Source organism: Microtus oregoni, unplaced genomic scaffold (assembly GCF_018167655.1).
Source record: "Microtus oregoni isolate MIOR12 unplaced genomic scaffold, Mior012 000036F_ref0000092, whole genome shotgun sequence".
NCBI lineage: Eukaryota > Metazoa > Chordata > Mammalia > Rodentia > Cricetidae > Microtus > Microtus oregoni.
This window is the reverse complement of record NW_024543095.1, coordinates 18,620,293-18,764,471: the sequence shown is the minus strand read 5'-3', so window position 1 is coordinate 18,764,471 and position 144,179 is coordinate 18,620,293. Positions and strand designations below refer to the sequence as shown.

The window sequence follows — 144,179 nt, the reverse complement described above, 5'->3', positions numbered from 1 at the left end:
CAAGAGCATTGTCTGCAGTTGGTAAGTCTCAAATGGGGAAGGTGTGCCTGTCCTGTCGCTAGGAAACAGGCAGCCAGGCCTGTAGGCTCTCAGCCTGGAGCGAAGGCAGATGGTGACAAGATTAAATAGTGCCTTTCATTTCACATAGAAAATGTTTTCAATTTTCTCTTCTCTAAAAAGAGGCGTGTGTTGGAAACCGCCCCTGGAAATTTATTAACAAAAGGCCAGGCAGACCCCTCCCTCCCCATGTCCCGTCTCCCCTCTCCCCCAACCCCCATAGTTTTTTTAATCAAGTATTTTTGCAGCCATCCAACAGTTGCTGTGAGGGAGGGGGACCCTGCTTTTACAACAACCCCCCTCCCCCCGCCATGTAACTCCTGAGCTTCATTCTTCCAGTCCCTCCCAACCACGGGGGAGGGGGAGAGGATGGGCAGTAGCGAGTCCCCTCATCCTTGAGGATAAGGAAGTACTGACCCCTATATATGCTGTGATGATTTTTTTTAATACATACCTAGGATAAAGTTTAATGTTTAAATTGGGCACAGGAAGCTGTGATTTCAGCACCCTGAAAGCTGGGGAAGGACAGTTCCAAGACATCCTGGACTACAGTGTGAGTCCTGGGACAGCCTGGACTACATAGCAAGACTCTGCCTCAAACACCAAAACACTAAACATACAAATAATAATAAATGCAATACAGACCGATAACTTATAATGAAATAGGGTAGCTACAACAAGATTGTTGAGAGCAGGCTGTGCCCCGCCCCATACCCCATCTTATGGAAGCAGTGGTTGTCAGGCTGTGCTTTGCCCTGGAGATTCCATTTTGAGGAAGAAGAATGGTATCACCTGTCCAGCACCACCCTTGTGGCACAGCCTGATGAATGACCTATCCCTGAGTGTGGGAAGGGTGTCACCCTACAAATTTAGCAAGGTGAACTGGGACCGTAGGAGCACAAGAGCATATTAAATCACACAGGAAAACCAGCCTGAGAACTTCTAGGACGCACTGGGCTCAGGAAAGAGAGAGCAACTCCTTCACCTGGTGTTGGGTCCTGGAATCGTGCAATGAATGGAAGCTGACCACCAAAGTCTACTAACCAGAAGCAACTTTGTTTGAAATCACCGTGGGTGGACAGACGGACTTCTAACTAGTCATGGCCACAGAAAATTATTTGGTTCTGTGACCCCATGAGGGGCTACAAGAATCTTTTTATACCAAAGGTGACATGCAGGGCAGAGAGTACACATCAGGTTTGCAGCCTCTTGGGAATGCATGCCTAGGGTTTGGGGCTACAGCTCCTAGGGAGTGCACCTTGGTGTCATGACTTACGGCCTCTCATTACAGGGTGTTTTTTGTAGGAGGTGAGTTTCTGACCTGCCCCATTCTGCAGCTGCTTCCCAAATTACCACACAGGAGGCTTATTTTAATTATAAATGTTTGGTGGGTAGCTCAGGTTTATTACTAACTAGCTCTTAAGCTTAAATTAACCCATAGTTCTTGTCTATGGTTAGCCATGTGAACGCGGTACCTTTTCTCATCCTTCCTCCTGGCTGGGACTCCGGACTCACTCTTCCTCTTCCCAGAATTCCCCTAGTCTGCTTGCCTCAATCAGCTTCTCTGTTAATCAAAGGTAACAAAGCATATCCACAGTATACGGAAGGGCGTCGAGAGGACGTCAGCCTTAAAAGCGTCTGCCACGCCACAGTCTGTCACGTGATCACCCTCTGCGTGTATCGAGGGACTCCCTGCCGCTCCAGGGGCTTCAGTTCAGCTCGGGCCCCTCTGTTGATCTCTTCTGCAGCCACACTCAACTCTGCAGCTCCAAGTAGACCCGCGAGCAACTGCAGCCTGACTCTGGCAGCCGCATCTCCTGTGGAGCTCTAGCCTGGGCCACTGACACGCCATGCATCTCCATCACTTTCTGTTTCCTAGTTTTGGTCTTGAAGACCTCTTTGCTCTTAAACTTTTTACAGTTCTTCTCTGAACATATGTAGGCCGGGAGGTGGTGGCGCATGCCTGTAATCCCAGCATTTGGGAGGCAGAGACAGGCTGATCTCTGAGTTCAAGACCAGTTTGGTCTACAAAGCGAGTTCCAGGACAGCCATTACTGTTACACAGAGAAACCCTGTCTCGTAAAAACTAAATGAAACAACAAACCCATATGTAAGGCTGTTCCTGGACATACACCTCCACTTCCACCCACCCCCACTGTGTGTGATTTGAGGGTTAATGTTAGTAACAAAGAGAGGAATAAAAGAATGTGTGTTTGCTTCTGTCTGACCATCAAGGCAAGTGTGACTGCCTGGCGGATCGCTCCCAACGAAGCTACCAGACCTTTTGGATTTACAGTCAGCCAGAAAATTCTGACATTGTGGAAAGACACCAAGGATTTCATGTTTCTGACACAGCGCAGTCACAACAAATGTCCGGTAAACGGGAGCTAGACGGTGCGCTCTCTCCGTGGCTCTCAACTGTCTTGTGATACTGTTTGTCCTCACCGTGGCCCGGTGTGGCCACACTGTGTGCACTCCCCTCCTCTCTCCCCTCAGTAGCACTGCACTTACCAGATCAACTGTCATTGTTTGGAGCTTGTTGTTTCAGCAAAGGGATGATGTATAACTTAAAGCTCATGATTTATTTATTCCTGGAACTTCCCGTTTAATATTTTCAGACTGTGATTGACACGGGATAGACGAAACCATGTGTGAGAAGGTACATCGTGACTGGAATGGAATCAAACCTGGCAGATCTATGCCTCTCTGTCGTACTGGTCATGAATGTACCCAGGAGTGAGAGCCATATGGGTCCAGGGCCACATTATTATGGACTTGCCTTTATCCATTTAGGCTGTTCATAACAGAAGATTATGAACTAGATGGTGTGTAAACAATGGGAATTTCTCTCTCCTGATTCTGGATGGTGGGTGTCAGGTCCAAAGGGAACTCCATTTCTCCAAATTTCAAAAGGCAGAAAGGCCAAATGGCTGTCTGTGATGTCCATTAGCACACCAAAGCCTGTGCTGGCCTCCAGGCTCCTTGGTATCACAAGTACCTGTTACACATTTCAGAGTTCATGTTCCCATCCTAGCTCTTCTCACTTCCTCCCCTTTCCTCCTAAAGGTAGCAATTCATGGCCTTCCCCCAAACCCCACCCCAGCTACTCATTCTCCTTAGAACCCTGCTATGTTCTGTCTCCCTCCTCTCTCTCTCTCTCTCTCTCTCTCTCTCTCTCTCTCTCTCTCCTCTCTCTCTTTCTTGTTTCTTCCATGGCCAGCCCCAGTTCACGGGCCATGTTCACTCTCCTATGTTTGCTCTCTGCTCTGGACTCTTCCAGATGCCTCTGACTGTTCTCTCTCTCTTTCATATGTATAATAAATGCCTGTCCATTAACCATCTTCTCAACTGTTTATACTAGGTAGTTCAAGACCAGCCATTAGCAAACCTGGGTTTGGCGAGGGCCCCCAGCCTGCTTCATAGACAGCTGTGTTTTTACTGTGGTTCCAGTTGGAAGTAAGTGAGGGAACTCTCTGCAGACTTGTTATGAAGTTGCCAATTCTATCCAGGAGGGAACAGCCTCCCAAAGGCCCACCTCCTAACATCTCACACTGAGGATTAGCTTCAACATGAAAACTTGTATGGAAACTGGATGTGGAGTTCCAGCTGTGTGAGTCCAGCCCTGGAGAAGAAGAGGCAGGGATGTCGATGTGGTGATCCAGCTGTGTGAGTCCAGTCCTGGAGAGGAAGAAGCAGGAATGTGATGATGACAAGTTTGAGGTCAGTGTGGTCTGCACAGAGAGTTCCAATCCAGGTCTGCCGAGGATACTGAGACCCTGTCTCAAAAACCCAAAGAACCAAAACCAAACACATAACAAGGAGGATGTGTCTTTGCCTTCCTTACAAACTAGCTTGAGGTAAGAAACTAAGCAGAGGGGGAAAACTGATAGCTGACAAGGTTAAGACACCACAGTTCAGCATCGGTGGGTAAGTTGGTGTCTTCCTTGAACAGGTTCAAGCCTGGACTAAGAAGGTGGACTAAGAACTAGACATCTTCAACGTCACAATGGTGTCTTTATTGGCTGTAGCCCTAGGCTCTTTGTGACCTCTCTCTCAGGCTGCTCAGTCGATGGCCTTAGCTGGCCAGGGCCAACGTTGCTCCTGCCTCATGCTAACTAGTGTGTGCTTCAGCAGGGCAGAGAGCAAGTAGAAGATCTGGGTTCTTTAAACTCGCTGGAGTCAGGGGCCCAGAGTGAAATGAATAAGTGTGGGGTTGAGAAGACACAGACAAAGGGAGAGGAGGAGCTCTATTGGTCTTTAAACCCATCAGACTGAGAGACTGGAGGGAGAAGACCAGGACACACACGCCAACGCATGTCCTCTGTTCCCTTCTTAGCCTCAGCTCCCTCCGTCCTAACACGGCACTGCTTTCCAAGGGAAGGGCTCCTGAACAGGATCACCTTGGACATCTGTGACTCCTTTCCTCCCTCAGTGGTTTCATGACCAGTGTATTACTTGATGCCAGTTCCATTCTGGGAGGAGATGGAGCTGGTGCTCCTGGGTCATGTGTGCACAGAGATGGTGAGATTCGTCCACCTTCTTAGTCCAGCTTCTTTTGGTCCATGTCAATTCTCCCACGCAAAATTCCACCTCCTTTTCCTTTCCTAATGTCAGCTTCCTAACTCAGCTTCTCCAGGGTGATGGCCCACGTCTTTCCCTTCTGGGTCTGTCTCCCATTTGGAGCTGTCTTTTGAGCTGGCCCCAGATTCCGCTTCCAAATGCACTGTCAGGGACATTGCCACCCTGCTTGTGGTTCCTAAACAACTTGTCAACACCAGATGTCACCCAATCCCATTGTCTTATCGTGTCTACTTCGCCACAGATGCCTATAAACACTTCACAGGTCTCTGCTTGCTTCAGGCTATCCTCTGAGGCTTGCCTTCCCTTCGTCCATGGACAACTTGCCCATGGATAGCTCTTCTTAACTTGTTTTATTTTAAATCTGTGCTTGTATGTGTGTGTGCTGCATGTTCACGCATGTGTGTATGTATGTGAGCATATGTGCACATGAGAGCAGGTGCTCACAGAGGCCAGAAGAGGGCATTGGATCCCCTAGAGCTGGAATTACAAGAGATTGTGAGTCACCTCACATGTGCTGAGAACCAAACTCTGGTCCTCCGTAGAGCATCACGTGTTTTTTTTTTAAATATATTTTTATGTTATGTGTATGGGTGTTCTGCCTATATATGTCTGCGTAGCACATGCAATGCAGTTCCAGTGGAAGCCAGAAGAGGGCGTTGGATTATCTGGAATTTGGGATTTAGACTGTTGTGAGCTCCTTATATGGGTGCTGGAAATCTAACCCAGGCTGCTGGAAGAACAGCTCTTTACCACCAAGCCATCTCTCCAGCTCCCCATTTACTCTTCAGGATACAGAGAAACAATTTCTTTCATGAAACTAAACCTGTTTCTCCCAGAGACTGTTTTCTGAATTCGCATGGGCACTCGACAGTCACTAGCTGGTCCGCAGGGATGTTCTTGGTCCTCATGCCCTGGTACAGTCCTCCTCAGCAGGTGCAAATGACCCCGGGAACTGTCAGGATTCAACAGATATGACATGGTATGAGTTCCAAGGCTGGGCCATTTCTGTCTTGTGTTCTCTTGGCTCTCCTGCTCTAGAGAATATTAGATACCAGGTCGAGAGGCTGTGTCAACAGCCTATGCAAAAGCTTGCTCAGTGATGAACCAACACTACTGAGCAGCCACCAGCATTATGTAGGCAGCCATTTTGGAGCTGACTCCAGCCTTGGCTAACGCAGGGATACAGCTTCACAAGAGACCTGGAACCACACCATCTAGCAGGCACTGAGGTGTGGCTCAGCGCTAGATCACTTGCCTAGCATGCAAGGCCCTGGGCTTGATTCCTACCTGGGAACAAGGCAGGGAAGAAAAAGAATGGGGGGGGGGGGCTAACTGAGCCAACCATCCAGCAAAACTGCTTCTTGGCACCTTACCTACAGAAATAGAGTGAGAGGATAGGTATGCACTTTCTGTTAGCCAATCACAAACCCACACAAGCCTGGTCCAGCGAGTGTCTTCTCAGATTATGACCGTCTACGGCTCCTGCTGGAAAGGTGGACACCGCAAACATACAGAAGGCAGGAGCACTGGCCCCTTCATTCTCTCGACGTGCATTATAGAGTGGTTGTGTCCTCAGCAAAGGAGCAAAGAAGAAGTTTATGATGGAGTCTAAACATATAATCGCACACATGTATATGTGCACGTAGGCACAGGCACACATACACACATAGGCACAGGCACACATACACACATAGGCAAACACGCGCACACATACACACATAGGCACACGCGTGCACACATACACATATAGGCACAGGCACACATATACACATAGGCACAGGCACACATACACACATAGGCACAGGCACACATACACACATAGGCACACGCGCGCGCACACATACACACATGCTCACACACACACATGTATACGCACATGTACACTTACACACATATGTACACACAAATTGGCTCATAAGTGCCATGATTAAAAACGAAAGGATAAAAAGACAAGGGGGCACATCTGCATTGGGGTAAAGGCTGGTCAGAGCAGGCTCTTCCCTAGAAGTGACATTTTAGAACAGGCTTCAATGAGTAGCCATCATCAGTGACAAGAAAGGGACCAATGAAAAACACTCTGGGAGTCTGCACATACCTGAGGTAACAGAGTTTAGCAAGAAGTGACGTAAACTGGGGGCTACTGGCATAGGACACAGTGCTAGGGAGGCTCAGGGCCACATCACGGGGAGTTCTGTGAGTTGCATTTGGTATTTGGATTTTATTCCTTTTTAAATTATTATTGTTTATGGTATAAATGGCAGGGGCAGGCTGAATGCCAGAGGACATTGTAAAGCTGTCTCTCAGCTTTTACCTTCAGAGAAGTTTTAAGAAGGAACTCGGTAGGACTTGGCTGTAAGCACCTTCACCCGCTGGGCCATCTTGCTGGCCTCTGAAAAGACTTCTCTATTTTAGCTGTTCAAAAATAAATGTCCCATATTATTTATATTGTCATATATATATATATCATTATAGTAAGCAATTCATATAAATAGAACAATATATGTAGGTCATCATTAAAATTTTATAGGCATTTAATACTAGCTAATTTCAATTTAGAGAATTTCCTCTCTGAAAGCCAGTGCATTTTAAACTCTGGTTTCAAATATTTTCTGCAGGCCCCTTAAAAAGTCAGCAGGCCCAAGGCATAGTGTCTATAAAGAGCACACTGCCAACTGCGGCAGCTTTCCCAGAGCCATCTGGGGCAGCGAGGGAGGTGTCAGAGTTGGCGTGAGGCATCTCCAGAATGCCATACGAGCCCTTGGGGGTCATCCTGTCACACTGCGGTGAGGAGACTGTGGTGCTGGGCTCAGCAGCTGATGTCCACCTGCCACCTGGTACTAAATATAGCACACAGAGGCCTCTCTGTGTGTAGCCTCAGAGTTGGCTTCATTGGCTAGAATTGCCACAGAGGAAAACGGTTAAGATGAATTGAAAATGGCTTCTCCCCACAAGTCCGGGGTGACCAGGTGCACAATTTAAACAATGTTGTTTTTTCCTGTCAGCAACAAAACAACACTGGTCTCAGTAACTGATAAACCCTTCATTGCTTTGCGTGCTGATGCAGGCTAGGCACACAGTACAACACTGGTCTCAGTAACTCCCGTACCAGCTCCTCAGAGAGAGTAAGGCCTTCCCTGGGAAGTCAACTAACTCTGTCCCATCAACTCATTGAGGCAGGACCAACCCCCCTCTCCCCGTGCCTAGGCTGAACAAGGTATCTCTCCATAGAGAACAGGCTCCACAAAGTCAGTTCATGCATTAGCGTTAGATCCTGGTCCCACTGCCAGTGACCCATATACTGCCCAAGCCACACCGTTGTCATCTGCATTCAGGGGGCCTAGGTCGGTTCTATACCAGTTCCCCAGTTGTCAGTCGACTCAGTGATCTCCCCCTAGCTCGGGTCAACTGATTCTGTGGGTTTCCCCATCATGGTCTTGACCCCTTTGTTCATATTCTCACTCCTCCCTCACTCTGTGCTCTGGGAGTTCAGCCCAGTGGTTAGCTGTGGATCTCTGCATCTGCTTCCATCTGTTTATGGAAGAGGGTTTGAGCTTCCCTGGGGCTGTGGACTGTAGGCTGGTTATCCATTACCAGGTATGTGTGTCTGGTATCCACTCATGAGTGAGTACATACTATATTTGTCTTTCTGGATCTGGGTTACCTCACTTCGTATAGCTTTTTCTAGTTTCACTCTTTTGCCTGCAAATTTCAAGATGTCATTGTTTTTTTTTTTGTTTTTTTGTTTTTTTACCACTGAGTAGTACTCCATTGTGTCAATGTACCACTTTTTTTTTTTTCATTTTTCAATTGAGGGGCATTGAGGTTGTTTCCAGGTTCTGGCTATTATGAATAATGTTGCTATGAACATAGTTGAGCACATGTCCATGCGGTGTGATTGTGCCTCCTTTGGGTATATGCCCAAAACTGGTATTGTTGGGTCTTGAGGAAGATTGATTCTTAATTTTTTGGAAATTGCCATGCTGTTTTCCACAGTGACTGTACAATTTTGCATTCCCACCAGCAATGGAGAAGTGTTCCCCTTATTCCACATCTTCTCCAGCATAAACTGTCATCAGTGATTTGATTTTAGTCATTCTGATTAGTGTAAGATGGAATCTCAGAGCTGTTTTGATTTGCATTTCTCTGATGACTAAGGATGCTGAGCATTTCCTTGAGTATCTTTCAGCCATTTGAGATTCTTATGTTGAGAATTCTTTGTTTAGATCTGTATCTTGTTTTTTAATTGGATTATTTGGTAATTTGATGTCTAGTTTCTTGAGTTCTTTGTATATTTTAGAGATCAGTCCTCTGTCAGATTGGGGGAGGGGGTTGGTGAAGATCTTTTCCCATTCTGTAGGCTGCCATTTTGACTTGTTGACTGTGTCCTTTACTTTACAGAAGCTTCTTATTTTCAGGAGGTCCCATTTATTAATTGTTTCTCTCAGTGTCTGTGCTACTGGGGTTATATTTAGGAAGTGGTCTCCTGTGCCAATGCATTCAAGGATGCTTCCCACTTTCTTTTCTGTGAGGTTCAGTGTGGATAGATGGATAGATTTATATTGAGGTCTTTGATCCATTTGGACTTGAGCTTTGTGCATGGCGATAGATAAGGATTTATTTTCATTCTTCTACATGTTGACATTCAGTTATGCCAGCACCATTTGTTGAATATACTTTCTTTTTTCCATTTTAAATTTTCAGCTTCTTTGTCAAAAATCAGGTGTTCATAGGTTTGTGGGATAGTATCAGGGTCTTCAATTCGATTCCATTGCTCCACCTGTCTTTTTTGTGTGTGTGAATACCGAGCTGTTTTCATTGCTGTAGCTATATAATAGAGCTTAAAGTCGGGGATGATAAAGTCTCCTGAAGTTCCTTTATTGTACAGCGTTGGCTATCCTGTTGTTTTTGGTTTCTCCATATGAAATTGAGTATTGTTCTTTCAAGTCTGTGAAGAATTTTGTGGGATTTTGATGGGGACTGCACTGACCCTGTAGATTGCTTTTGGTTAGATTGACATTTTTACTATGTTAATCCAACAAATTGAGCATGGGAGATCTTTCCATTTTCTGATATCTTCTTCAATTTTGTTCTTCAAAGACTTAAAATTCTTGTCATACAGGTCTTTCACTTGCTTGGTTAGAGTTACCCAGATAATTTATTTTTTTATTTATTTATTTTTTTGTGAAAGGTGATGTTTCTCTGATTACCTTTTCAGCCCATTTATCATCTGTATATAGGAGAGCTACTGATTTTTTAAAGTTAATCTTGTACCCTGCCATATTACTGAAGGTGTTTATCAGCTATAGAAGTTCCCTGGTAGAAATTTTGGGGTCACTTATGTATACTATCATTTCATTAGCAAATTGCAAAAGTTTGATTTCTTCTTTTCCAATTTGTATCCCCTTGATCTCCTTTTGTTGTCTTATTGCTCTAGCTAGAATTTTGAGTACTATATTGTATAGATATGGAGAGAGTGGACAGCCTTGTTTTGTTCCTGATTTTAGTGGAATCACTTTAAGTTTCTCTCCATTTAGTTTGATGTTGGCTGTTGGTTTACTGTATATTGCCTTTATTATGCTTGAGAATGTTCTTATATCCCTGCCCTCTCCAAGACCTTTATCATAAAGGGGTGTTGGATTTTGCTGTGGCCTTTTCAGTATCTAATGTGGTGATCATGTGGTTTTTTTCCTTTCAGTCTGTTTATATGAGGGATTATATTGACGGATTTTCTGATGTTGACCCATCCTTGCATCTTTGGGATGAAGCCTACTTGATCATGGTGGATGATGGCTCTGATGCGTTCTTGGATTTGGTTTGCCAGTATTTTATTGAGTTTTTTTGCATCAATGTTCATGAGGGAGATTGGTTTGTAATTCTCTTTTTTAGTTGTGTCTTTGTGTGGTTTGGGTATCAGAGTAACTGTAGTCTTGTTAGAAGAGTTTGGCAGTTTTCCTTCTGCTTCGATTGTGTGGAACAATTTGAGAAGTATTGGTATAAGCTCTTTTTTGAAATTCTGGTAGAATTCTGCACTGAAACCATCGGACCTGGGCTTTTTGTTATTGTTAAGAGGCTTTTGATGACTGTTTCTATTTCCTTATGGGTTATAGGTCTATTTAAATGGTTTATCTGGTCTTGGTTTAATTTTGGTATGTGATACTTATCCAGAAAATTGTTCATTTCTTTTAAATTTTCCAATTTTGTAAAGTACAGGTTTTTGAAGTATAACCTGATGATTCTTTGGATTTCCTCAGTGTCTTTTGTTATGTTCCCCCTTTTTATTTCTGATTTTGTTAATTTGGATATTGTCTCTCTGCCGTTTGGTTAGTTTGGATAAAGGTTTGTCAATTTTGATGATTTTTCTCAAAGAAACAACTCTTTGCCCCATTGACTCTTTATATTGTTTTCTTTGTTTCTATTTTATTGATTTCAGCCCTCAATTTGATTATTTACCACCACCTACTCCTTCTGGGTGAGTTTGCTTCTTTTTGTTCTAGAGCTTTCAGATGATGTGGGATTTCCCTCTATATGCTGTGATTACCATTAATGAATAAAGAAAACTGGCTTGACCTGATAGGGTAGAACAGAGCTAGGTGGGGAAAACTAAACTAAATGCTGGGAGAAAGGAGGCAGAGTAAAGGGAAGCCATGGAGCTGTTGCCAGAGAGGAGACAGACACGCTGAAACTTTGCTGGTAGGCCACGACCTCGTGGTGATGCACAGATTAATGGAGACGGGTTCAATTAAGATGTAAGAGTTAGCTAATAAGAAGCTAGAGCTAATGGGCCAAGTAGTGATTTAAATAATATAGTTTCTGAGTGGTTATTTTGGAGCTGAGCATCCAGGAACCAACAAGAGGCCTCTTACAACAAATTGGCACCAGATGTTCTGTTAACTCACTAGTGTGGGATTTTTCCAGCTTCTTTATGTGGGCATTTAGTGCTATGAACTTTCTTTTAACAATGCTTTCATTGTGTCCCATAAATTTTGGTATGTTGTGCCATCATTTTCATTGAATTTTAGGAAGTCTTTAATTTCTTTATTTCTTTCTTGACCCATTGGTGATTCAGGTGAACATTGTTCAGTTCCCATGTGTTTGTGGGCTTTCTGAAATTAATGTTGTTGCTGAATTCTAACTTTAAGCTGTAGTGATCTGATAAAATACAGGGGATTATTCCATTTTGTTTTTGGTTTTTGGTGGTTTTTTTTCCCAATCTGTTGAGGTTTGCTTTGTTACCAAGTGTGTGGTCAATTTTTGAGAAGGTTCCATGAGGTGCTGAAAAGAAGGTATATTCTTTTATGTTTGGATGAAATGTTCTACAGATGTCTGTTAAGTCCATTTGAGTCATAACATCTGTTAGTTCCCTTATTTCTCTGTTAATTTTTTGTCTGACTGACTTGTCCAGTGGTGAGAGTGGGGTGTTGAAGTCTCCCATTATTAGTGTGTGGGGTTTAATGTGTGATTTAAGCTTTAAAAGTGTTTCTTTTACATATGAAGGTGCCCTCGTATTTGGGGCATAGATGTTCAGAATTGAGATTTTCCCTTATAGGATTTTTCCTGTGACGAATATGAAATGTTCTTCTTTGTCTCTTTTGATTGATTTTAATTTGAAGTCTATTTTGTTAGACATTAGGATAGCTATACCAGCTTGTTTCTTAGGTCCATTTGATTGGAAAAATTTTTCCCAACATTTTATTCTGAGGTAATGTCTGTCTTTGAGGTTGAGTTGTGTTTCTTGTATACAGAAGAAGGATGAATTCCTTTTTTTTTTTTTTTTGGTTTTTTAAGACAGGGTTTCTCTGTAGCTTTGGAGCTTGTCCTGGAACTAGCTCTTGTAGACCAAGTTGGCCTCAAATTCACAGAGATCCACCTGCCTCTGCCTCACAAATGTTGGGATTAAAGGCGTGCATTACCACTGCCCAGATCTATATTTGGTTTTTGTATCCAATCTGTTACCCTGTGTCTTTTTATAGGTGAATTAAATCCATTTATATTAAGGGATATTAATGACCAGTGATGGCTAGTTCCTGTTATTTTTGTTTTTGTTCTTGTTGGTGAAATTGTGTGTGCAATTCCCTTCTTTGGAATTTATTGCTGTGATATCATCTATTGTTTCCATTTTAGCTAACTTCCTTGGGTTGGAGTTTTCCTTTTAGTACTTTCTGTAGGACTGGATTAATGGATAGATGTTGTTTAAATCTGATTCTGTTTTCCCCGTCTGTGGTAATTGAAAGTTTTTCTGGATATAGCAGTCTGGGCTGGCATCCGTGGTCTCTTAATGTCTGCTTAATGCCTGTCCGGGACCTCTGGCTTTCATTATTTTCATTGAAAAGTTGGGAGTTGCTGTGGGACAATGGTCTTACTCTGTAAACATTTGTTTCTTGTACTTGTTTAATAAAATGCTGATTGGCTGGTAGCCAGGCAAGAAGTATAGGCAGGGTGACCTTGCAGGAAGCAGATGTGACTGCCTCACCGAAAAAGATACCAAGCCACATGGCTAAATCAGACAAGAATTATGGGCTAACATAAATTATAATAATTAGTAAATAAGAAGCCTGAGCTAATAGGCCAATCGGTTTATAACTAATGTAGACCTCTGTGTGATTTCTTTGGGACTTAATGACTGTGGGAACAGGGCAGGACAGAAACCTCAGACAATAGGGAATAATTCTAATAGGTCTGTATTTATATGTTACTTGGTCTTTTTCCTTTGTAGCTCTTAATATTCTTTCTTTATTTTGTATGTTTATTGTTTTGATTATTATGTGGCAAGGGGACTTTTTTTTTTTTTTGGTCCAGTCTATTGATGTTCTGTAAGCTTCTTGTACTTTCATAGGCCTGTCCTTCTTTAGGTTGGGAAAGTTTTATCCTCTGATTTTGTTGGATATATTTTCTCTGACTTGAACTTCTCCTTCTTCTATCCCTATTATTCTTAGGTTTGCTCTTTTCATGGTGTCCCATACTTCCTGGATATTTTTGTGTTAAGCATTTGTTGGATTTCACATGTTCTTTAACTGTTGAATCTATTTGCCTCAGGAAGCTCAGAATCATGAGAAAGACACAGCGGCCGTGGTCTGAAGCCACCATCTTTTGAACTGACTTGCTCTGTAACAGCAGATAGTGGAAAAGGATGCTTGTTTGGAAAGCCAGCGTCTAATATGGTTGAGGGCAAGAGTGAGGAATTGGGGGAAGAGAGAGGTAGCAGCAGAGAGTTTGATGTACATGAGGACCTGAACAATGCCCATGTGGCTCAAGTACACGGCAATGGGGAGGGTGGTACAGGTGGAGAGGGTAGAATTGTAGGTTTTGAGGGACTCTAATGGAATGATAACAGACCACCCTGAAGGGTTTTAAGCAGAGGGAAGAGGTGAGCATCTCTGTCTGTGTGTGTGTGTGTGTGTGTGTGTGTGTGTGTGTGTGTGTGTTATACGTCTTTGGTGTCTTAGTCTTTGCTATGAAGAGATACCGTGACCATGGCAACACTTAAGTATTTAATTGGGGCTGGCTTACAGTTTCAGAGGTTGAATCCATTATCATCATGGCAGCATGCAGGCAGACATGGTGTTGGAGAAGAAGTTGAGAGTTCTACATCCAAGGATCAGTAGGCAGCAAAAGGAGACTGTGTGCCACACTGGATGTAACTTGAACATCTGAGACCTCAAAGCCTGCCCCCTAGTGACACACCTCCTTCAACAAAGCCACACCCATTCCAACAAGGCCACACCTCCTAATAGTCACTATGGACAAGCATCCAAACATGAGGTTTTGGGGTCTGTTCCTGTTCAAACTGCCATGCCTGGCTCTTATGTGTAAGAAGAGATTCAGGCAGACTACAGGAAGGCAGAAAGAACAATTTATGGTCACTGCAATTGCATCCTGGAGGGGTGATGGTGGCTTGGCGGAAGACGGTTGATTGAGAAGGTGATGAACAGCAGAGACATGTGGCGTCTGCACATTGGGAGGTAAGATACACAGAACTGGTGATGCGAGGAGTGAGAAATCAGTGCCAAAAATGACTCCCGGATCCCTGGCTTGACAACCGGGCGGAGGACGGTGCCATTTACTGCGATGGGGACGACGTGGGAGGACAAGGTTTGGGTGAAGGGAGGCAGATCAAGAGTTCACTTCTACACACGTGGGGCTGGTGCTGTCAGTGAAGCCAAGCAGAGACGCGAGTAGGAGCTGAACATACAAGTTCACATTATAGCGACATGATCTGGGCTGGGGATATTCGTTTGGAACTCATCTGCCTTAAGATGATATTTAAAGCCAAAGAAGAGATGAGGCTGCCTAGGGAGAGAGAGGAATGTGGAAAAACAAACCACTTTCAAAAATCCTGATATAAATAACAGTCTAGGAGCGGACACTGACAAACAGCTCGGCCCACAATCCAGTATTTTCCCACTGGAGCCCAGGGAAATGAGTTCAAGACACTTCTCTCTAACTCTTTGCATATTTAAGATAAAAATTAGTGTCCTCCCAAGTTTCCTCCTCTGAGTACATCTTCCTGGTCCTCTCTTCCTTTCCCTGTAATGTAGCACAGTGTCCTGGTCTCCACATAAGCCAATCTCCTCTCAAAGGTCCTTTCTTTGAGTGTGACAATCCAGGAGATACTGGCCAACCCTTATTAGGAATGGGCAAACAGACACTAAACAAACACCAGGTCAGTATATCCGAGGATAGCTGAGCTCCACTAGGGTGTTGCTAAGAGATTTCTAATTCAGTTTCCAGTCTGTGGGGAAGGGCTGCAGGCCTGAAAGGGCCCACAAACAATTACAGGAGCCCAGGAGCTCTGTTGCTCTCTGCTTGACAACCGCGGTGGTGGCTGAGATTGTTTTCCCAAGCAGAAATGAATAACCTAAGACTTCCGCAAGTCACGGGTGTCAGAGGGCAGCTCGCTTGCTTTCCTCCGAGGGCTGGAGATGGATTGTTTGGGAAAAGCTGAAACTTATAAGGCAAAGCCCAAAGTTCTCCGTCTTTTGCTCATTTACACTGCAAACTTTTGCACCACAAGATGCCACAGCCAAATAAATCTGCAAGCATGGCTGCCGTTGCTCTCCTCAGAGTTCTGGCTGGAATAGGAGGCCTGAGTTTTCCCTCAGTGACACCCAGCTTCACCAAATTAAGTGGCGATACAGCATGTTCAGAAAATTAAGGCGCAGTAAACACATGCACACACACATACTAAATCCCCTGGAGATCCAGTATGAAAACACAGGTCCAGGGCGGAGGATACGGCTTAGTGGTAGAGTGAGTGGATGTAGCATGGCCAAGGTCCTGGTTCCATCCTCAGGACCACAAGACAAAAGGAAACAGAAACGAGAAAACTCCAATTAACAATCAACAGCTATAAACCCCTCCAAACTCAAGTATTCAATATTGCTTTTGCAAGACGAATCCCATCCTTAGCCCTCACAGCCAGGCTGAGGGCTTTATGAAGTCTTGCCCAGTCAGAGCCTTGATCCGCATAGCCACACACAGGCTCATAATGTGTCCTCAGCATTATGGAGACCAAAGTCGGTTTGTGGGGTAGATGCCTCTCTTCAAAGAGGGGAGAGGATGGAAGGTCCCGTGCTCATCTGGGAGCATACCTGTCTCCACGAGGACCTGGACCTTGTCTCTTCTAAGAAGGGAGTGTGCAAGGGACACGACCACAGAACAGTGATGCTCCAAGTGTGCTTCTCCCAATCAGAAGCATCAGCACCGCCCCGGAACCTGTCACAAGTGCGCATTGTCAAGCCCACGATGGGAGTCCTGAGTCAGAAACTTGAGGTGGGACCCAGAGTGCTGTGTGGCCAAGCCCTTCTGAAGCCAAGCCTGAAGCGAATTTCACAAACTTAGCAGCTCCATTAGCACTCTTTTTTATCCTGTAATAAACTCTAACTTTTCATTTTTATTTCTAAATTTTATGTGTGTGGGCAATTTGCCTGCATGTATGTCTGTGTACCACATATATGCCTGGTGACTACAGAGGCCAGAAGAGGGTGTTGGATCCCCCTAGACTTGGAGTTACAAGTGTCTGTGAGTTGCTATGTGGATGCTGAGAATTGAACGCAGATCCTCTGAAAGAGCAGCTGGTAATCTTAACCACTGAGCCATCTCTCCAGCCCCCTCTAGTAAACTCTTCTCACATCCTTTCTCAGCTGCTTTTGTGTGGGATTGAGGGGGAACAATATTGTAAGGACAAAGCCAAGGGGAACCATGCCAAGGGCTGTGAGTTCAGATCATACTGACCCAAGATATGGTCCCTGTCTTAGGGTTTCCATTGCTGCAAATAAACACCATGGCCAAAAATAAGCTGGGGAGAAAAGGGTTTATTTGGCTTACACTTCCATGTCACTGTCCTTCACTGAAGGAAGTCAGGACAGGAACTCAAACACCGTACGTCCCTGGAGACAGGAGTTGATGCAGAGGCCATGAAGCGGAGCTGCTTACTGTCTTCGTTTGCAGGACTTGCTCAGCCTATTTTCCTATAGAACCCAGGACCACCAGCCCAGGGATAGCACCACCCACCATGGGCTGGGCCCTCCCCCACTGATCACTAACTGAGAAAATGCCTTACAGCTGGGTCTTTTGAAGGCATTTCCTCAACTGAGGCTCTTTCCTCTCTGAGGACTCTAGCTTGTGTCGAGCTGACACACACAACCGTCAGTCCAGTCCCTTAACATTTGAGGAAAGAGCAGAAGCAGGAAGCTATCTCTGGAACACCTCAGACCCCTCCCCAAAGCAAGCATTTGGAGGAATCTCCAGTCTTTTCTAGGAGAAGCTCACTTTGTACCTGGGAGACAGGAGCATCTTGATCTCCACAGACATGGGACCAGAAAAGCTGGGAAGAGCAGATCTTCCTAAGCCGCCCCAGTTTGCCATCATCCCACCCTTTATCATGCCAGACTTGTGCACTTTTGCCCACTCATCAAGCCTCAGGCTAAGAGCACACAGGAGTGTCTGCTGTGTTTGCTGGGTCGGCACTGCTGAAGGCTCCTGCGTGTCTAACCAAGACAGAAAATGAACTCCTATGTTTTCCCTGGATGATTATCTTACTAAATATGCCCCAGCCCCATTCTTAGGGATGGGTGAGGGAAAGAAGTCTTTCCCCTTATAAGGGCCTTTTAGAGAAGCCAGGGGCTTCTACTCTGCAAGTCAGAGTAAACTTTCCTTCAGCTAACTTCTGGTAGTCACCCAGTCAGAAGTGTGAATATGTATGTGTGTATACACACCTGTGTATGTTGTGCATTGGCAGGGAGAGGGGGAGCCTGGATGAGAAACATCTTGTTACGTCTCCACCAGCAGTGGCCATCATCCCTCTCTGAAATCGTAGGCCATGATATCCAGGGTCTTAAACCAGGGTCTGCAATATCCTAGGATTGCAGAATGTAGGGTAACTCCTGCACTGCTGCGAATCCAGGGTAACACCTGCACTGCTGCCAGTATGCAGTGTTGCCTTGTCTGTACAACACCCCCATACTCTCACTCTGCCGCCCCAGATCCCAATTCCACGGGTGCTGCATTTAAATGGCCCTCTCCCACCAAGCCGTTCTGTACTATACTGAGGAGACCCACGTGTAGTTCCTGCCCTCTTGCTGGGGCATGGCTTTGGGGGAAGGAAGACACCACTCTGTGGAGCTGAGAAAGGGAAAATTCTGGACCAGGTTTTCTCTTGATGTACTGCTCCATCAGCATGGTTTTCTTCCTGTAATACATTCTACTTGTAAACTTTTTCAGGTATCTTTTTTAAGATTTTTTAATTTTATTTTAAGTTATAGAGGGAAGACGGTGAAGAAGGACACTTAAAAGAAATCCCACACTAGCTCAGAATTGAGAAATAGATGGTTATTTGTTTAGGGGTAGAATCCTCTGCTTGAACGGAGATCAGAAACTGAAATTCTCAACAGGAGCAGAGAGGCTGGAAAAGAGGCCAGACACATGCTCTATATCGGCATATATAATATAAGAGGCCACGCCCCAGTGGGTGGGTAAGTACTAGCTATAAGACTTCCTATAGCAGGGGGGAGCTTTAATTTGCAGCCAGAGCACTTGAGAGGACAGGCGGGACACCAGCACAGGCGGTCTTGGAGCGCTGCAGGGTCCCTGCGTGTTCCCCCCTTTCATCATCAACCTATCAGGAACCGTGAAGCAGGACACCCATGGTTGAGCAGAGTCACCACTGGATGCCGGGGGCCTTTGTTTGGCCAGTAAGCACCCAGCTGTTGGCTGCTCTTGGCAATGCCTAGGCAGCCTGGTCACCAGATTCTTCCTATCTGTTCTTTGCAGAATATTCTTCCTTGACTAAGGAAAGCCACTGAGGCCAGGTCATGTGTCAGGGGTGTCCCTGAACAAAGACTTAGAGAGAAAATTGTGTGAAGTTGTGAAGGAGAAGCCTAGATTGCCTTGCAGACCCCAAGATGTGTTGGAGATACCAAAGTCATAGGACCCTGTCAAGGGGAGAAACCTTGCTAGCAAGGAGTGGAACCAGCCCAAGAGAAAGAAGTGTGTTGCAGTGAGCAAAGCTGAAAGGAATCGGATATCTGAAGAGCGTTTTGATATCAGGCATGCAGATGCAGAGTTTGGAGTTCCCCCAGCTGGCTTTTGGTCTTGCTGTGGTCCAGTATTTCCTCACTATGTTTCAATCCCTATGTTTTGGAATAGTGATGTATATCCTGTGCCATTGTGTGTTGGAAATATGTAATTTGATTTTTGATTTTAACTTTACAGGGGATTACAGTTAAAGGATTGTATTATTTCAGAAGACTTTTAACTTTTTCTAGGTGGAGACTGCTTGTTCCTTTCCCAGCTGCCCAGACCCTAATAATCACACAAAAACTATATTAATTACAACACTGCTTGGCCAATAGCTTAGGTGTCTTTTTATCTAGCTCTTATATCTTAAATTACCCATTTTTATTATTTTGTATATCACCACAAGGCTATGGCTTACTCCGTAAAGTTTTGGTGTCTGTCTCCTTTGGCAGCTACATGGCATCTTTTTTTAACTCCATCTTCTTTTCTCCTCTATCTCTGCTTGGAATTCCAGTCTTGTTCTATTCTGTACTGCTATAGGCCCAAAGCAGCTTCTTTATTAAACAATGATAATAAAATATATTCATAGCATACAAAGGGGAATCCCACATCACCTCCCCCTTTCTGTCTAAATAAAAAGGAAGGATTCAACTTTAACATAGCAAGATTACATACAACAAAACAGTTATCAAGCAAGAATTATAGTTATCATTTTTAGTCCATTTATATTTGGCAAATTAAGGAAAGTATTTTATTATATATCTTATCTTTGTGAGTCTGAAGTTTTATATCTAATCTATCTTTTATAATTATAAGTATCTTTTTTAACCCCATCAAAGACTTCAGAAGGATATAATATTATCGAAGTAAACAAAAGTGCATTGTAAGCAACTTCCAAAACTCTAGAGTTGACAGAGACATCTTGCTGCCTGGACAGTCACCCAAAGTTTTTTAGTAACATTGGGGCATCCAGCTTCAGCCAACAACTCCATGGTGTCTGACAGACTTTTTCATGGAGCATGAAATTTCAAAGACAGTTCTGCCTATATTGGCAGTTTGTCAGTCACTTTTTTCTGTGTCCTATAGAATGTCTGACAGACTGTTTCATGAAGCAGGAACCCTGAAGGATTGTCTCACCTACTTTAGGCAACTTTAGCAGTCATTTTTCTGCAGGTCCTGCATATTCAGTTCATACAGCATACCATTAAGCAGTCCATGCAAGAGCAGTTTCCTGCCCAAATGTGAAGCCTTGTCACACAAAAGCTAATTTTATAATGAGTTTCTTCAATGTGTGTCAACCTCTCTGAAGTAATTGGTGCTGTCAGAAGCAGACATGTTTCACTGTGAAGAAAAGTTCTAAGTTTTTAAAATACTTTAAATGCCATATTTTATATGACTTTTAAATAAGTTTGAGACTTATAGGGCATGGAGACTTTTGAAGTTGGACTGAATGTATTTTTTCATTATGACAGGGCCATAAGCCTTGGGGACCAGGGAGTACAATGTGGTGGTTTGAAAGAAAATTGCTCCCAAAGCACTATTAGAAGGTATGGCCTCGTTGGAGTAGATATGGCCTTTGTTGCAGAAAGTATGTCACTGTGAAGGCAAGCTTTGAGGTCTTACATATGCTCAAGCTATGCTTAGTGTCTCAGACTACTTCCTGTTGCCTGAATATCAAGATGTAGAACTTGCAGCTCCTTCTTCAGTACTGTGTCTGCCTGCACACCACCATATTCCACCATAATGATAACAGATTGAACCTCTGAACTATAAGCTGGTTCCAATTAAGTGTTTTCCTTTATAAGAGATGCTGGGGTCATGGTGTCTCTCCATAGCAAAAGAAACCTTAATTAAGACAGCAAATATGGGCAAAATAATATATATATATATATATATATATATATATATATATATGTGTGTGTGTGTGTGTGTGTACAAATGTCATAATGAAAACTATTTTGTATGCTAGATAGAAAATAATTCATTTTTATTACTTATTTATTCCTTGAGAATTTTACACGATATATTTTATCATATTCTTTCCCATCTTCCTCCCAGGTCCTCCAACACAAAATTTTATGTTCTTCTTCACTCTTAAAAAAAGAAAAGAAAAGAAGCCACTAAAAACATGGACTCTGATCTGTGTTGGCCAACTACTCTTGAGCATAGAGCCTGCTCTAGAGTGTGATTGATATACCCAGTATCACTCCATTAAAAATAATTTGATTTTTCCCTCTCCTGGAATTCATAATTTGCAAATAGCTTCTTGGGTAGGGGTGGGACTTTGTATTCAGTTCCATTCCTTGATGCTAGGATTTTGCCTGGCTTCAGCTCATGAAAGCCTTGTGCATGCTGTTGCCGTTCCTGTGAGTTCAAACATGCATGTGTCACTTTGTTTCTGGAAAATTCTGCTTATTTAAAACTCACCTCCAGCCGGGCGGTGGTGGTGCACAACTTTAATCCCAGTACTCAGGAGGCAGAGGCAGGCGGATCTCTGTGAGTTGGAGGCCAGCCTGGTCTACAAGAGCTAGTGCCAGGACAGGCTTCAAAGCTACAGAGAAACCCTGTCTCGGAAAAAATATATATATATATATATATAAACTCACCTCCCACTCCTGACTCTTACAATCTTTCTACCTCCTCTTCTGCATGGATTCCTGAGCTGGGGGAAAGGGTATGATAAAGACACTCCTTTTAGGGTCAAGCACTCAGAAATCTCCCACTCTCTGTACATTGTCTACTTGTGGGTCTCTGTGTTAACTGCTGTCTACTTCAAGAAGAAGCTTCTCTGCTGAGGGTTGAGGGAAGCGCTGAGCTATGGGTAAAGCACTATGTGTAATGGATTAATTAAAAAATACTGCAGGTTCCCAAGGAGCTGCAGCGAGCCATGAGACCATGCCACAGGTCCCCAAGCCAAGGCAGGCAGTGGGCCCCAGAGCAGCCAGTCCCAGGCAGGGACAGCATAGTTCCCACACCACAGGTCTCTGAAGGTGGCTGGTCCCAGAGGGTAGGTGAGAGACAGACAGATAAGCACGCCATGCAGAGTGAGGTTGGATATTCATTTAGTGAGTCATGGAGGGGAAAGGGAAGGAGAAGAGCATAGAAGGGCACAGAGAGAAAGAGAGAGATAGAGGAGAGAGAGAAGAAAGAAAGAGAGAAACAAGGGGGAAGGGGAGAAGTGGGTAGAATGGAGCAAGGCAGAAGCTGCCTCTTCAGGGGAGAGACAGAAAAGGAAGAAACTCAGGCTGCAAACAAGAAGGAAGATCTGCCTGCCTTAGTGGAAGGGGAAGGGGGTGGGCATGGCTTGTCTCTTAAAGAGACAGGACTGACAATTACATTCCCATCTTTTTTTTTTAATAATAAAAAGGTGGGAGGCTAGGCATCACAGGTTAAGGGAATTGGAGTGGTAGATTCTCAAGACTTCTTCCTGCTTATTTGTGGGCATTGTCTTTGGGGGGGGAACCCTAGAAGGCTGGGTGCTGGTCACATCTTGGCATAACTGGTCTGTTTGTTCCTCTCCAGTGTTTGTGGTATGGAAATGTCTTGGGTCTCTTATGCCTGTTTAAGGTATTGGCAGAACAGGACAAAGTTAAGGAAAAAAACCAGGGAATTGAGGGGAGTATATCTGACCTGTTTAAGGTGGATCCTTCAATTTGGCTCCCTGGAACTCATAAGAATTCTTTGGGTTTGTGAAAACATAAGTATTAAACATCAGCAGAGTGACTGTGACAGATATTCTTTGCTAAATGAAAAGTATTTTTAAAACTATGGAAGGCAGTGTGAGAGAAATATTTGATAACTTGTATTTGTCCTCACACCTTTATAACTTGTAGGTCTTGTATTTGTAATTTATTGAAATTTGTTTGAGATTGTCCTTTTAAACTGACAAAACCTCTCAGCTGTCAAGCTGCATCAGAGATCTTTGAGAAGGATAAAATTTTACTTGAGTTATTGATTAAAAATGACAGAGAACTTACTTGGCACCTAGAGCTACTCCTCAGGGTCCTCCATGGTCACTGAATGTCATATTTATCTTTTGCTGTTTAGTGCAGGGCCTGCCAGGCTCCAGAAGATCCTGTGGGCTAAGAAATCTGTAGGAAGACAAGCCTACCTTGATCTGAGCAGCTAGGCTGTCAATTCCAGTAATTCTGTCCACTATCTGGAGATCTTCAGTTTAGATAAAAGGCAGGTTTTTTCCCCAGTGATCAGCACTTGGCAGTTGAAGTGAATTGCAGATGAATAGTGTTCTGTGCCCATTTGTCTTCTGTCTTCTTTGGAGGAAATAGAGTGCTGCTGCTAGGAGCCAACTTGTCTCTTTTTGTTATGAAAAGTTTTCTAATAATTAAATGCTTAAATGGCATATTCACCAGACCTCTGAGCAGTAGAGGTCTGTTTATCGGGTGTAACTACAGTATAGAATCTGCCTGGAGAGCTGGGTCTGAGCTTGACTGTACTGATTCTTAACAGGTAAATTTTTTTTTCTTTTTTGGTTTTTCGAGACAGGGTTTCTCTTGTGGCTTTGGAGCCTGTCCTGGAACTCCCTTTGTAGACCAGGCTGGCCTCGAACTCACAGAGATCCGCCTGCCTCTGCCTCCCGAGTGCTGGGATTAAAGGCATGCGCCACCACCGCCCGGCTTAACAGGTAAAATTTACACTTGTAAAAAGAAAGAAGAAAAAACTGCTTGTAATAGAAGGTTAACAGCAGAACTGACAGTAGTAGAGAACAGCTTAATATATTTTAAATGAGGGTTGGATTAAATATAAAGTATTTTTGTAAGAGACTTAAAAGTACATGACAGTATAAAACATGAGACTTACTGTTTTGTAGTCTGAAATGAGATGCAATGAACAGACAATTATAACACTTAAGAGTAAACAAAAGTGCATTTAAGTTACATGTATGAACATACACACACATAGTGAACAGGAATTGGGTGAAGTGGATGCTCTTGGTGGGGCCTACCAAAGGCATGCCACTGCACAAAACACACATGCAACAGAGTCAGCAAGAGGAATTTAGAGATAAAAACATAAGTAAATTGGGGGACTAGGCAGGGTATACCTCAGTAAAGATGGCAAGACTTGGTCTCGTGACCTGGCTCTCAGTAAGGCAGCGAAGCCACCTGACCTCAGTCAAAATGGCAGCAGTCACATGTTGTATAAAAAAGCCACTCTGTTAAGATGGCAGTGAAGTCACCTGACCTCAAATAAGATGGTCAGTGAAGGGTGCAACCATCCACAGTTGGGGCCTGTCCCCCTGTTTCTAGGAATACCAGAAAATTGCCAGGAGTCAATTCCTTGGGTTTGGAGAAATAGTTAAGCTGACCAGAATGGGAAAAACTTACCAATTGAAGCCGGTGTGTGCGTTGAAATCACACTCAGGCATATGGAACATGTGGTTGTTGTGGAAAAAATACCCAGTTCCAGATCTCGACCCTGGGGGAGGGGTTCGGGGTCGAAGAGCCACCAGATTCTCATGGCACCAATGTAATGGATTAATTTAAAATGCTGTAGGTTCCTGAGTGGCTGCAGTGGGCCATGAGACCTTACGGCAGGTCCCCGAGCCAGGGCAGGCAGTGGGCCCCAGAGCAGCCAGTCCCAGGCAGGGACAGCACAGTTTCCACACTGCAGGTCTCTGAAGGTAGCTCATCCCAGGCAGCGGGTAAGGAACAGACAGATAGGCATGCCATGCAGAGTGAGGTTGGATATTATTTAGTGGGTTATGGAGGGGAAAGAGGAGAAGGAGAAGAACAGAGAGGGGCACAGAGAGAAAGAAAGAGAGAGAGGAGAGAAAAAGAGAGAGAAGTGGGAGAGAGAAACAGAAGGGGGAAGGGGAGAAGTGGAGAGAATGGAGCGAGACAGAAGTTGCCTTTTCAAGGGAGAGATGGAAAAGGAAGAGACTCAGGCTGCAAGCAGGAAGGAAGATCTGCCTGCCTCAGTGGACGGGGGAGTGGGCATGGCTTGTCTCTTAAAGAGACAGGACAGACAATTACACTATGTCATTATGATTTTAGTGCTATATTCTTTTAGCAGAATAAGAGTAATGGGTTTTCTTCTAGGACCTGTATAGTGTCAGGTTCTGACCTCACTACCAATACAGTGTGGGTTCCATCTCATGGAGTGGGCCTTAAATGCAATCAAAAAGTGCTTAATTGCCAGGCAGTGGTGGTGCACTCCTTTAATTCTAGCACTTAGGAGGCAGAGGCAAGCAGATCTCTGTGATTTTGAGGCCAGCCTGGTCTCCAAAACAAGTTCCAGGCCAGTCAAAGACAGCTAAGGCTAGAGAAACCCTGTCTTAAAAAACCAAAAACCAACCAACCAAACAAAAAATGTTTGGTCACTCCCCAGCATTCATGACACAGTTGCAGCCGTGGCCATAGCTTTCAGGCAGGCCATTACAGCAGCTTACCACAGGGCTTGTAGGTGGGTGAGACAGATGCATTCTCTTCTCCTCTAGTAGCATGTGTGGCACCTTCCAGCACTACGGATGCTACCTAGGAGGGGTGAGTACCAGCTAGATTTCTCCATGTTCCATATGGATGCCATTAGGATGTGGTATCTTCAGCAATAGGGTCTTCCTGTCCAGTTATGGGGGTAACCAACAGCATTGGCAACAATCTGTAGTGTTTGGGGGGGGGGATGTGTAATACAAACGGCTTTTCAGAGGTCTTTAGTGTTGTTTATCCTCTCCTTATGAAAAAGAGAGGAGACCCTAGGACCAGAAGCTACTGCAGTGTGCTCCTGCTGCCACAGAGCTTGGAAGGCTGTAGATGGGTGACTTTCAGACCAACATAAAAACAAAAAAGAAAGAAAGAAAGAAAGAAAGAAAGAAAGAAAGAAAGAAAGAATCCAATGACAACAGAAAGGAAAAAAGAAAAGAAGGAAAGAGGGAAGGAACGGAGGGAGAGGAGAGGATAGGAGGAAGAGAGAAACAATGACAGAACAGAGATGTGAGTCTCAGCGGAAAGTGCTGCTGTCTGCACTGGGCTAACACCGTCTCTCTGGGGACCCAGTGAACCTGGCACTGCCCCCACCAGTCACATCAAGAGCTCCATAAGTCATACACAAGCCGGGTCTAGATCCTATCACAACACTAGAGAAGTAGCCTCCCGTGTGGGCTAGGGGTCACCTTGAAAATGAACCGAGAACAAAGTGAGGCTTGGACCGAGCTGGCCACCGTGAGTCTAGAAACAGAAGCCATTCTGTCTCCTACGGTCACACCAGCCTCAGGCTCACACAGAGGTAGTCTGTGGAAGCTCCGGAAGGGAGGGCTCTCTACCTGCTATTGACCAGAACCAGGTGGCACCGATCTGGTCTGCAGTGGAACACCTGATGGCTTAATGACAAGGGATGACAAAATGCTCACACCCACTGATACAGCAAGAGGAAAAAGTCTGGCATTCAGAGTGCCTAGTGCCAGTCTCCTAGGGAGGTGGTGCTGCTAGGTCAGAGTCTCTGGGGCTGACTCATGTCTCAGCCTCCTTGCCTCTGGCCTTGGCAGCCACAGCCCCTCCTGCTCGAGACATGACTGCTTAATCCTTTACGTATTTATTCCCTGTTGCTCTCCTCACCCCAGCCTATGACTAATGGGTTCCTATCACCCCAGGGCATGCTGGGTGGGCACCACTAACACTGCAATTATCTGGATCATTCAAGATCAAGTCAGTGTCTCCACCTCCACCCCCGGCATCAGCTTGGTTCTGAAATCCACCCCCTTCTGCATTAACCCGATATTCTAGATGCGTAATCTCTGCAGTGAGTACCAGTTTTGGAGTGAATCCTTGGTCCCAGTTCCCCGTGGCTGTGAGGCCAGCTCTGGGCTAGTCATGATTCCAGGGAAGTGGCCCGGCCACCATCTTCTCAGCATCAGAAGCATGGTCATTTCAGAGCTAACAGGATGGAAGAGGTGAATTCCTCTGGGGAGACCAGAAACACTGATGTCTTTTACAGCACAAGCGTTTCTGGGCCACAGAGATGGCCTGCTGTAGGACCACTCCAGAGGGGAGCGATGCTAAAGAGCACCCTACTCTTCCGACTGCGACCCTCTGCTCCAGCCCACCCCTCCCTCTATCCCTAGTTCAGGCTGAGCAGTGGTAGGGCCAGACAGAAGTGCCCCCACATCCAGTTCCTGTGGTTCCCTTCATCTCCCTGTGCTTCCAGACCCAACTGCCACCCAGGTGCTAGAGTCACCCAGCCTTTTTTGTCATAGCGTTCAGATCCCTCATCAGCTATGTGTGTCCCTTCTTCCGACTCAGTTCCCAGGATGCTTCAGCTCTGGGGCCCTCCTCCACAGCTTTCCTGACAGTGTGCAGCTCCCCTGGACTCTAGGAAACTGTCTAGGGATTTAGCAGGCTGTGGATTTGTCCTTTTGTTTGGGAAAACCTCCAAAAGAAGCTTCCTTATCCTCTGAGGTCCTGTCTTCATGGAGGGTGCTGGGTAACCACAGGATGCTAGGTGACCAACAGTCACATCCCACACTGGAGACTCACTCAGGCTGTGCTCACAGATGTTTGCTTCTGGAACCTCACAGTCCGGGCTCTACAGAGCACGCAAGCACACTTCTAATGTGTGTGAGTGCTCACATCAAACAGGCCATCTGGGACATTCCCTGCACACCAGGCTGACCCACACTGTGTTAGGACCACCAGGCAGTGAACCAGGCCTAACTGTGTCACCCAGAAGGGTGGAACACTGAAATAGATGTTTCTTTTGTTTATTTTGAGACAGAGTCTCACTCCGTAGATCAGGTTGGCTTTGAATTTGCAGCATGCTGAGGTTATGAGAACCGGCCAATGTAGTTGACCAAAACTGTGACTTTTGACAGAAACCCTTAGAGCTAATTAGAAGCCTGGTTCTGTTTTTCTTCCATTAGCAAGAAAACAGGCAGCTGTGGACAAGTGACACTGCCAGGTGTGGACACCTGGGAGGGCAGGGACCAGCCTGTGGGCTCCTGCCATCTTGCACTTGAAAAGGTCTGTCCATCCTGCTGCCTGCCACCACCTGCCCTGAAAGCACCTCCCTACAGGTGGTGAAGAAGCAGTGTTGCCAAGGACTCTGTCCCCAGAAGTGCTTATTGGGGTGGGGGGGCAGCAGAGGAGGGGACTATGGCCTGTAGCAGCTACTGGCAATCCAGGGTAACTGGGTCAACACTCCACAGAACTTACAAGTCAAGTAACGCTAGCCTGGGATTTTTGCTAAGTGCAGGCAATTAGAGGTGGAGAACCAGGTGTGCTCATGCCTGCCTCCACTCTCTCCCTCATTGCCAACTGTCACCAAGACTTAGCTTTCAAACCTGCCCCCGATGGGTCTCTTCCTCCCTCTCTCTGACCAGCCTCTCATCTTTCCAGCCTCTCTCTGACCCTCCTCCACCTGCACCCATTCCTCATTCCTGCATTAAATTTCTTCTCCAGAGGCCCAGAGATGCCTAGTCATCAAGAGCACCGGCTGCTCTTCCAGAAGACCGAGGTTCAATTCCCGAGCACCCTATAGTGTCTCACAACCGTCTGTAATTGCAGTCCCAGGGGACCCAATGTCCTCTGTGGGCCTCAGATACACGTTGGGGAAATACCCACAGCCAAGTAAAGCTAAAAGGAAACCATTGAAAAACAACAACAACAAAGACTAACATAACCCTTGACTATTTAAAATAGAGTATGTGAATGAGACAGACAAGTGACTAATTACCAAACAGTGGAATGGGGAACGTATGTGGTAGAAGGCAAGCATGCTGACAGAGGAACTGGCTTGGTCTAATGGAGTTGCGAAGACCACTCAGAGGAGCTTGCCATGCATCCGGGAAGTTTACTGTGGAGAAAATGAGAGCAAAGGGGCTAACTCTACTGTGGGACACAGAGGTTGGCCAACGTCTGCTGGGTTGGGGTTGTGGTAGAGTGCTTGCTTAGCATTTGCAAGACATGGGATTCCTTGCCCAGGACAATGAGCAAATAGGTAAATAGGTAGGTAGATGATAGATAGATAGATAGATAGATAGATAGATAGATAGATAGATAGAGATAATAGATATAGATAGATAGAGTGATAGAGAGATAGAACTAATATGAAATTGTCAAATGAACAGAAGTTCTCTCTCACCTTTCATCATCTTTCTTTTTCTTTTCAGTGCTGAGGATCAAGTCCAGGGCTGTAAAAAAGTACTCTACCCCTGAACCAGATCCTCAGCCCTTAGGTTTTTGGGGTAGGGTCTCACTATGTAGACCAGGTTGGCTTGAGATTCACAACCCCTCTCCTCAGCTTCCTAAATGCTGGGGTTACAGTGCAGTTCACTTTACCCACCCAGGTCAAGTCTTGATAATTTTCTTTGCTCCTTGTTTTCCTAGCGCTAAGCAAGCACTTTATCACTGAGCCACATCCCCAGATGTTTTCGTCCTGTTACTCTGTTGCTCTAGCTCAGTGGTGCCCTCTTATCTGCAAACTCAATCTCTGGAGATTTTAGCCTTTCAATTGCTATCCAGATACCATGTCTAGATAGCCGACTGTCAAGAAATGTACCCACAGAGACAGAAAACAAACGTGGGAAAAATACTGTGTGTCCATTCATACGAGAAGATTTGGGTATTGTTCATACCGTGCTTGAAGTCTCCCTGTGGATGAAAACGTATTAAAAATAGAAAACCAGATTTAACAAAGACAGAATCCAATATAGGCTGCTTTGAACTCACTTGTCTGACATCTCAAAAGTCCAACGTTCATTGAAACTCAGAGCCAGAAGTTTCTGTCTTAGCTCCACACTCCACTGTGTTTGTGTTTAAACTTAAACTTACTTAATTTGGGGGAAAGGTATGATCACAGGTAAGAGGACAACCTCTGGTCACCTTCCACCTTGTCTCAGATGGGTCTATGTTGTTTATCCCCTTCTGCCCTTGCTGCCTGGTAAGGTCCCAAGGATTCTCCTAGACAGCTGGGACTATGCACACTTTTACCACGTCCAGCTCTGGGGACGTGGAGTCTGGGGATTTGAACTCAGTTCCTCAAGCTTATACAGTGAGTGTTCTACCCACTGAGCTACTGCCCCAGCTCCATGACTATATTTGACAATATGAGGTGGGTGATGCTACACAGAGATTTATAATATAAATATCTTTTCATAATGAGGGGTATATCAGCATTTTAATACCCATGCTCCTTTACCGGCAGTGGGCTTCCCATAACTTAAGGAATCCCATGACCTTCCTACTAGAGGTACCATCCCAAATCCAAACACTCTGCTTCTGGACCCTTCTACAGTTTTAACTCAAGAGGGGAGGGTCCTTCTGGGGAGGTGGGAGGCGGTTTGTGGGCTTTTAAAAAGGAAAGAAATGAGACGTGACAGGTTTGAGCTAACAGAGAAAAGCCCCTCACCTCACACACTATCGGAATTTCAATGGAGCCTGCATTGCATGCAGCAATGAATGCCCACTGAGGCTGACAGAGTTTCCAGAACCTGCCCGAGCCACTGAAAATCGAGAGGAGATAAAAATAGAACCAAAACTGAGCCCTGAGACTTTTCTCAATTCACAAACACAAAGATGGCCCCAGGAGGACCCGGCTCCTCCTCCGCACTTCCATCCACACTGTGTCCTGCTGTCTAAAAGTCTCCAGGGCTTGCGTTTTCTGAAAGGTTCCCATCTGAAAGGAAGCAGAGTGGAAAGCTCTGGGGCTTGAGTCAAGGACAATGGCTGTTGTGTGACCTTGGGTCAAGTCCTTAACCACTCTGAGTGGCTCCGGCCTCATCTGTAACAAGAGGGTAACAGGCCACTCCACAGACTTCTGGGATGGAATGGTGCCTGGAGCAGAGGAGAGGGAGTGAACAAACGGGCTATTGCCGTTGTTGAATCTGTATCTCCGATGAACCAGCAATGGAAGATGGGGTTTTGTTGTTTGCTTGCTTTTAGGGAAGAACACAGACCTACTGAGTGTGCAGTGAGGAAGGAACGGGCTGAGCAGCAAGTACCAGGATATCCACTGCTTGTAACTGTGGCTTAGCTTTTGAGAGGCTTGCTATGTAGCACACACTGGGTGTGAACTCTCAGCAATCCTCCTGCCTCAGCTACACCTGGCTGGAAGCTGGTGGGTTTGTTGTTGTTGTTAATTTTTACTTTTAGAGCTTTTAAAAAAATGCGTGCGTGTATGAGCGCATGAACAAGATGTGTGCACAGTCGTGTGTGTTGTGCACGCATGTGTGCACAGTCGTGTGTGTTGTGCACGATGTGTGCACACTCGTGTGCGTTGTGCACGATGTGTGCACACTCATATGCGTTGTGCACGCATGTGTGCACACTCGTGTGTGTTGTGCACAGTCGTGTGTGTTGTGCATGATGTGTGCACAGTCGTGTGTGTTGTGCACGATGTGTGCACAGTCGTGTGCACACTCGTGTGCGTTGTGCACGATGTGTGCACAGTCGTGTGCATTGTGCACGATGTGTGCACACTCGTGTGCGTTGTGCACGCATGTGTGCACAGTCGTGTGCGTTGTGCACGCATGTGTGCACAGTCGTGTGCGTTGTGCACGCATGTGTGCACACTCGTGTGTGTTGTGCATGATGTGTGCACACTCGTGTGTGTTGTGCACGATGTGTGCACACTCGTATGTGTTGTGCACGCATGTGTGCACACTCGTGTGTGTTGTGCACAGTCGTGTGTGTTGTGCACGATGTGTGCACAGTCGTGTGCATTGTGCACGCATGTGTGCACACTCGTGTGCGTTGTGCACGCATGTGTGCACACTCGTGTGCGTTGTGCACGATGTGTGCACAGTCGTGTGCGTTGTGCACGCATGTGTGCACACTCGTGTGTGTTGTGCACGCATGTGTGCACAGTCGTGTGTGTTGTGCACGATGTGTGCACAGTCGTGTGCGTTGTGCACGCATGTGTGCACACTCGTGTGTGTTGTGCACGATGTGTGCACACTCATGTGTGTTGTGCACAGTCATGTGTTTTGTGCACGCATGTGTACAAGGAGGACATCGGTCACCCTGCTACATCCCTCTCCACATTATTCACATGACACAGGGTCTCTCGCTGAACCTAGAGCTAGGCTTGTGGCAGCTAGTCCTGGTGATCCTCCTGTCTCTGTGCTCCCTTCACAAGCCCTGGTCCACCGGTCACAGGCTACCTCAGTCACACCAGTCTTTCCTTGGGTGCTGGAATCTGGATCCATTTCCTTGTGCTAGCACAGCCACCTGCCGAGCCAACTCCCCAGCAGGATGTGGAGAAGTTGGTGGTATAGGTGCACACAGCTGTGAGTAGAGTCCACAAGCATGGTGCCTTTAGCACAGGCTGCAGATGTGCTGGAATGGTATCCAGGTGCTTTACACCCCTAGCCCACAGCCTTCACAGCGACACCTTCCCAAGGCCTGGCAGGGGCACAGATGATGAAAGACCCCCATGCCCATGTACTATGTTAAAATTTGCTGAAATTTAGCTGGGCCCCTCAGCTCAGGCGATGCTAAAACTGGATATCTATGGGTTGCAGACTCACTGACTAGGCTAAGGAGAGAGACAGAGTGCTATATCTAGCTGTGTGGTTTTTCAGGACTAAGGAGAAGGGATACTCCACCACCACCACCACCACCACCACCACCCCCAGATATCCTATCTAAACTGTCAACTGGCTGCAGGGTGTTTTATCTGTCTTTATGGTTTTTCGGGGAAATTTGTGAGTAGACATGGGGCCATTCCCAGGATGAGCTAAGCCCACCAATTTGAGAGCCAATGAAATGCTTGTGCTATACTACCCTCTTATGTAATCATTTTCCCTATAAATATGGCTGTTTGAATTTGCCCGGGGTGTGCAGTTGGCATAAGCTACTGTTACACCCTCAGGCACCTGTGTAATCAATAAAGGCACCTCTTGCTGATTGCCTGTTGGCCTGAATTATTGAGTCTGGGGGATTTCTCCTACCGCCCTTGAAAACGAGGGTTTTTCAATCCTGCAGTTAAGTGAAGTTTCACTGAAATTCATTGGCATACTGGGCCTTACAGGGGACCCAGGAAAGACCTACTTTCCACCCATCCCTGACCCCATTATCTGGCATCTTCCCAAGATCCCAGGCATGTGGTTATACATGGAGGCAGAACTTGCCTCAGTGCACTGAAACCTTTCCAAGGGCACAGTCACCTATACATCTCCAGAACTGATTACTTTCTTGCTGTAATCAAACACCATTTATCAAGACAACCTGGAAAAGAAGGTGTTTAATCGGGCTTACAGTTCTAGAGTGTTAGCTTCCGTGACAGCGCCTGAAGGCACGGCAGCAGGAACAGCTAAGAGCTCTCATCTGGAACCTCCCTGAGAGGCAGGGCACACTGGGAATGGCACGAGTCTGAAGTCTCAAAGCCCCCCTCCAGTGACATACTTCCTCTAGCAAAGGCTATACTTCCTAATTCCCCCTAAACAGCCGCCAGCTGGAAACCAAGTATTCGGATCCCTGAGACTTGTGAGAGCATCTCATTCAAGCTACCACAAAGGCCACAGACTAGAGGAGCTCAAACCCTGTGAGTGCTCTCTCAGTGGATGCTGGGAGCAAAGCTGCTTACCTCAGGTGTCAGGTGCCAACACAAAGCACCACAGGCTGAGAGGCAGGAGGCCATGGGTACCATCTGGCGACCCTAGAAGCTGGAGGTCTGACACAGAGTACCAGAGAAGCGGCACATCACTTAAAAGCCCCAGGCAAGTCCTTATCTCTCTCCAGTGCTGAAGACCGAGCATCCCTGAACCTCGGACTTCTTCATCCATTAGATGCATCAATCCTATTTTGAGCCTCTATTTGTCACATGGCCTGGGTGACTCCATCCTCTTTGGGTAAGGACACTGTCATGGTGAGCAAAGGACCTTCCTACTCCAGAATAACCTCATTTGAGCTGATTGCATCTATAACAATCCTATTTCCAAATAAGGTCATGTCAGAGGTCCTGAAAGCTATGCTTCCAGCAGCTGAACCTTCAGCAGCCTGCAGGTCCTTCTGAGACCGCTGTTCTCTAAAGTGCCAGGGGACCAGAGCAGCACCAATCATCTCCACAGCAGGGACATGATCCAGAGGAAGCCTAACCCAGCCCATGTCTGCAACCCCTGCCAGGCCCCTCAGAAGTGGAGGATGGAAAACCAACAGATCAGACACACATAAACTAGAAAGTGATGTTAAAGCCCCCTGACTCCCCCCATTTTTTTCCTTTTTGAGATAGGGTTTCTTTGTGTAACAGCTTCAACTGTCCTGTAACTCACTCTGTAGACAAGGCTGGGCTTGAACCCACAGAGATCCACCTGCCTCTGTCTGTTGTGGTGCTAGGGGTGGGCTGCGTTCCTGCCGCCCCAGCTCCCAGCTTCCTGGCTAGCTTATACCCCGAAATAAATACACGGAAACTGTATTCTTTTAAACACTGCTTGGCCCATTAGCTCTAGCCTCTTACTGGCTAATTCTCACATCTTGATTTCCCATTTCTAATAATCTGTGTAGCACCACAAAGTGGTAGCTTATCAGAAAAGATCTTAACCTGCATCTGTGTCGGGTGGGAGAATCATGGCAACTGCCTGACTCGGCTTCTTTCTCCCAGCATTCTGTTCTGTCTACTCCGCCTACCTAATTTTCTGTCCTAATAAAGGGCCAAGGCAGTCTCTTTATTTAACCAATGAAATTAACACAAAACAGAAGACTCTCCCTCATCATTTCCCCTTTTCTGTTTAAACAAAAATGAAGTCTTTCATTTTAACATAGTAAAATTACATATAACAAAACAGTTATCAAGCAAGAATTACAGTTACAATATTTATATCTATTTTATCTTTTATCATAACTGAGGAAAACTATAACTATCTATCCATTCTTCAACTCCATCAAAGACTCCAGAAGGATATAATATTACCTAAGCAAACAAGAAATGCAAAACTCTAGAAATGACAGAGTCATCTTGCTGCCTGGACAGTCACCCAAAGTTCCTTTGTACCGTCGGGACATCCATCTTCAGCCTACAGGCCCATAGTATCCAGCAGACATTTTCATGAAGCAGGAAATTTCAAAGACAGTTCAGTCACTTTTTGCTGTGTCCTGCAGAATGTCTCACAGACTCTTTCATGATTCAGGAACCCCAAAGGTTCATCTCACCTTTAGGCAAGTTCAGCAGTCCTCTCTCTGCGGGTTCTCTGTGTCCAGTTTATGCAACAGTCCAGGCAAGAGCAGTTTCTTGCCCAAATGGCAACTCCATAAGGATCCTCTTCGATGCCCATCTTCTTCTTGAAGTAGATTGGTGCTGCCAGGAGCAGAATGTCTCATTGTCATGAAAAGTCCTGAGTTATTAAAATATTTTAAATGTCATATTCTGCAGTCTTTGAAAGATATGAAGAATGCCTGTCTAACTGAAATATATCTTTATATATCTAGAAAATCTAACTAACATGACTACAAACTTGACTATTATCGATGATTATCTATTAACCTGTATTTCTTAATTATACATTACATTTTTAAATGAACTACACAATCATAATACCTCAATCAAGATCAGAAATATACATATAACAAGATTGACCTTAAATTAGTATCAGTAAACCAAGATTCTTATCAATCCAGATTATATCCGTCTCCCAAGTGCTGGGATTAAAGGTATGTGCCACCACTGTCTATCCCCCATTGCCCATTTTTAACACATTGCAAAGTTTTAACTGAGCAAACCTCAGGGCCTGAATGAACTGGCTATGGGATGTGAGGCGCGTAACAGCTGGACAGTGACCGTGCGGTGCGGGAGGGAGGACAGCTCAGTGACAAGGAGAACAGTTAGTTTAACTCACCCAGAGGCTCCACTTTCTCCTTTTCTCTTTTTATAAAAGACAATTTTTTTTTTAATATTCTGTCTGTGTGTATGCCTTCTGACCAGAAGAGGGCACCTGACCTCATTATAGATGGTTGTGAGCCACCATGTGGTTGCTGGGAATTGAACTCAGGACCTTTGGAATAGCAGGCAATGTTCTTAACCACTGAGCCATCTCTCCAGCCCGACAATTTTTTGAATAAAAATGATTAACATGTACTGTCTGTACGAGTTCATGTGGTACCGTTTGGAATTACAATACACACACAGAGCTGGAGTCACACAGAGAAGTCAGGTAAGTAGCATTTCCATCTCATCTCCTTAGGGTGACTTTATGTTTGCTAGGGAAAGTGGAGATGGATGGGAAGACAGAGGAGGGTGGGCACCAAACACAGAAGGAAGTGGCCATGAAGGCCACAGCACCTGTAGAGGGTCCATGACTTCCAAGCCGTGTTCCTCTACGGAGCCTGGTGCTCCCAGGCACGCAGGAAAGTGTCTCCTCCCAGAGTTCCTCGCCTTCTTAGCTCAAACCCTCCTTGTTGTTTACTTGACCTGGGCAGTTTGCCAGCTGTGAGGCAGTTCAGGTCCTGGCCTTGCTATCACCCCAATGCACACCCACCACAGAGGCCAAAGGGAAGACCCTGGTGTGGCCTGGTGAAGTACACCTGACAGGGTCTTTGCAAACCCTTCCATCTACGGCTCTCCTGCAATGACATTGGAGGTGTTTGATAGGACCCCGCTGCTGGATATGATCTCTCATGGACATCTCATCTCAACAATGTCTTTCTGCCCTGAACACCCCATCATGGATGCCAGGCAGTGACTGGAATGAGGTCATGAGAGAGGCAGGCGTGATTCTGGAATGAAGGGCTTAAAGATAGGATTTAGAGACTAAGAAGAGGGTAGTATAAAGGGAAAGGGAGCATTCCTGCATGGTGTCAGTGAGAGCAGGTGGCACTAGTGATGTGTTGGGGGAGGTGCTTGCTCATTTCCCAGCCACCCAGACTCCCGAAATAATCACACAGAAACTATACTGTTTAAATCACTGCTTGGCCAGTGATTGCAGTGATTAGTGTATTGCAAGCTAGTACTTACATCTAGAATTAACCATTTCCACTATTTTATATTTTACCACGAGGGCTTGTGACCTACCAGCCAGGTTCCAGCTGGCAGCTCACGTCTTTCCCCTCTGGTGGCTACATGGCATCTCACTGACTCTGTCTCCTCTCTCCTCCTCTATCTGCTTGGAACCCCCACCTTGCCCTATTCTGCTGAGCCACTGGCCAAAATAAATTTATTCATTAACCAAATAAAAGCAACACAGACAGAAGGATTTCCCACACCATTTCCCTTTTTCTGTTTAAATAAAAAGGAAGACTTTTAACTTTAGCATAGTAAAATTACATATAACAAGGCAGGTATCAAGCAAGAATTACAGTTACAACATTTATATCTACTTTATCTTTTTTCATAACTAAGAAAAACTATAACAATCTATTCTTCAACTCCATCAAAGACCACAGAAGGATATAGTATTACCTCAGTTAACAGGAAGTGCATTGTAAGCAACTTTCAAAACTCTAGACTTAGCTGGGCGGTGGTGGCACACGCCTTTAATCCCAGCACTCGGGAGGCAGAGGCAAGGAGATCTCTGGGAGTTTGAGGCCAGCCTGGTCTACAAGAGCTAGTTCTGGGACAGGAACCAAAAGCTACAGAGAAACCCTGTCTCGAAAAACCAAAAAAAAAAAAAAAAAAAATCTGCCAAAACTCTAGACTTGACAGACAGTCAAGTCTTGCTGCCCGGACAGTCACCCAAAGTTCTTCTGTAATGTTGGAACATCCATGTTTAGCCTATAGACCCATAGTATCTAGCAGACTTTTCCATGAATCATGAAATTTAAAGATCTCTTATGCCTTTTAATGGCAAAATCCATCAGTTGCTTTCTTCTGTGTCCTGCAGAATATCTGGCAGACTCTTTCATGAAGTAGGAACTCCAAAGGATTGTCTCACCTTTGTTAGGCAACTTCAGCAGTCATTTTTCCGTGGCCTGCATGTTCATACAGCATAACATCAAGGCAGTCCAGGAAAGAGCAGATTTTTTGCCCATATGGCTAACTCCATAAGGAGTCTCTTTGATGTCCATCTTTCTCTTGAAGAATTGGTGCTGCCAGGAGCAGATGTGTCTCACTGTCATGAAAAGTCCTAAGTTCTTAAAACATTTTAAATGCCATATTCTGTAGGCTTTGAAAGGTTTGAAGATTACCTATCTAATTAAAACATATCTCTGTATATCTAGAAAACCTAACTAACATGACCACAGCTTGACTATTATAGACGACTCTTTATTAACCTATAGTGATGGGTCACGGAGTCCCCTTTAGTAGCTTCCATCCTCCCATCAAGGATGAGGCCTTTTGCAGAACAAGGTGCAGAAAACATGTGGACTAGAGGAAGGAGAGGCAGCAACCTGAGGAGAGGCAGGTGGGCACTGTCTCAGATGTGTAGAACAGGATTGAGGGAATGCTAGAGATGATGACTGAAAGCAAAAGCAAATTCATGTGGTCCACCTGCTAGGTCTCCAGTACTGGCCATGTGGTCCACCTGCTAGATCTCCAGCATTGGCCATAGGAGTACAGAAGACAGGGTCAGTGAGAGGTAAGATAGTTCAGAGCATTTGCACCCAAGTTAGGACAAATGGGTCATAGACTCTAAGCTGGACTGAGGGGACAGTCAACATACTGTGAACTGTGCCTTCAGCCACACATCCAGAGACTGCCAAGGACAGGTAACCAGATCCAAGTACAAATAAGGTGACCTTACCCTCAACTGGGCACTGGCAAGTGCACTCTGGGGTGGGGAGGTTGCAGTTTGAAGCTGGGCACGATGTGTCATGACATTTCATAGATTTATTTTACAAGTAATTTGGAGATAATAAAAAAATAACTGAAGTTTGGGGATTATTTTCTCTTTACAGGGCATGCTGAAGGCTATCTCTGTTACTTTATCTTACTTCCATCTGGTTAAGCTTCCTCATGTGAGAAGGAAATGATAGGGTGATGGTTGGCATTTGGCCTAGTGTGCAAAATCAGTCTTGTAGCTTGTATGTCGAACCCAGCATGAAGAAGACCTCAAGGAAAACCTTAGGGGTTTTCACTACATGAATGACATTTCAAGGGGCTGTTCTCACAGCAGAAGCCTGTTGGGACCACCCAGGTCCATATTCACAACTGTCTCTTTCTTTCCCAAGTGCTGTGACTATGCAGCTGACAGAGGTTTTCTGGCCTCTCTGTGTTGGATGGCCACTCCCAGACCATGTCCTAAGATTCCCTGCCCCTGCATTGCATACGTTTCCCTGGGCCTCAGCCTGAGCGCTGAGGGGCCTATCACTTGCTGTCTTGGTCAGTGTTTTATTGCTGTAAAAAGACACCATGATCAAGGCAACTCTTACAAAAGAAAGTCTTTAATGGGGACTTGCTTACAGTTTCCAGGGTTACCATCATGGCAGGGAGCATGGTAGCAAGCAGGCAGACATGGTGCTGAAGAAGTAGCTGAGAGTTTTACATCTGATCCTAAGGCAGTAACCAGAGAGAGAGAGAGAGAGAGAGAGAGAGAGAGGAAGAGGCGAGGAGAGGAGAGGAGAGGAGAGAGAGAGAAGAGGAGAGGAGAGAAGAGAGAAGAGGAGAGGAGAGGAGAGGAGAGGAGAGGAGAGGAGAGGAGAGGAGAGGAGAGAGAAATACCAGGTCTAGTATTAGTTTTTGAAACCTCAAAGTCCATCACCAGTGACACACTTCCTCCAACAAGGCCACCCTTCCTGATGGTGAACTTCCAAACAGTTCATCAAATATATGAGCTTATAAGAGCTATTCTCAATTAAACCACCATATTTGCCTTCAACCCAGGGCCTAGCCATAGTGATGGTAAACACACAAGCTAGAGGGTGAACTGGGGCCTTTAATGATAAAGGGCACAACTACTGACCAAGCAGAAACACTTCCTTTGTGCCTTAGGTCACTCAGCTGGCTGGGAACAGATTCTGTGCCCTGGTGCTTACTTGGGTACAGTAGGAAAGGAAAAAGAAACTCTACTTCAGTGACACTGAATGGGAGCTATCTGCTGGTTCATGGGCACTCTGGAACAAGGGTGATCTTTCGTGGACATCCTGCACTGAGTCAAGGGATGGAACCTTTGTGTTCCCAGTCTCTGGTCCTTCACAGAAGCAGGCTGCTGCTGCAAGGGAAGCAACATGGAGGAGACAGCTACCTTTACCTATTGGATAGTCAAGCAATAGTCTCATTCAATGTTTCTTCATACTACTGCATTGAGGAAACTGAAGCAGGATAGCAGTTCCTATAACAGTCTGCACTGTCCCTTTAAGAGACAAGCCATGCCCACTCCCCCATCTGCCAAGGCAGGCTAATCTTCAGCTTCAAGCCTGAGTCCCTTCCTTTCCATCTCTCTAGAAGATGCAGCTTCTGTCTCTCATTTCTCCCCACTTTTCCCCTTCCTCCCTCTCTGTCTCCTCTCTCTCTCTCTCTCTCTCTCTCTCTCTCTCTCTGCCTCTCTCTCTGCTCTTCTCCACTTCTCCCCTTCCCCCTCTTGGTCTCTCTCTCTCTGTCTCCTCTTCTCCCTTTTCCTTCCATAACCCGCTAAATAAATATCCAACCTCACTCTGCATGGTGTGCCTATCCATCTGTCTCTTGCCTACCACATAGATCCCTGCCCAGGACCAGCCACCTTTGGAGACCTGTGGCATGGTCTCATGGTGTGCCTATCCGACTGCCCCGTCGAGGTCTCTCACCCACCACACAGCTCCCTGTCTGGGACTTGCTGTCCCTTGTGGCCCATTGCAGCCACTTGGGGAACTTAGCCATCTCTGCCTGGGACTGGTTGCTCTCAGGACCTGCAGTCCACTGCCTGCCACCACTTAGGGGACCTGCAGCATTTTACTTTTACCATCACATTGGAGCTATGACTTAGATAGGCTCTCCACATTTCCTCTGACCCATGGGTGGGCTGACTGAGGATATGTGGAGCCCTGGGCTTGGGAACCAGGTTTCCTTACAACAGTTCTCCATTCTGTCTGCCTGAGCGTGACTTCTGGGCACACCACCAGCTTCAGTTGGAAGTTTCCCCATTCTGGTCAGCTTAACCATTTCTCCAAACCTGAGGGATTGACCACAGAGCACCTGGAAATCTTCTGGTGTTCCTGGAAATAGGAGGGGGGAGAGAATGCCTCCAACCACAGCCTTAATGGCTACGGTTGAGCCCTTCACTGACATTCAACTCTGGATTGCTTCCTTAGCTGAAATTGTGTTTGGATGACCCGGGGTCAGTCCTCCTGCACTGGCACTGTATATACTGTGCAGCACATTCAACTGAGGGTACAGGGCCCCTCTAATTTTTCTTCCTCTTTTTCTTTTCTCTTCTTTTCTTTTTCTTCCAGCCATGAAAGGCCACTTGGAGCAGCCTCTGGCCTCTCTGGCTTCTGAGTTGCCCTGATTGGATCCAGCCAGGCGTTAGCACCCCACCTGTAGGCAGAGGATGATCTTCTACAAGTCCTGCAGTGTTCTTCACTGATTCACACCCTTCCTATAGAGGAGAGATGTCTTCCTACAGGCCTTGTGGTATCGCCATTTCACTGGTTTTTACGGTTTCAGCTATGGGTAGCACGCCATCCATATCTGTTAATCCAGCAACCCCCTGGGATGGATGCCTTTTAGAGGCCCTAAAACCCCAGCCTAAATGCCCTACTTCTTTAGCTCCTACCCTCACTCTGCCGGTGTCCCTCTGGTTTCACTTTTACAGGAGCTTTCTAACTACTGTTGGTGCACAGGCAAATGGAAAGAGTTTCCTCAAACTGTCCCTGCCACCACTACTGCTGCCAACAAGACTGGTTGGATCCACAAGGTGGCTGTTTTCAATTCCAGCCTTTTGCTCCCTGTGGCATCTTGTGGCATGGTGGCTCAGCCACAGGTTGGATCACACCTCTAGGTCTCTCCTATTAGTAAACTTAAAATCCCTGAAGCTCAAAAATTGTGGCTTTTCCATGCAACATGTACCACTGCCATTTTGACTGAGGTCAGGTGACCTTACCACCATCTTAATTAAGGTCAGGTGACTTCACCACCATCTTAACTAAGAGCCAGGTCAGGTGACCAAGTTCTGCCATCTTTACTGAGTTTGCCCTGTCTGGTTCCTGAGTGCTGACTCTGTTGCATGTGTGTTTTGTGAAGTGGCATGCCTTTGGTAGAGGCCACCAAGAGCATCCACTTCAGCCAATTCCTGCTCACTCTATGTGTGTGTACATACATGTAACTTAAATGCATCTATGTTTACTGTTAAATATTATAATTACCTGTTCATTGTATCTCATTCCAGACTACAAAGCAATAAGTTTCATGTTTTGTCTCTTATAACAATATGGTATATTTAATCCAACCTGATTTAAAATATATTAAGATGTTCGCTACTATTGTCAGTTCTGCTGTTAATCTTCTATTGCAAACAGTTTTTTTTTTCTTTCTGTCTTTTTACAAGTGTAAATCTTACCTGTTAAGAGCCAGTACAGTCAAGCTCAGACCCAGCTCTCCAGGCAGATTCTATACTGTAGTTACACCCGATAAACAACCCTAAACTGCTCAGAAGTCTGGGGAATATGGCATTTAAATATTATTATTAGAAAACTTTTCATAACAAGAAGAGACAGGTTGGCTCCTAGCAGCAGCACTCTATTTCCTCCAAAGAAGACAGAAGACAAATGGCCCCAAAACAATGTCCATCCGCAATTTGCTTCAACTGCCAAGTGCTGACCCCCAGGAAAAACTGCCTTTCATCTAAACTGAAGATCTTCAGACAGTGGACAGAATTGCTGGAATTGACAGCCTACCTACTCAAGTTAAGGTAGGCTTGTCTTCCTACAGATTTCTTAGCCCACAGAATCTTTTGGAGTCTGGCAGGGCCTGTGCTAAACAATAAAAGGCAAATACAACCTTCAGCAACCATAGAGGACCCCAAGGAGGGGCTCTAGGTGCCAACCAAGTAAGTTCTCTGTCATTTTTTAATCAATAACTCAAGTAAAATTTTATCCTTCTGAAAGATCTCTGATGCAGCTTGACAGCTGAGAGGTTTTGTCAGTTTGAAAGGAAAACCTTACCAAACAAATTTTAGTAAAATACAAATACAAACAAGACTTGCAAGTTGTAAAGGTGTGAGGACAAATACAAGTTATCAAATTTCTCTCTCACACTGCCTTCCATAGTCTTAAAAATACTTTTCATTGTGCAAAAATATCTGTCACAGTCATTCTGACATAAATGTGCTACTGCTTATACAATGTGTATATCTAAAACTTCTGTTTTCACAAACCCAAAGAATTCTTGTGAGCTCCAGGAAGCTGAATTGAAGAATTTACCTTAAACAGGTCAGATACACCTCTCTCAATTCCCTGGTCCTAAATTTTTTTAAACTTAACTTTGTCTTCTGTTCTGCTAATACCTTAAACAGATGTAAGAGACACCAGATATTTCCATACCACAAACACTGGACAGGAGTAAAGAGACCAGCTACACCAAGATGTGACCAGCACCCAGCTTTCTCAGGTTCTCCCCCAAGACGATATCAACAGATAAGCAGGAAATAGTCTTGAGAATCCGCCGCCCCAATTCCTTTAACCTGCTGTGCCCAAACTCCCACCTTTTTATTATAAAAAAAAAAAAAGAGATGGGAATGTAATGGTCTGCTCTGTTCCTTTAAGGACAATCCATGCCCACTCCCTCCCCTGTCTGCCAAGGAAGCTGTTCTTCAGCTTCTAGCCTGAGTCCCTTCCTTTCCATCTCTCTTGATGAGGCAGCTCCTGTCTCTCCCTTCTCCCCACTTCTCCCCTTCCCTCTCTCAGTTTCTCTCTCTCTCTCTCTGCTCTTCTCCACTTCCCCCGTTTCCCCTCCATCATCCACTAAATAAATATCCAACCTTGCTCTGCATGGTGTAACTATCCATCTGTCTCTCACCTGCCATGTGGCTCTCTGCCGCCTTTGGTCTTATGATGTGCCCATCCATCTGTCTCTCCTCATGGGACTTGCTGCCCCATCTAGGTCTCTCAACCACCACATGGTTCCCTGCCTGGAACTTGCTGCCCCTCGTGGTCCACTGCAGCCACTTGGGGAACTGTATCATCCCTGCCTAGGACTGGCTGCTCTCAGGACCTGTAGCCCACTGCCTATAGCCACTTTGGGGATCTGGAGCATGGTCTCATGACCTGCTCCCTGCCACCACTTTGGGGGCTGGCAGGGTTTCTGCCACTGTGACCCTGGGGAAACCGGCAGCATTTTACTTTTACCATTACAGACTGCCTCCCATGAGAAAGGGAGGGAGTCAAGCAAGAAGTTCTAAACAATCAACACTCCCTGAAATTGGGAAGTAATCAATTTGGTTCTGTAGAGGGTCTGGTGATACCCACTCAAGATTTGTCATGGCTCTCCCTCACACAGAGAAATGTTGATGCTCTATAACCCTTTACTTCATGCCAGGCCTATCTGTCACAGCAGTCCAGCCCACCCCCATCTGATAATGCTCTCCATTGGTTTCTAGGGTATCTTAGTTAGGGTTTCTATTGCTGTGATAAACACCATAAACATAAGTAATTCAGGGAGGGAAGGGTTGATTTCAGCTTCTAATTCTCAGGTCATACTCCATTGCTGAAGAGAGTCAGGGCAGGAACTCAAACAGGGCAGGAACCTGGTGGCAGGAGCTGGTGCACAGGTCATGGAGGGGTTCTGCTAATGGCTTGCTCCTCATGGCTTGCTCAGCCTTCTTCCTTATAACTTGCTCCGGGATAGCAATCAACCACAATGAACTGGATACATCAATCAATGACTAGCTGTGTCAGTATGACAGAAGAAAAACTGTCAAGGACCGGCCTTACCAAAATACTTCTTATCAGGATAGAAAAGTGGAAATTAAATAAATAAAGTAAAGACTGTGAAGACACATAAAAAACAAGACAGAAAACATAGAAAGTATTGGGAGTGCATTCCAGTGACTGAAATCCTGAAAATCCTCCCCTACCCCTGCATTTATTTTTCCACAGCTTTTATACTAAATATAACTGGGTTTGAAGGTAACAGAAGACTTTATTAATGTGACAAAAGAGAACTCACACAGTCAATGATTTTATCACTCTGAGACATCCAATCATTAGCATCCTGTTGTCCAGGTAGTGAAGGTACTCTAGGTCACTTTATGCTGAAGACCGCCCTTCCCCCAAGTGACCTCATAGTTACAAAAGAAGGAGCAGAAGTACATTTGCATATCCTGACCACCTGTCAGGATGATGTGGCCTATCTTAATTTCAAAAGTACCAAGAATTCACCTCTAGAGTTGGGACTTGCAACTATGCTTGCCAATCCCCAAAGTCTCTGACTGTCAGACAAGGTGGAAATGGACCTGAATTTTTTTCTAGCCTCCACAAAAAACTACTCAGACATGGGGTGTCTTAATTAGGGTTCCTATTGTTGTAAAGAGACACCATGACCATGATAACTCATATAAAAGAAAACATTTAGTTGGGGTTGCCTTACAGTTTTAGAAGTTTAGTCCATATCATCATGGTGGGACATGGTGGCATGCAGGCAGACATGGTGCTGGGGCTGAGAGTCCTGTATCTTGATTGGCAGACAACAGGCAGTGAACTGAGACACTTGCACATGGCTTGAGCATCTATGAGACCTCAAAGCCTGACCCCAAAGTGACACACTTCCTCCAACAAGGCCATACCTACTTCCAACAAAGCCATATCTCTTAATAGTGCTGAAAGACCTCCGGAGTTGGGAGACTCCCACTCAAGTCTCGGGATAACACGATTCCCCAGAAACTCACGAGAGACCGTCCTTGCTGCAATCACATGAGATTTATTGACAGGACAGGAACCAGTGCACTGGGGCCAAACCTCATTTCCCACGTAGGGGTAGAGAGTTTGACCCTGAGTAGCTGGGAGAAGGGCTATTTTTGGGAAGAAACCACAACCCAGTAATCCAAAGTGGGTAGGGAGGGCGTCATTGGAAAATTCCAAAAATGCCAGTGATCATTGAAAAATTCTGAAAATACCAGTGATAATCACAAGGGGGTAGCTCTCAAGATTATTCTCAAGGTTATAATCTAACTTTATCTTCAGCTAGTTCCTGAGAGTCACTGAACTGGCTAACCTAGATTATTGGCTCTTCTCTTCCTGCTAGATTTTTGGCTCTATTTTTCCTGCTAGAGGGGTCTGGATTTATCCGGGTCTTTCAGTGCCACTCCCTATGAGCTTATGGGGACAAGTTACATTCAAATTGTTGGGAACTAGTCTTAGCTAAGACCAAGCATTCATAATTAATAATATGTCTTCGTATCATTATTTGGAGACTGGTGATTCAAAGATAGTTCAACAAGAAAGCTTGCTACAGTTCCCAGTCCAAGAGCATCACCATCACCCGGGAAACTATTTTTATTGCAAATGTCACCCCTCCTCCAAGACCTACTGAGTCAGAATTTAAGGGGTGGTTCTGAGTATGGTTTAGTTTTTAGCAAGCCTTCTGATGACAGTCAAGATGCAGATACACTGCACTGGGCTCCCTTCCCTCTCCACTCAGAACATCTGTTATGCAAAGTGCTCAGGAGCCCCATACACAGGTGGAGAATGACTATTTTGCAAGAGAGTCTGAGGGTGCCCGCAGGAGCTATTGTGGAAAGCCATTGTCAGGTCCAAAGAAAACTCCACTCCCCCAAATTCTGGTGCCCGTTGCCCTCTACCAAAGGAGCCATCTTCTTATCACTGACAGAAAGGGCAAATGGCTCTCGGTGATGTCTCTTAGTGTATGCTGGCCTCCCGGTTCCCTCAGTAGCTCTTCCCACCTGCCCCCTTATTCTAAACCTCTGTCCTCAGCTTCTCATTCTTATAACTGTAATTTCAGATATGCTCCTGTCAATTCCACAGACATAAGGATTTGCCTGTAGGAATGAGACATCCAGTCTCATCCTCCCAAGCTGAGTCTTTTGAGCTGGGAAGATACATAGACCTTTAGTCCAGATCTTTTGAGGTGGGAAAATCCACCTTTAATGTGGGCCACACCTTCTGTTGTATAAAGGTCATGGAAGAAGGAAGTTGCCGCTCTTTGCCTGCTGGCTCTCACTCACTGGCAAATCCATCCCTACTGATATTAGAGCCTGCTTCTTCAGGATTCTTGTCTACACTGAAGACCAGCTGAGACATCCAGCCTCATGAACTGAACAACTCCTGGATTTTTGGACCATTGGCAGAAACACATCTTTACAGTGTAAGAAATAATCCATAACACATAGGCTCATATGTTTGAATGCTTGGTCATTAGGGAGTGGCACCAATCGACAGAAGTTAGGAAATGTGGCTTTGTTGGAGTAGGTGTGGCCGTGGAGAAAGTGTGTCACTGTTAGTAGGTTTTAGAATCTCAAAAGTCCAAGCCAAACCCAGTGTCTCTCTCTTCCTGCTGCCTGCAGACCCAGATGTAGAAGTCTCAGCTCCTTCTCCAGCACCAGGTCTACTTGCATGCTGCCATGATGATAATGGACTAAACCTCAGAAACTGTAAGACAGCCCCAATTAAATGCTTTTCTTTATAAGAGCTGATGTGGTCACGACATCTCTCCACAGCAATAGAACACTGACTAAGACAGGAACAGAAAGGCGGTGGAATGTGGTGGTGATGGAGATGAGGAAGGGATAGCTAAGAGTGTGAGTGATGGAAATGTTCTGTAACTGTGGGTCAGTTTGCTAAAAAAACCACCAAACTGAGGTCAGTCATAATGTACATGCCTATAATCCAGCGCTTAGAATAGGCAGGAGACCTCAATAAGTACAAGATCTACCTGGGCTGTACATGTAGTTTCAGGCCAGTCGATGCTTTAGAACTTAAACCCAAAAGCAAACAGAATAAAAACATTTAATCATATGCATGTATGTATGTGTGTGTGTGCATCTGTAGTCTTGGAATTGAACTTCAGTCCTTAGACATGCTAGGTGTCTTAGGGTTTCTGTTGCTGCAATGAAACACCATGGCCAAAAAGCAAGTTGGGGAGAAAGGGGTTTATTTGGCTTATACTTTAGCATTGCTGTTCATCACTGAATGAAGTCAGAGTAGTGGTGCGGGAAGTCCTTTTGCATATATGTTGCTTTTATTGGTTAATGAATCAAGAAACTGATTTGGCCTGTGATAGGGCAGGGTGGAGCTAGGCGGGAAAACTAAACAGAATCCTGGGAGAAAGTGGGCAGAGTCAGAGAGAAGCTGTGTAGCTACCAGAGGAGAAAGACATGAGCCACAAGCCAGAATCTTGCTAGTAGGCCATGAGCTTCGTGGTAACATATAAAATAATAGAAATGGGTTAATTTAAGATGTAAGAGATAGCTAGATATACACGTAAGCTATTGGCCAAACATTATTGCAAATAATACAGTTTCTGCGTAATTATTTTGGGCTTGAGTGGCTAAAAACAAAACAACAGCCTCCAGCAACAGAGCAGGAACTCAAACAAGGAAGGAACCTGGAGGCAGGAGCTGATGCAGAGACCATGGAGGGTTGCTGCTTACTGGCTTGCTCCCCATAATTTGCTCAGTCTGCTTTGTTATAGAACCCAGGACCACCAGCCTAGGGATGGCACCACCCACAATAGGCTGGGCCCTCCCCTATCAGTCAGTAACTCAAAAAGTGCCCTACACCCTGATCTTATGGAGGCATTCTCTCAATCGAGGTTCCCTCCCTTCAGATGACTGTAGCTTGTATCAGGTTGGCATAAACTAGCTAGCACACTAGGTAAGTGTCCTTTCACAGATCAATATCCCCAATCCTGTCAATGTGCTTTGGCACCCAGACGTGATGGGCTAAATCCACTTAAACCTGAGAGAGCTTAATTTTAAACAGAGGAAAAACAGAGTTTAACACAGATTTTTGCTGTTTGTTGGTGGCGTGCTGTAGAGAGATTTCCTGATTCGGCAACAGCAGCAGAAAAAAAGCTGCGTCATTTTAAAGTGCAGCTTCTTGGGGCTGTGCTGCCAGCGTGAACTCTGGCTTTAAAGCATTTCAATGGATTTTATGGGACTGGATGTTTCTGTTCCCGCTTGGGATAGGAAGGAGAGTGCTCTGAGACCATGCTGATGGCTCTCAGCGCTCCCCGCCTGCACCTGGGCAGACGGCAGAATCAGGCTTAGGCAGGCGGAAGAACATGGCGGATTCCTGCCAACATATAGAGAGATGTTTTCACACTGCGCAGTGCTCTGCGTGTCAGATTTGGCTGTAACTTGGATGAAAAGAGTTTCTGTGCTGCACGCTCAGTCTCAGAGTTAAACTGCTGACTGCGGTGCCAATGTGGACTGCTGTGTGCCTGGAACTGTGCTCAGCTCAGGGGGACCAAATGGATCTGAGGCAGGAGTGGCTGCTCCATGCTGAACTGTGCTGACCTCAGGCAGGAACTGCCGTAATTACCAAAATAATAGTGCAGTTAAGGTTTAGACTTGGCAGTAAACAGGCAGTACCGTATTACCCCTACATGGTGCAACTTAAGTTTTTAAGAACTGCTTAACATTTTAAGAAATGCTCCTGGATAGTAAAAAAATGTTACAGATTCACAATAAAACAGATTCAGACATAAAAGACCACGCTGTTGGATGAATGTGCATAGGCTTGAGAGAGAGAAGAAAAAAATATAGAGAATAAAGTTAATGGTTTAAAAAAAAAGGGTAAAGTCTTTAAAGAGACAGTATACAGATAGTTAAGAGATTAAAAGAAATAAAGAAAAATAAGCCATGTAAAAATGGAAAATTCACAGAGAGTCTGGATTATGTACATTGTGTTTGCTTTAAAATTTTTGACTGTAAAGGAGCTAAGTACAGAGAGACATTTCATTACATGGGCTGCCAAGCTAAACCAGAATGGATATAAGGGTATTAGGATTTCAAAATTTGGGTCTAAGGATATGATGCTTTGGAAAGGGTCTTCTTTTGTTTTCACAGAGGACCAGACCCTGTGGATTTCTTCTATTCCAATTTGGTATGATAGACCACGCCCTCCTGAAAGGTTGTTGTGAACACCCTCAGAAAATTGCTTCGCTCAACTGCCAACTGAGATGAAACTAGCACAAGGTTATACCATGAAAGACCTAATTAACAACGCCCCCATTCAGCAGGAAGCAGTTTGGAGAGAAAAAACTGCGCCCATGTTCCCAAATATTGTTTATAAACTTTTTAAAGGGGGAAATGATATAGGTATGAATAATTTGCATTGGTATGGATTTTAAGGTCGATTTTGTTATATGTATATGTATTTCTTGATCTTGATTAAGGTATTGTGATTGTGTAGTTCATTTAAAAATGTACTGTATAATAGGAAATAGAGGTTGCTAATGGATAATCATTGATGATAGTAAAGTTTGTAGTCATGTTACTTAGATTTTCTAGATATATAGAAATACATTTCAGTTAGATATTCTTCATATCTTTCAAAGACTGCAGAATATGGCATTTAAAATATTTTAATAACTTAGGACTTTTCATGACAATGAGACACTCTGCTCCTGGCAGCACCAATCTACTTCAAGAAGAAGATGGGCATCGAAGAGGATCCTTATGGAGTTTGATAGCCATTTGGGCAAGAAACTGTTCTTGCCTGGACTGCTGCATAAACTGGACAAAGAGAACCCACAGAGAGAGGACTTCTGAACTTGCCTAAAGGTGAGATGATCTTTCGGGGTTCCTGACTCATGAAAGAGTCTGCGAGACATTCTGCAGGACACAGCAGAAAGTGACTGAACTGTCTTTGGAATTTCCTGCTTGATGAAAATGTCTGCTGGATACTATGGGCCTGAAGGCTGAAGACGGATGCCCCAACGGTACAAAAGAACTTTGGGTGACTGTCCAGGCAGCGAGATGTCTCTGTCATTTCTAGAGTTTTCTTATTTCTTGTTTACTTAGATAGTATTATATCCTTCTGGAGTCTTTGATGGAGTTGAAGAATGAATAGATAGTTATAGTTTTCCTTAGTTATGATAAAAGATAAAATAGATATAAATATTGTAACTGTAATTCTTGCTTGATAACTGTTTTGCTATATGTAATTTTGCTATGTTAAAATTAAAGCCTTCCTTTTTTTTTTTGTTTAAACAGAAAAAGGGGAATTGATGGGGGAGTGTCATATATCAATCTGTTGATTTCATTGGTTAAGCAATAAAGAAACTGCTTGGCCCTCATAAGTTAAAACATAGGTGGGCGGAGAAAACAGAATGGAAGGCTGGAAGAAAGAAGCTGAGTCAAGGAGTCGCCATGATTCTCCCACTCCAGACAGACACAGGTTAAGACCATTCCTGGTAAACCAGCTCGTGGGCTACAGTAGATTATTAGAAATGGGCTAGTCCAGGTGCGAGAGCTAGCCTAGAAGAGGCTAGATAGAAATGGGCCAAGCGGTGTTTAAAAGAATACAGTTTCCATGTAATTATTTCGGGTAAAGCTAGCCGTGGGGGCGGCCGGGTGCCGGGGACGCAGCCCCGCCGCTCCTATTTCAACAGTGCTTTATTCTGAGACAGGGTCTCCTTAAACTTCCTAGCCTTGAACTTTCTGATGGTGCCTCCATCTTCTTAGTGGCTGGGATTACCCTTAGATGGGTCAGTTGGATGGCATGTAAGGTAGATTTCCATAAAGCTCCGCAAAAGTGCTTAATCAGAGAAAGACAGAGCAGAGGGCGGTGAGCGGCATTCCCAGTCACCCTACCTCTTCTGTGTGGGAAGGACGCAATCAAGGGTGCCCTGGAAGTAGCTCGGGATGACTGAGCCAAAGAGAGCTAAAATGAAGACAGCTCTATTTTCCCAGCAAGGAAGGCGCTAAGAGTCCAGAGAGGATGTGGGTTTGTTCAGGTCTCCCTCACGTGACTGCTAAGCAGGCTTCTGGATGCCCTGCAGTCAGTCCACGACTGGAGCTCTGGCGACTGCTTGAGCTGTTACAAGCAACATGAGGTCCCCCAATCGCCTGGCAGTGATAATACCTTCTATTTATATCAAACACCTCTCCTCCCAGGAGAGTGCTGTGTTTCCCCAACATTGAGTCAGTAAGCCATACAGACTGAATTGAATTAAAATCCACAGCAACCACACACAGTATGCCAACCCTTCCCCTGCCTGCCCAGTCTCTTTGCAGCACGGGGAAGACAGCAACATGGAGGACTTCCACATGCCTGCCCCATACCTGCTCCAGAGGTCAAGGCGGACTGCGCTACCTTCTGAGCTGAGAGAAATACAACATAAACAAAGTGACCTTCAAGTGTGCCATCATCCCTTCGCCATATACTTATCCAATTGAGATTATTAAACCTCAAAGGTAAGGCCTGCTAAAGATAATTGTCAGGTACAATAGAGAATCACATTGAGGGCAACTTTGGAATGTGTGTGTGTGTGTGTGTGTGTGTGTGTGTGTGAGAGAGAGAGAGAGAGAGAGAGAGAGAGAGAGAGAGAGAGAGTCTGTGTGTGAGAGAGAGTGCTCACACATGCTGCTTAGAATTGAACCAAGTGTCTCATGTATGCTAGGCAAGGTCTGCTATGGAGCTCCGGCTACAACTCCTGTCTTTTCTAATTTTATGTACCACAGAGACAGCTGGCTATTCTATCCATGCAGAAGGGCACACATGGGCATTACCAGGGGACTCATCATGGGAGGATTCCCTCTGGCTCACTGGAAGAATGAGAAAGAAGGAGCAACTGGGCTCTGCCAGCCCTATATTTTTAGTAGAGATTAGATTAACCTTGGCCTATCCGTAGCCACGTCCTGAGGAACAGATTGTAGTCCTGGTCGCACTGGGTTGAATAATAGATATACCCAAATGCACACCCGACCCCCTCACACAGGGTGTGTATTTGGGTATATCTATTAATGTACCCAGGGCAGGATGCTTGGGGGTCAAGACAGTGCCAAGCATAAGATGCCTTGAATTTATCAATAAAGACTGCATCCCCTTTTATGGATGTGGTCATGGTGTACCCCCCTTTTACTATCTTCCAGGGTGCTGTATCCTCTGCCCTGACGGTTTCAGTAATGACAGCCCAAAGGTGCCCCCGTGACAGGACACAAAAAACCTCAGAGGCTGCAGCCCTTACAAGCTTTCTTTGAAAGTCCTAAACTCAGGGTTGAAAATACTTAGAGCCCGTTCAGTTATCCGCCCACCTTGGCCATCACCACATCCCGACTAAAATCATAGTCTGTACACAACAGGAACACAGCTGACCCAGCCTTCCCCACTCAAAGCCTTGTCCACTGTTCTTCATTACCAAGTCCCACATGCTGGCACCCATAGTAAAAGCAATGCCTGGGTCAGCAGCCATGTAACCATGGCTCCTGAAGAGGACATCAGAGGCTGGGACACGGAATACCAGGAATTATGAGCTCTAAGGCAACTAAACTGGCTCTTTAAAAATTATGACATGAATGTTCTCAAATGACAGGCTGTCCCCGCTTCCACAGAGAGTACATTTTAGCCTCTATCACGTCATACTTATAATCCAGGTTAGGACTGGGAATATAGCTTCGTGGTAGAGGGCTAGCATGCACAAAACTCTGGGTTCAGTCCTTACTGCTGGCAAAGTAAATGAATTATATAGATGTATACATGCATATAATACATATATGGACTGAATATGTGGCTCAGCTGTAGAGTGCCTGCGCCATGTGGCAGCAAGCGAAATTCAACTCAAGAGATTAGATTAAAACCCATCATAAAAACCACTGTTCCAAAGTTGTCATTTGCACGTCTTGGATTTATAAATGTTGAGCAATAATAAAAACAATTATTACAAAAAAACCTTACTCTGTTATAGCTGTTTTGCATATTAAATATCTGTTGCAAAATTGAGTGAACATTTGATTGGAAGACTAGAGAGGGAGCTGCATTTCTCCAGAGGACGTGGAGCCACAGAGCGCAGGCTCTATGACAGCGCTGGGGAGAAAGGGAGGAAGGGAGGAGGGCACCTGGATGCTGCTGCCAGCCCTGTAAGGCCCCTGAGTGGGTGTGCATGGGGGGCAGGGTCTCAATGCTTCCTGGCTGAGCCCTGAGACAGGAAGCTCCCGCGTTGCTAAGGGTCTCAGCCTCACTCAGAAGGAGCTGTTTCATCTCCTGCTGTAGCCACTGCTTGCCCTCTACACACAGGTTTGACTGAGGGAGAAGTTCTAGGGGCCTCCCCGTGCCCACCCCGGTGGTCAGCTGATGGAAACACCATGCTGGGAGAGCAGCTGGGAAAGGGGCCAGCACGGTGGTCTGCCTTCTGTGTGTCTCCATCCAGCGGACTAGCCTGTGCCTTCAGGAAGATTGGGCGAGAGGCAGGGCTTGAGAGCGAGGCAGAATGAAGACCCAGGTCACAAGCCTGTGGAGACCCAGGGACAGAAGGGACTTGCTTGGGGTCACACGCTGGTGATGTGGAGTTCAAAGGTCCAAGGTCCCCAGGCAGTTAGTGTCTTGGTTCCCTCAGCTACAGCAGCACACTATCTTAAAGAGGGTGGTTAGCGAACTGCAGACATTTCTCCTCCCTGTTCTGCAGACTAGAAGGTCTCGGATCAATGAGCTGGCAAACTCCATGTTTGGTGAGGGCTCTCTGTCTAGTAGAGGATGCGTCCTTCACAGGTCCTCACATGGTGGGAGAGCCAGGTAGCTCTCTTAGGACCTCTTTTCTAAGGACATCCAGAGGGGATGGACACTCATGATCTAATGATGTCCCAAAGCAACGCCCCTCACCCCCATATTATCATCTTGGGGGTGATATAATATAGGAAGAATGGCAGCACTCGATTTTGTGCGTCAGACTCCAGCACCTTTATCAACAGCCCCACACGTGATGACGCCGAATGGCTGGTACCTTGTTCGTCTCAGACCCAAGAGCCTGGGTCTGCGGGGCGACTGCCCCACAGCCTCAATCCGACCTTGACTTCACCTCAATCATCCAATGACGTCTTAGGGAGGCTGTGGAGAAGGCCACTGGTGACGTGCCTCTCCCGGGAACTGAAGAGGGAGACTGTCCTGGGACCTGGCTCTCCAGCAGTGGCCGTGTCTCAGTCGGGGCGTCAACTACTGTGGTGAAACACTGTGACCAAAAGCAAGTTCGGAGAGGAAAGGGTTAACTCAGCCAGCTTACACTTCCCTCTCACTGTTCATCACTGAAGGAAGGGAGGACAGACACACAGAGCAGGCAGGACCCTGGAGGCAGAAACTGATGCAGAGGCCATGGAGGGGTGCTGCTTACTGGCTTGCTCAGCCTGCTTTCTTACAGAACCTAGGACCGACCACCAGCCCAGGGATGGCCCTGCCCACAATGAGGTAGGCCGTCCCCTATCAATCACTAAATAAGAAAAAATGCCCCCACAGGTTTGCCTGTAGGCATTTTCTCAGCTAAGGCTTCCTCCTCTTGGATAACTCTAACTTGTGGCAGGCTCCTATGAAAGTTAGCTGGCACACTGATGCTGAACTGCACCATGGTGGGCACTAGCCTAGGGAAATTTCAAATTAATGAGGGATGTTCTGCTGGAGGCCCTGGGGACAAAAAAAAAAAAAAAAGAAAGAAACAACTGCAGCATGAAGCAGATACCAAATGGGGCAATAAAAAAGGGATTTGTGCTCAGCCACTGTGGAAAAGAGCCTGGCAGTTCTTCAAAAACACTAAATATAGGATTACTGTGTGATCCACTAATGCTGCTCCTGGGCAGACACTAGAAAGAACTGAAAGCAGGTATCCGAGCAAATACACATGGATGTTTGTAGCAGTGTTGTAAACAATACCCCAGAGAAACTGGGATCTAGAGGTCAAGAAACTGGGATCTATAGCCTCCCATGCACAAGGTCCTGAGGTTGGTGCCCAGCACACAAACACAAAGAAACACACAGATAAGTAGAAACTGGGCATCTTTCAACAACAAAGTACTTGCCTAGCACGCACAAGGCTTGGGTTTACTGCCAAGCGTCGTAGACAGATACCTAATGAGGAACTGGGATAGCTCCATGGTAGAGCCTTTACCCAGCACACGCAATGATCCTCGGGCTCAATGACCACCATCACCAAAATAAAACCCAAAAGGAAGCCATGTGTGGTGGCTCATATCTGCATCCCAGGCCCTTAGGGAGCACAAGGCCTGTCTGGTCCATAGAGTGAGCTCTAGGCCAACCAGGGCTACATAATGAGGGAAAAAGAAAAATCCACAAGGCATAAACACCCCGATTGTCAGTGGTGAATAGGTACTGTGGTATGTCCACACAATGGAATATTATTCGACTGTGTAAAGGGATGAAGTACTAAGCTATGCCGTTACAACCTGATGAACATACTAAAGTATCATGGTAAGCAGCAGAGGCCAATGATAAAGCGTCACCCTTCAGACGGGCAAGCGAGACAAGAGCCTTCTGTTTCTTTGTTTATATTTTTGAGACAGGGTTTTATGTATCCAGGCCAGCCTTGAACTCCTAGTCCTCCTAGTCCTCCTGCATCCGTGACCCCAGTCTACAGTCACAAGCATTCTCCCACCGTGTTTGTTTTAAAGAAGTTTTTCAGTTCATTTTCCTGGCTAATAAAATGCCCAAGGCTGGAGGGATTTGCATTTATTTTAGAAGTTCTTCCTTCACGGAGGAGCTGGGAAAGAAACCACAGAGAATGAGAAAAACCTTGATTCTGGATTTTGAGGTAGCTTCTAAGACTTTCCAATTCCCCCCACCAGCCCCCACCCACACTCCCACCCCACCCTAGCCCTCACCCACACTCCCAACCCACCCAGCCCCCAACCCCACCCCAGCTCCCAGTGTGTTTCTGCCTGTACATGAAGTCAACCTTGAGTGTGACTCCCAGGAGCCCTCGGCCCTGGGGTCACTTTGAGTCGGGACTGATGAGGCTGTGCAGACGGGCCAGTGAGTTGAACGGATACACCGGTCTCCACCCCAGACACTGGGATGAGAACGCTTCCGCTAGTAGAGCTGGGAACTGAACTCAGGTCATCAAGTTCGAGCAGTGGGCACTTTGCGACTGATTGGGCTGTCTTCCAGTCCCCCAGTCTCCTCTCAGACTGCCCAGAGTGCAGGAACATCATACCCGGGGACACCCAATGCACCTTTTGTTCTGGCTTTAGCTGGATTGTCCCTGACTGTCAAAGTGCCTCAAAGTGGTTTTTCTCACCTTTCTGGAGATGGCACCTCAGTTCATGCATTGCTAATGAAATTTGAGGTAAGGCAGGACCATAATCTCCCCCACTTGGGTGATGGAGGCAAGAGGACCGTCAGTTCAACGCTGGCTGGGACACTTGAGACCCTGTCTCAAGAAAAGAAAACAACTGATTTGTTGTTTTGGATCAACAACCAATGGGGTTATTTTTCCTTCCTTCCTTCCTTCCTTCCTTCCCTCCCTCCCTCTTTCTTTCTTTCTTTCTTTCTTTCTTTCTTTCTTTCTTTTTCCTGCTCAGGTAGAAACTCTGAAGGTAGAAGATCTCTAGATGGCAGTGTGTCATCTAAGCCATTCACTCCACAGTGCTAGAGACAGAACAAGGCCTGAGGGCTGAAGAACAGAGAGCAGGTAGGAGAGAGGTCAGTGTTAGGATGGCGTTTCGACTAGGACAAAACAGCTCTTCAGAGCCCTTCACACGTAGGCTGCCCTTTCAGCTTCTTCATCTCCCTGAAAAATATTTTTCTTTCACTCTAATTGCCTGTATTCCCACCCCCTTTCCCCTGTGGAGAAGGTGAGGACTGGGAGCTCATTGACTGAAGCACTGAAGACAGAACCTAAAGCCTCAAACAGGATAGTCCAGCATCCAAGCACCAAGCTCACCCTGATTGTCTTTATCTTCTTCGCACAGAGACTCACTAAGCCTTACCTTGAACTCACGCTGAAGCCTAGGTAGGTCTTGAACTTTCCATTCTCCCACCTCAGTCTTCCAAGTAGTTGGGGTCTTGGACCTGTGCCACCAGGCCCAGGTGAAAAGGACTATTAAGTCTCAACCTACTTGGCATTCTTTGTATTCCTTATTTTATGTGGCTCATGTGTGTGTGTATACGCGTGTTTGTGTATGAGTGTGCATGTGTGTCTTGTGAGTGTGTCTGTGAATGCAAGTCTCAAAAAAAAAAAAACCTGTGTGGGGAATAAACAGCTCACAAGTCTCAGAAGTCCCTGAAATTTACAAGATACTTAAGATTTCCCCCATCAACGTTACACAAGCAGTTAAGGGCTGATGAAGAGACTCTCCAATCTGCAAAGGTACCTTTCTCCCTTGTTAATCTGCCCAGTGTTCCTTTGTTTTAGAACTTCATTCGATGGTAAGAAAGTTCTTCTCATTCCTACATAAGCATCAGGCTACTCTACACTTCTTTCCCTACAAGGAAAAAAGCATAGGATCTTCCTTCTCATGCTTGTTAGAATCAGTGATTTTCTTTCATTCCTTTTTCCTATTTAAAGATTTACTTTTATTATTGTTTAATTATGTGTGTATGAAGTGAGGGCTTGTACATGTAAGAGCAGGTGCCTGCTGAGTTGGGAGAAGGGAGTCAAAATCCTCAGAGCTGGACTTACAGGCAATTTGTGAACCACCTGACTTATGTGCTGGGAACACAGCCTAGGTCCTCTGCAAGACCAGTGTGTACTCTGAGCCATCTCCCCAGAATCTCCTCCCATTTCTACTTATTTGCCTGTTCATTTATTTACCCTTCTATGTAGCCCAGAATGTCTTTGAACTTGTGATCTTCTTGTCACCTCCTAAGCTCTGTGGTCGGTCATGAGCATTTGCCACCATGCTCAGCTCAGTGTAATTCTGTTACAATGATAAAAAAACACTTCTACTAGCACCATGCCAGATCTGACCATGCTGAAACTGGGGAAGATTTGGCACCCTGGCTCCTGGAAGTCTGCTGCTTTCTTATTGTGTAGTGATGTCCTCTGAGTTGAAACATTCCATCCTGAAGGAAGTTTCCTTAAGACTTGAGTGGGACTTAGAGGTGGTAGTGCATGCCTTTAATCCCGGCACCAGAAGGCAAAGAGAGGCAGGCAGATCTCTTGGAGGCCAGTCTGGTTCACAGACCTAGTTCCAGGACAGCTAAGGTTACACAAAGAAACACTATCTAAAAAAAAAAACAACAACAACAACAAAAAACTTGCATGGGAAGTAAACAACTCACAAGTCTCAGAAGTCCCTGAAATTTACAAGATGGGCTGATAGGAGATCTCCAATCTACAAAGGTACCTTCAAGTTTCGTGGAGAGCACCATGGTTCCAGCTTCTGTGAGTCATTAGCCATGCTAGAGTGGGTACACAGCTTCCGTGAGCCATGCTAGAGTGGGTATATAGCTTCCGTGAGCCACGCTATGGTGGGTATACGGCTTCTGTGAGCCACACTACAGTGGATATACTGCTTCCACGAGCCACGTTAGAGTGGGTAAACAGTGAGGAAGCAGCCTTTGAGTCATGCATGCTCCTGTCAACAACCCTAATAAATTTGCTGGTTTACTAGGTTTGACTTAGAGAGTATCATTCCTTTGATCTGCTGTTGGCTCCCTGTCTAGGATGAGGAAACATGTCCCATCCTCCCAGGACTGTTGTCGTACAGCACTTTTCCATAACAATCTCTTAACGACTGCATGAACGTAGTCTCTGAAGCCAGTCTTTGGTATGTTGATGCATGACTTCTCCCTACTCTTTAGCTAGCAAATAAAATCCCCTGCCTGATCAGAGAACTCTTTGGTTATTTGCTGAATTAACAAATACCAAAACACGTTGGGAGGAAAAGAATGTGCAACTCTGGGAACACACTTTCTAAATCTATTTTCTGTCTCCCTGGATTATGGAAATCGTAAATAAATGGGAGCCTGTAATGTGACCCTTCTTCTCATTGTTGAAATACCCACACAGGCTGGTTACTAGTTGAGTGTTGGTTCACAGCAGGTCAAATCCATTCTGGGAGAAAGACCGCCAGCAGCAAAATCATCCAGCCTGGGAGTCAAAGGTATTTCTTTTGCTGTGTTCCGACACAGTCTTCCAGGAGAAACGAGGGATGAAGGGGCAGTGGAAATGCTGTTCGCATTGGGTGAACTGAGACTGTTTCTAGGGCATGGCAGCAAGTGCAGGGGGTAAGGGGTGTGAGGAAAGAAGCAGACAAAGCTAAGGTAGGTTAGGTCCAAAAGAACATACTCTAGGGACTCCTAGGAGGAGGCAGAATTACCCTTCTGGACTTGAGGGAGCCAAGCAAGGGGCACAGGCCAAACAAAAGTTAGAAGGGAAACAAGCCATGGAGACTGGACTGCGGAGGGACGGGACTTGAAGTAACTGGCTGGAGTCAACAACCCAGGCTTCTCCCTCTCCCCCCACCCCCAACCGGAATATCCCTATAGGGTTTGCAAAGGCCCGTAGCTGGCAGGCCTAACCTCACCCACTCCCACAGGGCTACTCTGACTGGTGACAAAGAAGCAAGCAGATGAAACTGGAACATTCCGAAGGAACGCAGGGCCCCTGGAGACCTGCTTGGGGGCAGGAAGAGAGAACAGAGCCTCTGAAATGAGCACTTTCCCTGGAGCTTCTTCCCCCACCCAGCCTGGGCCTTCTAGACAGAGATCTGCTCACCAGGGAAGCCGAGGGTAGGGTAGCTCCCAGGGTAGACCACATAGGCGCTGTGCTGGCTCCTTAGCCTCAGGTCACAATATTCTAGACTTCTTACTCTAGTGGAATGAATGTGCAAAACAGTGAGGATGTCTCTCCCAGACTGTAATTGTGTTCAAGAGTAAATTCACTCAGCCTTTCTGCTCAAGAAGAAACCCTTCCTGTACATTTGTTCATTTTTCCCTTGGTCACTGTGACAACCGCCTGAGAGGAGGACCTTACAGGAGGTCAGACTCACTCAGGCTGCTGGAGTCAGGGGTTGCAGTCCACAGCTGGCTTTGCTGTCTCTGGGCAGAACTCGGCAACATGGAGTTGAGATGGAGCAGAGCTGATCATTTCACGGAGGCCAAGAAGCAGCAGGCAAGAATGAAAGGAGCAGGGACAGACTACATAGTTCCAGAACATTCTCCCAAGAACCTGCTTCCTTCCACAAGGCCCACCTCCTACTTTCTACCATATGCCAGTAATGCCATTGGATTAAGACTCCCTCAAGGCAATAATCCATTGTTTAGTTCAAAGACCCCAGGATCCAATGAGCTCTCTGCAACTTGATATGGCAGTTGAGGTCTTCAACACCAGAGCCTTTAGGGGAGGGGCTTCATACCTAAGAGCTAAATCCAGTCAGTCTCTCCAGAGCCAGAGCCAGCCACTCCGCTCTCTTATCTTTCCATTCTAAAGAGGCTGAAAAGCGGAGTGTGCCAAGCTGAAGACTGTATTCAATGGGAGTCTCCTGGGCTCAGATGCAGGAGGCAGGACCACCCAGCGGTACAGAGGATCAGAAGTTCAAGGTCATTTGAAACCAGATATCTCAAAAATAAAATAAAATAAAACAAATGATTTCCACACCTGTGCTCTGTGCCGGGCGCTGTGCTTTCAAGGGTTCTAACTCATTACAGATGGTGTTAATTATAATTATTGGACAGGAAGGGGCATGAGAAGGACACAATGTAGGTGGAATTCCAGGCAAGGATGCTTAGGCACACAGAGAAGTCAGAGGCACTGACCTCCAGCATGTTTTCAAACTCCTCCAGCAATGGTTTCCGGGGACAGAACTGTACCGCTGGGTGGTCCTGCCTCCTGCATCTGAGCCCAGGAGACTCCCATTGAATACAGTCTTCAGCTTGGCACACTCCGCTTTTCAGCCTCTTTAGAATGGAAAGATAAGAGAGCGGAGTGGCTGGCTCTGGCTCTGGAGAGACTGACTGGATTTAGCTCTTAGGTATGAAGCCCCTCCCCTAAAGTCTCTCCCACTTGCAAGAATATAGAGAAGTCAGGGGTGGGGTGGAGCCCAAGCAAGCCCACCTTGAGGATAACATTGGAAAAGAAAAGGGAAGGCTGGGTAAGGAGACAGAGAGCCAGAAACATGTGGAGGAGTTACCTGAGGATCCAAAACTCCACCTCAGACTCATTTAACCCAGAGCTTTGAATATCCAGATGTACAGTTGGTAAAAGTGGTTATGCGGCTATGGGCCAAATAAAGACCCTGTTCTCCACTGTAAAAGAAGCATACGGGTTTTCATAATTCTGTTCCTCCATTCTACCCACATTCTGGGAAGCATGACTGAGAAAGAAGAAATTGTGAAAAAGCACATTTCTGGAATTTCCCTTGATATTTTGTGTAAAGATATTTTACTTGTATTTTCACAAATAAAGCTTGCATAAGATCAGAGTGCAGAGCTAAGCCACTAGAGGCAGTGTTGGCACACACCTTTAATCCCAATATTCAGGAGTCACGCACCCAGCACTAGGGAGGTGGAGACGGGAAGGAATATGACTGAGCAGAGAGAGGAATATAAGGCAGAAGACAGGAGCTCAGTGCAGACTGATGTTTGGTGGAGACGGTAGTCTGAGGATTTGTGGAGACAGGATCTCACCCTTTTGGTCTGAGGATTTGGTAGAGGTAAAAGTTCTCTCTAGTGGCTGGCTCCTTCTCTGATCTTTCAGCATTTACTCTCCGACACCCCTATATCTGACTCCAGGTTTTTATTAGTCAGACCAATTAGAATTTGCACAACAATTTTGCTCAGATTTAAGAGTACACTCTCCTCTAGGGACTGAGGATGTAGCCCAGGGTCAGAGCACATGCTTACCATACACAAGGCCTTGCATCCAGTCTGTAACAATAAGGAAAATGAAAGTCACAGGTCTCATTAAGTAACCCTGGATGGCCCAGAAATCTCTATTTTATCCAGATTGACCTCAGACTCAGAGAGATCCACCTGCCTCTGCTTCTGAACGCTGAAATTAATGCATGGACCACTATGCCCAAAAAAAAGAAAATTAAGTTTATTTTTAGTTAAGTGTGTGTGTGTGTGTGTGTGTCAATGTGGTTGTGTGCAGGCAGAGGTCAGAGGTCATCTCTTGGGAGTCACATCTCTGCACTGTGGGTTTGTGTAGCAGGGGCTTTTTATGTGTTAATCTGTTTCACTGGCCCCAAATAGGGCATTTTAATCGGGCCCATCAACACTCAAATAAAATGATCATTCTTTTGCTGAAAAATATGAATCTGAATGACAATTAGCAGTCTGATTAAGAAGGGCAGGGTAGGTGTCTCAACCATTAGAATCACTTGCTTGCCACATGAGCCTGACTACCTGAGTCCATCCTATGGTGGAGAAACTAAATCCCAACAGAGGTCCTTTGGCTGCATTAAATACACAGACAACAGTAATAATAATAATAATAGCATTTCATACACATACAACAGTAATAATAATAAATAGAATTGCATACACAACAATAACAATAATAGCATTGCACGCACATACAACAACAATAATATTAATAATAACATTGCACGCATACAGCAGTAATAATAGTAATGGCATTGCACACACATACAGCAGTAATTATAACAGCATTGCATACACATCAATAGTAAAAATAATTTTCAAATGCCAAACCCAAATGTTTGCAGCTATTTTAGTAGAAAGGAAAGAGGTAAAAGGACAGAGGGAAAGGAAGAGCTGAGAATCTCACAAGATCTCTGCAGCCAGGCTTTCTTTGGATCACCAGCTCCCAAATAATGACACAGAGACTTCTAAGTAATCATGAAAGCTTGGCCTTAACTTAGCTCTTAAAACTCAAATTAATCCATTTATATTAATCTACGTTCTGCCACATGGCTCGTTACTGCTCCTCAGTGCTGTACGTCCGACTTCCTCCGTGTCTGGCTGCTGAATCCCCCGCCTCTCAAACTCTTCCCAGATTTCCTATCTCTGCCCAGACGTCCCACCTATCCTCTTCTGCCTAACTCTTGGCCATTCACCTTTTTATTAAACCAATCAGAAGGTGTCTTAGGCAGCTGAGGTAAAAAGCAAGACATTGCCACACAGTGTGATCAAATACCCCACAACAAATCTGCCAGTGAGATGCAGCTAGAGCTCATATGGGAGGAACTGTACAAAGGAGTAAGTTCTGATAAACATGGAGAAGGTGGGCAAGTAAGGAAGCTAGGGAAGCTCCGTGCTCCCTGGCCATGCCAGAGGCCTTAAACCGTGCCCAATGTTCAGTGGATAAGCAGCAAATACATTTGGATAGAGCTTTCCCAAGTACATTTGAAGAGCCTAGGTTAAACAAAAGGTAAGTCTAACGTAGTACAGAAAATATCTTCTAGGTTTAATCCAATGACGTTCATGTGTGTGTGGACAGATTTGGTTGAGGGCCATATTAGTTACCTTTCTTGTTTGATTAGAAACATGAGCAAATTACTTAAAAGAGGAAAGGGTTATTTTTCACCTATAGTTTCTGAGGCTTTGGCTTCACATACTTAGACAATGAGGCGGTGGGGACACATGACAATGGAGGCTTATTGGGGGAGATGAACACAGTTGGGAAGAGAGAGAGGATCAAAGCTCCCTAAAGCCCACCCATTGACCCATTGGCTCACTTCCTCCAGCTTGCCCCTCCCCCGCAAAGGGTGCCAGCAGCTTGGAGCCAAGATGGGGGACATCTCATGTCCAAGAAAAGCCGTGCTGAGAACTGATAGAAAGTGGCACAGGGAGGGAGCCAGAAGAGACAGCAGAATAATGGAGATGACTGAGAGCAGACACAGAATTTGGAGTAATTTGTATTTCTTATTTTTGCTTTCCTGAACTTCTAATCATTCAAAGTTAGCACTACATTAAAGGAATTGTTATAGTCTTTTTCTTTTTTTTAAAGATAGGGTTTTACTCTGTGGTCCCCGCTGGCCTGGATCTCACGATGTGGCCTAAATCACCCTCAAGCTCTTCCTGCTTCACCCTCCCACATACCGTGATTAGGGGTTTGAGTGACAGTAGCAACTTGACTGCCTTTAGCTACTTCTATTTTTTTTTTTCAACCCTGGGGATTAAACCTAGGGCCTTGCACATGCTAGGCAGCTGTCAAACAACTGAGCAGCATTCTCAGGCCGTGTGGTCTTAAAAAGTAATGTCAAAATCTACTTGAGACAAAATAAAATGTTTCATGTCCTTACTTATGGATAGGATTTTAAATAAAATAAGTAGCTGGCACTGTGGTGCACACCTTTGATCCCAGCACTCAGGAAGCAGAGGCAGGCAGATCTCTGTGAGTTGGAGCCCAGCCTTGTCTATGAAGTGAGTTCCAGGACAGCTAGGGCTATTACACAGAGAAACCCTGTCTTGGAAAACCGAAAAAGAAGAAGAAAAAGGGGGGGGGGGTTAAAGCAAGCATTTAAAAGCCATTTCTCAATGGAAATACTGACTCCTATGGACTTGTTTGGACAGGGAATCCCTAGCTGTCTGGATGGAAGACTGAGATAAACTGGCCCTCAGTGCCTTTAAGGCTCTTCTCTACCCTGAGATTCTTGTCTGCAGGGACAATTGGCAGGTCCACTTTTACACAGATACCATGGCGACTTAAAAATAAGATGGCGCATTCTTCCCACAGACAGCCGTGGAAACCAAAGCTCTCGGCAGGGTTTTAGGATCAGAGCCCCTGACTCCACACAGGGTACTCCTCATTCATCTGGCTTCCTGCCTGCAGGTGTAGCTGACCTCGCTATGTGGGAATGCACGTGGAGACCCTGAAAATCTGACCTCAATTGGTTTCTTCCAGCACAAGTCCACCAATATGAGCTGCCTGGTTCTCATTCCTGGAGGGGGTTTCACAGAGTGAGTTGCTGCACTCACTGAAGTCCTAAAGTTGCCGTGAGAGCCCGGCCAATGGGGCCACACATGACAAAGCAGCGACCCGGTCCCTCCAGCACAGTCATCTGCTCATCACAGATTCCTGAACTCCGTGTGCTTTTTCCTGCTTCCACAGTTGCACCTAGGACAGTCCTTTCGGTTGGGGTGTTCCTTTCCCTCTAGTCACAATCTTATCCACCCTTAGGCCCGCCCCACAGCCCCCCTGCCATCTCTCACTGCCTCTACTGCAGCCCTCACCACAGGCTCTCTGCTCCATCCTCCATGACCAGCAGCACAGAGACAGCTCTGAGCCATATGTGCTGAGACACAGTTCTCAATCTTCATACATGTGTGCTGTCCCCAGCCAGGCTCTGAGAAGAGCAGAGCTTGTTAGGAACATGCAAACAGCCAGGGTTCCATGCTCTGTGTACACTACCTAGTATGCTGCTTTGTATCATCTGGTGCATTCTCAATAAATATCTACTTATTAGTTATTTTAAAAACACCAGGAAGAGGCTAGGGGTTATCTCAGTGGTAGAGTTCTTGCATAGCATGTGCAAGTCCGTGGGTTTCATCACACAGAGAGAGAGAGACACACACACACACACACACACACAAATAAATAAATAAAGAAGCTTATCAAGGAATTACTGGACAATGAAGAAATTCCTTAAGTTATTTTTGTTCTTAAAACTCTGAGTCTATCCAACTATATGCAATTCATAAAAGAGTCATTTAATACCCAAAGATACAAATTGGAAGTAAAAGAATAGAAAATCTATTCCTTGAGGGCTGAGGTACAGTACATGTGTGGAGTCTGGGTTCAATCCCAATACGGGGAGGGGATGTGGTCCATGCAACTCAGTGTAGAGCATGTACTTAGCATGTGCGCAGCTAGTGCAATCCCTCATACTGGAGGAATAAAAAGCAATTCTTTCTTAAAGATGCGTGTGTGTGTGTGTGTGTGTGTGTGTGCGCGCGCGCGTGCATGTGTGTGCTCGTGTGGCAGGCTGGTGAGCTGCCTGGTGTGGGTGCTGGAACTGAACTCTGTTCCTCTGAAAGAGCAGTAAGCACTTTTAACCACTGAGCTATCTTTCCACGCCCCCACAAGACATCCTTTAAAAACTAGTGACTAAAAGAGAGCTGGGTAGCTATGCTATTCTTAGACAAACTAGACTTAGAGAGAGAGAGAGAGAGAGAGAGAGAGAGAGAGAGAGAGGAAGATTGCATATTAATAAAAGTGTAAATTCATCAAGAAACCCTAACTCTCCTAAAACATAAACACTGACAAATTTAGTGGGAAAACTGCACTTTTACAACAACAGTTGGGGACTTGGATGCCCCACATCCAGTAGTCAAAAGCACAGCTAGACTGGCAGATAGACTGATAATCAACAGCGGCACCTTCCGCATGAGGTTTACTCAGCCTAAGAACCCTCCCTTTTAAGTGACAATTGTAAGTCAGTGCAGGAGCAAGACAGCATAAGTGCTATGTGGTTGCCTGTGACCTGTGTCCTTTGTGACACTGTGTATCTATTGCTGATCGGATACCGCTTCCCATGAAGATCCACACTGGGTATCAAGGATGTACTCTTCTCTGGTCATAAACTGAGGCTTCACCTTGTCTTCAGAGGACAAGTGACTCCAGGAGGTCAGAGCTACGGTATACCCGTCATCAATTATATCCTGTGACATCCATTCACTTAGCCCTTGTGTGAGCCCCAGGCTTCGGCCAGCTTTCTCTTTCCTCAGAACAAATTCTTCTCAGGGGGCTGTTAAATAGTTCCTAGCCCATAGCCGTCCATCCCTTTCATGCCCTTCTGCCCACAGTCTGTCCCTTCCATGCCTTCTCTTTAACAAGTCTCCCTGGCCACACATTGGATCAGCTAATTGTCTCTGCCACCCCACCCATTGGCTTACCCCTCCACCATTCTGTGGGACTGGCAAGAAGGAACATTGGCCAAATCTCTGAGGAAAATACAGTCCTAATTTCAAGGCAATGTAGGAAAGACCTTTGAACAGCCAAGCAGGAAACATAAGCAACCTTTCACAGGCTAGAGACAACCAACTTCCTCCAGTTTTTAAAAATAAATTTTATTATAAAAAAACCTTTCCAAATAAAGCATGACACACCCAAATTAGCCATAGCCAAAGTCTACAGAGCTTAATGAACTCAGACACAGTTAAAATTGGCATCGAAACAGAAGCTGTGACGCTTCACATGAAATTTTACACTTTCAGTACTGAATATATTTTATGCATGTATCCACAACCAAATCAAAAAAATTCATGACAGAATTAGAACTAGAAAAACAATTAGCTTCATATTCTTTCATCACTTGTGCCCATTACCCAAATCCACTCCTTCCTTTTCCACTTCCATTTCACACCAATTCTTCTAAGCTTCTTCCTCAAAACAGAAAGTGAAGAAATTCATTCTATGATGTCAGTATCATCTTTATACCAAAACTAAGTAAAGACAAATAAAAACAACAACAATTTCTTTGATGACCATAGATGCAAAATTTTTAACAAAATACTTCAAACCAAACGCAGGAACAGATTAAGGAAAGCTTACATTGTGACCAATTGGGCTTTGTCCCAGAAAGTCAAGGTTGGTTCAATAAGCATAAATCAATGTATGTACTACACCACATAAACAAACTCAAGGACAGAAACAATGTAATTATTTTAATTGACACTGAAAAAGCATTTGACAAAGTTCAACATGCTTTTGTGATAAAAAGCTCCAAAGATTTTAGGAGTGGATGAAACACACTTCAAAATGGTAAAGGTTCTGTCCAACAAACTTTTACCAACATTATATTAAATGGAGACAAACTGAGAGCATTTCCTCTACAATCAGGAATAAGGTAAGGTATCCACCCTACTCTCTTTATTCAGTATAATGTTCAAAATCTTAGCTACAGCAGTCAGACGAGAAAGACATAGAAGGGGTAATAGGAAGAGAAGGCGTCAAACTAGCCCTGCTTCCAGATGACATGATTCTCTCCTCTTTATTGAGTCTACTATAAAACCCTTGGGCCTAATAAGCATAGTGAAGTTGTGGGAGAGAGAAAAATCAATATATATAAAACATTAGCCTTCATTTATACTAACAATCTACTCTCTGGTAAGTAAATTGGAAATAATATTTCATCCAAGTTAATTCCCTCAAAATTGAGTATTTAGGAATATTTATAACCAAAGAGGTGAACGGTCTCTGCAATGAAAGATATTGAAAAAGAAAATCACAGAAGGTACTAAAAGATGGGAAAATATTCCATGTTCCTGAATATTTCTGAATATTAATTCACAGAATTAATACTGTGAAAATGTTTATGCTGCCAAGTTAATATACAGAATTAATGCAATAGCTATCAAATTATCATGTCATATTTTACAGGTCTAGAAAAAAAAAGTATTTATATAGAACCAGAAAAGACCACAAGTAGTTGAAGCAATCCTAAGGAATAAGAACACAACACCTAAGGAATAAGAGTTACAACACCAGACCTCAAACTATACTATGATGCTGAAGTGATGAAGGCGTGAACTCCAGTGTCAACAGATGGTAGTGAAGACAGAAAGTGTCCGTGAAGCAAGGCAACGGCCCCAGAATGGGAGGAAGTTTACCAGCTGCACTTCAGAGAGGGGCAGACATCCAGGACTGGTAAAGAACTGCAGATAATAATGTTTGAGCAGTTCTGAGGAGAGCAAAAAGGTCTGGAGGCACCCAGCACATTTTAAATCTGCTGCTTGGAATGCAGTATTCTAACAAGATTTTGCCAACACAGATTAATTTTTAAAAGAAAGCATTTTCTGGAACAAATTCCTTTGTTCAAACTAAATTTTATAATCATTTTTCTCTTTACCACAGCTAATCTGGCTCGAATTCTCCACGTTTTTGTTGGTTTTGAAAGAGAATCGTGTATAGCCCAAGCTGGCTGCAAACTCATCATTTATTTTGAACATCTGATCCTTGCCTCTGTTGGGGTTATAGACATGTGCCATCACAGGGTGTTATGGAGTGTCTGGACTGAACCCAGGAGGCAAGCTCTCAATCAACTGAGCTACACCAGCCCCCTCTACACTACTTAGTTTATTTTTTAATAATCATTTTTCATTGGGTATGGATGTGTACATCTTTAATCCCAGCACCCAGGACATAGAGGCAGGTGAATCTCTGTGAGTTGCCGACCAGCCTGGTCTACGGAGTGAAGGAAGGAAGGAAGGAAGGAAGGAAGGAAGGAAGGAAGGGAGGAAGGGAGGGAAGAAGGGAGGGAAGAAGGGAGGGAGGGAAGAAGAGAGGAAGGGAGGGATTATTTTCCTGGGGAGTGTGTTTTTGTTTGTAACATATTCTCACTATGCAGCCAACGTTCTGAAATTCATAACCACACCGCTTCACCCTCCGCATGCTGTGATTACAAAAATGGGTCACCGTGCCTGGTTCTACTATTTTTTTAAATAACAACTTGTCAAATCAATTACACTTCTGCTTCTTACACAGCTTTATTGAGCTTTAGTTCACATAACTTGTAATTCCAAGATTTCCAATACACAACTGGATGCTTTTGAGTCTCTTGATAAAATCATACAACATCACCACAATCGACTTTAGAATATTTCCACTGCCTTCATACAGAAACTTAACCATCCATTCCTTCTCATCCACCCTTGTTGTAGGGTTTCTATCGCTGTGAAGAGGCACCATGACCACAGCAACTCTTATAAAGGAAAACATTTAACTGGGGCTGGCTTATAGTTTCAGGGGTTTAGTTCATTATCTTCATGGTGAGAAGCATGGAGGTGTGTAAGCAAATATGGTAGATGCTGGAGAAGGAGCTGAGAGTTCTATATACAGAGCATCAGGCAGCAGAAAGACAATTCCACACTGGGCCTGGTTTGAGCATCTGAGACCTCAGGTCAGGCCCCAGCTCCTCCAACAACATTACACCTACTTCAACAAGGCCACACCTCCTAATAGTGCCGCTCCCTATGAGCCTATGGTGCAATTTTCTTCAAACCACCACAATCCTTAACCCCAAAGTGACCACCAAGCTGCTTCTGTCTTTGTGGATTTACTCATGTATGGACATTTTTATAAAACTAGAATTCATAATATATAGTCTTTTGTGATACTTTTTTTCCTTGTAAATACAAGGAAATACAGTCTTCTTTCAAGACTGTTACATGTTATTGCCCATGTCAGTGCTCCACCCCACTAACTGCTGGGCGTTCTCTTGCATAGACATACTATGCTTTATTTTTTCACATATTAGCTGGCCTAACAGTTCCCACTGCTACCGCTATGACTGTCAGCATTTCTGTATGTGGTAGATACAAAATTCTGTGTCTCTTAGCTGTATGAAGACACCAGTTGAGTTTGAATCTGGCTTTACCCAGTTTTCCTGGTTAACACTCCAGCATTGTGTTTCCCCTTATAAAAGACAGAAAGGAAGGAAGAAAAGAGGAAGTAGAAGAAGGAAGAGAAGTTGTGTCCATCCGTTTGTCCTGTCTGAAGTTCCTGAGTACATGACAGACACAAGAAGGTTGGGGTTGAAATGACAGCATCAAAGTAATTGGGTCAGAATCTCCTACGAAGGGAAAGCTTTATGAGAAGAAGGAAATCTGGGTTGGCAAGGCAGCTCATGGGCCATGCTGGAGGGGAGCTTGGTACTAAACCTGATGACCTGAATTCACTCTTCAGAGCCAGCGTGGTAGAAGGAGAGCACCAACTCCCATACGTGATGTGTGTGCGCACACAATCGCATCAAATCAGAAAAGAAAATCTAAGCTGACTCGACATTTGACAAGCTGAAGAAGAGGGGCCCACAGCGTAAGCACGGTCTGGTGATCGGGTTGGAAACAGCTGGCTCAAAGAGTAAGAGGCAGTAGGCAAAACGAGGATGAGACACCCCCACCCCTAACTCTGGGGATCACATAATTAAAGGCACAGAACCACAAACTCAAAGACTTAAACACCAAGTTTGTATAATGTTAGGAAATCATTGGGCGTGAGGTTTAGAGGCATCAGTCCCATGACTAGACTGAATGGGCAGGATGACTGGCAGTTAGGATGGACCTATATGGGGAAATTTTGCCACAGCAAGCCCTATCTCTAGGGCTGTTGGGACAGTTCTGGGCTGAGTAAAATCACTGAAGATAGCCAGCTGGGCAAAAGCCACATCCATCACGGGGCTGGTTCCCTAAAGGACCCACATCTACGAGCAGGGAACACATCATTTCTCTATTACATCAGGAGATTTGTCACTCAGTGTTGAAACTGATGCCAAGGGTTCTCTGCTAATCAAGCTAGAATCACAGGTTGGAGGACAGGGTGGGCCCTCTGCCAGCTAGGCAAGGAGTTGGACCCAAAGGCACAGGACATTGCAATCAAACATGCCATCCCCGCTCTGGGAATCCAGGCAAAGCCGGGAGAGGCCTGGCAATGCCGGGAGAGGCCTGGCAATGCCTTTCAGCTGTGTCTTGAGCATCCATAGACATCTCCTGAAATCACACCTGTCAAGGCTCTTTCCAGCTGACCAGGCAAGTGGAGTTCAGTCCCAGAGGTTGCTGTCTGCAGCGGCTGGCTGGGGCAACAGTCAGCTGGGGTGACTCCTGCAGGAATCTGAGGGGAGACAAAGGCTTGGGAAGAGAACAGTTGGCAATAACAGCAGTTCGTGGTGGTGATGGTTGGCGATTGGATAAAGCTCCCACTGTGCTCCACAGTGAATCAGAGAGCTCAGGGCTCTCAGTGGATAAGCGGTTTCCTTCTTAAACCGCAAGTAGCTATCCAAGCCTGGAGGTGGCGGTGGAGTGGATTTCTCCCCATCTGTGCACATCAACGAGCATGGGGTCCTCTACCCATACACTGGAGCAGTGTCTCTAAGATACAAGCCTCCGTTACCCCTGGCTAGTCATAACCCACATCCCAAGACAGGTGCCACTCAGCATTCCACACCTCTCCAGCCCCCAGTGCCAGTTTGTGCCTCTACACTGGGTGGGGGAATCCCAGCTTCACGGCTGTTCAGTGAGGGGTCCACCTTAAGTACCACCAAGCTTCAAGGACCACTTTGAGGAGATCTTAGCTTGGCGTTTTCCTATGGTGAAAGCTAGCGAGCCTGGCCCTGAGCTGGGAGCAAGACAGAGGCAGCTCAGTGTTTTGCCAGAGTTCTCGCAGACACCTGGAGTGTCTAAGAAGTCACCATCAGTATTTTTCTTCCCTGTTATCTATATCGTATCGTTATCAGGATCCTATTCGCGGCCAACGAAAGAGGGAAGGGGATTAAAAAAAGAGACTGGCTACCCAGAGAGGGCAGTATTATCTGTCTATATCGAGAGCGTTCTTTGCTGCACAACTTTATGACCTCAACCAGACTGGGTTCTGCCGGGCAGGGAAGGACTGGCGACTGTGTGCACCACTCACTATCTTTCCCCTCCGATGTAGGGCGGAGGAGGCTTCCCTAGGGCGTTCCAAAGCACACCGTTTCTCCTAGCGAGTTTCTTCTACCCTCCTCTCCCTCCACCGTACCCGCGGTATATCCAGACCCTCGTCCCTCGGGAGGGTGAGCTAGGGTAGCAGAGAAGCTCCAGCAGTGTCAGGCCTATGATCCTCCGGCTCTGGTGGCCCCAAGTCCCCCACCTGCGCGTGACTCCTCCTCCCGTCTCAATTCCGCAGCGTCCGCACCCTGGCGACACGCTGTTTCGGCCACCGCACCTGCGTCAGGGTGGAGTAGGGGACAATCTGGAGGTAGAAGGGGAAAAAAGGAGGGTCTGGAGAGCACCACGGTATCGGGTGAGCAACCTCGCCCGGGGTGGCGGAGGCCCCGCAGCCTAGAGCCTCCCACCCGAGTCTGCGGCACTGATGCGCTGTCCGCGGTGCTGACGCCGGCCGGCTGCTCGGTCGGGAGGAGGAGCAGACGCCCTGGTTCCCTTGGTGCCCGGAGTCTGTCCTCGGTTCCCAAACCGTGTCTTTTACCCGAGAGGACTTCGCCGGAGTCCGTGCGCTGCGGTTGGATTCAGGAATAAAAGAGCGAGCAAAGGGAACTTAAACTTCAGGCTGGAGCCCGAGAATCGGAAGTCGGGTTTGACTCTCGATAGCCCCCGCAGCCCCTGAGACCTCAAAGCGCCAAGTTGAGCAAAGTTTCCCAGTGGCTTGCGGAAGGAAAGAGATTCCGGAGCTCAAGCTCAGGGAAGGAAGGACGCGGTTGTCTAGCGCGCTGACAGCCAGCACCGCAGTGGGACACCTGCTCTGGTGGGACGCGCTGGTGCCGCCAGAACGACCCGGAGGCGTCGCAGCAGCCCAACTCTCCACCCCTTCCTCCCTTCCCTACTCACCCCTCCCCAACACCCCGCCCCATGCTCCGGTGACTCCGCCTTTCCGTGCCGGGTAGCTCTTCGGTGGTAGCAAGGAAGGGAAAGGACCGCTTTCCCGGAGGACTCGGCTCGGCTCTGAGGCTCCCAACCCGACACCGCCAGCTCAGTCCCAGCGGTGGAACAGGACCGCCTGCCAGGCTGCGCCTAGGCGCCACCGAGCCCCAGCAACCTCATGGGACGCTCCAGAGGACTCTCTCTGTGCCCTGCCACCGTGTTCCAATCCTAGGAGTCCAGACTCCACGGCTCAACCTGTCCGCAACCCCAAGGCCTGTCCGGAGAGGAGTATGCGGCCCGGGGCCCCGTGGACTCCGGCCACCGGGCGGCACTGGCCTAGCTTCGGAGTCCGGAGCCCGAGGGCAGCAAGTGACGATCCGCGGGTGGCTGTAAGGCGTCGGGGAGCGGAGAGAAGCGCTCCAACCCGGGTGCCCGCTGGGCCGCACGACCCACGGTGTGTGGCCTGAACGCCCGGCAGGAGGCGGAGGCTCCCTGCCGTCCCGGTTCCAGGGAGGCTGCAGAGGGGCTCCGCGGCGGCCCCAGACCTCTGGCCACCATCCTCACGCTCCTGCTCCTACGGCGGGGATGTCACGGCCCCGGCTCCGAGCGCCGCCCCAGCCCCGGGGTTGAGCTGCGGACCATGTCCTCCCGCAGCCCCCGGCCCCCGCCCCGCCGCTGCCGCCGCCGCCTGCCGCGCCCCTCCTGCTGCTGCTGCTGCTGCCGCCGCTCGCACCTCAACGAGGACACCGGGCGCTTCGTGCTGCTGGCTGCGCTCATCGGCCTCTACCTGGTGGCGGGCGCCACCGTCTTCTCGGCGCTCGAGAGCCCGGGCGAGGCGGAGGCGCGGGCGCGCTGGGGCGCCACGCTGCGCAACTTCAGCGCGGCACACGGCGTGGCAGAGCCGGAGCTGCGCGCCTTCCTCCGGCACTACGAGGCCGCACTGGCCGCCGGGGTCCGTGCCGACGCCCTGCGCCCGCGCTGGGACTTCCCCGGAGCCTTCTACTTCGTGGGCACCGTGGTGTCGACCATAGGTGAGCGGCGCGTCCCGCGCGTCTTTCCTCTGCGCGCTTGTCATTCGCTGTCCTCTCCATCGATCTGAGGATGGGCCCTCTCTGATACCCTTTGCTTACTTTTGTCTCGCTCTCCATCCCCTGGGTCTCCTACTTTTCCCCCTGCATTAGGAGCGAAAGGTGGCCCAAATGACCCATCTCTAGCTGTCATCAGTGTGTCAGCTAGGTGCCAAGCACTCTGAGCCCTCCTTGTCCAGGCTCTGTTCCTTGGTTTTGCGCTCTGTAAGGGGGTTTGTGAGAGAGAGCGTGTGTCAAGGATTGCTATTGCCCACCCCACCCAGGCCTCACTATCCTCAGCAGGTGATTATAAAAGCCATTTCTTCGTCCATTCCCAGCGTTTTTATTTCCTCCTCACATTCTCTTCTCCTGACCACACTGCCCCACCCCCTCACAGTAAAGTCCGTTATTCCCAAGCCAGTCCTTCCCCTGAGCTGTTTTACACCATTCACCTTGGTTGTCCCCACCCCCTAACTTCTCCGAGTTCTTGACCTCTTGTCTTTGTTCCCCTCTTCGCAAACAAGAGAGGATAGCCATGGGATAGTCGCCTTTACGTTATGCTTCGGGTAGAAACAGCTCACGTCTGCTTAACCTTGGGGGAAATGTGCAGATTCTTGAGACCCCAGCCCTCCTTTTCAGCTAGATCGAAGTCGCCTGGCGCTCCTTCTGGAGAGACAATTTCCAGCCACCTCTGTGTCTACCCCCTCCCACCTACTCCTCTTCTCAGGCGTTTGGAAGCATAGGAAACAGCCACCTTCCCCCATTTATTTAGCTAAACAGAGAGCAGAAGAAACATTCTCTGACAAGACTTGGTTGTGTCTCACTGCCTCCTTTTTGTGTCTCAGGGTAAGAGAAGCACTTGGTGGTCACACCAGTCATCCGCAGACATTCTCTTCTGCTGGTGCAATTGGGGAGGAAGGGAAAAGAAGTGAGGAACTTTATAAACACCCTTTCCTCGTGCCCGTTCAGAGTGTGGGGCATGGACTCCTGCCTACTGCTGCCTTGGAGGCCGGGAGAGAGGTAGCAGGTTTGTTCAGGATGTGCACAGAGGCAAAGGTCTCTCGGCATCTCTCTCTCCCTGTGTGTATGTACATCCGTGAAAGCACTCCCTTGCCTCCAATCGTTTTTCCCCCGTGTCATGCTTGATCTGATTATTTTAAATAGAAAAGGCAAATGTGGACTGAGTCCAAAGTCTACACAGATTAGATAAAAATACCCTTTAAAAATATATCGTGTTGTTATGGTGATTGAAGATATAAAATGACCCCCCTCAAAATCCCCTTTTAAGAGCTGCATCGAGTTGCTATAGCAACTTGAGGGTTTTTTTTAAGTGCTTTAAAAGTACTAAAGATGCTTAATCTTGGAGGATGACATCATGTATTTATAGTTCATTGTTGACATGTACTCTTCTCGTAAACACTCCCCGTTGCTTCTTCTACATATAGGTACACCTATACCACAGTATCGTTCTCCCAGTGACATGTTCTAGCTTCCTGATGGAACTGCAAGATAAGCGGAAGGTGTTGCCAGCTTCTCTTCCCCTACAGTCTGTGAATCTATCCAAAGAGATTATTTCTGTGACCTGTGCTCACTCTGGGTCTCTCATGTGCATCATTGTCCTTCAGGCTTCGGGGGCTTCCCCTCTTGTTTGGAAATTGTTTCATGCCTCCGTCTTTAATCCACCATCAGGATTGGGTAGGCAGGCAATGTGGACAGGCTACACCAAAGCTTGTGGCTGTGTTAGCAAGAACCTAGCAAGCTGCTTCCCAAATCTGCAGGCCAACACTAGTACCAGACTGAGGATGGCTCAGGATTGAACTGGCCCTCTGCGGGGACATCAAAACTGCCGTATGTGTAGTGTCTACCAGCTGCCTGCCTGCTGCGACTCTTGGGGATAGTGGTTTAAATTGGTCCTCTTAATGTCAGCCAGTAAGTTCTGCTGAGTCCCCAGCCAGCGTGATTATTCTTTCAACCATCTCTGTGAAAGATGTACTTGATTGAGATTTCAGTGCAGACCTACATATGGCAGCTAAGTTTCTGCTTATATATGTCCTTCCCTTTAAATGTCCAATTGTTATTATTCCTGATGTAGTTGTGGATGCAACCACACAGGGAACCAAAGCTCAGTCATAGATGGATAGTTGGGGTCCTCTAGTCTGCTCCTCATCTGGGAAGAGGAAGACTATCATGTTCTGGGTTTTACTCAATCAACGAATACCACAGGGTGTGTGATTCATGCAACCAGTGTGGGATTCAGGGATCCAACTCTATACCCCGCCTAATGAAATGAGGACTTTCAGTATTTATCTGGCTCAGATAAATGATCTGTGTAGCTTTAGTATAGACCACCCTTCACTCATGTCATAACTATGAAGTGTTGTGTGTGTCAGGCCCAGTGCTATGGTTTGAAAGGTTAACCTTTGTTCTGCATGTTCTATAAGCATGCTTCACTGTGAGCAGCTGAGATACATCATATGTTAGCCACCCTCACTACAGATGACCAGAAAGAAGAGACCTTTGGTCAAGCCTGTGTGGTATAGTATTAGGAGATTTATACAAGGTCACATGGTTAATGAAGGATTCACCTCAATCCAGAGCTGAATTTGTGTGGTGTGTTTTACAGTAATTTCATACACAGAGCAATGGGAATATCCTTATTGGAAACTGAAATACTAATAATGTGTATCGTCTTGTATGTGTGTCTGTCTGTCTGACTGTATACATGCATAAATCTGACACTGAGATAGGAACTAATTTGCTAGTCAGGCCAGCAACTGATTAAGTATAGAAAAAGCTCAAAGGGGTCACACAGATATTAGGCCATAGATAGGCAAAAGCCAATACAAACTACAGAAAATCAGAGATGGGCCCTAGCAAGCAGGCGACAGTCTGGAGAAGTGTGGTCCAAGGACTCTCGCTCCTAAGAGCACATATCCAGGGGAAGCAGCAAAAAGGACAGGGATTGGCCGTCAGTAGTAAGCAGTGTAGAGGAAGGTTCAGGTTGGCCACTCGCATTCAAGGTCAGAAGGAACATCACAGAGAGGGAATATTTCTCCTAACATTTGGCTTGAACAGGGCTCCATATCCTGAGCTGGGCATCTTGCAACTGTGTAAGCACACACGTGTTCACGCAGCACAGACCCCGTGGGGAAATGCGCCTGTGATTAATCAGCTGTAGTTCAAAGTCTGAGGAGCTCAAGCAAGATGTTTAACAAGTCCACTTTCTACTCTAGATTATTCACAGATTGCTCACACAGATCTGAAAACCTGGGTAATTACTGCTTCTCCCATTCACTCTCGGTGACATATTTCCTGCAGGGTGGGGGATTAAGTTTAGTTTAATATGAACATGTTGGTGTCTGCAGTCCTCCACTTAACGAACACCCAAAGCAACAGCATTCAAGGCGGATGCCAGCGTGGCCTTTGATACACGGCTACCTGCGTCATCTGGGATCCGCAGTTCTCACTCTAGGTCCTGGCTGTGTTCTTAGCAGCAGCACTCTGGCTTGGAGAAGCTCAAACAGTCTAAGGAGTATTAATCCGTCCTCTCACATCTTAAAGGCTGCTTTATTGGTTTGCTTTGAAAAGATTAAAAGGAAGCTTTCCCTTGGGGCTTTCATTATGCGTCTGCCGTCAGATTTACACATCCAGGAGAACATATTTAAAAGTCTCTCTCAAATGGCAGCTTGGTCGAAACAGAAATATTTTTGCTTCCTTTTATTAGGTTTCCTGGCAGAGATTTTTAGCTGTAAAGCTAAAATCATGCCAGTAGAGACGATGTGGGATAGGTACGAGAGCTGTCGCTTTCGGCTCTGCATGATTTAGCTCAGTGCTTTCAGAACTAGGCACACTTGATTATTTGGTCACAAGGCTAATAACAAGTCCTAACCCCACTTGCAACCCCTCCCTTTAAAAAACAAAATCATGGGTTTTTTAAATGTTTTCTTTTTTTCTGCAGAGTAAACTAAGGCATTATAAGACCAAATGTCACTACCACGATTCATATGGGTTTCTTCTAGCATGTATGTAGTAGGTGGGGTTGACACCTGGAGTGAAGGGGGGGGGGCTGTTGTCACTCATTTCCTTCTCTCGTTAACTGCCTGTGTCGGGAAGTGATGCTGTGACCGTTTCAAAGGATACTTGGGAGACATACATTGCGTGTGACATCCATCTGGAGATGAATAGGAAATGCATTCCTATTCTCTGTGCCCCCGCCCCACCCACCCACACCTCATAGCTGACCCAGACCACAGTAAACAGTGATCGTTCAGGTGATTCAGACAGAAGTCTCCCATACAATAACCCTGCTCCAACACAGCTCTTCTCATGTCTGCGGGTCCCTGCAGGAAAGAAAACAGAAGATCTAACTGATATGAGGCACTCTTTCCCTTGGTTGTGTCATCAAGGTCAAGCCCATGTTTCCACATGGCCTGCACATGTGGCTTTTAATAGGCGCATCATATTCTTTGTAGTTGATGCTTCCTTGCTGCAGGCTAGCTGGGTGGCTCCCTGCCTGGGCTATTTCGAGTAATGCCACAGTGAGCATCTTGATGCATATGGCCTGTTCCTTCTGTTGAGCATCTCCTCGGGGTGAGTCTCCAGCAGGAAAACTGCTGAGTCAGTGGGCACCGCTAGTGAAGCTGCTGAGTCAGTGGGTGTTGCTGTCTTCACAGCTTCTGGCCAGCCCTCTTAGAGGGAGGAATTGTTGGCTCTTCCCTAAGGTGAGTCTCTGCTTCTACAAAGCCTCACAGAGGTCGCACAGCCACCCACTAACGGTTCCATGGTTGCAGGCCACGTAGATACTTGGTTTTCTCTAGGGTCGCGCTGCATTAGGCCGATAGCATCTTCAGCCTCCACTGCCGCCTCCTATGGGAGCACTGGTTGCGAGAAGGACGAGGAGAAACAGATGGGGACAGCTGCAGGTCATCAAAGACTAAGAGAAGAGGAACATCTGGACCCTCGTCTTTCTGGTTCTCAGGCAGCTGATGGGGAGCATTCTTCCACTCAGCGCTGACACTGCCCAAGGGCCCCAGTCGAATGGAGCAAAAATGCCCTTCAAGTTTTATAGCTGCAAGTACCATGAAGATCTTCTAGAGCTTTCTCTAAGCATTTAGAAGAACATTTTGTCAACAAAAGCCATTCAGAGCCATGATAGACAGACTGTAGCAGAGCTGTGCTGACTAGTGCTCAAGGCAAGATCCCCAGCCATGGCATTACCCTCAGATGCCAGCTACTATTTGACCTCACTCACTCACTCACTCACTCACTCACTCTCTTTCCTCTCTCCTTAAGACAGTCCTGCTATGTAGCCCAGGCTGGCTGCAACTTACAATATGGCCAAGGCTGGCTTAGAACTCATTTCCCAAGTTCTAGATTCTGGTAAGCCACAGCCTCGTGGTGATACACAGATTAATAGAAATTGGATCATTTAAGATGCAAGAGCTAGCTAAAAATATGCCTGAGCTATCAGCTAAGCAGTGTTGTAATTAATAATAGTTTTTGTGTGGTTATTCGGGTCTGTGTGACTGGGAAATGAATGTGCAGAGTCTGACTACAAATGGCACCCCATGTGGGCAACTTCATCCACATAGAACTGAGAAAGCTTGGGAAGGAATTCTAGACACAAAAGAACAGAGTTAAGCATGGCTTCTTGGTAGCAGCTTTTTCTGGAGTGGGCTCTGTTTGCTAAAGGAAAGCACAGTTTCCAATTATAAACTTCCTCTAAAGGACAGTGGCTGTGGCAAGGAGGTTTTGAACCCTGACTTGAAGTGCCACTTTCCTGGGCTTAGACAGAACTAAACTGACTCATCAGTGGGTCACTGATGACATGAATACCTGGGCCCTAGAATGACTGGCTCCATTTGCTTCCCCTGGGTCTCAGAGGACTCACGCTGGGGTGACTGTGGTAGGAAACCCAGTGCCTTACAGTGTAAAGTTTTACAATCCCTTGTCTTCAGGACAGATGTTGTAGACTAGAAAGACAGGGTCCTCCATGCAGTCTCTCTCGTGTTGTACAGGACAGAGGAATCACCCAGTGTTTCCTCGCTCGGCAGTTTCTGCTAGGAGATCTAGGGTAGAACCTTGGGGGGTCCACATACCTCACAACCTCCTCACTGTGCCTAGACTTTCTGGGCCTCAGACAACACTGTGGAGGCAGGGATCAGAGAAGCAATGCAATCGGGGTCAGCGGCTGTGTGGCTGTGGGCTGGGCATATCACAAAACAAGGGAGTCCCTTCCTCTGATGCTGTCACACCTGTGAGGACTGTTCCCTTAGCCTCAGTATGGGCTGGGGCCACGCTAGCTGCACAGCTGCAGCTGCCTGCCTAGGGCTCAGTTCGGTTCTGTCACTTCCAAACTATGGAGTACTGGATCAGGAACAGCTACTACAACTCCTTGGCTCAGTTAGGTCTCTGGAAAGTGAAGATAACAATGCCTCCTAAGCTGGGCATGTTGTCCACACCTGCAGTTCTAGCGCTCAGAAGGTGGAAGCAAGAGTATTGCCATAAGTTTGGTCCCAGTATGGGCCTACATAATGAGTTCAAGGCCAGTCTGAGCTGTGTAGTCAGCCCCTGTTCCAAACACATAAAGTATCTGTGAATTGAGCTCAGTGGTAGATCATGTAATTGCTTAGCATAGCAACAACCAAATGTACATCACATCAAAACAAACAAACAAATAATAATAGAACTAAGAGCAATCAGGGTTCCCTGACCTGTGGGAAGTTCAAGGACCACCCACCTCCATCCAGGTCTAATAAGGTGAGCATCCAAACTGCCTAGGCTCCCCCAAAGCCAGTACGTGCAGTAGGATCAAAAACCCATTGCCATTGTTCTTGAGTTCTCAGTAGTCCTCATTGTCCACTATGTTCAGCAAGTCTGGTTTTATCCCATGCTTTTTCAGACCCAGGCCCTGATTGCTCTTCGGGCTGATGAGGGAGGGGGACTTGATCAGGGGAGGGGGAAGGAAATGGGAGGCGGTGGCGGGGAGGAGGCAGAAATCTTTAATAAATAAATAAATTTAAAAAAATAAATAAAAAAAATAAGAAGCATGAAGCTGGAAATGGCGACTCATGCACACTAGTAATCCCAGAGTTGGGGAGGTGTAGATAGGTGGATGCCTGGGACTTGCTGCTCAGTAAGTCTACCCTACTTGGCAAGTTCCAGGCCAGCCAAAGACTCCCTTAAGGAGAGAGGAGGAAGGTTGAAACTAGAGAGATGGTTTAGCAGTTAAGCGCACTTGTTGTTGCTCTTGCCGAAGACCTGGGGTTGATTCCCAGTGCCCAAAAGACAGCTTACAACCATCTCGAACTTTATTTCCAGAGGATCCAATGTTCTCTTCTGGCCTCTATAGGTACTGCATACAAGTGGTACACATATATATGTACAGGAAAAACACTCATACACACAATAAATACATCAATAAATCTTTATACACACATATGTTGATGGTGTGTACACACACACTATTACTATTGCTGTGCTAAAACACCATGATCAGAGCAAGTTGGGAGGAAAGGGTTATTGGGCTTACACTTCCACATCACAGTTCATCTTCAGGAAGTCAAGACAGGAACTCAAGCAGGACAGGAAACTGGAGGCAGCACTAATGCAGAGGCCATGCAGGGGAGCTGCTCACTGCTTGCTCCACATACTTTGCTCAGCCTGCTTTCTTATAGAACCCAGAATCAGCAGCCAGGGGTGGCCTTACCCACACTGGGGTGAGCCCTCCCATATCAATCCCTAATTGAGGAAATTCCCTACAGGCTTGCCTGCAGCCTGATCTTATGGAGACATTTTCTCAATTGAGTCTGCCTCCTCTCCAAAGACTCTAGCTTGTGCCGAGTTGACATAAAACCGTTCAGTACAACTGACCCCTTATCAACTTGACACAGAGACACATCACTGTTGAATCATAACCCTTCCTTTCTTATTCATCCCTAAGATCACATACTAATAAAGACATCACAATATAAAATATTTTACAAACTTGCAAGTCTCATAGGCTTTAAAAGTTCAAACAATTAAGGGCTGGAGAGATGATTCAGTAGTTAAGAGCACTGGAATCTCTTCCAGAGGACTGGGTTCAGTTCCCAGCACCCACATGGCAGCCCACAACTGTTTGTAACTCCAGTTCCAGGGAGTCACATAGTTACCATCACATAGACATACATGCAGGAAAAAAAAATCAATGCACATAAAAATAATAAACTTTTTTACAAAAGTTAGCAATTAAAAATTAGGTCTCTTTAAAATATCCAGTCTCTTTTAAAATCCAAAGTCTTTTAACATTTAATGTCTTTCAACTGTATGCTCCTAGAAAAATGAAAGATGAAATGAAAGTTAAATACTTTCTTATTTCAAGAGGGAAGAACCAGGGCACAGTCATAATTATATCAAAGCAAAGCCAAACTCCAACTGCGTAAATAACCGAATGTCCAGTGTGTAGGATCCACTCCCATCTTCTAAGCTCCTCCAGCTCTGCTGTTCTCAGTCATCATCCCATGGTATTAGCATCTCCACAATGCTGCACTTTCGCTGATAGCCTCTCTTCATGATGCCAAAGCTCGACTCCTCCGTATTACCCCTCTGTATTCTCCTGAGCTTAACTGCCACTGAGACCGGACCTTCACCAATGGTCTCTCCCGGCCTCTCAGTACAAGACCTCAGCTCTTTTCCATGACTGTCTTAGTTAGGGTTTCTATTGCCGTGAAGAGACACCATGAGCCCAGCAACTCTTATCAAGGAAAACATTTAATTGGGGCTGGCTTACAGTTTCAGAGGTTCAGTCCGTAATCATCATGGCAGCATGCAGGCAGACACGGTGCTGGAGAAGGAGCTGAGAGTTCTACATCTTCATACATAGGCAGTGGAAGCAACAGTGTCACACCTCCTCCAACAAGGCCACACCTCCGAATAGTGTCACTCCCTTTGAGCCTGTGGGGGCCAAATTACATTCAAACTAGCACAATGACCCATTTATGCCTTTAGAACCAGTATACCACCTACATGATTCTTATACTACTAAGTCCAGCTGCCAGTGTGAGAGACAATCTTAGCCACCTCTGAAACACAGTTTCTGTGTGCTGGCCTGAGGAAATACTTCCCAGACTTCACCTCAGTGATGCTGGTCTCCTCCTTCTTGAGACAGGACTCTGGCTGTGTAGCCCTGGCTGTACTAGAACTTGCTCTCTAAGCCAGACTGATCTCAAACTCACCTGCCTCTGCCTTCCCAGTGTGGTGATTTTTATTTTATTTTATTTTTTATTTTTTGTGATCTAACAAATAAAGCTCGCCTGACGATCAGAGTGTGGAGCTAGCCACTAGTTAGCCACAGAGGCCAGGCAGCAGTGGCATACACCTTTAATCTCAGCACAAGGGAGGGGGAGACGAAAAGGGATATGGCTGAGTGGAGAGAGGAATATAAGTCGGGAAGAGACCGGAGCTCAAGCATTCAGTCTGAGGATTCATGGAGACAGGATCTTGTCCCCTTCAGCTGAGGATTTGATAGGGGTAAATGAGGATTTGGTAGAGGTAAAAAGTCTCTCTAATGACTGTCTCCTTTACTTCTCTGATCTTTCAGCATTTACACCAATATCTGACTCTGGGTTTTTATTATTAAGACTAGTTAGAATTCACAGTACACCCCAGTTCTGGGATTAAAGGCTTCAGCCACCGCTGTCCAGCATTGGTCTCTTCTTAATCACAGCCAATTTCTCAGCTTCAGCTAACTAGGGTCAATTGTCCCAGTAACACGAACGTTTCCCTTCATTGGTGCTGGTCTCTTGCTACTCCTGGCTGACACTTCAGCCTCACCTGACCAGAACCACAGATTCTGAATTCAGATATGCAAAGACCCTGGGAGAGTCTCTGATGATTCTCAGACTTCCCTCTGGAACTCCACAGGCCAGGCCTCCACCCTCTGCATTTCTCTCAACATCCTCATCTTCCAAGCTCCCACACAACCGCTCACCAAGGTTTGAATACTCAGTGGCTTTGCCAGCCCCAAATCCCAAAGTCCTTCTGTGGGTCTCTCAAAAACACATGGTCAAGTCTGTCACAGCAATGCCCTGCCGCGGTACCAGTTTCTGTCTTAGAGAGGGTTACTGTTGCTGGGCTAAAACACCATGATCACAGCAAGTTGGGAGGAAAGGGTTATTGGGCTTACACTTCCACATCACAGTTCATCTTCAGGAAGTCAAGACAGGAACTCAAGCAGGGCAGGAAACTGGAGGCAGCACTAATGCAAAGACCATGGAGGGGAGCTGCTCACCGCTTGCTCCACGTGGCTTTCTTATAGAACCCAGAATCAGCAGCCTGGGGTGGCCTCACCCATATCAATCCCTAATTGAGGAAATCCCCCACAGGCTTGCCTGCAGCCTGATCTTATGGAGTCATCTGAGAGGAGGGAACCTCAATTAAGTTTGTGCCAAGTTGACATAAAAGTAGCCAGGACATATCTCAAAATTAGGAAGAAGTGGTTCTTGCTCCCAAACTGCTGTGAAGGTTGAAGGGGCTCATCCTGTGTGCGCCCTGGTGAGGCCACAGCCACACAGCTGCTTACCAGAGTTGGTCATGCCTTGTTGGTGAGTCCTGGGCTACCCTTGTGGCTCCCCCAGCCTCGCCACCCCGTGCAGGGCCCACTGGATCTCTGCCATACCTCTAGAGTGGCATCTGCCACTCAGCAATGGCCTTTGTCTAGGGCACTCTATAATCCCGTGCTGTTACATTGTGGTGTTTTGGTTTGTTTTGCATTTGAGGCAAGATCTCCTGTAGCTTAGGCTGGCCTTGAACTTGCTACATAGTTGAGGATGACATTGAATACCTGATCTTTCTGCATCTACCTTCCAAGTATCAAGATTACATGCCTGGCTGAGAAGGATACTCTTAATAAAGTTTTTTTATTTGAGCTTTCTTTCTTTCTTTTCTTTCTTTCCTCCTCTCTCTCTTTCTCTTTCTTTCTTTCTTTTTTTTTTTTTTTTGGTTTTTAAAGACAGGATTTCTCTGTATAACAGTCCTAGCTGAACTAGCTACACAGAACTATCTCTGTAGACCATGCTGGCCTCGAACTCCGAGGGATCCACCTGCCTCTGCCTCCCGAGTGCTGGGATTAAAGGCGTACACCACCACCTCCCTGTAGCACAATTAATAAAAACTCACAGAGATATATTGGGGTTCAACCAGAAAGTCAGAAAAGCAAAACAGCCAGCTACTGGTTCTTACCTCTGCCTCAGTCTAAGATGGCGATCCTGCCTCCAGGAATCTCAGAATGAGTCTGTGTGTGAGAGCTGTCTTCTCCCATTTTATGTTCCTCTCTAGGACTGGGATTAAAGGCGTGCACCACTACCACCCGGTTTCTATGGCAAACTAGTGTGGCTACTGAGATTAAAGGTGTGTGTCACCACTGCCTGATCCATAAGGCTGACCAGGGTGGCTGTTTTACTCTCTGATCTTCAGACAAGCTTTATTTATGAAAATACAAATGAAATATCACTACACCTCCCGGCTGCTTACGTGTTTTTGGAGACAGGGTCTCATGTAGTCTAGGCTAACCCCAAACTTGCTATGTAGCTGAGAATGGCCCTGAATTCATGATCCTCCCCCTTTCATCTCCCAAGTGTGATCGCTAGGCAAGCACCCTACCAACTGAGCCATATCTTCAGGCCCCATCTAATGCCTTAATCATCCATGATCTGCCAAAGGGCGAAGTGATTGAGCCCAGTGCTTTTCTGCGCCCCCAACCTCCACAGAGCCATCAGTAGTCTTGTCCTTCCCACCTTCCTGTTTCTTGGCAGTACTCAAGTCTTGGAAGAGGCTGTGGCACTGAAGGTAACGGAGAAAACTCTGGCCCAGGTGGGTCCTTCCCTGTCCTCTTGGATCTGGTATCATGACCACTGTATCAAGACCCAGCAGGTCCTCTCTCCAGACCACTATGCCAGCAGTCAGGGCCTGAGTTCTGTGGTTGAAGGTAAAGATCAAACCCTTATCATCTCCTTGTCTGACTCCCCTTCCTACTGTATGTCATCTGGTCAGTCTCTCACAGATGCCTTCATCTACGCTTTCCCAGAAGCCTCCCCAAATCCTTTGGACAGGGAAAAACAATTCTCATTTTGTAGATGCAGAGACAGGCTCAGAGAGGTTAAGTGACAATCGTCATGCAAGTCAATCCTGGCAGAGCAAAGATTCGGGGTCCTGACCGCCCAGGACCTTAACTGCTGCTCCCAGCTTTTGTGCTAGCACACGGGAAGACCCACAGCCCAGCCTCGGGTCTACCCACTGGTGGGAGATGGAAGAGGTGAGGAAGGAACTCTCAGGCAGGGCTGAAGCACAGTTTAGGAACGCTAAGATCTGGCTGTGCTGTGTTAGCCCCCAGGGCTATGCTGAAGCAAGGCTGCCTGGTCACCATCCCACAGCCCACGCGGCTCTGAAGGGAGGCCACAAAACTGGCAGGCCTGGTGCCGTCTCCCGACGGTTCATTCAAGGGAAAGTCTGCTCAAGGTCATAGCCTAAGGCAAATCCTGCCCAGCTGTTGAGCACTGTAGAAACTGTGTGTCTGTCTGTCTGTGCATCCTTTCTACAGCCTTACCATTGTGCTACCCTTCCTCACTGCACCTCCAACTCCTCCATCCACCCACACACCCCTCCCAGCCAGCAAGAGCTCATGCTGTTTCCACCACCTAGAAGGCCCTGCCCTGTCTTCCCGTTTTCTACCCATTGAACTTGGTCTTCAAGGTATCTGGTATGAAGCACCTCTCACAGCCCCTCAGACATGTGCTAATCCCTCATCTGTGCCGGTTTTCCCCACTCTCACGGAAGCTTGCATCAGGGAGAATGGCTGTGTCCAAAGCAGACACGTGACCTAGGAGATTTTTGTGTGTGGTTCTTTCTCCATGGCAGCAGCTTTGTCTTAGCAGTGCGGATCCCCACTGCACCTAGTAAAACGATCGTGACCAGACTGGCATCGACGTGCTGAGGTGACTGCCGTGAAGTGGGTTCTGCCTAGAGACAGAGATACACAGTGATAGCCTCTACTGCTCTTGAGCGTGTCGGCACAAAGTACACAGTTAACCAACACGTGTTGAGTGAACGGAATGAGTGAATGAATGAATGAAAACTTGGACCGCGGGGAAACCGCAAGCTGTGCTCCCCACCCGGGACCCTCCTCCCCCAGTCCCACCCCCGTGGCTGGTGGAGCCGAACGTGTTTTTGGTACCTCTGTCTGGTCACTGGCTTCATCTCTCTGGAAGATGGCAGGGGTGCATCTGGGCAGCCATCTCGGTCATCTGGCACTACCCTGGCTGGCAATGCAGTTTTTGTAACTTTTGAGTCTGATGGGTCCTGTCCTGACCCTGCTTCGGGGTTTCCGGACATAAAGGTGCCTGATCACATCAGAATTGCCAGAGTGAAACCATTGCTGGTGAGACAGGATTGCGGCAGCACACAATCCTGCCCCGCCCTCCTCTGCTCTTGGTGGGGGACATTCAGTCCCGAACAAGACTATCTACGTCTGGTCCCTTTCTTTCATTGCCTTAGAGTCCAGTCATGCCTTGGTCTTAGCTGTGTCCTTCAGCCATGAGCGCCCCCTCTTTGTTCCCTCTCCAGTCCCTACATTGCCTGTGCCTTCACCAGCTCAGGACATACCTCATGGGTGGACACTGGCTCACAAATCTGATGGAAGTTTTTATCCGTAAGAAAATATAATTCCACAAACCCAGAAAAGCCACACCCACCCACACAGCCCAGCACCTCCACGATGCCTCCAGAAATACTCAAGGAAGCTTTTATTGGAATTGGGTGTCCCAGCTTTCTGGAAAGTTACAGTGGAGATCAACGCAAACCCTGAATCACAGCCTGTGTGCCTTCTCCCTTTTCCCTTCCAAATGGCCGAGATCTCTCTCCCCTCTGCCAACTGCTCCGAATTCGGAGTGCCTTCTAAAAGCCTGATTGGCTGCTCACCCCAGACCCTGCCAGAAATGCTGCAGAATTGTTCCTGCAGGAGGGAGAAGAAAACACATTGGCATTCACCACGGGGAGCAGCACTTTGGAGGCCTAGAGAGTTTAGATCCTAGGGTTCTCGTCTTCCTTAGAAAGCTGGGGTGGCATGTTAGCCAAGCCTGCAGGAGACACAGCCACCCGTGCCCACATCGGTGCAGATGTGGTGGGACCTCAGGCCCAACCCTGCCAGCATGCTTGCCTTCAGCCCCTCACTTTCTCTTAGGTCACGCTCACTATGACAGCAGTGATGGGTCCCTGGAAGGTGAAGTGCCTGTAGCTCTGGCCTTTTCCTCATCCCACTAAAGCAAGCATGACCCATGGTTCCAGGTATAGTCTTGAAATGAATGGTTATTCGAACAAATAGTTAAGATTCCCCTGTCTACCTGGGTGCTTGTTAAAGAAAAGGTAAACCATGGAGACCTCCACTTACAAGCAAATGACAAGCTGGGCAGAAGGATCCACTCAAGGTCCGCTCAAGGTCATCCTCGGCTTCACAATGAGTGTGAAGCTCACCTGGGGAACATGAGGACCTTTCTGAAGAAGAAGAAGGAGGAGGAGGAGGAGGAGGAGGAGGAGGAGGAGGAGGAGGAGGAGGAGAAGGAAGAGGAGGAGGAGGAGAAAAAGGAGAAGAAGAAAACAAAAACAAAAAACCTTTAAAATAAAAGAAGGAAGAGGAGAAGGAAAGGAAGGGAGGAAGGAGGGAGGAAGAAAAAATGAATATAATAATTGACTTTGTCAAAGAAAACCCCACTATTTGAGTGCTCCATGATGGGCTGCTCCGAGTCAGCCGTTCCAGAATTAAAAATGGACAGAATTTGAAGCCAGCGGTTGCATACACTCTACTTCACTACTCTGCAAGCCCCTAATGCCTGGGGCTGCTCACCCCAGACCCTGCCAGAAATGCTGCAGAATTGTTCCTGCAGGAGGGAGAAGAAAACACATTGGCATTCACCATGGGGAGCAGCACTTTGGAGGCCTAGAGAGTTTAGATTCTAGGGTTCTCGTCTTCCTTAGAAAGCTGGGGTGGCTCCGTCCCTTTGATCAAATTCACAGGCAATAAATATCTACAACCTACTAGGCCACTGAGAAAAGCATCCAACAGGTCGGACTGTGTGCAGGCCATGGAGCTGCCCAGCAGAGACTGGGCTGAGGCCTGACTGGGAGAACTGGCCTCAGGGCTCCTGGATGAGCGCTGTGTGGACAGTAGGTGTGTATTATTCATGCCTGCAGTTTAAGTATGAGGACTCCTCCATCAGGAGACAGCTCACTCTGAGCCCATGTGCAGAGTGCTAGTGGTGAGGGCCGGGGACTCCAGCCGTGGTTTTCGGTTGTGTTCTAGCACTGTGGTCCTGTCATTTGCCCTCTGCTCCTTCACTGAATCTATTTCTACTCCTGGACAGTCACCCTGGACAACTCAGCCATGACCTTGACTCCTTGATGTCTCTAAAGCAAAACTTTTCTCCATTCACTCTGACAGGTTCTATCCACTCCCTTGCAATGACCAATCATTGCAAAGTAAGGAAAACAAAAATGAGATTTGGTGGGTACATACCTGTAATCCCAGCACTTGGAAAATAGCAGCAGGAGGATTAAGGTTCAAGATCAGCTTGACCTACATAGCAAGTTCCAGGCCAGCCAGGACTGACTGCATTGTAAGATTTGGTTTCAAAAACAACAAGACAAGCAAAAGCTATGTAAAAAGTCAGAATATTGGTTCCCACCTTTGCTTCTCTTTTCCTTAATAACATCACACGCACCATAGAGTTGTCCCAATTCTTTTTTTCCTAACCTTCCATGTCCAATCCATTATCAAATCTTGCCAGCTCAACGTGCAAAACCCATCACGATCCCTTCTTCTTGTCTACCTCTTCGTCAGCCTTGGTCCCCCACCCTCTGCATGGCTCCCACAGAACACTGCCAGGCTCCTAACCTTTTCTAGCTTCTAGTTTCTTCTCTGCTTCTTGACAGCCTGTTTTCCAAAACTAAAGACATTTTCCAAAAGGGCAGGAGGGGATCTGATGTAGCCCAGGGTAGCCAACAACTCACCATGTAGTCAAAGCTACCCTTGAACTCTTGATCTCCTATATTCACCTCCCAAGTACTGTGATTACAGTTATGAGCCACCATGCCCAACTTAGGAAAGCTTTTTAAGAACATAAGTCAGGTCAATCCATTCTTTGGCTTGAAACCCTCCAATGAATTCCCGCTGCCCCAGATCATGTTCTCCCCGATTTCCTGCAGGACCCTCGTGCTGCTTTCTCCTTGGCTCGGGTCACTGCAGTCGCCCTGGACATCTTCTTAAAACCCAGGACATTAGTTAGTGTTTACTTTCTTAATCCTTGGTGCACTGCCCCGTGAGTCACAGAGGGCTAACTTCTCAACTGTACTCACACCTCATTGTCTAGAGCGAAAATACCACCCGGTTCCCTAACTATAGACCCTTCTCCCTTGTTTACTGCCTGCCCTAAGAGCATGCATTCTTTTCAGGAATCCTACTCACAGAAAAACAGCAACAAAAAAGAAAACAGATAAACGAAGAAATGAAATCCTAGTCACATTTCCCACCTACTTCCTGCATTTGAGAGCAAGGACCTCTTCCTCAGACCCCACTGCCTAGAGTTGGCAGAACAAATGAGTGAGCTTTCAGAGTTCTATGGGGTGTTGCTTCTGCTTTTATTTGACAGTTCTGTACATGTGTGTGTAGTTGGTTGGTTTTTTTTTTTTAACTCTTTGGTGGTCCACTACCGAGCTCCCAAATAAATAAATATGCCGAGTCTTATTCTTATGAATGCCTGCCCTTAGCTGGGCTTGTTTCTAGCCAGCTTTTCTAACTTAAACGAACCCGTTTCTCTTTTACATTTCGCCTCTGGGCTTTTTGCCTTTCTTTCTTCTGTGTATCTTTCTTCCCTTCTTACTCTATGGCTGACTATGTGACTGGTGACTGGCCCTGATGTCCTCCTCTCCTTCTCCTTCTCTGATTCCTCCTCTACTTGTTCATCTCTCAGGCCTAGATTTCTCCTATTTATTCTCTCTCCTGCCTTGCTATTGGTTGTTCAGCTCTCTATTAGACCAATCAGGTGTTTTAGACAAAGTAATACAACTTCACAGAGTCAGACAAATGTAACATAATAGAAAGCGACACACCAGGTGGTGGTGGCACACACCTTTAGTCCCAGCACTCAGAAGGCAGAGACAGGCAAATCTCTGTGAGTTCGAGGCCAGCCTGGTCTATAGGGGGAGTTCCAGGACAGTCTCCAAAGCTACAGAGAAACCCTGTCTCCACAAACAAAAACAACAACAAAAAAGAATGCAACATATCTTTGCACCATTAAACAAATATTCCACAGCATACACAAATGTAACACATCTTAAGCTGATATTCCACAGCACATATGTGATGTTTTGATCACCCACCCCCACTCACTCCTCTTTCTCTTCTTCTCCCCCTTCCACTGAACCCCTTGTCTTTGCAAGTGAACCACCTTCTTTCTCCTTGCATGTCTCCTTTTCTTTCCTTTTGAGAGAGGGTCTCGTGTATCCCAGACCAGCCTAGAACTCACTGGGTAACCAAGGGTGACCTTGACTCCCTACCTGTGCCCCCCAAAAGGCTGAGATGACAGGCCCTTGGTACTATATCCAGTTCCCATTTTGTCATCTGTAAAACAGGAGTGGGAACAGTGCTGTGTCTCATGGTGGGTGGGAGATAATAGGAGACAATGAATGCTAATGCTTTGGTCTTTGAATTTAACGTACACTCTAGGATGGGGCTGTGTTCATATGAATACACAATTGGGCTGAGATCATACAGGAAGTAGCCAGATCATGGCCAAGGAGCCTGATCCCAGGTCTTTTGCTTTCCACCATATCTGACAGGGTGAGCAGGCCTGAAGAACAGTGAGGCCAAGGGCAGACCTCCTCAAGCATGATAAATGGCAACAACCTGCAATTGTCTTAATGGCAGACCTTGAGGGCCAGGCAGAAACGTGTGGGATTGAAGCAGGAGCCATTTTAAGTTCCCAGTGTTGTAGGGAAGCATCCTGGCCATGCAGTCAGGCAATCTAGTTAGCTTAAACCATCAGCATCTAGATTGCCTAGAAACAACCAAGTAATTGTGTAATCACTTGTCTCAGCTGTTTACCAACATTTAAGGCATCCCACTGCCAGCTGTCCCCTCTCTCTACCAAGAGCCATGAGTCTCTAGCAGTTTTGCATTCTTTGAGTGGCATGTGCTTAGCTTGTATATTTAGTTCTGGCCCACTGTGTGATCCCACACTCTTTCAAAAAGGTTATCACTGTGAATTGTTTTGTGGGTTCTGAGTGGCTCATAGGGTTCTGTTGTATGGCTACAGCGTGAATGGGCAGTTAGTGGAATCAGCCAGATGGATTGTAGATGCTGTACACATCTTTCTCACAATGGCCTTGTGTGTAAGGGGGTGTGGGGCTTAACCAGGGTCAAGGGAGATCTCTCAGATAAATAAAACAGACTGAGGGAAGTGATATAGCAGCCCAGGAGGGAAGGAGCTGGAGGCTGGTGGAGCCTTTGGAAGTGCATAGAGACTTTCAATTCCCAACACCCAACTTGCAGCCCTAGCTCTAAGGGATCCAATGCCCCTGGCCAGCACAGGCACCTGTACACATGTGCACCCACAGGCACCTGTGCAATGTACACATGCCCACCCACAGGCACCTATACACATGTGCACCCACAGGCACCTGTACACATGTGCACATGCCCACCCACAGGCACCTGTACACGTGTGCACAGGCCCACACACAGGCACCTGTACACATGTACACATGCCCACCCACAGGCACCTGTACACATGTGCACATGCCCACACACAGGCACCTGTACACATGCCCACCCACAGGCACCTGTACACATGTGCACATGCCCACACACAGGCACCTGTACACATGTGCACATGCTCACCCACAGGCACCTGTACACGTGTGCACATGCTCACACACAGGCACCTGTGCACATGTGCACATACCCACCCACAGGCACCTGTATACACATGCCCACCCACAGGCACCTGTACCCATATGCACATGCCCACCCACAGGCACCTGTACACATGTGCACATGCCTACCCATAGGCACCTGTACACATGTGCACATGCCCACCCACAGGCACCTGTACACGTGTGCACATGCTCACACACAGGCACCTGTACACATGTGCACATGCTCACACACAGGCACCTCTACACATGTGCACATGCCCACCCACAGGCACCTGTACACATGCCCACACACAGGCACCTGTACACATGTGCACATGCCCACCCACAGGCACCTGTACACATGTGCACATGCCCACACACAGGCACCTGTACACATGTGCACATGCTCACCCACAGGCACCTGTACACATGTGCACATGCCCACACACAGGCACCTGTACACATGTTCACATGCCCACACACAGGCACCTGTACACATGTGCACATGCTCACCCACAGGCACCTGTACACATGTGCACATGCTCACCCACAGGCACCTGTACACCATGTGCACATGCTCACACACAGGCACCTGTACACATGTGCACATGCCCACACACAGGCACCTGTACACATGTTCACACGCCCACACACAGGCATACACACACATACAGAGACAAGACAGAGAGAATAAAATATATCTCGGGGGTCAAAAAAGACCACATATGAAGATCCATGGCAAGGGGCTAGCAGGATCTCTCCACAGTGCACCTGGAGAAGCCTTCAGAGGAAACTTCCTCCGCCAAAGTGGGCTGGTCAGAGCTGCCTCCCTCTCCCCAGGGTCTCAGGACAACAGCCTCCTATGCTTGCAGAGAAAGGCACTAGGACTGTGATGTAGCAGAAGCCGGCATGTAACAATGACCTGAATTCATGGAGCCTTTGCCCTTAGACTCTCCTTTACCCGCATCTAAATCCCTGCTTTATTTCTCTTTTAATGTTTTTCCATAAAACTTCTGCTTTTATGGCCATTTACGGCTGAAGGGCATCCCAGATGCCTACTGCAAGCTGGTGCTCTGATGAATTCTATCAGCTCATGACCCTGTCCCATCCCAGGGCTAAGTGTGAAGGCAGGAGGGGATGCAGAGCCTGCTGGGAGAAGCCCACTCCATTGTTCCAGGACTCAGTTGTCATTGGACATCTGTGCGGATCTGACCCCGCTTCCCCATGGCTGGAGATGACATTCTGAGGTCTCCCATCCTCGGCACAGAGGTTAGAACTGCACCTTAAAGCAATAGGCTCCACCAAAACTGACACCAAATGTTATTATGGGTTAAAGAGCTAGAAGTAGAGAGCTCAGAAAATCTTGTAGTTTGGATGCAGGGCGGGTGTTAAACTAATCGCCCATCTACATTTTCCACAACAATTATCAGACCTCGCGTTCCAATTCAGCACCCAGAAAACACGACCTCTTATCTGTTTGCTCATCAAGTGTTCATTCGCTGGATGTCCTCCGTGTGCACATTCTTAAATCTCTAGGGATACAGCAATGGGCATGGAGACAGAGCCCCCATGGAAACATTCCAGTCATGAAAGAGAGGCAACAGGCCACAAAGAGAAAACAGTGGATAATGGACTGGCTGTATGTGTTATTCTTTAAAAAAATATGGGGGGTTCCCAGCGGTAGCGGGAAGCCACGCGGCGGAACCCCCAATGCAGCGGGCGCATGTGAGCAGTCCCATGGAGCCATAAAAGCAGCGGCTAGCCCCAAAGAGATGGTTGTCGGTCCCCGGGGCGGGCTGGCGGAGTCACCATGCAACAAGCGGCTACAGCTTCCCACCAGTGGGAGGCCACGCGCGGGTGGTGGCGGCGGGTAACAGACACATAAACACAAAAGATAGGCATAGGTATTTATTAAGAAGGAGAAAAAGAGCAAAAGGGGGAGAGAGAGAGAGAGAGAAAGAGAGAGAGAGAGAGAGAGAGAGAGAGGGAGGGAGGGAGGGAGGGAGATAAGGAGAGAGGCAAAGCTCTGTGTGTCCACCAGGAGAGAAAACAGGGAGAGAGTGATGGTGGGTGAGGTTAGAGGTTAAAAGGAGTGGGCGTGGCTAGGGCGGGGACCAAAAGAATAACATTCCCACATCTTGCTTTTGATAAAAAAGCAAATTAGACCCTCCAGTTTGAAGGAATTGGGGCAGCGAATTCTCAAGACTGCTTCCTGCTGATTGTGGGCGTCGTCTTGGGGGGGGGGCAAGAGAACGCTGGGTGCTGGGAACATCCTGGCATAGCTGGTCTCTTTGCTTTTGACCGGTGTCTGTGGCATGGAAATGTCTGGTGTCTCTTATCCTGTTTAAGGTATTGGCAGAACAAGAACAAAGTTAAATTAAGGGGAAAAAAATTTTTAGGACCAGGGGATTGAGTTGAGGGGGATGTATCTGACCTGTTTAAGATGGACTTTTTTAATTCAGCTCCCTGGAACTCACGAGAACTCCTTGGCTTTGTGAAAACAGAAGTTTTAGACATATAATGACTGTAGCGTAAGAGATAAATTTGGTTTGAAATTTGTTTGGTGAGGTCACCTTGCAAAACCTCTCAGCTGTCAAACTGTCAGAGATCTTTGAGAAGGATAAGATTTTACTTGAGTTACTGATTAAAAAATGACAGAGAACTTACTTGGTTGGCACCCAGAGCTCCTCTTTTTGGGTTCTCCATGGTCGCGGAAGGTTGCCTTTGAGCTTTGCTGTTTAGTGCAGGGCCTGCCAGGCTCCAGAAGATCCTGTGACATCTTAACAAGAGCTTCCTTTAAAGACCGGTTGGTCCATTTTACCTTACCTGAAGACTGAGGGTGGTACGGTATGTGGAAGTTTCAGGGGATTCCAAGTGCCCTAGACAGATTTTAAGAAATCTGGGAAGTAAACTCTGGGCGGTTATCTTTTGGCAGATCTGGCAGGAGGCTGCTGTAGCTTTTCAGAACTTGATATCCTTAGGTGTGGGCGTTTTAAGCGAATAACAATGGGAGAGTGGTGATTAGTGACTGCGGGAGCCTAGAGGGGCTTTGGAAGATCGAGGGGGCAGAGTAGGGCGGGGAGGAGACGCTCCCGGCTACCTGTGTGACCTGTGTGTGTGGGGGGGGTGTTTCCAGCTGCTTGCGCGACCTTTTGGACGAATATTTATGAGGGACTCTATCGGAGGGGCTAGGCGAAGTCCTCGCAGATCTGGAACGGTGCTTTCTTGGGGATCTAGAAGGGGAACGTTTAGAGACATTAGGTGAGTCCTTCCTGTGCCTAGAAGAGACCCTGGAGGAAAGAGGAATGGGCGAGCTGTCGCTGTCGCTCGACTGGGCAGAGCGAGAGCGAGTGGCCCCTCGAGGCCAGGGGGTGGAGGTTTGTCCGCGGGATCCAGAGGGTTCCTGGAGGGATGGCATTGACAAGAACATGTGTGCAGGTGAACGGTGAGAGGCAACGGAGGGGTCAATCTTAATGTCCATGTTAAAAAAAAAATGCCATAATGTACATCATTTCTTTCCATTTAGCTGAACGGTGACAGAAATTAGCTAATTCCCACAAGATATCGGGGTCGAATGAACCCTGAGAAGGCCACCGGAAAGAACCCTGTAAATTGTACTTTGGCCAAGTTTTAGAGCAAAGACGGATTAATGTAGATAGTTTTACGGAGGGAATCAGGGCGTGAGGTTTCAGAGCTTCCAGAAGCTGCCTGAGAGGGGAGGTCGGGGGAATTGTTTTAGAAGGCTTAGCACCCATGGCTAGAACTATGAAACTATCTGCAGAAGGCACCGGGAGGTGCCACGAACACAGCAGCTCTAATTACAGGCGTCTGTGCAATGAGAGGGCCGTGCTATTAGCCCAACTGACCTGAACCTAGCTACCGACGGGGAACAGACCCGGCTAGGAGGGGACAGTTAAGCTTTTGGGGGGCTTCCCGTGGAGCCGAGAGGCTCTTGCCCCGTAGCAAGCCCGTAAAGAGGACAGAAAAAGATCAGAAAGAAAACAGAAGATAGAACTGGGGGCTCCGAGCTCCCAGGCATGGATAAAAAAAAAAAAACATGTCTAGCCGAGGGTGGAAGGCCGGGGGAAGGGGGGAGGAGTCGGCAACCTTACCCAGGACGCGCCAAAAAGAGCCAGCAGGCCGATCTGGGCATAATAGGAAGGCGATCCAACCCAGGTGAACTCACGAATTAATCAGTGTTGGTTTCAGATGGCTGCGTTGAACACGTGGGGGCGGTCGCAGATTGTCGGTCCTGACCTTGTCCAGGTGAGGCCCCGAGCTCTGGGAAGCGCCAGAAAGCCCAGAGTCAAGGCCTCAGGCACCAGGACAGAAAGGTTCCCAAGTCGACGACACCAATTGTTATTCTTGTTTCTGCCTTTCTTGTCTGCGGGGTTAGAGAGTGGAGACATTATGCGAGACACACAGCGGTGAGGGGTTAGGAGGGAGACATGGACACGCAGCGGTCCCACGTGGATGCACTTTAATGGGGGAGGGGTAACAACAAATAAGGGACGGGTGTACAGAGACGAAAGGAGAGAGGGGAAGAGAGGGGGGCTCGTGGCCACCCCCGCTTTTAACGGGGAATGCAAGGGCGTCTGGGAGAAATGTCCTGCGTGCTCATTATCCGTAGTCCAGGGGGGTGTTGGGAGCTGTAGTTTCCAAAAGGAACAACAGTGTGGACCTGTTCACACTTGCTTACCTCACATGCATTAAAGCCCTAGGTCCAATCTCCAGCCTGCTCTGGCCTGTCAGATGCTACATGCATGTGGCTCACAAACATACATGCAGGAAAAATACTTGTACACAAAATTTAAAAAGACAAGCTGGTTTGCTGTTTACAGAGGTGGGAAAGGGTGGACCAGGACAGATTGGGACTGAGGTACAAGTCTGGGATTTGCCAGTTGATAGACCATTTTAATATGGTCTGAAGAGGGATAATAGATAAAGCAAATGCTCAGATGAGCAGGGTATGGCTCAGTGCTGGACGGGTTGTCTCCAAGAGGAAGTCCTAGGGAGGTAGAAATATTCCCATGGCCAGGGAGTCATTTTATGTATACTTCCACTAAGTAATAGCAGAAATGCATATGGCCTCTGAAGTCCCTGAATTAATTTAGCCACACGTGCAAGAGCATCCTTCTTCATCATGAGTCCATTTGGAAGCAAAGAGCTCAAGTGTGCAGCAAACACATGAGGCTTTGCACAGGGCTGCATAAATATGTGACTGCAGGACCCGGGACTCCATGGTCACCAGGACCTGGGACTCCATGGTCACCAGGACCTGGGACTCCATGGTCACCAGGGCCTGAGACTCCATGGTCACCAGGACCCGGGACTCCATGGTCACCAGGACCTGGGACTCCATAGTCACCAGGACCTAGGACTCCATGTTATATCAGCAGGGCCTGGGACTCCAGCCCCATTTGCAGTTTTGTGTAAGCAGAGACTGCTCTTGCCTTTCCCCGCTGACCAGACCCCAATAATCACCTACATGCCATCTCCTTGACTCTGCCTACTCTCTATCTCTGTTTGGACTTCACGCCTGGCTTTACTCTGCTAAGCCATTGGCCAAAACAGCTTTATTCATCAACCAATCAAAGCAACACATATACAGAAGGACATCCCACATCAGTTTTGTGGGAGCCAACAGAGTGTAGGGAGCACACTCACTTCCGAAGAATTTTCCCTAATAAAGCTGTCACTTTACCGGGATGATGGTGCTAAGCAGGTTCTTTCCCTCGGGAGCCCTTACGGGGTGCTACCTGGCGGCCTCATCCCTGAGTAAATTATTTGTCCAAAGAAAACAAGAATTGAATTGAAATTTAGCCAGGTAGGGGCTGGAGAGATGGCTCAGTGGTTAAGAGCACCGCCTGCTCTTCCAAAGGTCCTGAGTTCAATTCCCAGCAACCACATGGTGGCTCACAACCATCTGTAAAGAGGTCTGGCGCCCTCTTCTGGCCTGCAGGCATACACACAGACAGAATATTGTATACATAATAAATAAATAAAATAAATATTTAAAAAAAAAAAAAGAAATTTAGCCAGGTATTTTTATTACAACCTCTGTCCTCCATCTCAGCCTCTGCCTTGAGCCAGTGGCTCTTGCTCTGCCCCTGCCAGCACCAATGGTCGGCCTCAGAAGGTACTCGCACGGTGCAAAGCAGCTTGCGCACGCTGCTCATTTTACACCCTCATCTCCATCCTGTGACAGCAGGTACAGACAAAGGAATGGAAACAAAGATAGGATGTGGGGGCTGCAGAGATGGCTCAGCCATTAGGAGCACTTGTTCTTGCGGGGGACCCAGGTTTGGTTCCCAGCACCCATACGACAGCTCACAACTCTCTATTATCCCGGCAGCGGGATACGAACGGTGGTCCCTGATAAACCTGGAAGAGAGGAATGGAAGGAACAAGAGACACGAGAAATGACGGCCAGACAGTGTTTCTGATCAAACCATCGTTTATTATATCCTCAGAAGTTGTTAAATAGCAAACGGGCAAGGGGGAGGGGAGATGTGTCAGGTCTGCTGGAATTCAGGTAAGTAAATACTGAGGGTCTGTGCTTGTTGACTAACAAAGGAAAATGCTAATTGTTTCTGAAGCCTGGTGCCTGCAGGTCTCACTAGGAGATAAGATGCCAGGTTGATTTCCTAGGCCCTGCCGAGGGGATAGAGGTAAATATTTTACTGAACTTGTGAGCTTAAGAGGGCTGTAAACAAAATGCAGATCTCAAAATACAGGTCTTTGCTTCCGGCACTCTATAACTCCAATTCTAGGGCATCCAATGTCCTCTTTTGGCCTCTGAAGCTACCAGGCAAGCATACAGTGCATATACATATAAAATAAATAAATCTAAAAAAAATTAAAGGTAGGTCATATGACTTTCTGAGAAGTCAGCTAGCAACAGATCTGAGAGATTAAACTTACGTGGCTGACTCCATGGCTCTCCCCTCCCCACGACAAAGTTGACACTCTCTAAATGACAAATTTAGAGACATAAAACTACTAAGCAATGATTGAACCAAAGGACGACAACCAGTGTCCTGCCTTTTCTGATAGAGGCTCCCTGTTTGCTCCAGAGGAAACTGCAAGCCCCAGCCCTGCCAGATCTCAGTATAGCCACTACCCTGCTGGAACCTCAGTTCTAGCCGTGTATACGGAACTCCAAGTCTGTGAGGGTCCCTCTGAGAAAGCTGCCTGGTCACTTGGGCTTCATTCATCCTCCTTTCTGATATTTGACTTCTGCCTGTGATAGTAAATCCCCCACAACCTTGTTATCTTCTTACTACGCATGTATGGCTTCCCTTCCCACCCAGACTTGTCATTATTAAAAACAATAAGTCATAGCTTGGCATGGTGGCTCACGCCTTTAATCCCAGCATTTGTGGGGCGGAGGCAGGCGGATCTCTGTGAGTTCGACGCCAGCTTGGTCTATATAGTGAGTTTCAAGCCAGACAGGTTACAGGGTTAGACCCTGTCTCAAAAAACAAACAAACAAAAACACAGAATGGCTAACAAGAGCGGGTAACTGCCTAGCCTGAAAACCTGTTTGATCCCCAGGTGGGAAGAGAACTCCCCAAAGTTGTTATCTGACCGTTCATTGCACACACATGACCACAGACATATACACATAAGTAAATAAAATGTAATAACCTATTTTTAAAGGGACAAAAAGCCAAAAAGAAAAAGAAGAAAGGGTGGGAAATGCCCTATTTCTAGTACTATAAAAATCCTAGAGATTTAAGTCTGAGTCTTCCCTCTTGATAAAAATGTGGGATATTGTTTTTCATGTTTTTTTTTTTTTTTCGAGACAGGGTTTCTCTGTAGCTTTGGTTCCTGTCCTGGAACTAGCTCTTGTAGACCAGGCTGGCCTCGAACTCACAGAGATCCTCCTGCCTCTGCCTCCCAAGTGCTGGGATTAAAGGCGTGCGCCACCACCGCCCGGCTTTCATGTATTTTTTAAAGTATTCTTTTTGCTAGATGCGTAGTATTCCTTAGAGAGGGATTACCATCGTTCATCATGAGTACATGTATCCCCTCCCTAAGGCCTATCTCATCGACATCCTCCCCACCCTCCTGCCCTCGTGAGGACTATGAGTAATTGGGTTGTCTGGGGGTGGGAAAGGGGGTGGGCTATGTTTGGTGCATGATATGTGTTAGCTCCAGAGGGGCCATTTAGAGGGCTGGAAAATTACAGAGTGCTCATACCCGGCCCCCGTCTGCCAACAAAGGGCACCTACAACAAATCCTGGGAAATTATAGCTTTTGCAGTCTGAGCTACTCAAACAGGAGAAAAGTACATGGGACCCATGTGTCTGGATAAGAACACTGGGACAATGGTGTGACTACCCTTGGGCCTGGGAGGAACCCAGTGAGGAAGAAAGGCTGCCCAGTTGCTGTCTCACACAGCATCTCGGCGGTCCAGAACTCAGTGGCTGATGCAGCAGAAGGCAAACTCATCCAGGTCAAGATGATCCAAAGGTTTGCTGTGGGGACCCCTGCATGTGTGGAGGTGGGGGCGGGAGCACAGGGCAATTGAAGAGGTGAGAGCCGGCACACTTGTGTGTCTCAGTCATGGTGGAGGGCCAGGGGCACTCAGCACCCTGAGTCCAACAGGAAGATGTGCCAGTGGGTGCAGGGAGCTGGCGCAGCTGGAGCTTGAGGACCTGAGTGTGATCCCCAGGACCCATGGAAGGAAAGTGAGTGCAGTGGAGTGCATTTGTGACACCCATTACTGGGGAAGCAGCAGCAGAGGGACCCCTGGGCTCACTGGCCAGCCAGTCTAGCCTAGTTGGCAAGACTTCAGTCCCAGCAAGAGACCCTATCTCAGAGACAGTGATAAAGGAAGGCAGACCACTGAGGCTGACCTCTGGCCTCCATATACACATGCACATATGTACATACATGCACTCATCCACACATGAACATGTACAAACATAGACACACCCACGAAAAAGGGAGAGTGAGGGCATGTTTCTAGAATGTTGTTGGCTTTTCTCTGGGTGGGGTGGGGTGGGGCTTCAGCATGTCTGGGAATACCTGCTCCTAGAACCTGTGTGGGTGAACCAGCAGCTTGGAGGGACCTCCGCCTTCCTGCCAGTCATAGAAACCGCTCTGAGAACTGAAGCCGGGTGGCCGAAGCTTCAGTTGGAAACGTTAAGTTCCCCTTTCCGAACCTCAGACTCAGACACAACGGGGGGCAAGGGGATGTCTTTCCGCATGCCCAGCTCCCAAGGGACCAGACCACAAGGAGTTCCAGGGTCTCATGAATGTCCTGGTTCAACTTCTGTTTAAGGACGAACCAACAGAGCAGTTATGCCCTGTCACCCTCTGGAGTGTCCAGTCTTAGAGCAAAAGTCCCTGGCAGCTCAGCTGAGCTTTCCTCACTTCCAGATTTCTGCTCTGAGGTCTCTAGGTGACAGAGAGAGGCTCAGCCACAGTGGAGTCCGTGATAGAGTTCTGACCCCACTCCACCAATCCCCTGTGCTGTTGCCTGAGCCTCAGACTGTACATCTGAAAATAGGGTAACAGTATGGCCTACCTAGCTGGTGTGAGAAATGAAACATGCATTTAAATGGTCTAAAACTGCAAAGACCACTCGAGCTTCGGTGAAGTGTCACAGGACAGTGACCGCAGGTTTAAAAAGGTGTAGCTGTCACCTGCCCTTGCTGGGGATGGTTAGTGGTAGCTGTTAAGAGTGCCCTAGCCACTGCTGGTTCCTTAGTTACAGATGCCTCAAGGGTTGGCGATGCCCGACAGTTAAGAGCTCAAAGACCCTGATTTAGTCCCTAGCACTCATGCCTTGTCTTAACAGCCATCTCTAACTTCTGTTCAGGAGGATTCGCGCCCTCTTCTGGCTTCTGCAGGTACCCATACACATAAAAATAATTATTTTTTTTTAAACGTCTACCTCATCTTATTCCTTTTAAAGGATTATAGTTTCATGCCTACCTGTGAACAGGCATGGCAGGTATTATGTTGCCTGTTTTGGGGATTGGGTCTCAGGCAGTTCAGGCTAACCCCAAACTTGCTTTATAGCCAAGGGTGATCTTAAACTTCTGGTCTTTCTCCTCTACCTCTCAAGTGCTGGCATTATAACCCTGAGCTACCATACCTGGTTTACACAGTGCTAGGACTTGAACCCAGGGCTTTGTGCTTGCAGACGAGCTGGCTTTCTACTGTGCTCTTATTCATTTAGAAGTGAAAGTGTGTTTCATGCATTGGTGCAGACACTTGGCAGCTTTGGCAATCTGCTCTTGCTTGTGACTCGCAGGCACTGGCTGTGCTGGAAGGCAGCAGCAGCCTGGGGACTCACTAAGCATCGGTCCTTTTACCCATCACAGTGTGGCGGTGCTGCAGCCCCTGTAGGCTCCTGACAGCCCATCCTGGCTGAAAGGCTACATAACAAGACATGGGCTTTAGAATCCACCTGCCCTCAGAGAAGCAAAGCAAAGGGTAGGGAGTGTAGTGGGCATTATGATCAACATCTGTCTGTCATCTGAGCATTTAGGAGATGGAGGCAGGAGCATTAAGAGTTGAAGGCCAGCCTGGGATACATGAGACATGGTGTCAAAACAAAAGAAGCAAAGGTATTTTACAGTTAACCAAGATATAAAGAAATTAATTTGTTAGCTTTTTATTGCATTTTCTTATGTGTATGTGTGTATGTGCACACATGTACTATATACAGTATTTTCTTGTGTATGTGCACACACATGTACTACATACAGCATTTTTGTGTGTGCAAACATGTACTATATACAGTATTTTCTTGTGTATGTGCACACATATGTACTACATACAGCATTTTCTTGTGCGTAGGTGCACACACACGCTTACTTACTACATATGTGTGTGGAGGTCAGAGAACCACTTCAGGAGTTCCTTCTCCACCATGTGGGTACTGGGAATTGAACTCGGGTCTTCGGACTTGGCAGCAAGCACTTTTACTCTCCGAGTCATCTTGCTCACTCCGTTTACTGTTTTCTTGAGACAGGGTTTTCTTCTGTAGTCCAAGCAGGCCTCACATTTAAAGCAGTCTTCCTGCCCCTGCCTCCTGGGCGCTAGAATTACAAGCATGTGCTGCCATACCACACAATTTTTTTAAAAAAAAAAATTTATTGTGTAAGCTCTTTTTAAAACTTTTTATTACATTTACTTATTTTGTGTGTGTGTGTGTGTGTGTGTGTGTGTGTGTGTGTGTGTATGGGGGGGAACTTAAGCCACAATGCATGTGTGGATCGGAGAACAATTTGCCGGGAGTTGGTTCTTTCCTTCCACTTTGTGGATCCTGGGGACTGAACTCACTTTATTAGGTTTGGTAGCAAGCACCTGTGCCTGCTAAGCCATCCTGCTGTGTGTGTGTGTGTACATATATGTACGTGTACATATATGTGTATGTGCATATATGTATGTATATATGTACACATATATATTAGTGTGTATATGCATGTGTGTATACATATATATTAGTGTGCATACACATATACATTAGTATATATACATATATTAGCGTGTGTACATACATAAATGTATATATTAGTATGCATACATACACATAGTGTGTGTATATACATATATGTGTATATACATACATCCATATTAATCAGTGTGTGGATATACATATATATTCACATGCATGCGCATACCTGCTGTGGTAGGCAATTGGAAGTCAGAGAACAACTTTCAGGAGGAGTCGGTTCTCTTTCCACCATAGGTTCTGGGGACGGAATGCAGCTTTGGAGGCGGGTGCCTTTTTCTGTTGAGCCATCTTGCCTGCCCCTTACACTCATTTTTTTAAGAGCAAAAATTTTGTTGCCCTGTTTATTGAGCACCTACAAAGTGCTGACCTTTCTGATGACGCTGAAAGACAGCAGAGCTGGACCTGTTTCCAGCGGCATCTGTCCTTGAGCAGAGCAGCCTCCATCAACCTCCAGGAGGTGGCCCGATGATGGTGACCCAGAGGAGCCAGAAGCAGATGACCCATCTCACAGGGGAGGGCATTTCTCTGGGTGTAAACATTCCCCTGCAGTTAGTGGGATAAATATAAACACAGCCTCCTGATCAAGGCTCTGGAATGAAGCTTTGCTTCCTGGACTCCCTGCTGCCTCTGCTGCTGCGGGGAAACAGTGGCCAGGGTTGGCCAAGTGGGCTCCTGCAGTCAACCAAGCTGTCGGCCGATGTGGATCTGATTTTGTTCCATGATAGTGTGTGCAGGCACCTCATGGTACCATAGGCTAACACTGAGGTCAAGGGTTTGGTTTCTTCTTAAGCCTCTTTGCTTATAAGTGGTTCTGTCTGTATGTGTCTCCCCCGGCTGCTCCTCATTGTCTCTGCCTGTCTGTGTCTGTGTCTCCTACAGCTGCTCCTCATGGCTTTCTCTCACAGGATCAGATAAGAGCCTTCTTTTGCCCTTGTTGGTCTCAAAGGAGCTGTCTACCAATATAACCACACTCAGGGCGCTGGGACCCTGACATGTGAATTGGAGGGGAACACAGTTCAGCCTGATATGGGCTTCAGAAACCACTGTGAGCATGCCACGGCTGCTCATCATTGGCCCCTGTAGACTGGAGGGAAAGAATGAGGCAGAAGGAGGATGAAAACGGTGAGAGAGGACCAAGTCTGAGACCCAGCTTGGAAAGGACCCCTCCCTGCTGCTCTGCTCTGAACCACCCATAGGTCACATTGGGCCAAAGGGAGGCTGGGGCTTCTCAAAAGGATCAAAATGAACAAGTGTCATAGGAACCAACACTTCAGGTACTGAGGAGGGAATCTCATGACTGTATAGGACATGGGAGCCATGCCTTCCTCTGGTTTTGCAGAAGTAGATGCCTCTATTGTTCCTTCATGAAGGCAGAAGAGCTAGCATTAAACCACAGAGACTGCGTTTCTGTAGTCTACAGTTTCTATTTTCTGATTACCCAGCTGAGTTAGTTTTATGTGATAAAATACCCTAACAAAAGCAGCTTTAAGAAAGGGCTTATTTTGGCTTACAATCCCAGGTTACCGTTCACTGTGGGAAAGTCAAGGCAAAAACTTGAAGCAATTAGACACACCCACATCTGTGAGCAGAAAAAAATTAACGCATGCATGCTTGCTTGTGCTTGGCCTCCTCTCAACACTTAAACAGCCCAGGATCCCTGGCCTAGGGAATAGTGCCTCCCACAGTGGGATGGGCAATCCCACATTAATTAACACAATCAAGACGATGCAGCACAGACAGGCCCTCAGGCCAACCTAATCCAGCCCTTCTCTCGCCAAACCGTCCTTTCCTGATGATTCTACACTGTGTCAATTTGACAGTCTAAACTAACCCCTCACACCCCGTCTGGACACAGAGACAGCACTCGGTGCTCAGAAGGGCTAGAGAGAGGGCTCAGCAGTTAGGTGTGGGTACGGTTCTGGTGGAGGAACCTGAGTTTGGTTCCCGAACACACCTCCGGATCTGACACGCTCTCCTGGTCTCTATAGGTACCTGCGCTTATACACATACTCTCACAGAGACACACATATAAACGCGTAATTTACAAATCATAAAAATAAATGTTTTTTTTTTTTTTAAAAAAAAGAGATGGCATTTGGAATTCCCAGCAGTGGGACTCTTTGCCTATCGTCACTAGACTCTCCTGGAGACCGGACGTGTGGAGGTAGTGTCCCTCTCACCCCAGCCAGATACTAAGCCCCCTCCCCCCCATAGCAAGTCTCACTCATGGCTGTCACACAGTAGGCTCTTTATAACACTCGGAAAACCGACGACAGATGAGTGCATAGCTGAGCCAGGAAAATGGCGCCCCCCACCTGTTGTGTGTTCCGTAAGCCGGGGGTCTGCCCGCGTGGCCTGGTCCTCTCTACTTTGCTCTTTGCAGGAACCCAACCTCGATGATAGGCTGACAAGTCATATTTATTGATGTCTGCTCTTCATCTGTGACGTACAGGGTCTGTTTGCTGACCCCCCGAAACCTGGCTCCGTCTGATAGACAAGGAAAGAGGCGTGGCTTGCTGAAGGTCCCTGTGAGGTGTGGTGGCTGACTGGAATCCCTGGCTCCAGGGCCTGTGGTTTAGCCACCCACCATGTCCCAGTATATGGGCAATTTACTCTGCCTCCCTTAGGCAAAGTGGCACTTGTGGTGTCTGGGTGCCCTCAGACTCTCTGGGTACTGCTCCAGAGACCACCTTTGCTCATGCCCGGAGCCAGCTGCCAATCCTGAGAGAACTGTGAGGTTTCGGTCTTACTTTTTTGTTGTTGCTTCTATTTCAGCTTTTAGTTTCATTTGGGTTGTTCTGCTTTGGCTTTGTGAGCTAAGGTTTCCTGTCGCAGAGGATGGCTTTGAACTCCTTTGAACCCGATTTTCTACCTCCCCGAGTGCTGCAATTGCCCACCAGCTTGTTTCTCTGTTTTTAACCTCCTACCGCCTCTAGGTTTTGAGTCTGTCCTCTCCTGTTTTGTGGCCTTATTTGGCTCCTTATCTCCTCATGGCTACTGCCCTGTCTGGGTCTCCTCTTTTCCATGCATGTATATTGTCCACACGCTTGTGCACAAGTGCAAGCGTGTGTGCACATGCATGCACAAGAGCGCCACGCATGCGCGCACACACACACACACCACCTTGAAGCTGAATTCCCCACTCCCACCCTCTGCAATCATCTTCATCACAGCAATTGTGACCCCCCCCCTTTAATCAAGATAAGCCTTGATTGAGAGCATTAACTGTTATAGCCTCCAATAGTTCTCTGCTATAATCAAAAGATCTAGACTCAAAAGGGAGGAGACAAATGCTTACTCACACTTGAGGAAGTTAGGAGTCTTGTACAAGTATTATTTCCTGTAGATCCAATTTCCTTGTCTGCTCTGTGGGGACAATGGCATTGTCTTTACTTGATTACAGTGATAACTAAATCAGATAAAATAGACAATTTTCTCCACAGTGTCCAGAACTATTAAAAATGCGCCAGGTGTGGTGGCGCACACCTTTAATCCCAGCACTTGGGAGGCAGAGGCAGGAGGATCTCTGTGAGTTTGAGGCCAGCCTGGTCTACAGAGTGAGTTCCAGGACAGGGAGGGCTGCATAGTGAGATCCTGTCAGAAAATTATAAAATAAAATAAAATAATTGCTGCTGATGGGCCTGGGACATAGTTAGTGTGTAAAAGAAGCCTGAGGAATGTGATCCCAGGGCCTGTGTTAACCAGGCCTGTGCCTGTAATTCCAGCCTGGGGGTGGAGATAGGTGAGGAGGAGACCAGAGGATCCCTGGAGCTCACAGGCCAGGCCAGATCAGTTAGCCAAATCAGCTGACCCAGTTCCCAGTGTCTCAATACATAAGGAGGATGGCTCCTGAGGTAGGACACCTCAAGCTGACCTCCATCACAGACACACACACACACACACACACATGCATGTGCACATACACACACACACACACATGGTCTTATTTCCTGTAAATACAGTTTCCTTGTCTGCCTATTCAAACCACCACAGCCTCCATCTCCTTCTACACAGAGGATAGTACCAACTCACGCCACAGACCCAGGGCAGGCATCCTGACTGCAGCAAGCCCCTTTGCATGGTACAACTGGGCATACCTGACTGGGCATGCGCTTTGAAGCTGCATCAGTTGCATTCTCTCACCTGTGTGCTGTGTCTTCTCATCTACTGTACACAGCCAACAGGCCACCTTCTGTGCAGAGAGGAGGGGGTGCGGTCAGGTACGGAACACCTCGGTCAAGAAGACCTCAAGGAAAGACTTTGGGTGTCACAACTGCACCCTTGGCTCCTTCCAAACCTGTTCCTCCCCCAAGCCTGTGTAATGACTCTGGGCTGCACACCAAAGGTACCAGTGGGGTGCCAGACCTGGGGTTCCACTCACTCTCTCTACACCAGTAATGGCCTCCCCTCTACCACAGCTGAGAGTAAAATTCACACTTAGAACCAGCCCAGCCTAGGTCCTCAGCTCAGCAGTGACAGTCCCACCCCTGCTGACCCCTGCCAGGCTCTGTGGGAGGCTCGGTGCTGAGCCATTCTGAGGTGCTATGGGAGTTGTTTTGATGGACGCCTTGGCCTGTCTGCCAGCCTCTGGATGGACATATCAGCAGGTTGGCAGGGCGAGCACAGGATTCTCTGTGGACCCTGTTGGTACTTCTCTGGATGTCGCTTTGAAGCTGTGGGTCTGTGTCCATTGTCTCTTCTTATCTACCATAAACAGCCAACGGGCCACATTCTGTGCAAAGAGGTGGGGGTGCAGTCCGAACACCACAGTCAAAAAGGCCAAGACTGGCCTCTGTGCACCACCAAGTCATCCCTGAAGGCTTGGCAGCTAGCCTTTCGGAGCTCCGCCCCCTCCCTAAGTGCCAGGTCTCTTCAAGGGGACACAGAGGCCCTCAAGGCAGCCTGAGGCTACACAGGTGGGCAGGGAGTGCTTAGGTACTTAATGACCTGATTGAGCAGTGCCGAACTTTCCCCTGTGAGCAAGACTCTTCGCCTTCTAGAACCACAGTATTCCTAAAAGTCCTGCCCCTCAGGGATAGAAGATTCGAGATCCATTATGATGAAACGGACATTTATTGAGCATGTAAATTGGGTTTATTTAGAAGACCTGCTTTCTTACATGGGTTTCTCTGGTCTTGGAGAGGTAGCCTGAGTTCTGGTCGTCACTGGAGCTCCACCATGGTGCTCCGAAGTGGGCTGTGCAGGGAGCAGGATTGAGCAGGGCTGAGCAAGAGAGCGGGTCTTCACCACATCCAGTTGCTCCTAACCCCGGGCTGTTGCTGGCCACACTTCTACCTCAGCCAAGGCCTTGTCTGTCTCCTCACAAAGTCTTGGGCTGAGGTTAGGGTTCTGGTCTTTTGTTGGGGGGGGGGGGGTTTGGGGGGGGTGGTGATCTCATCCTTGAAGGGGATTAGTCACCAGAGAGACAGGGATGGAGCTGGGGGCAGGATGGAGCCTGACTCTCTATGTAAATGAGTCATCTTCCCCGCCAGCTCCACGGGGCCTGCCTTTGACAGCTGCTCCCCAGGAGAGATTGTTAAACGGGAGCTACCCGGAGGCAAAAGTAGTTAGCCGGCTTTTAATAACTCATTTTGGTGAACGGTTTCTGGTGAGGAGAGAAGAGTTTAATCCCAGAGATGAGGCTAAGGCGCGGCGTGGGGGTTGACTCCAGCCCCAGCAGGAAAGCTGCGCCAGGGCTCAGAGCTCCGGGGAACTGCTTTTTGCTCACCGCCTACCAAAAGCACTGGCCTCGGGGCAAGGCTGTGGCTCAGCGGGAAGGAACTTGCTGAGCGCGTGCGTACTTGGATTTCATCTTCATCATAGCATGCATAAAGCCTTGGATTCCACCTTCACCACCAAGAGAGAAAAACACTGGTCCGCACCAAAGGATGTTGTCCTGTTTTCCTAGCTTTCCGGACCCCTCAGTCTCCTCAGCCCTCCTGTAGCACGAATAATAAAAACCCAGAGACAGATATTAGGGTTCAAGCTGAAGATCAGAAAAGCAAAGCAGCCAACTGAAAAGTTTCTGCACCTCAATAGGCCTCTCCACCAACCCAAAAATCCGAATCAGACCAAGTCAAACTGAATTAGAAAAAGCCCAGGTTTAATGGATCCAAATGCTCCAGGATAGCTTTCCAGACCCCCAGAAAGGAGTCAGGAAAGGAAGAATGGAAAACCACGTACCCAGTGGGAGTATTCTCGAGGCTCTCCGGGGAGCGGTTATCTTTTGGCAGGCTTTCTCAGGGGTGGAGTCTGGACTGAGGCAACTCCCAGGGGAGGAGGCTTGGGGTGGAACTTCCATCGGAACATTCCAGACTCTTTGGGTGTGTGGATGCCAAGGACAACCACTAGAGAGAACTGTCACCTCTATCAAATCTTCACGCTGAAAGGGTGAGATCCTGTCTCCACAAATTCTTAGACTCCACACTCCAGTGAGTCCTGTCTCATCCCCCTTCCCCCCTTTTTTTCCTTTTTTCAAAATAGGGTTTCTCTGTGTAACAGTCCTAGCTGTCCTGGAACAAGCTTTTGTTGACCAGGCTGGCCTTGAACTCACAGAGATCTGCCTGCCTCTGAAGTGCTGGGATTAAAGGCGTGCGCCACCACTGCCTGGCCTTCCCCTTTCTATTCCTCTCTCTGCTCAGCTATATCGCTCCTGTCTCTACCTCCCCAGTCCTGAGATTAAAGGTGTGTAACTCCCAAACACTGAGATTAAAGGTGTGAGCCACCACCACCTGGATCTGTGGTTCCTGGATTGGTTTTGTGTAGCCCAGGGTAGCAGCCTTGAACTCACAGACATCCACCTGCCCCTGTCTCCAAAAGTCCAGGGATTAAAGGTGTGTGCCACCACTCCTTGACCTCTAGTGGCTTAGCTTTGCATTCTGATCTTTTTTTTTAATATTTTTATGGTTTATTTAACTTTATTTTTTTATGTGCATTGGTGTGAAGTGTCAGATCCCCTGGAACTGATCTTCAGACAGTTGTGAGCTGCCATGTGGGTGCTGGGAATTGAACCCAGGTCCTCTGGAAAAGCAGTCAGTGCTCTTAACCACTGAACCATCTCTCCAGCCCCTGCATTCTGATCCTTAGGTAAGCTTTATTTATTGAAATACAAATAAAATATCACGACAGTCTCCTGCCATTAAACAGAGAAAATCATCCTAGAGCCCCCCAAAGACAAGCCAGCCAGGCAGGATGATAGAGGGGTAGTTTTGCCATGTAGCTGGCTGGTTCCTGCCACTGTATCCAGAGTCACTGAGCATTGGAGTGAGATGGATATTCAGCCCTGCACCCACAGAGACCTAAGCTAAATACCCCTGCCTTTCGAATTAGCCCAACCACAAGCAGCAACAAACCCAGAAGAGAAGTTGTCAGTCGTCAGCTTTTCCACCAACAGGCCCATATATCCAGCATCTATCAATCGTCAGCTTTTCCACCAACAGGCCCATATATCCAGCATCTAACAATCGTCAGCTTTTCCACCAACAGGCCCATATATCCAGCATCTATCAATCGTATCTGTCTATCTATTGCAGGATATTTGAGCACACTGTGAATCCCAAGATTTTGTTATTTACTAGAAAAGCATGTTTCTAGTTGTGGTGTGTGTTAGCCCTAGCACATAGCCTTTAATCCAAGAGCTTTCTGCTTGAATATTGTAAACCAGATTAAGTAAAGTCAACCACGGGTCAAGAGGCCTAGCAAGCAACCAGTTGACAGGAAAAAAAAAAAAAACATAGCGTAAGAGGGAGTCAGGAGGACGGATAGAGAGATGCTCAGGAAGGAGATGGGAGGGACACAGTTTGAGGAGTCTTATTTGAGATGGCATAGGAAAAAGCCTTTCTGGGACGCTGGCTGAGGAGGAAGGTCAGCTGGGTGCTTTCTCTCCCTCTCTGAGCTAGTAGGCTTTCACCCCAGCATCTGACTCCCAAGTCTTTATTGGTAAAACTGAACGATTGAGATTTAGTTGAAAACAACTATTATCTATCTATCTACCATCTATCTATTTATCAATCTATCATCTCTCTATACTCTATCATCTATATATCTATTATCTATCACCTATCTATTTATCATCTGTCTCTCAAAATTGACAAAGCTGGTGCTTACTTCTAGATGGACCCAGCAGGGAACCCAAAGCCAGAAGTGAAGCTGAGGCCAGTGAAGAGAAAGCAAATATGAAGCTAGCTGTGCTAAATGAGAAATTGCTCCCCACCCTTGAAAAGATCCCAATAGTAACAGCAAGCCAGGCACAGTGGTATGCATCACCACAGGGAAGTTGAGGCAGAAGGAGGCCTTTGGACTGTGTTAAAATCCAGCCTTTGCCACCTTTGAGGTAAAGACTGCTCCCATCACGACCCTCTTCCTTCCCTGCCTGTGCAAGCGCCCCTATCAGGTTCCTACCCAGCCAGCTGGCCAACACAGCTTCAGACTCAGGACACTGTAGGTCCTCCTGGAATTCTCCCAACATTCCATCCAACAATTATGCAGGTACATGTGAGTTCCTGTAGCCTCAGCCAGTACCCAGCTAGGAAGAGAGATGCCTGTTTGTCCTCTGAAATCTCTCTCTCTCCCCTTCCCACCTCTGGTTTTTTGACACAGGATTTCTCATTCTATAGACCGTATTGGTCTTGAACACAGAGATCCACTTGCCTCTGCCTCCTGAGTGCTGGAATTAAAGGTGTCCACTACCACCACCTAGCCTCTGACTGTTTTCTTGACAGCCTCCCACAGCCATGAGTGGCCTGTGGGTATATGGAAGAACACTGCACACAATGACTCTAATACCTTAAATGTATCTCCCACCTCCCACCAATATCCAAGTTAATTTCTGATGACAGAAGTCACAAAATAATCCCACATCAGTTCAGAATTATTAATAATAAAGAGGCTATTTATTTCAGGGGAAAACTTATAGATCACTGTCCTAGATAACAGTCCTCTGCAAAAACAAGAACAGAGTCTAGCAGCCTGACACGGGAGCGGGAAACAAGAGAGTGAGCACAGGCTTTACAGCTGCTTTGTACAGTATCAGAGACCACGTCCAAGTGGGCTGGTATCTGAAGGGGTGGAATGTGCTCCCACAGCACCTCCCCCTTTTGTTTAAATAAGAGAGTTCCAAACCCAATTCAAAACTGTATACACTAGGAACAGATATCAAGTATAATTAGAATTACAAGCATCATAAACAATATTAAGCAAGGAATGTTTGCTAAATGTTTTAGTAAACATCCTATCCTAAGGAGCCTAAGTCTTGTATAGGAAATGGCTTGGCTAGATCATAAAGAGTACAATAACTACGACTATCTAATCTTCAACCCCATTGAAGGCCTGAGAAGGGAGATAATATTACTTGAGCAGGCAGAAAGTACAATCAAGCAGCTTCCAAAGTGAGCAATATATGATGGAGACAATTAGCTACCTGAGCAATCACCCAAAGTCTCATTTTGCAACATTGAAGCAACCAACTTTGTAGTGTAACTGACAGACCATTTTTAGAGGCAAGAAAGTTTTCAGAACCATCTTACCATGTCTTGGCAAGATTTGACAGTCTTTTTCTTTGTGTCCTGATCATCCATTTTGGATACCATGGTCTTTGTGAGTGGCTGAGGCATGGGCAGTTCCTTGCCCAAAGGCCAATTGTGCCAAAAAGAAAACAAACTCTGAATGGATTGTCTTTGGTGCTCAATATTCTCTCGGGAATAGATTGGTGCTGTCAGGAGCAATCATGTCTCATGCCAATAGAACCCTAATTTATTTAAATACCATGTTCTACAGATCCTTAAAGTGGTTGAAGATTACCTATCTAGACAGAATATAATCTCTGCATATCTAAAGAACCTAATTGATCTGACTGTGTGTACAACAAACATGAACAACTACTGACCTATAATATTTTATACCTGTATAACTTAAAGACTAAAACTTCATGTCAAAATATTAAATAATCTGTAAACAAATGTGCAATAAATGAGGACAATGACCTCAAAATGTAAACAATCTATAAGTATCTTGATCAGAGGTAGAAGTAATAAATATTGCAATATGAAAATATATCCTATAGCTGGATGGTGGTGGCACACGCCTTTAATCCCAGCACTCGGGAAGCAGAGGTAGGAAGATCTTTGTGAGTTCAAGGCCAGCCTGATCTACAAGAGCTAGTTCCAGGACAGGCTTGAAAGCTACGGAGAAACCCTGTCTCAAAAAGCCAAATACATATATATATCCTAAAAGTTGTATCAATATACGAAATGTCCTAAACAGAGGTAGAAACATGAATATATACAATCTGAAAGAATAACTTTAGGTGTACAAATAATGTAAACAAAAATAACAAATATAATTTGAACTTGTATCAATATACAAAAACTATACCAGTGTAATTATGCATAAATAATAGCTCACAAGTATTCACTCTATTACTCACTATTATTATCCCCCCCTTTTTTTGAACAAAATAGTTTTCACTGCAACCCTCTATCTAGTACAAGTAATAACAACCCCTAAACAGTGTTCCCAACCCTAAGGACAAACATTTTTGGGATGGGGACGTCGTCCATTGCTTCCCACTGTCATAGGAGTGATATTCTCTTAATGGGATCCTGCAAAAATATAGTTATGATTAAGTTTCAAAATTACAGTCTAGTATAGTTGCAAATAATTTCCCAGCAGTCAATAGGGTTTTTCCCCCAAAGTTCTTATTTGGAGTTCTGGCCAGAATGTCATGAGAAAGTGCATCATTCCAGCAGCTGGTACCCCAAAAAACAGTCTTATAGAAGCACTATCTGCATCACAATGTCATCTCAATCAGGTGGATTTGTTGCTATGGGGCCCCATCTTCTTCCTGGTATCTTCAAAGATTATTGCAAAAAGGATCTATAGGAAAATCTATTATTCATTGTGGAAAGCTTGAACATCATTCACATAAACATACATTCAATGAAGAATAGGATATAGATAAAATAGAGATGGAGAAAGTAAAATTTTTCCTAAAGTCTTCCTTCTGTCCCATACGAGATGGTTCCTGATATGAGACAGAAATTCTAAATGTTCCTTTTAACAACACTCTTGGATTTAGAGAAGTACAGAGCCATTGTCCAACTCCAAAACCAGCTCTATATATTCATAAAAATATATGTGTGTATGAATGTATATATATATATATATATATATATATATATATCACCTTTCCTTACAAGTCATATTCCTTTTTCATGATGATGAACTTTATTGGGTAGTTATTTTTCCTTCTTTCAGCATCCAAACAGCCAGGGTCTCTTGAATTTTTGAAGATGTGTATTTTCCTGGAAAGACAAGAGCAGAACCTTGCCCCAACCCTTATGAGGTTTTCTTACCACCTGTATGATTGTCACCATGTGGATGAGCTGTCATTTCTCTTTTTCAAGAGGTTTCACCTTTTCAAAGAGAATCTTTATTAATTTTGATGGTATTCATAATTTTCTTCTCCTTTGGAAACAAGAGCAAAACCCTTTCCCTAGCTTAGCACATATCCTGGTTTCCATTGTGAGGTCAACACATCTTTGAAGTATACTGGTTGATTCAATTCAGAAGTTTTTTACAATTATCCAATGCCTTCGGCTGCTGTTGTTCCTTTCTCATTAACATTAAGAAAATTCAAGGTTAATAAAGCATTATGCAATCTATTTCTAGAAGCATTTTCCATCCATCTCTGTTTGTTCAGCGTATCCTTTATAGTACAATTTGACCTATGTAACTGCCTGACCTATAAGATTATTTGGTATACCTGTAATATGCTTTTATATTTTAATAAACAGAAAACATTTCACTTTCTTAGATACATATGCCAGACCACTGTTTGTCTTTATTTGTGCAGGAATGCCCATGATGGCCATAACTTCCAAGCTCAAGGCAGCTGCCCATTGAAAACCTGAATATGTGTCTATGGTGTGGTGTACATATTTTAATTTATCAAATTCCGTATAATGGAACACATCCATCTGCCAGATTTCATTCCTCTGAGTACCCTTTGGGTTACTCACTGTAGGCAATGGTCTTTGCTTATAGAAAGAGCAAGTAGGACATCTCTTTATAATCTCCTTAGCTACTTACCATGTAATGGAAAATTCTTTCTTTAAACCTTTGCTATCGACATGATTTTTTTTTATGAAATTCAGAGGCCTGCAACACACTTCCAATCAATAACTGATGAATTTTTGCATTACCTTGTGCTAGAGGACCTGGTAGACCCATATGGGATCAGATGTGTGTTATGTATATGAGACAAAGCCTATTCCTGATAATGTCTTGCACCTGAATGAATTATGAAGTCAATTTCATATCATCTGGTATAAATTCAGCAGTTTCAATATGCAAGGCAACGCTTTCTGCACATTGTGAATCAGTAACTATATTGAGAGGTTCTTTAAAATTCCTTAGTACCATAAGAATAGCATATAATTCTGCCTTCTGGATAGAATTATAAGGGCTTTGTTCCATCTTAATTCTTATGATTTGTAACCTGCCTTCCCTGATTTATTTGCATTGCTATAAAATGTATGGGCTCCAGTTATTGGTGCATCATGTACAATTTGAGAAGAATTCAAGTTCTCTTTATAAGGTTACATCTATTGCTTTTGGGATAATTGCTATTAATTTCTCCCAAAAAAAATTAGGACAAACTTTTCCAGGGTTCATTGTCTTCCCATAACTTTTTTATTTCTTCAGCAATAAAAAGCACTAGAATCTCTTCTGGGTCTAGACCTGATAATTGATGAGTCTCAGCTTACCTTTTATAATTAATTCAGAGACCTTTTCCACATAAGTTTTTAATTTTTTACTTGGTTTATGTGGTAAAAGAACTATTCTAAGATAATATCGTCCCTCTGCATTAAAATTCCTATAGGAGAAAATCTAGAAGGCACTATGACTAGAATACAATTAATATTTGGATTCACCCTATCCACATGTGCCTCCTATAATTTCTCCTCAACAATTGTCAATTCCTTCTCCACTTCAGCTGTTAATTCTCTGAGACTATTCAAGTCTTTATCACCACCTAAGGTTTTGTTTAAATGAGTTATTATATCAGGTGTTATCTCAACAGCCAGTCATAGACTGGAAATGTCTCCTAATAATCTTTGAAAGTCATTAAGAGTCTGCAATCAGTCTCCTAATTTGTGCCTTTTGAGTTCTAATTTTCTATAAATCTATTCTGTAACCCAGGTAATTGACAGAATCTCCTCTTTGAAATTTTCAGGAGCAATTTGTAATCCCCATTTAGGCAAAACTTTCTTTTCTTCTTCAAACATTCTTTCTAAAGTATCAGTATTTGAATCAGATAACAAAATGTCATCCATGTAATGGTAGATTTTAGACTTAGGAAATTGCTTATGTATTATTTCCAATGGCTGGCTGACAACGTATTGGCACAGTGTGGGGCTATTGAGCATTCCCTGTGGGAGGATGGTCCATTGATATCTCCTAGTAGGCTGAGAATTATTATAAGTAGACACTGTGAAGGCAAACTCTTCTCTGTCCATTTTTGTAAAGGTATAGTGAAGAAACAATTCTTTAAATCAATAACTATGAGAGGCCATCCCTTTGGTAACAGAGAAGGCAGAGAAATTCCAGATTGAAGAGAGTCCATAGGTTGAATAACCTTGCTGATAGCTCTAAGATCTGTCACCATTCTCCATTTTCCAGATTTCTTTTTGACAACAAGTACAGGAGAATTCCAAGGGCTGCTAGATTCTTCAATGTGTCTAGCATCTATTTGCTCTCGTACCAGCTGTTCTAAAGCCTGCAACTTTTCCTCAGCTAGAGGCCACTTCTCTTTTTTTTTTAATTTATTTATTATGTATACATATTCTGTCTGTGTGTATGCCTGCAGGCCAGAAGAGGGCACCAGACCTCATTACAGATGGTTGTAAGCCACCACGTGGTTGCTTGGAATTGAACTCAGGACCTTTGGAAGAGCAGGCAATGCTCTTAACCACTGAGCCATCTCTCCAGCCCCCTAGAGGCCACTTCTTAACCCATATTGGTTCACCATTTTAAAGGTAGAGCTGTTGGTACCTCTGAAGGTTTATCAATTGCTTTGTGTTCTTGTACAGCCCAAATGGCTGGTGTCTGTCGTCTATAATATCTTCTAATATTTTCCTCAGAAACGTAAGTTTTTTGGGCTGCAGAACGTTAACCTGGGTATTCCATTGCTGCAATAGGTCATGACCCCACAAATTCACTGCAGTATTAGCTATATATGGCCTTAGTCTTCCTTTCTGCCCTTCTGGCCCTATGCATTCAACCCATCTCGTGCTTTGTTTTGTCTGAGATAGGGTTCTAATTCCTAGGACCTGAACTCTTGAAGAGTTCAGATGCCAAGATACTTACATCTGCACCCATATCTAATAAGCCTTCAATAAAAATGCCATTTATACAAACTCTTAGCTTTGATCTTTGATCATTTATAGAAGTCTGCCAGAATATATGTTTCCTATGTCCTGCTGGAGTTTTTGACTCATCCTCCACATTTAACCCATCAATCATTCAGACCAGTATTGTTAACAGCAGGCATTAAATTTTTAAATTTTCCTGGAAAGACATGTTCTCCACAGTAACAGGGAATAATTAGACCATGTTCATCATGGGAGCCTGCAAGAGCCCCTGCCCATGGAGTTTCCCAATGTTATCAGGTTGCCTTGTCTATGTTTCATTGACCTACATTCATTGGTCCAATATTGGTCTTTGCTACACCTTCTATATATACCTTAAGGCTGAGTCCTCCTATTCCCAGAGGAGACATTATTCCTAGGAATCCCTTGTCCTACAATCCACTTTCAGATATCCCATTCTACCACAGTTAAAATATTTGGTATTTTGATGTTTTACCATTGGAAATTGTTTCTCCTACCCAAGCTTCAGTACCATAGTCTCTACATTTATTGTATGCAAGGCCCATACATCCATGGGTGCTGATCTGATCTTTAAAGGCCCAAGGGTCCTTTTTGCATTCTATGTTGGCATTCTCATAAGCCAAAGATTCAATTATTATACATCTAGCTTCTGGGTCAGTTACCCCTATTTGTACAGCCCTTGTTCGTCTTTGTAAAAAGTAACTAAAAGGTTCTCTCTGACCCTATTTACCTCTAAGATATGATTCAGCTCTCTTTCCTATTTCCTGAAATCTGTCCAAAGCCTTTAAAGCTGCTGTTCTACATAGGGACAAGGTGTGGTCATCATAAAGAGCTTGATCCTGAGTATCAGAGTAAATTCCTTCACCTAGAATTTGATCTAAGGAAATATCAAGTCCTTTTGTTTTTTCCCGTTGCTCTAAAAATCTAGCTTCTTCATTAAAAAAGCACCACCAAAGTAACTGCATTCTACTTTCTAGGACTGCTGAGATTAACTGAGCCCAGTCTTGTGACATTGCTTTGTTACTGGAAGCCCATGTTTTGGCCATTTCCCTAACAAAGGACGAATGTAGTCTGTAAGCTACAATTTCTTGTTTAATTTCCTGTAGATCAGTCATACGTATGGGCTCCCATGAAGATTCTTTGACAACCTTAGGGTACTTGGGTCCATGTACTCTTTCTGATGTTATTACTGGAAAGGCAGGCAGAACTCTATCCCGGAGATTTTTATGTACTGACGAGGTTAAATTTTGCCTTTATACCTTTTGTCTCTGGTCATCAAAATCGATCTATTCCTCAGTCTTTTTACATCTATTTACCACTGCCTTTTGTAAAGTCTGGATCTCCTGTCCAATGTTCTGCTGTAATGCCCTCATTGAGGATTCCAAAGTATGAAGTCTGTCTAGTAGAGATAATGTCTCATCCTTGGACATGATCTTCATAGCATGCATATTACCTTCCTGGAGAGACATTCTATCAGTCAATCTGTCATACCCCTTTGACAGAGTCCAATTAATACATTTGTACTCAAATAATGTTTCAACACCCACTGTCATTGATTGGGTTTTATGTGCCAAATTGGCTGTATCCTTCTCTAGCATGCTGAATCTTCCTTTAAATAAATTATTATAAGTCTGTACCATTTCTAAAAGTACCTCAGTTGACTGAGTTTTGTTAGTTAAATTGTTTGTATCCTCCTTCAGATTTTTGACCTCTTTTTTGAGAAGCTTGGTATCAGTCTGTAAAGACTGTACCATTTCTAAAACACCTCATTCTTAGCCCCATTGTCAAACCACATTTTCAAGAAAAAGATACTGAGGACAAGACTGATCCCCAGAATCAAAAATAGTGATGTAGAAGGGACATCATAAAAGTCTTGTAAAACCTCATACATGGTGTAAGTAAAGAGACTATTGAAATCTTGGACAGTGAGGTTGTCTGACATATTGCCCTTTTAATTTAGAAACTTATGATTTACATTTTGGATATTAAATCTTACCTGTGGTTTAATTAGCTGAATTAGGTACAATAACCATTACCTAGGTGTCACGGGCCACCTAAAAATTGAACCCAGCTGGGCCTAGCGGTGCACCTGGAGTCATGTGACTGGTCTGAATCTGATTTTAGAGTGAAATGCTGTGAGATATTCTTAGATTAAAAATAGTTATTTAATAGGAATCACAGACTGAATGCACCACGGTGGGCTCTGATTGGTCAGCAGTCACAGGAGTACAGGGACAATAAGATAACAGAAGGCACCCAGGAAAGCCTGTGTCTCACCTGAGTTTTCACGCAGTGCGTGGCAGCAGGGCACAAGCACCAGGGCAAGCACACGGGGACTGGAAGCCACTTGGAGGTGTGTAATGAAATAATATGAAGAAACATGGCCAGTCTGTAGCAAGAAAAGCCACCGCTGAGTGAGAGTTCTATATCCAAATGAGCTGCTGGCTCCGCACGCACAGGCTGTGGTTGAGGTGGGCTGAGCCAGGCATGCTCCAAGCCTGGCAGCATGCAGCAGAGCTGGAGTTTCTAAAACCAAACAGTGGGCACCAGATGATGATGGAAGACACAAAATAATCCCACACCGGTTCAGAATTATGAATAATAAAAGGGTTATTTATTTAAGGGAAAAACTTACAGATCACTGTCCTAGATAACAGTCCTCTGCAAAAGCAAGAACAGAGTCTAGCAGCCAGCGGGAAACAAGAGAGTGAGCACAGGCTTTACAGCTGCTTTTTACAGTATCAGAGACCACGCCCAAATGGGCTGGTATCTTAAAGGCTATTGGCTGACGGGGCAGAATGTGCTCCCACAGCAAATTTCTAGCCTTTCAGATACCTGGGGGTGTACAGGGAGTGGGAGTGGGGGTGTCCTAGTTGTCAAGCCTAGTTTGCCTATTTAGTAAATCCAGTGTGGCTATGTCTAGCCCGACATGGTGTAGCGCACCTGCAATCCCAGCAGTGTAGAGATAGAATAAGGGATCCCTGGTTCAAGGTCAGCCTTGGTTATATAGTAAATCTGCAGCCATCCTGGACTACATGAGATCCTGCTGATCCTCCACACACACCCACAAAAATGGGAAGAATGGAAAGTCCAATTCAGCATTCTTGTGACTCAGATAAACATCAATTTTCCAGGCTTGGGATTTTCCACTTCTTTAGGAATTTAACAAAGGAATCCCTCCTCGAGAGGTTGTCCCTGCCTAAGCAGCCATCACGACAAACAAGTCCCAGTGCAGGCCAGGCTCTCGCTGTCCTCCTCCCTCGCTAGTGCAGCGAGGGGCAGGTCAACTTTCAGGTCCCTCAGGTGGGCATGGAGCTCAGTGGCAGAGGGCTTGCCAGCCTTGCTGCAGGCCTGGCTACAATCGCCAACGGTGACAAAGTAAAACAAAACATCCAGTTGTTTTCCTCTCAAACACTAATAAAATAGGCCTTAGGCTTTAATAGGCATGTTATAACAAAAGCAGATTAAATATCTTCCAGTTTCACGCTCTAAAAATCAAGAGCTCTTTCTTATTGTGAGAAAACACACAAAATACACAGTTAACAAGTTGGGTGTGAAGGTAGTGGGGACGCTTCTCAAGCTTGGTTCCCGCAGGCATGGAAATGTGTGGTGGTCAGACAGCTCAGACTCCATGCACCAAGATAATCAAGACCTCGCTCCTCTTTCTCAAGCAACTCTAATGGGCACACTGTGGAGCAGCCAGGCCTCCTGTGGGAATCCATTAACAAAACCTTTAAACCCCAGCTTTCCACAAATGGGTGGGCATGTTACCTCTCTTAATTATAAGGACTGAAAAGAGTAAGCAGCTGCCTGGGCCTAGGGCAGACCTTCCAGGACAAAACTCCAACCATAGACCAGCACCACAGGACCCAGCTGGGCCAAAGCATTTTCCCTTGGCCTTGGTTGGAGCAAGGGTGACTGACAGTGGTCCTGGAGAGAGAGGGGGCATCAGGATGAGCAAGGATGACTGACAGTGGTCCTGGAGAGAGAGAGAGGATCAGGATGAGCAAGGATGACTGACAGTGGTCAAGCCCAGTGGCAATGTCCAGATCTGCACTCTAAGTGCTGGGGAAGGGAACTTGTCCTCCAAAAGGATCCTTGTGTGATCTTGGTAAGTGAACCAGAGGCTATGTGGTCCTTCTTTCTCACTGGTCCCAGAGTGAGGAATCCCCTTCACAAGATGTCCTTCTGGAAGTCCGGCCCAGCAAGGCTGTCTGCCCGGGAGTTATAAAAATTTGTTAGGGGAGCAGGTGTCTTGTTGGCTTCCTGGGCAGCTCAGTGGTTTGCATCTGTGCACCAGTTGCTGCTTGGTACATCCTATTGGACACATCCTAGCACTTATCTTCCCTACCCACACTGCGTAAATATCCCCACCGAAAGGCCTCTCTCCTTCTTGTTGGGGTTCCCATGATCAGGAGCCACCAAGAGAGGGAAATGTATAAGTGATGTCTGAAAAGTTTCTGCACCCCAATAAACCTCTTTGCTGATGCAATAATCCAAATTAGACCAAATCAAACTTAATTAGAAAAAGTCCAGGTTTAATGGATACCAACACTCCAGGGTGGCCTTCCTGTTCCCCAGAGAGGAGACTGGGAAGGAAGACCGGAAATCCACGTGTTTGTTCTCTAAGGGGCAGTTTAAATACCTTGTGGGAGTGGTCTTGAGCATCTCTGGGGAGGGATCATCATTTGGTGGGCTTTCTCAGAGGAGGAGTCTGGATTGAGGCAACTCCCAGGGGAGGGGGCTTGGGATGGAACTTCTACCCAAACATTCCAGACTCTTTGGATATATGGGTGCCAGGGGCTGAGGTGAAGCTTCCATCCAAACATCCTGGACTCTTTGGGTACAGGGACATGCGCTCAAGTGTGGCTACTTCCTGCAGGCATGGGGTGACATGGGAGAGGGGAGAGTTGGGAGTTGGTGGACTCATGCTCAGCAGAAGGTGTGGCTGCCATCTTGGAGACCTCAGGCATCTGTTGAGGGAGATGGGAAGGCACATTGCTAGGAGAAAAAATAGATTGTTATTACTGGCCCTATGAATGGGGCTAGTCATGGGAAGGGTGATTAACTCCAGAAAGAATGGAACAGAGAACTGCCCTGGTTGTACAGGAGAAGCATGGGTGAATAAGTGAGACACGAGGGCAGATATGCCCTTTAAGACCAGATTTCAGTTGTTGGGTAGGTGCCCATTTGAGCCAGGAGAGGTGATACCAATGGTGAAGTTCCAGGAGCTGGTGTAGGTACTGGCGTTATCTGGAGGGGTTTTGTAAGTTGGTCTTGGACCAGACAGCAGGAGTGACCTATAAAATATGCTTGAAAATGGGCTGGGTTAAAATGGGCTCTGGAGACTGTTTTCACCAGACCATATTCCTTGATAGAGCAGCAGAACTTTTTTTAGGAACCTGCAGGTGTCTGTAAGACAACTGGGACAGATTTACATCTTGATGTCACAGCACAAGGCTATGGCTTTAGGTTAAAAGGTGTGAACATAGCCGGGCGGTGGTGGCGCACGCCTTTAATCCCAGCACTCGGGAGGCAGAGGCAGGCGGATCTCTGTGAGTTCGAGACCAGCCTGGTCTACAAGAGCTAGTTCCAGGACAGGCTCCAAAGCCACAGAGAAACCCTGTCTCGAAAAACAAAAACAAAAAAAAAAAAAAACAAAAACAAAAAAAAAAAAAAGGTGTGAACATTTTAGAAGACAATTAAAGGAAATTGGAAACTCTGAACCTCTGAAGATACATCTGAAACCTGTTAATTTTGGACTATGAAGCCTGTGGAAAAGACACATCTGTCTGTACTTTAGCAGGAAACTTAACAAATGAAGTAACGAGCTACCAGTACCCTAAGTCACCAAACACCATCAGACAGATCTGAGAGGGATAGGTAAATGAGCAGAAGTGACCTGGCTTTTATTTTTTGCTACACAGGTAATCCCAAGTCTCTCCATAGTCTTTGGCAAATACCAGTCTTAGAAGCAGTACTTGCCTTTGGCTGCTGAGTCCAGGAGGCCTGAAGATTTTCCTGTGGGGGTAGGGTTCAGTCTACCTGTCTTGGCAGGATGAGATGATCGATCCCCCCAGTCCAGGAAGCTGAGGTGGAAGGCAGCTTTTTGCTGCATGGGTGGCTTTGCCATACCCAAAGGCAAGCCTCCAGACAGGTCTTCTTCAGCCATGCATCTTCTTGGAGGAGATACAGGATACTGCAGGAGCTGGCATGTCTCTGTCATAAGAAGCTCTTTTGTTAAGTGCCCTAATCTCAGATCTGTAAAGGCACTTGAGAATCAGGGTACCATTATCTGTTAGGTGTATCTAAATTAGACATATAAGTTAAATTTGGACATACAGTTTACCCAATCAGTTACAGTTTACCAATGCCAGTAAAGGCAAGAAGATTAGAAGGAATATTTTAGTAAGTTAAAGAATTTTGGAGGCAGAATGTCTCCTTGGTAGGTCCAGGGCATGTGGGTACTCTTACCAAAGATGGCACTGAGGTTTTCACTTTGACTTCAACCAAAAATGTTGGCTATTCACATGTTAGTATTTTTCCAGAGCTGTTATAATCTGGAGTTACAAATTTTATAGATTTTAAAACAAACACACAGACATAAAACAAGGATACTGTGGCCACATTATTTATACATATATATTAACAGACAAACAAACCTTTTCCCAGGAAACTGTGTCAGCTGACCAACTTTAAAATCCTGGTGTAGGCTGCAGGAGCCAGGCAAGCACACAGATGGTCCCACTGAGGACCAGATCAGCAGGTGCTGAGAGGGAGAACAGAAATACAAGGACAGAACACCCATGCAGCTCAGAGTGGGAGGACAGGGAAAATCCCAGTGAGACAGGTCACATGCCAGGAATGCAGACAAACTGCAAACAGCGAAGAGAAGTGGGGAGAGGGGTGGGGGAGGGGCAGCAGGAGCACAGCATCCAGAAACCATGGGCATATGGGGGGGGGGGGGGGGGTTGTTTCACACCGGCAAAAACTTTAAGGTGTTAGGGACGTAAGGTGTCAGCCCCAATTTAAAAAGGTTTTGTAAAAGGCAGCCCAATGGTGTTTGGAGATCAGGCCTTGAATTGTAAGTGGACTTTTTCAAGTCCATGCCAGGATTCACAGCCTAGAGCAATGTGTCCACTGTGGTAGACTTTGGGTCGAAAAAAACAAAGGGGTGTGAGAAATACTTTAACAGGACGTCTCCTGATAAAAGAATCCCATAGGGACAAGGTTAGCCCTTGTCCTGGTCAGGTCGGGTGCCTGGCACAGCCCTGTCTTCAATAGGACAGCCTGAAAATCGTATGAGGCCCTGAACCTCTAAAGACAATGATTGGAAATCAGAACTTACTTAGATGAAGCTGATCATAGCCTGGCGACCAAGAACAGGTGTGGGGGGGGGGGGGGGCGTACACATGGCCTTGGGCCAGTGAGAAAAACAGCCCCCCTTGGTGGGACCTCCAGATGAAAAGTTTCTGCGCCCCAATAAACCTCTCCCCCAAAACAAGAATCCAAATCAGACCAAATCAAACTGAATCAGAAAAAGTCCATGTTTAATGGATATCAACACTCCGGGGTGGCCTTCCAAACCCCAGAGATGAGACTGGGAAGGAAGACCAGAAAACCAAGTGTTTGTTCTGGGAGGGGCGGGGGGCAATTTAAATACCCTGTGGGAATGGTCTTGAGCATCTCTGGGGAGGGGTCATCGTTTGGCAGGCTTTCTCAGGGGTGGACTGAGGCAACTCCTAGGGAAGGGGCCTTGGGATAGAACTTCCACCTGAACATTCCAGACTCTTTGGATATTTGGGTGTCAGGGGGCTGGGGTGAAATTTCCACCCAAACACTGTCCTACCCCCACCTGATTTAAATCAGTTAAGACAGAAGTTGGTTGATCCCGCAGCATCTGTATTCGCCTGCCAAGTGCACGCACCAGATAGAGACTACTTGCCCTAGCTGACCCTGACTCTTATCTCCACAGGTTTCGGCATGACCACCCCAGCCACAGTGGGTGGGAAGGCCTTCCTCATCGCATATGGACTGTTTGGCTGTGCGGGGACCATCCTGTTCTTCAACCTCTTTCTGGAGCGCATCATCTCTCTGCTGGCCTTCATCATGCGCGCCTGCCGAGAGCGCCAACTGCGCCGCAGCGGCCTGCTGCCCCCCACCTTCCGTCGAGGCTCCGCACTGTCGGAGGCCGACAGCCTGGCGGGCTGGAAGCCCTCAGTGTACCACGTGCTGCTCATCCTGGGCCTGTTCGCCGTGCTGCTAGCATGCTGCGCCTCGGCCATGTACACCAGCGTGGAGGGCTGGGACTACGTGGACTCGCTCTACTTCTGCTTCGTCACCTTCAGCACCATTGGCTTCGGGGACCTGGTGAGCAGCCAGCACGCCGCCTACCGGAACCAGGGGCTCTACCGCCTGGGCAACTTTCTCTTCATCCTGCTCGGCGTGTGCTGCATCTACTCACTCTTCAACGTCATCTCCATCCTCATCAAGCAGGTGCTCAACTGGATGCTGCGCAAGCTGAGCTGCCGCTGCTGCACGCGCTGCTGTCCGGTGCCCGGCGCGCCCCTGTCACGGCGCAATGCCATCACCCCGGGTTCCCGGCTGCGCCGCCGTCTGGCCGCGCTAGGTGCCGACCCCGCGACCCGCGACAGCGACGCCGAGGGCCGCCGCCTGTCGGGCGAGCTCATCTCCATGCGCGACCTCACAGCGTCCAACAAGGTGTCGCTGGCGCTGCTGCAGAAGCAGCTGTCCGAGACGGCCAACGGCTACCCGCGCAGCGTGTGCGTCAACACACGCCAGAACGGCTTCTCGGGCGGCGTGGGCGCGCTGGGCATCATGAACAACCGGCTGGCAGAGACCAGCGCCTCCAGGTAGAGCGGCCGCCCGCCCCCAGCGCCGCGGACCCTGCTCGGGCTGCGCGCCGTAGGGCGGGTTTGCTTCAGTTCTTCTCTCCGAGATGGCGCTTTCTTAATCTTTATCCAATAAAAACGAAACAAAAAAAAACCCACAAAAACAAAAAATGTTTTCTAAAGAAATACTATTTGGCCAGGCCTGACGTTATCAAGGGCAAGTTTAAGATGAGACTGTGATCTTTTGAGTCCCCTCTTGGAGAATCGTGGCCGCCAACAGATTTCTCTTCCTGGAAAAGAGAAAAAGTGGCACCCCAAATCTACCCCCTCCCCGCGCCAGTGCATTCCTGGGCTTTGCAGACAGGCACCAAAGCCTTCCCCATGCGCATAAGCAGCTGGCAACCCCGAAGCATATGGTGCCGCCTTTCATGGCTCTGAATTACCTCCTCAGCCTTTAGAATCCTGGCCCGGCCTAGCAGCTTCCTTCTGGTCGTCAGAAGTGATATAGTCACAGTTTTGACAGGTGGGGGTAGGGAGCGCCATATGTTGCCTTCCCGTGTATATATATAGAACAGCCACTACACACCGGGAACGGTGTAGTATTATGCAATGAGAGGAAACAGCACCAACCAGCGGTCGGTGACATCTCCCCCCACACCTGGAAATTCCAAGTGGTGAGTGAGGGGCTTAGCTGGCCTTTTTCAGCCCGCAACTAGTTCACTTCGTGAGTTCTTCCTGTATAAACTCAGAGGGACCTGTAGGGAGAGGCGCTCTCTGACTGGGAGTCCTGCTCTGTGCTTCGGGGAGATCACAGAAATGAGCCCCCGACCTTTTCAGTCACAAGCTTCACCGGCAGGGCCGCTTCCTGTTACTAATCAGGACTGGTTGTTTCGTCTCAGATAAGATTTTGTTATTGTTGTCTTCTTAACTATTGTTGGCCAGCTCAACTCTTTCCCCCTTTTAGAGAGCCTAGAGGTGCAGCGCACAGCCCCCATCCACCTCCTTTCCGATTCAGGGCTCTGCCCTCTACCCCCACGGGGGAGGAGGGCGCTACAGCACCAGAAGCCAAAAGAGCCATATTGCAAATGTCAGGCCATTAAACTCCTGTGCCTACCACATAGTGTTTAGGGGCAGGCACAATGAGATCACATTCTGAGCCCTGTGTGGTCTCCAAATAACCAGGTGGGTCTATTTGTCTCTGCATACTCTACACTGGAGGTGGAGGAGGCAGGAGGGATGGAGATGCCAGAACCTACGGATGGGAGGGATGGTGGGATAAAAGTGATGTTCTGAAGAGTGGTCCTCAGGCTGAAGGACAGAACCTCCCAGACTCCTGCTCTGCAGAGGGAAGTCTAGACACCCAAGGCTTCATTGAAATGGCAGAATTTGAAAGCTGTGAAGGAACACACCTCTGCCTTTTTCTCATCTAAAGAAATGTCACCGTTTAAGAAAACTGTCCGTTCATGGCATGACCTAATATACAACACTTCTGGTAGGAAGTTTTGCAAGCGTTATCACCTGAATACTATCTGTCTCCCTGCAGATGTGCCTAGAGTGTGTGTGCACATATGCACACACATACGCTCACACACACATAACATTAAAAACCATATTTGAATGCTGAACTCTTCTTTCCCCTTCCAGTTTCAGCTAGAAAGAAAAAAAAAACCCAGGGCACGGGGGGTTTAGTTTGGGTAATTTGTAGTCTTGGTTTGGGGTTGGTCTCTAAACACGGGCTTTATTCTGGTGTAAAAAAACCAGTGAGGTAGGACTGGCAGGAGAGAGGCAGTCTTACTAAATCTTCAAGGGGGAGACCTCTCCAGAAGTCATACTTCTAGGATCTACTGTGACTGTCCATCAGAACCAGCCCATAAGCTAATATCTGAATAATGGCTTTGGTCCCAGCAAGTAACTACACACTCTTAAGAGACTTAAGTCTCCAGTATAGAGCTTCTGACAGGACCTGGACGTAAGGCACCAGGCTCATCCCTTTAAAAGAGAAACAGATTAAAAAGCATTCAATTAGAGATGTCACCTAGGCAACGGGAAATAACTTGGGGAGCTGAGCCATCCAGAGGGGGATGTAGAGATTCCCGTGGCAGAGGCATCTGGACCAGACAAAATAGCAGTTTGCCCATGGGGAGGGAGCTTGGCAGCAGCACAGTGGGACTAAGGCTCGGCCACCAAGTCACCATGTGATAAGACATCCAAACCACCCTTCTGACAAATGCATAGCACTGCACGGAATCCTGCCTCCTTGGGAGCAGGGGAACAACCAGGATCCTCCTCCAGGGGAGAGAACACTAAGCACTCCTTAGCAGCCTCTTCTGTCACCGTGCTTCTGAGGCTCCCCTGAGTTGCCTATACCACACAGCCTTAGCGGTTTTCAGTTCCTTTCCTATGCATCATTGGTTTTGGAAGAAAGCAATTGGCTACGGTTAGAGCAAAGCCTCTCAAGGAAGCATAGGCACGGTTGGAGGGGGCAGGGAAAGGAAGCCCCCTCTTTTCCTTCCCTCTCATGACGTCCCAGAGAAATGTCTGTCCTCCAAGTATCTCGGGATCCAGTGACACATGGACATTGTTGCCCCTGTCCCTCTGGGCCCCATCACACAACACCAGTCTCAGTCCCACTATGTGGTATGACATCCCATGATTCTCCTCTGCCCAGACCAAAGGATTCAGTGGCCCAGATGCCTGAGGGCTCCTGAAAAGCTGGGGCTCCCCAGGTCGGGGAACTTGATGGAGCAATAGAGTTATGTGGTGTGACTTCTTATTTAAGAGAACTCAGAAAAGCAAGAATAGGCTCCCCTATCGTTTAGAAACAATGACATTGCTAAGGGCCCCTTTCCTAAGAAGGGCTCCATGTCCTTAGATGGCAACATCTCTTCCATGGTCTAGTTTGACCCATGACTCACCCATGTTCTCAACTCCTGTGGGCTGCCGTTCACCTGCCTAACCTCAGGTCCACATTCACAGTGTCCTACTGGGTTGTGGGTTCCTGTAATGACATCATCTTTTGTCTTCTCCTTGTGGCCACACAGAACACAGAAGCCAGGGGCTGAGCCCCAGGCCCTCTTAAAATTGAGCAGATAAAGAAGCCACTGTCCATGTCATTGTTCACTAAAGCCACATAGTCAGCCCCTGTGTCTTCTGAATGAAACCCAAGGTCCTGGTGGGATGGTCTAAGGGCTAGGCAGCCTCAGGCCTTCAGCCCTGGAGCAGCAACAGGGAGCCCTGGCCATTGCATGCCATGCACAGGTGTACCCATGCACAGCAGCCTTACAAACAGCCACTAGCCCTTTCCTCAAGGGGCCCTCCCAGGTGGGGCTACTTGAAGAAGAAACAATTTCCCTGTTTAATTCTCTAGAGATCTCCTTGGGTGTTGTTCCTCTCCGGGTCAAGGAGTTTTGTGTACAGTGTGCGTGTGTTTGTGTGTTACACAGAAGCCAGCATCCCATTCCAAGCCCACCTCTAAAAATAGCTGGTCACCACGACTCCCAGCAGGCTCCTCTTCCTACAGGTTCTAGGGTGAGGGTACCTGTGCCCTTATTAACAGAGGAGATGTTTCTGGGGGACTGATACCAACAGCACTCCATTTTGTCTGCCACCATAGGGCCTGTGGGCCATCTGGGTCTATCTTAGTGTAACCTTTTACATTCTTAGGGAAAAAGAAAAGCACAAATCTCTATCAGTGTCTTGGAGGCCCTGCCACGTAGCAGCTCAGGGCACTTCAGCATCCAGAAGAGATGCTGGGCTTGTCTGTCTATCGCTAGGGTTGTTGGGTGACCCTGAAGGCTCCTCCTGTAGAGTAGGAAGGACCTTCTGAAGCCATTCCTGGCCCCACAGACATGTGGCCTAGACCTGGTGACCCTGGAGAAGCCCTGGCACCAGCAGGCATCCTGCCGTGTGACGTCACCTAATGCAGAGCAAAGCCAGCCTCACTGTGCACTGAGGAGAAGCGATGGCCTTTCTGCACCAACCTGACCAGAGACGACCCCCCCCCCCCCCGTCCCTCCTCCCAAAGAAGCTGGCCCTGGCTTTACAGCTCATTCCTTATGCTGCGTTCTCTGGGGAGGGGTTCCAGCATGCAGGCGAGCCTACAGCACTTGGAAACAACACTTTCTCCTCTGAGCAGCACTTTGCTGAGAGAACACTCAAGGGTAATTAAATTATTGATGAATAAAAAGCAGCCTGCCACCCTTTGTTCTGTTTGCTTTCTGTCTGGTCAGAGCTCCTCTTACTTCTCACACTGTCTGTATAGGCCCTTCCTCCTGACTTCCTGTTCACACTGCCTGCCCAGGCCCCTCCTCCGGACTTCCTGCTCACACTGCCTGCCCAGGCCCCTCCTCCGGACTTCCTGCTCACACTGCTTGCCCAGGCCCCCTCCTCCTTACTTCTTGCTCAAACTGCCTGCCCAGGCCCCCTCCTCCTTACTTCCTGCTCAAACTGCCTGCCCAGACCCCTCCTGACTTCCTGCTCACACTGCCTGTCTAGGCCTCTCCAGACATATGACTGCCAAATCAGAGCTACCCCTGGTCCAGCCTGAGCTGAGGTTGGTAGAGTCAGGGAATGAACTGAACCTCAACCATGCTCTCAAACCTGGTTGCACACTTGATCCTCCAAAGTATGTGTGAAAAAGTGCTGAAGCCAGGCCCTACTCAGGGAATGGGGCTGCCATACCTAATTTTCAGGGGTCATACCTCATAAATGCTAGAGAGCAAATTGGACTCTGCTAGCAGAAGTTCAAAATAATAATTCTACTAGCTAACAACAGGTAAGAGGTTTATTTCCAGCAAAGAGTCCCTCAGCGTCTGCGTCCCTGTCATATCTGCCTATTCCCACACCATCCCACGGACCAAGGCACTTACATTCCGGGCAAGGAAAAGGTCTAGACAGATGCCTCCCTTCAAGACCATGGCCCCGAGACAACACACGTCACTCATTCTCTATCAAACCAAACTTGTCATATGACCTAACATGGCTGCAAGCAGATCTGAAAACCACTTTTCTTCAAGTTAGCCATGGACTGCTGGGGGGAGGGGGGACACTGTGCCACTGCGGCAGGGTCTCTAAAAGCTCATGGCAAGGCCAAGTTTGTAGCTCTTTGTTATTGCTGGTGGGATTCAGACTCAGTGTCTGCCTTGTCACCATCTCTTCTCCCAGCAACTGTGCCCCTATCAACAAGGTTGTTTGGAAGGAAACTGCCAAGGGATTCTGGGAAACATAGTTTTTAGACTTCCAGCCTCTTTTTTGTAAGGCAAAAACTGTTTTGTAAAGCAAAAACAGTTTAGAGGCAATGTCTTAAAACTGGGGTTTCTATTGTCAAGAGACACCATAACCATGGCAACTCTTATAAAGGAAAATATTCAATTGGGCTGGCTTACAGTTCAGAGGTCTAGTCCATTAGTGTCATGGCAGGAAGCATGGTGGTGTGCAGGCAGATGTGGTGCTGGAGGAGCTGAGAGTTCTACATCTTGATCCTCAGGCAGCAGAAGGAGACACTGTGTGCTGGGTGTAGCATGAGCATATATGAGACCTCAAAGACTGCCCCACAGTGACGCACTTCCTCCAACAAGGCCACACCTCTTAATAGTGCCACTCCTTAAGGGTCAAGCATTCAAACACATGAGTCTATGGGGTCAAATCTACTCAAACCACTGCAGGCAGCAGGTATAAATATATACCAAACACCATTTGGGTAGTTCACAAATTCCTGTAACTCTGGATCCATGGGATCCAATACCCTCAGAAGACTTCTGTGGGTGCCTGCGCACATGTACAAACATACACACAGAATGACACACACATACACATAAATGATAAAGATTTATGTGTATGTGTGGCGCACCACTCCCTTAGGACACCTTAGCCACCACTAGGCAAAGATGGTTTACATCCCAGTGTTTATTTGGTCAGCAGTTTCTATGGAGACAAGGTCTCACTGTGTTGTGTTACACAGTTTCTATGTAGACAAGGCCTCACTGTATTACACAGGCTGTTACACAGTTTCTATGGAGACCAGGTCTCACCGTTACACAGGCTGTTACACTGTGTTACACAGTTTCTATGGAGACAAGGTCTCACTGTGTTACACAGGCTGTTACACAGTTTCTATGGAGACAAGGTCTCACTGTTACACTGGCTGTTACACTGTGTTACACAGTTTCTATGGAGACAAGGTCTCACTGTTACACAGGCTGCTGTAAGCGCTTGGACTCGGGGTACCTCAGCCTCCACAGGAACTACAGAGCCATCGTTCCCCTCATGCCCCGCTCTAGTCCACTATTGAGAGCACACTGCTTCATTTTGAGGGGTTCATTCACAGAGCACTGTTGGTATCCGGATGGCAAGGGACCGTCAACACTTCTGACCTGGCTCTGCCTCTACATGACTGCAAGAGTGGACTAGAGTAGGGTTCTTTTCTTATGTCAGCAAAATAAGGGGCTGGCCTTTGGTCTCTGTTGCCCTAAAGCTCTGATGGCCAAGGGAAGAGGGGAGAAGTGCAAGGGGTCTCAGGGGTTCTTGGCAAGAACCACATGTAGCAGCATCTACCGAGTGTCTGTCTAGCTTGAACAATTTATCCCACCTCTATCTCCATTGGCTGGGTACAGCAGGACCAGTCACTTGGATGTAAGCCCACTCTGAACAGAATAGCTCCCTGCTAGGGTGAAGCTTCATCATCCCACAGCCTAGAGAGTAGCACAAGCTCCAGGTTCTTGGTCTCTTCAGTTTCTGTACCCCAGGGGTCACATAAAGCATTGTTCTCTAGACATATGCTATCCTCTAAGGCCCCACAAGCAACACACAGATACTTATGTTACATGGATTTAAATTAAAATTAGAAGATCCAATGCAAGCATTCTGAGCCTGGGACCCTGCGGGCCCTTCCCAAGCCAACTCCCTAGGATGGGAGAGGCAGCCTTGGTCCTTCATCTTAAGGATGCACTCAATGACCAAACATCCACTTCAAAGGCCAAGGTCCTTATATCTCAGGTCAATATACCCAGCACCAGGACAAATATACTTCCTGGCCTACTTGGGCCTGTCACAGAAACAAAGGAGCCTCCCAAAGAAGGAAAAAAGATGGGGTCATACTCAGCCATCTCCCAGAGAAGGCACATGCAAGTGTAATGTCAAGTCGAGGAAGCCACGAGTCCACCTTTGTTTTGATAACAGAAATCTATTTCCTCCACAATATGACGTAAAGTAGCAATGTTTGGGGAGGGAGGAGACACTGCAGGTTTAAGCTATAACATAGTGGGTGTTTTCATTCACACTGATTCAGACCAGAGTCCCACTAGATTTCTGAAATCAATATTTCTGTATAACCCTGGACATCCTGGAACTCTGCTGGCCTCAAACTCAGAGATTCACCTGCCTCTGCCTTCCAAGTGCTGAGATTAAAGGCATGCACCAACATTGCCCAGCAACCAGTTTTAATATCTTGAGATGAGAACACAATCCTATCCAACTCTTTCTGTGTGGGGACTGTCTGCAGAGAACTTTATAAAGTGCCAAACAGTGTCCAGCACAGACAATGAGTACCAGTTCCTTTCTTCCTTTCCTTGTGGATCCGCAGTCCTTTCCTGTACCAAGCCTGATTATTCAGAACTAGTCACCCATCCACTCACCTATCCACCCACTGATGAAGGCGTAAGTCACAAACAATCCCACACCAGTTTGGAATTATGATTAATAGGATGGTTATTTATTTAAGGAGGAAAAACTTACAGATCACCGTCCCAGACAACAGCTCTCGGTGCAATCACGAAGGGAGCCTAGTCGCAGGAAGCAGAGCCAGAAGCCAGAGAGTGAGCAGAGGAAAGTGGCCGCTTTTTTAGAGAGAGAGAGACCATGCCCCAATTGGCTGAAGGAGCAGAAGGAGTTCCTGCAACACCTCCCCCTTTTGTTTAAGTAAGAGAGTTCTAAACCTACTATGAAATTATATACAATAAGTACATATATCCTATTCTAACTAGCTTAAGTCTTGTGTAATAAATAACTTGGCCAAGTCACGAGAGGAAAGTAACTACAATTATATAGTCTTTAATCCCATCAAAGATCTGAGAAGGGAAATAATGTTACTTGGGTAATTAGGAAGTTACAACTTCCAAAACATGCATCAAATCACAGAGACAACTAGCTACCTGGGTAATCACCCAAAGTCACATTTGCAGCATTGAAGCAACCAACTTTGGCTAAGGCCTAACATAACTGACATACCATTTTCAAAGACAAGCAACTTTTCAAAACTATCTTACCCTGTCTTGGCAGGATATGACAGTCCTGTTTTATCCATTTATGAATACTCTGTATCTCTGTCAGTGGTTGAGGTATGGGCATTTCTTTGCCCAAAAGCCAGTTCTGCCAAAAAGAAAGGCTCCAGGTGGAGTGTCTTTGGTGCTCAACATTCTTTCGGGAATAGATCGGTGTTGCCAGGAGCAATTGTGACTCACTACCATGAAACTGACTTAGATTAAAGGCCATTCTCTACAGCTCTTTGAAGAGGTTGAAGATTATCTATCTATACTGAATATAATCTCTATGTATCTAAAGAACCTGATTAGTCTAATTATAAATGATAAACTTAGATGACTATTGATCTATATAATTCTCAATACCTATCTAACTTAAAGACTAAGACAATAAACAACTGTGCAATAAATGAGGACAATATGACCTCCAAATATAAACAATGTACAAATATACAATGCAATATGGTAAATATATATCAATACATAAACAATATATAAGTATCTTAATCAGAGGTAGAAATATACACTGCAATATGGTAAATATATACTATATATATATATAAATACAATATATATTAATACGTAAAAATGTTTTAAACAGAGGTATAAAACATGCATGCATACAATAGTCAATATAATTTAACTTTGTATCAATATACAAGAATCGATACCAATATATTGGTCTAAAAACAGTAACTCACAACTACAAATCTATTATCCCATCATCCAATTATCCCCTTTTTTTCGCAAAAGATCCCTGAGCTTATAAAATCCCTACCCTAACCCCCCAACCCTCAACCGTATACTAATTATAATCAACCCTTAAATGTTGTCCCTAAACCCAAAGACAAACTTTACTGGGAGAGGGGACGTCGTCCTCTAGAATTACTTCTAGCTGTCATGGGGGTGACATTCTTTCTGGGGGATCCTGTGAAAGTAAAATGATGGTTAAATTTCAAGATCAATGTCTTTTAAAATTGCAAATAGTCTTTGAGTATTATGTGCAGGCCTGGCCAAAATGTTGTACAGCATGTGCACCATTTCAGCTAACTGTCTTGTGCAGCTGGTACCCAAAACAGGTTTGTAGTAGCGCTATCATATCATGACATCATATCAACCAGGCAGAGTTGTTGTTATGGGCTCCATCTTCTTCCTGGAAACTTCAAATGTCACTGTAGGAAAAACTCATTGTTTATTGTGAAAAACTTACACATTAATCATATAAACATATATAGACATACATATATTCAATGAAAGGCATGATAGATATATTCAATGAAAGATATGATAGATATGAAGAAAAGCAAAGATGTTTTATAAACTCATGTTTCTTTTTGTCCCATATCATGGCTCTTGACATGAGACAGAAACTCCAGAAAGTCTGTGTTTTTCTCTTAACAACAAGCTTGGAATTAGAGAGGGACTGAGCCAGAGTCCAACTCCAAAACCAGCTCTATAAATTTAGAAATATGATTTAGTATATTTTACTTACGGAACCTATTCAGTTTTCTTGATAGTCCCTATTTGGCAGTTATTTTTTCCATCTGTCAGTATTCAAACATCCAGGGTCCCAAGAATTTTTCAAAGATGAATGTTTCCTGTGGAGATAAGAACAGAACCCTGCCCCCATTCTACATGTTTTTCTTACCACCTGTATGAATATCATCATTGTGAATGAGCTGTCATTTCACCTTTCCAAGAGGTTTCCCCTCTTCAAATAGAACCTTTATTAATTTTGATGGTATCCACAATTTTTCTTCTCCTGTGGAAACAAGAGCAAAACCCCTTCTCCCATGTAGCACATCTCCTGGCTTCCATTGAGAGGTCAGCACATCTTTGAAACAAATCGGTTGATTTAGTTCAGCAGACTTTTCCATTATCCAATGCCGCTGTTGCTCCTTTTTCATCAGTGTTAAGAAATTTCAAGGTTAATAAAGAATTTTACAATCTATTTCTGGGGGTATTTTCCACCCCTGTTTGTTCAGCATATCCTTTATAGTACTATTTGATCTTTCTATAATTGCCTGACCTGTAGGATTATTTGGTATACCTGTAATGTGTTTTATATTATAATAATCAAAAAAGCATTTCATTTTCTTAGATACATATGCTGGACCATTGTCTGTCTTTATTTGTGCAGGTATACCCATGATGGCCATAACTTCCAATAAATGTGTGATTACTGAATCAGCCTTTTTTGAGCTCAGGGCAGTAGCCCATTGAAAACCTGAATATGTGTCTATAGTGTGGTGTACATATTTTAATTTACCAAATTCCATAAAGTGAAACACATCCATCTGCCAGATTTCATTCCTTTGAGTACCCTTTGGGTTACTCCCTGCAGGCAATGGTGTTTGATTATAGAAAGAACAAGTAGGACATCGCTTTATAATGTCCTTAGCTTGTTGCCATGTAATAGAAAATTTTTTCTTTAGGCCTTTACTATTGACATGATGCTTTTTAAGAAATTCTGAGGTCTGCAACATGTTTCCAATCAATAATTGATCAATCTCAGTGTCACCTTGTGCTAGAGGGCCAGGCAGACCTGTATGGGACCGGATGTGTGTTATGTATATCGGACAAAGCCTATTCCTGATTATGTCTTATACCTGGATAAACAATGAAGTGAACTCTGTGTCATCTGGTATAAATTCAGTGGTTTCAATATGCAAAATAACTCTTTCTGCATATTGTGAATCTGTAACTGCATTAAGAGGTTCTTTAAATCCCTTAGCACCATAAGAATGGCATATAATTCTGCCTTCTGTACAGAATTATAAGGGCTTTGTTCCACCTTACTCAATTCATCTGACTTGTAACCTGCTTTCCCTGATTTATTTGCATCAGTATAAAACATTCAGGCTCCAGTTATTGGAGCATCATGTACAATTCTAGGAAGAATCCAAGAAGTTCTCTTTATGAGGTTAAGTCTATCACTTTTGGGATAGTTGCTATTAATTTCTCCCAAAAAATTAGCACACGCTCTTTGCCATGGTTCATTGTCTTCCCATAACTTTTTTATTTCCTCAGTAGTAAAAGGCACTAAAATTTCTGCTGGGTCTATACCTGATAGTTGACAAAGTCTCAGCTTACTTTTTATAATTAATTCAGAGACTTTTTCCACATAAGTTTTTAATTTTTTACTTGGTTTATTAGGTATAAATATCTACCCTAAAATAATATCTTCCCTCTGCATTAAAATCCCTGTAGGAGAAATTCTGGAAGGCAATATGACTAGGATGCAGCTAAGATTTGGGTTCACCCTATCCACATGTGCCTCCTGTAATTTTTCCTCAATCATTATCAGTTCCTTTTCTGCTTCAGCTGTCAGTTTTCTGGGACTATTTAAACTTTTATCACCATCTAAGGTTTTGTTTAAATGAACTATTAGATCAGGTGTTATCCCAACAGCTGTTCGTAGATTGGAAATGTCTCCTAACAATCTTTGGAAGTCATTAATAGTCCGTAACTGGTGCTTTTTGCATCCTGATTTTCTCTAACCCTATTCTGTAACCAAGGTAATTAATAAAATCTCCTTTTTTTAATCTTTTCAGGGGCAATTTGTAATCCCCATTTAGGCAAAACTTTCTTTACTTCTTCAAACATCCTTTCTAAAGTATCTTTCTTTGAATCAGATAACAAGATGTCATCCATGTAATGATAAATTATGGACTTGGGAAATTGCTTACGAATTATTTCCAATGGCTTACTTACAAAATATTGGCACAATGTGGAACTATTGAGCATACCCTGTGGGAGGACAGTCCATTGATATCTCCTAGTAGGCTGAAAATTATTATAAAGTAGACACTGTGAAGGCAAATTTTTCTCTATCCTTTTCTTGTAATGGTATAGTGAAAAACAACCTTTCAAATCAATAACTAAAAGAGGCCATTTTTTGGTAATAGAGAAGGCAGAGGAATTCTAGATTGTAGTGGGCCCATAGGTTGAATTACCTTGTTGACAGCTCTTAGATCTGTCACCATTCTCCATTTACCAGATTTCTTTCTTACAACAAACACAGGAGAATTCCAAGGGCTGGTTGATTCTTCAATATAGTGAGCATCTAGTTGTTCTTGTACCAGCTGTTCCAAAGCCTGTAATTTATCTTCAGCTAGAGGCCACTGTTTGATCCATATTGGCTTCTCAGTTAACCATTTTAAAGGTAGGGCTGTTGGTACCTCTAAAGGTTTGCTATTTGCTGTATGTTCTTGTACAGCCTTAATGGCTGGTGACCTTTTTCCATAATACCTCAACATATCTTTCCCAGAATTATGAGTTCCTGGAATGACAGGAATGTTAATCTGGGTATTCCATTGCTATAGCAGGTCACGGCCCCATAAATTTATTGCAATATTGGCCTTAGTCTTCCTATCTGCCCTTCAGGCCCTATGCATTCAACCCATCTTGTGCTTTGTTTTACATGAGATAGGGTTCCAATTCCCAGGAACTGAACATCTACCTCTTGAAGAGGCCAATTCGGATGCCAAGATTCTGGAGTAATGATACTTACATCTGCACCTGTGTCTAATAAGCCTTCAATAAAAATGCTATTTATATAGACTCTTAGCTTTGGTCTTTGATCGTTAATAGAAGTCTGCCAAAATAGAGGTTTACTCTGTCCTGGATTTTTGACTCATCCTCCACATGTAATTCATCATTTAGACCAGTATTAGAATTTACAGCAGAAATTGGAGCCTTTAATTTTCTTAGTGAAGCACATTCTCCACTGTGACTGGGAATGACTGGGCCACTTCTGGCTTGGGGGCCTGCGAGAGGCCCTTCAAGGGGTTTCCCAATGGTATTGGGTTGCCTTGTCTGTCTGTTGTTGACTTGCATTCGTTGGACCAATGTCGGCCTTTACCGTATCTCCTACATATACCTTAAGGCTGAGGTCTCCTATTTTTGTCATTCCCAGAGGAGATATTATTCCTAGAAATTCTTTGCCTGCAATCACTTTTCAGATGTTCTAATTTACCACAATTAAAACATCTGGCAGTTTGATGTCTCCTCATTGATTTGGAAATCACTTCTCCTACCCAATATTCATCATTATAGCCCAACGTCCCAACATTCATCGTATGCTGAATCCATTCATCCATAGGTGCTGATATATGCCTTAAAGGCCCAATTATCTTTTTTGCAATCTATGTTTATATTCTCAAAAGCTAGAGATTCAAGAAGTATTCGTCTAGCTTCTGGGTCTGTTACCCCTATGTCCAGAGCCTTAATTAATCTTTGCAAAAAGTCAATAAAGGGTTCTCTCTGTCCCTGCCTAATCCTGGTACATGATTCAACCCTTTTCCCTGGATCTTGTATTCTATTCCAAGTATTTAAGGCTGCCTTGTGACATAATGACAATATTTCTTCATCATAAAGAGCTTGGACCTGTGGATCAGCATACGTTCCTACACCAAGAATTTGATCTTGGGAAACCTCTACATCTTTTGCTCTTGGTTGCTGTTCCATATGCTTGGATTCTTATCTGAAATAAATTCCAAACATCAAGGAAGGTCCATCATCTAAAACTGCAGACACTAACTGATGGAAATCATGGGGGGTAGCTCTGACATTAGAAGCCCAAGTCCTTATCATTTCCTTAACGTATGCAGAGTGCAAGCCATAATTAACAAAAAACTTGCTTAATTTCTTTTAGATCATTCATTCCTATTGACTTCCATTTAGCTTCTTTGACTCCCTTTGAGCCTTTAGAAGTTGACGCTTTGTCATAATAAAGTACAGGGTATGTCGCTAAAACCCTGGGTAAGCCAGTTCAAATAACTGGTGGTGGCATTGTATCCTGTCCTTGTGCCTTCTTACTCTGTTCACCAGCTCCAATAATTTCTTCAATCATTTCAAATCTTTTTATTATTGTCTCTCTTAAATCCTGAATCTCCTGACCTGCATGAGTTTCTAGTTAAGACTGTATGGTTCTTAGGAGTACCATATTCTTCCTTAATGATAGAATATTGAAAAGAAAACTGAAACCTAGTAACCAGTAGATTAAGTTATCCCATAGTCATATAAACCTTGCATGATATAATCCATTGTATTAGTAAACAAGGCAGTAAAATTTGCGTTGGAAACGAAAACTGCCATATTACCTATTATCCAGCAGGTGGCGCTGTTGCCGAGTCTCAACTAGAACCGCTGCAAAGGTGATGAAAACTGGGTCCTGTTTCAGTGTCTGCCTTAGTATGTGTTAAAAACTGAGAAATACGAGTTGCTCAACAAAGTAAATGTAATTTAATCAATTCCATACACGGAACCAGAAACAAGGAATCCAGGGGTAGAGAAGAGCAATCCAGAAGCCGTGTATGCCTCCATGTGACAGAGTCGCCCCCAGTGGTTGTAGCTTCCGGCAACCCCTTGCGCTCTGGTTTGCGCCACCTTTTTTTTTTTTTTGATTTTTCGAGACAGGGTTTCTCCTTAGCTTTTTGGTTCCTGTCCTGGAACTAGCTCTTCTAGACCAGGCTGGCCTCAAACTCACAGAGATCCGCCTGCCTCTGCCTCCTGAGTGCTGGGATTAAAGGTGTGCACCACCACCGCCCAGCTTGGTTCACGCCATTTAAGCGCTGTGCTTGCAAGGGGATTTAAAAAATGACTCAGAAAAGAGCAAACCAGGCAGGCAGAGACTGTGTGGGCCTGAGGAGTTTAAATCCACATGGGGAGGCAGAGCATAGGCCGTGGCTGAGGAAGGGCTTGTGCTAAACCGAGCTGGCAGCAGGCAGCCCGGGGGGGGGGGGGGGGGGGGGGGGGGGGGGGGGGGAAGGGTTCTAGTTCGGGTGCCAGATGAAGGCGTAAGTCACAAACAATCCCACACCAGTTTGGAATTATGACTTACAGATCACCATCCCTGACAACAGCCCTCTGCACAATCAGGAAAGGAGCCTAGTCGCCAGAAGAGGAACCAGGAGCCAGAGAGCAAGCAGAGGGAAGTGGCCACTTTTTTAAAGAGAGAGAGACCACACCCCAATGGACTGGTATCTCAGAGGTTATTGGCTGAAGGAGCAGAAGGAGCTCCTGCAACAGCATCCCACTACATCACAACATTTCCTACAATTCCCTGACTCCACACTTCCCCATGCTGTCCCC

At 46.2% G+C, this 144,179-nt stretch overlaps 1 protein-coding gene across 1 annotated transcript; it reads left to right on the top strand.

Moving 5' to 3' along the window:
• The first annotated feature begins 73,428 nt into the window (after positions 1-73,428).
• Positions 73,429-128,992, top strand: Kcnk12 (potassium two pore domain channel subfamily K member 12). The gene is made up of 2 exons (XM_041631057.1): positions 73,429-75,130; positions 127,953-128,992. Exons 1-2 carry the CDS (start codon positions 74,740-74,742, stop codon positions 128,852-128,854), a joined length of 1,293 nt encoding a protein of 430 aa, XP_041486991.1. The 5' UTR covers positions 73,429-74,739; the 3' UTR covers positions 128,855-128,992.
• The last annotated feature ends 15,187 nt before the right edge of the window (positions 128,993-144,179 follow it).

Bases quoted from the DNA above. Each gene is read 5' to 3' on its own strand.
- Kcnk12 (XM_041631057.1), top strand. From the start codon at position 74,740: ATGTCCTCCCGCAGCCCCCGGCCCCCGCCCCGCCGCTGCCGCCGCCGC. The intron at 75,131-127,952 runs GTGAGCGGCGCG...TTATCTCCACAG, and splicing joins CACCGTGGTGTCGACCATAG to GTTTCGGCATGACCACCCCA.